At 31.3% G+C, this 144,179-nt stretch overlaps 9 protein-coding genes, 1 long non-coding RNA gene and 3 pseudogenes across 11 annotated transcripts; 7 read left to right on the forward strand and 6 right to left on the reverse strand.

The window, feature by feature from the left end:
- Positions 1-4,065: 4,065 nt before the first annotated feature.
- On the reverse strand, positions 4,066-7,779 carry LOC132936582 (52 kDa repressor of the inhibitor of the protein kinase-like). The gene has a single exon (XM_061003321.1). The coding sequence runs from the start codon at positions 6,209-6,211 to the stop codon at positions 4,115-4,117; it is 2,097 nt and encodes a 698-aa protein (XP_060859304.1). The 5' UTR covers positions 6,212-7,779; the 3' UTR covers positions 4,066-4,114.
- Positions 7,780-10,101: 2,322 nt separating this feature from the next.
- LOC132944835 (zinc finger MYM-type protein 1-like) lies at positions 10,102-11,364 on the forward strand. Its single transcript, XM_061014356.1, has one exon. It carries the CDS (start codon positions 10,102-10,104, stop codon positions 11,362-11,364), a length of 1,263 nt encoding a protein of 420 aa, XP_060870339.1.
- A 23-nt stretch (positions 11,365-11,387) lies between these two features.
- Positions 11,388-12,833, forward strand: LOC132944841 (uncharacterized). Its single transcript, XM_061014365.1, has 5 exons — positions 11,388-11,589; positions 11,677-11,976; positions 12,050-12,263; positions 12,361-12,593; positions 12,751-12,833. The coding sequence occupies exons 1-5, from the start codon at positions 11,388-11,390 to the stop codon at positions 12,831-12,833; spliced, it is 1,032 nt and encodes a 343-aa protein (XP_060870348.1).
- A 17,370-nt stretch (positions 12,834-30,203) lies between these two features.
- On the reverse strand, positions 30,204-31,040 carry LOC132944850 (ATP-dependent DNA helicase PIF2-like). The gene has a single exon (XM_061014376.1). The coding sequence runs from the start codon at positions 31,038-31,040 to the stop codon at positions 30,204-30,206; it is 837 nt and encodes a 278-aa protein (XP_060870359.1).
- A 20,496-nt stretch (positions 31,041-51,536) lies between these two features.
- On the forward strand, positions 51,537-56,822 carry LOC132944877 (uncharacterized). The gene has a single exon (XM_061014410.1). The coding sequence runs from the start codon at positions 51,537-51,539 to the stop codon at positions 56,820-56,822; it is 5,286 nt and encodes a 1,761-aa protein (XP_060870393.1).
- An 11,324-nt stretch (positions 56,823-68,146) lies between these two features.
- Positions 68,147-69,578, reverse strand: LOC132933825 (uncharacterized). The gene is made up of 4 exons (XM_061000101.1): positions 69,459-69,578; positions 69,150-69,384; positions 68,400-68,573; positions 68,147-68,340 (listed from the first exon to the last, which is right to left on the reverse strand). Exons 1-4 carry the CDS (start codon positions 69,576-69,578, stop codon positions 68,147-68,149), a joined length of 723 nt encoding a protein of 240 aa, XP_060856084.1.
- A 1,298-nt stretch (positions 69,579-70,876) lies between these two features.
- LOC132944884 (uncharacterized) lies at positions 70,877-72,866 on the forward strand (annotated as a pseudogene).
- Positions 72,867-76,438: 3,572 nt separating this feature from the next.
- On the reverse strand, positions 76,439-77,519 carry LOC132944892 (uncharacterized; annotated as a pseudogene).
- A 1,878-nt stretch (positions 77,520-79,397) lies between these two features.
- LOC132935065 (uncharacterized) lies at positions 79,398-83,946 on the forward strand. Its single transcript, XR_009663151.1, has 3 exons — positions 79,398-80,903; positions 80,985-81,136; positions 81,301-83,946. It is a non-coding gene; the product is annotated as an uncharacterized LOC132935065 (long non-coding RNA).
- Positions 82,288-86,830, reverse strand: LOC132935064 (uncharacterized). 2 transcript variants are annotated; one of them, XM_061001513.1, is made up of 9 exons: positions 83,964-86,830; positions 83,766-83,876; positions 83,418-83,459; positions 83,303-83,344; positions 83,149-83,190; positions 83,021-83,092; positions 82,752-82,949; positions 82,548-82,694; positions 82,288-82,433 (listed from the first exon to the last, which is right to left on the reverse strand). In XM_061001513.1, the coding sequence occupies exons 1-9, from the start codon at positions 84,096-84,098 to the stop codon at positions 82,356-82,358; spliced, it is 867 nt and encodes a 288-aa protein (XP_060857496.1). In that variant the 5' UTR covers positions 84,099-86,830; the 3' UTR covers positions 82,288-82,355. The 2 variants fall into 2 exon arrangements, with proteins under 2 accessions (XP_060857496.1, XP_060857497.1); XM_061001514.1 differs by lacking the exon at positions 83,418-83,459.
- A 380-nt stretch (positions 86,831-87,210) lies between these two features.
- On the forward strand, positions 87,211-88,056 carry LOC132944906 (putative nuclease HARBI1). The gene has a single exon (XM_061014458.1). It carries the CDS (start codon positions 87,211-87,213, stop codon positions 88,054-88,056), a length of 846 nt encoding a protein of 281 aa, XP_060870441.1.
- A 1,868-nt stretch (positions 88,057-89,924) lies between these two features.
- Positions 89,925-91,072, reverse strand: LOC132944913 (DNA replication licensing factor Mcm3-like). The gene is made up of 3 exons (XM_061014469.1): positions 90,986-91,072; positions 90,750-90,941; positions 89,925-90,638 (listed from the first exon to the last, which is right to left on the reverse strand). Exons 1-3 carry the CDS (start codon positions 91,070-91,072, stop codon positions 89,925-89,927), a joined length of 993 nt encoding a protein of 330 aa, XP_060870452.1.
- A 6,922-nt stretch (positions 91,073-97,994) lies between these two features.
- Positions 97,995-100,171, forward strand: LOC132952035 (uncharacterized; annotated as a pseudogene).
- Positions 100,172-144,179: the final 44,008 nt, after the last annotated feature.

Here is a 144,179-nt window from a genome sequence, read left to right on the forward strand (position 1 = left end):
CCCCCCAAGCAGTGTTGAGACCAGATAAGTAAAAATTATCTAGATATAGATAAAAGATAATTGCTTTAATATTATCTAGATTAAGATAAGATAACATGAATTTTAATTATCTCAGATAAGATAAGATACAAATAAAATTTATCTAGATAAAAAAAAGATAAAAATTTAAATATTTAAAATAATTTCATTTAACCAACAATTAAATTTATTTATCTATCAATGATAAAAGTCTTATGATTAGGAATACAGATTTTTTAACATAAATAATGACTATTCAACAATTTTCTTTATAAATGTTTACCCATTGGCCATTTTTACTCACATAATCCAAAGATCAAAGTAAGCTTAATTAAAATTTTTATTTCCATAAACGGCATAAACCATTTTTAAAACATTTATATTGTATTTAATGAGTAATTACCTTACAAAATAAAATGTAAGCATAAGAAACATTTTAAATTTTAAGCATTATAAATTATAATACAAAACATAATTTTCCAAACAAAAATCTCTTTTTATTATTAACTTAAGAATTCCAAATTAAAATTTTACATAATATATAATAATAATGAATATTATTTAAATAATTAATAAGTATAATATTATACTTTATACATAATCAGTAATACATTTTCAACTTTAAAATAAGAAGAAAAAAAAAAAAAATAATGAAAGTATACAAATTAAAACAATTTTTATGAGTTTAATTTGTTAAGTTGAAGACACCTACAACAAAGCAGCATTTCAAAAGTCTTATCGCTTAGACGATTTCTTCTAGGTGTCATTATTTGAGACCCACTACTGAATAAGCGTTCGACGGGTGCAGAAGATGGGAGAGTTGTGTTATATTTAAAAAAAAACTTGTTTTACTATTGAATATGAATCGAGAATAGATAAATCTTTATTGTTAGTATTTAAATATGATGAAATTTGATTATTTACAAAACTTTGATTTGTTTGGTTATCTACATCTAAGTCTAAATTAGAATATGAGCAACTGGGACCTACAGATAAAATTTGAAAAAAATCTTCCTCACTACTATTACCATCCAAATGTACTTCTGTATTGAGATTATCGACTGAAGAAGAACTTATTGAAATGCATTCTTCTAAAAATATTTGTTTGCAGTAAGATTTATATCTTTCAGGTACCCATGTCAGTTTGAATTTAGGATGACTAATTGCAGATAAAATGTATGGCTTACTTTTCACATTTTTCAAATCAATTATGTAATCAAATCTCTTTTCAATGCTACTTATTATTTTCATACATAAAGTCCTACAGTGTATTAAGTTATTTATTTGTATCATAAGAAGTCTTAATGCCAATATAGAAGGAGCCACATAACCTAGAAAACATGACTTTTCACCCTGAAGCTTATCTAACGATGTTGCCAGTGGACCCATTACTTTTGAATACTCTTCTAGGAATATCCATTCATTTTTTTTTATTTTACTTAATTTGAACTCTTCAAAAACTAAAATCAAACTATCTCTATGAGAAACAACCTTTTGAACAGCATTGTACAAAGAATTCCATCTGGTAACAACTGGCACAGGAAATTTACAGTTACACAAGTCTGTGACTTTATCCGATGCAACAGTGCTTCTGCTACATAAGTTCCAAAAAAAAAATAATTTTTTAAATACTGTTTTTGATATTTTATTGTAAACATCTTGTTCTATTTTAGATATGTCAGTTGTAGCTATTAAATTTAAAGAGTGAGCGGCACATGTTATATGTCTTGGCAAAGAAATAGTATTAGGATCAAAATCCATCGAAGATAAATCAATTATTTCTAAACTGGGAATGTCAGAGTCGTTTTCTGAGTCTGAATTATTTATAATTTCATAATCACTATCGGAGTCACTACTAATAATACCTAAATAATTTGGATCATTAACATTTTTAGTATTATTCGTATTATCAATATATTGGCTAGAAAATATGCGAAATGCTTTACAAAAATTTGAAGCGTTGTCTGTTACAATATGCGAAACCTTTTCACAATTAATTGTATACTCTTCCATTATTTTAGTTATTACTTTTGAAATATTTAAGTTTGTATGACTACCTTTTATCCGTTTACAAGCCAATACATACGAATGTCGGTTGTAATTGGTTTCATTTATATAATGACATGTCATTCCTAAATAACTTTTGTTATTAGAGCTCCAGATATCAGCAGTTAAGCAAATAAAATTTTGATTTTCAATTAATTCAGTCAACATCTTTACATAATACTCATGTTTAACTTTTAGTTCATTAGTAATTACCCTCCTATGTGGAAGTACAATATGTTGAGAAGTTAAGCCTTGAATTAAACGTTTAAACGATGGTTTCTCACAAGTTATAAGTTGCTTCATTTCTTCAACAATATAATTGACTATAAGATCCTTAACCTGTAACAAAAATGTAAAATATATATTTTTAACTTTTTAAAAATTGTAAAAATGAAATAATAGTATATGATAATATAAGTTATTTTTATACCTATTTAAATTCTTATGTCATTATCAAATTTGTAAATTTATAATGTCTTATCTAAATTACATTTTTATACAGCTACAGAAGTCAGAAAATAATAAAGTAACATTTTAAAATAATTAGTTCAATATAAACACAAAAAAAATCAATGTCCTTCGTTTTCTTGAATCATAACAAAAATTTGTAATTCAATTAATTTAAACTGAATATACTTCTACTTCTACCTATAATTATCATTTACCCTGAATTCAGACGTGTTTTTTGGCAAACGTATCGATTGATATAGTAAAGCGATAAGAATTCTGAAAACAGATTTGAATTTGTCGTCAAGTCTACTTGAGATCGATCAATCCACATATTTTATATTATACCCCAAAATCCTTAAATTATTGTAATACTAAAGAGTAATTAAAAAAATTTCATATTTCATTTTTTGGAGAAGTTTAAATCAAAAAATCAAAAATATAGACTGGCCGATCTCAAGTAGACTTGACGAAAAATTCAAATCTGTTTTCAGAATTCTTATCGCTTCACTGTGTCAATCGGTACGTTTGCCAAAAAACACATCTGAAATTCATATGTTGCGCGTGTGTTAGACAAAGACAGGAAATCACGGTATCAAATCCCCTGAAAGTATTTGATATTTTGATATTTTGATCAAACAACTATGATTTATTATAACCATCCTATTTATAAATCCTATAACTATATATGCAATTTATATTATGAAAATAAACTATTTTCATATAGGTAGTTCTATTTTAAAATAATTGTCCAGTGTATTGTGATCAGATTTATTTTCATTCGTCGTAAAATCGTCAAGATTTTATTAATTTAGTATAGTTTCAATCCTGTAACAGTACAGTGGTCTGACGAAACTTTTAGCGCACATTTATCGAGTGATCCAACGTTAGTGTTTAAAATGTCGAAGCCAATTTCTGATTGGGATCGCGAAAAGTACTTACAACTAATACAGTTATACGAACAAAATCCCATATTATGGGATGCTCAAAATGCTCAACATTTTAATAAAAATTTAAAAAATCATGCATGGTTGAGTATTGCAAATCAAATGGATGAAGATGAAGACATTGTTAGAAAAAAAATGAACAGTCTTAATGGATCATTTCGACGCGAGAAATCTAAAACAAAGAACTCTATGCGCACAGGAAAAGGTAATAATAAATGTTTTATAAATACGTGCTCTATATCATAATTTATTATAATTGTTGGATCATTTCCAAAGCAATATTTTATTTATTTTACATTATTTTATCATTCGTAAATTGTTAATAAATCTAGGCCGAGATGAAATATATAAATCGAAATGGTTTGGATACGAACATATGCAGTTTTTAAATGATAAAGACGAACCAAGGAAAACCATATACGTGAGTTTAAAGTTAATGTTGAATATTGAACAAATAATTAGCTACCTACTTAGTACTTGTAAGTAATATAAGATATAAGTATTAAAATATTGACATATTGATAAGAAGAGACAGTGCCGTACCCAGGATTTGTTTTCGGGGGGGGCTTTAACATACTTAACTTTATAGGAAAAAATTTAAAACATATAATATATACACATAGTTTTTAATGTATTATGCATTCATTATTAAATTGTCACAATTTAAAATCTAAACGCCTTTCCTTTTTAGACGCAAACATATTTAAAATAGCATCTGTGTCAATTTGTATGTCTCTGTGGATATTCATAAGAGCTAATCCGTTTAATCTTGCCTCACCGGTAGAGTTTCTTAAATAGGTCTTGATTCTTTTTAAAGAAGAAAAACTTCTTTCAACCGATGCCGTTGATACAGGCAAAATAGCAAGAAGTTTTAATAAAATATTTATATGTGGGAATAAATCTTCGGGGCATTTTGATAATGTGTCTAATGCATTTTTTGGTAAATTATTTTCTTCATTAGACCATTTTTGCTTCCAAAATTCAAATTCATTTTTTAATAAGTCCATGTGAATGTTTTGGTTATTAGATCTTAAATCTTCTTCATAAAAATCAATAGCTGGCTGTATATCACTAAATGATAAATTACCAATTTTGCTTGGTAATAAAGAAGATAAAGAAATAAAAATATTAGAGTTCATTTTAAAACGTTCATTAAATGATGCTAAAATATCATCTAAATATGGATAATATAATGATTGTCTGTAGTAAGAGACATGGTCATTATTGAGTATGGCATAATTTTCTCGATGTTTTTGAGTCCCGACTACTCTTGGTATGGTTGGTGATGTACCAACTTCTTTTGCGATTTCACAAGCACGATGAAATATAGAAAAAAAAGTTTCTTCCGTCCGTAAATCTTGTAATTTTTGAATTGTCAATTCTACAGATTCTATTGCAATGGATAAATCAATATTTTCTGTTTGAAGATATTTTGAAATAAAATAAGTTATTCCAAGGACCTTTTCCAAAATACAGATAGTTATAATAAAATTAAAATTACACATAGATTTATGTAATGGAAAAACTGCTTTATCATGTTCTATTGACATAAGTTCTTCCAATGCACTAATTATTTCAATAAAACCTTCAACCAAAATTAAAATTGACTCGTGTCGTTCTACCCATCTAGTCTCGCAAAATTTTTTCAACCCAGAAAAGGATTTAGATTCTAATTTTTTCCGTAGTACAGTTGACCGTTTAGCTGATGCACGAAAACATGCACTTACTTCCTGTACAACACCCAGAGCATTTCTCACTTGTTGCACTTTTGATGCATCGTTAAGACATAAGTTTAAACAATGAGCAAAACAGTGCGTGTATAGTGCTTTTGGAAATTGTTTCATTATAACTGCTTGAACTCCTCTAAATGCAGACCTCATGTTTGCTGCACCGTCATACCCTTGCCCTCGAGCATTTTTTAAATTTAGTCCTAAAGATGTCAAAGTACTTATAATAGTGTTGGCCAATTCAGATCCTACAGTACTATGGACAGGAACAAATTGTAGAAAATCTTCTCTTATTATATATGTATTATCTTTTTCAAAATTTGAACTTTTTTCTAAGTATCGTATACATAATGAAAACTGTTCAACATGGCTTATATCTGTTGTCTCATCAGCTAATATTGTAAAGTATTTTTCCTTTCGTATTTTGTCACAAATGTAATGCTGCATATATTCAGAAATAACAGAAACAATATCATTCTGAACATTAGCACTTATATAAGAAGCATTCTTGTTACAGTTCTGAATGTGATTTAATAATAAGTTATCACCACTTTCAATTCGATAGCGTAATAAGCTTCTAAAGTTACCATCATTTTTTATTGGAGTATTTAGACTAAGTTCACCAAAATCATGTCCACCTCTAAGAGCTAATCCTTGCCTTCCGCATAACTCAATTGTTTTAATTATTGTTTTTAGAACTTCTCTATTATTTTTAATCTCCTTTTCATTTCTTTTATGCATTTGAACAATTACATCATTTTGTTTTTGATCAATTATTTTTGAAAATTCAACAGCTTTTAGTTTAGAAAACTTGTGATACTCATTGTTCTGGTGATTATTGAAGATACTAATAGCATGTTTCCAATTACAAAAAGGTTGAGTGACTAAAGATGTAGGTGGAGAATGCATGCCTTTCCCAGCATATTCACTTTTATAGAACAACACACAATATTTACAAAATGCACCTTTTTCAATGTTTGAAAATGCTAACCAAGACCACCTTTCCAACCATGATAAATTAAACATTCTTGACTGACTTCCAAATGTTTTTGCCTCAAATTTATAAGTGTTGTCAGGTTTCCATAAGTTTTTTAAAACATCAGCTAACTCTAAATCATTCAGTCGCTCTGGTTTATTTTTCTTAATATGAGTGCCAATATCATATTTATAATTATTGGTCACTGGGTTTGATTCCTAAAAATATAAGTTAAAATGAAATAAGCAAGCAACATGCAATATTAATTAGCAGAAGGCCATAGGTTAGGTTTATGTATAAAAAAAAGCTATAAACCTATATTATAATTTTATAATAAATAATTATAAATAATTCTATTATAATTAATAGGTATTATAATGTTTGGAAAGATCAAAGAACTTATTTCAGAATTTACTAATGAAATCAATTCTGTTGGATAATTTTATTGTGAATGGGAATGCATACAATTTTCAAAAATGTTCCACACACTGCTAATAGATAAGGTTGTTTGCCCCAAAATTATTATTTTACTGGATTTAAATTGTTATATCCAAAAATATTTAAAATAGCAAATATTATTCATCATGCAATTTTTATTTGTGGAAACCAAAATGCCAAAAAGCAAGTAGCTGGTTAACTATTTTAAAAACAACTAAATAATTTAGGTGAAAAACTAAAAATTAATTGAAAAGAAATTTTAAAGCTAGCAAAGCATTAAAAATAATTTAAATAAGCTACTTCCTAATCTGTGCATTTATATTATTACAAAGCACAAATAATATATTTGATAATAACAGTATTAAACAAACTTTTTTACAATACCTGAATTATTATTAATTTATTATTTAATAATAATTTTAGGTTTTCACATGTTTTTAACTAGGTAACTTACATAACATGATTTTAACATATTATGTACTGACTGTTGGTATTAAAAAACAAATTCAACATAAAAATTTATATTATAGGTAGATACATAATACAATTCATGAGTTTATAAATATATGTATGAATTTAATATTAAATATACTGTATTACTGTATATTTAAGTACCTAACTCACCTGTTCATTGATGCAAATATTTGCAGAAGTAGTTACATTTGAACTAAAGTATGAATACAATGTTTTGGTTTTTTTTCTCTTAGGTTCATTTTCGTTTTCATTCATTTTATAAACTAATAAAACTGACACACTTCACTAAATATAATATAAAGTAAAAACTAAAAAGCAAAAAGCCACAAATTGATGTTGATAATTAATGATAGTAGGTATATTGGAGTATTGCATTATTTTATGATGGTATCACCACGTATCACCACAGATTATATTATAAAACAATTTGTGATATCACGAATAAGATTATTGTTATCAATATATTATCATGGGGCGCGTATAGCGCGGTAACGCGAGCGGAGTGAGTAAGACGTGGTGATAAGACTACCGCGTCACCACAACCATAATATACTAAAAGGTCGTCAACATTATTACTATGACATGAACGATAATATGATATTGTTCTGTGATATGAACCCATTACGCATAACGCATTACTAAAAAAATATTTTTCCTGAGATTTCGGGGGGGGCTTAAGCCCAAAAGCCCACCCCCTGGATACGGCACTGAGAAGAGATATTTTGTAAAAAAAATGGTATTCGGAAGAAAATTGGTAGAGGGTCCGCGATTTCTAAAAGTCTTCCTCCAGGGGGGTCTGAGATCACCAAAAGTTAAGTATAGAGATTTTTTCATTTACAATATAAAATTTAAGTCAATTAATTAATTTAAATTTGGAATAAAGTAAACTATAAAATGTAATTATAATTAATTATTATTATTTTGTTTTATAAAGTTTTCCTGACAAAGTTGTATAAACTTCGAGTTGGTACAGTATTTTTTTTTTTTGGAGGGGGGCATTTTTAATAATGGATAATTTAATAAAATGATTTACAAAAAAGGTGGTCGCTCTGAACTACAGTTTGTAGGTTACAAGTGGGTCACTGTGATGGATGGTGTTAAATTTGAATTCAATGATATATCATTGTATAATAAAAACGATTTTGGGCGAAAACGGTCAGTCAGCCTATGATATTACTAAGTATGTTTGATGATATTATTGTGAATAAAGTATTTTATATATAACCTATTTATATGGAACCTTGTTCTAGATTTTCTATTCTTAGATATAAAAGTTGAACATTTTATAAATTTTTAACTAAAAAATAATTATTAAATTACCCTACCCGGCCTATCCATTGGCTTCACGATAATTATTAATTATTATGAAATAACCGATAATCGGTTAGTGAATTCCAGTATTCCACACTTTCCACTAGAATACTAGATATTTTAGTGAATTTGTTATTTTTCATTTGTGTTATTCGTCAGTTGACTGTTTGATCTACGAACTTCAAATTATTTTGTATGCGTCTATGGCAATTTTGTATTGGGGAAATTAACTATCACTTATTATTATTCAATTTTCACAGTTACGTTTTTATTTTTAATTTATTAAAATATTTCATTACGTCATATTAAATTTATTAATATGTTATATTTTAGTTGAATTATAATATAAAAATTACCTATTGTTCATTAAATAAGTGTTTAATCAACGTGCAGAAAACAACGTCTACTCTAGAAGTAAGTTTCATTGATTTTAAATACTTGTAGTTATAGCTAACTATATAATATATTAATATTTATAAGTTATACTAATTATAGCTATATAGATTTTACATTTTAAGTTAATAAAATGTATTCATGCATTATGCATATTATTATTATTATTATTATTATTATGTAGGTATAACATAATTAGGTTCAATGCTTAATTTCTAAATCAAAATAAAAACTAAATAATAAAACTGTTCACTTTAAATCAGTTTGATTTATATCATGCCAAAAAAGAAGCATATTTTATTTAAAATTTATTTTTACAGATTAGCAATATGTCGTTAGTTAATGAAACTAACATCTGTGCTTGTGGTAAAATAAAAGGTTTAATGAATAGTACAAATTGGCTAAGACATACTAAATCGTGCAAAAAACGAAAATCAGTACTTTGTACTGCAAAACTGAATACATTTTTTAAATCTTCTAGACTATCAAATGATGTTTCTGACAAAGGTATGAGTACTTTTTGTTTATTATAATTTAGTTATAAACAAGTATTATAAAATAAACTACTTTTAACTAGCTAATTCTACAACTCGCTCTTATATTAAATCTTACATTATTGAAACTGTAGGTACCTATTATAATTTTGTTTTTATTAATATTTATTTTTTCAGTTGACAGTTCTAATTTGAATACCGTCAGTAGCATATCAAAATCATCAATAGAAATAGATGTTCAAGGTTCAAATACAAATAATACTATATTATTGCCTGAGAAGTTTAAGATTATAGGTAGATACCTACATTTTATTTATTTTTGTATTTTTATTAAACTATTTAATTACCTAATAATTTATGCATTAATTATTTTAGTTCCAATATTGGAGGTTGATTTAAAGTCGAACGAGGAGTCAAATGAAAATGAATCTGAAGTAGCTATATCTACTACACTAATGGCTGAACCAAGTAATTTATACATTATATTTTTACTAATAAGTATAATACTTATATTTTATTAAGCCATTTAATTAATAATTTATGTATTAATTATTTTAGTTCCAACATCTGAGGTTGATTTAGAGTCAAATGAAGCTGAAGTAGCTTTATCTACTACACTAATGGTTGAACCAAGTAATTTATATAATATATTTTTACTAATAAGTATGATTATAATTATCAGGGTAGGTAGGGGGTCAATGCAATTAGAATTTCACTTAATTTATTTTTATAACACAATACACATTATATAATTATATGACTATATTATAGTTAATAAGTAAAATATTTTTTTTATTTATTTATTTTTAATTTTTTTCATTATAGATAATATGATCAAAAATGTATTTGAAAACGATCCAGAACAATTTTCGTCAAAAAATTTTCAGTCAAATGCAAATATTGCTTATGAAATTGTTTCCAAAATATTAGAAATGGGACTATGTCAACCACTTCCAACAGAACTTCCTGGCGGTAAATATCCAGTTATAAATGGTCATCGATTTTCACCAAAATTGTATCATAGAATATTACCTGATGGGACTGTAACAAGACGGAATTGGTTATCATATTCTAAGTCAACTGAACGTTTGTATTGTATTGAATGTATACTTTTTCCTGGAAAGGGTAAAAATGCTCCTAATAAAGCTTGGGTTATTGATGGTTATAAAAATTGGAGTACTTGTACTAACAAAATAGAAAACCATGAAAAAACTTCAGCACATATTTACTCTTCATTCGCACTTAAAATTCGACAATCATCCTTACCATTGGTACCATCTATAGCTACTAAAAAAAATGAAGAAGTTTTCATGAATAGAGAAATTATCAAAGAGCTGATTGACATAACACTATTTTTAGGAAGACACAATATGGCTTTTAGAGGGCATAGGGAAAACTGGCAAAATAATATGTGTGGCAATTTCAAAGATTTATGTTCTTTAATATCAAAATTTTCCCCTGCAATGGCAACTTATTTCAGTTCTCAAAAGCAAAAATATAAAATTAATCAACGTTCTCAATACTCATTTACTTCATGGCGCCGACAAAATGCGTTGATTGATATAGTGTCAAATCATATAAAATCAAGTATATCTCTCATTATAAAAAATTCAAAGTTTTTCAGTATTGCCATAGATTCGACATTTGATGTTTCTCACCGAGAACAAATTTCTTTTGTGTTCAGATATGTAGATGAGGAAAAATGTGAAATTAAAGAGAGACTCTTAGCATTGAAGGATACTCCAAAAACAACTGGCAACGCCTTGTGTGAAATTTTCAAAGAAGTGTGTACATTAAACAGTTTAGATTGGACCAATAATTTGGTTGGTCAATCTTACGACGGCGCCTCAAATATGAGGGTGCGATATAATGGATTACAACAATTAATACGTAATGAAAATCCTCAAGCAATATTTATTTGGTGTTTCAGTCATCGCTTAAATTTAACTGTCGCTGATGCAGTTAGTGTATGTTCAAATGCCATGGATCTTTTCGGAAATACGATTTTATCTAGCAGTAAATTTCGTGCAGACGTATATGAAGAAAATTACAACAAAAAAAACATTATCATGGACAGCAAATCCGTCGATTAAAAAGAGTGTCCTGTACTAGATGTATGTCTCATAAATTTGCATTAGATGTTGTACTAAATACTTATGTGGCAACAGTTGAATGTTTAAATGTTATTCGTAGTGAATCGGGTGACAAAAAAGCTGGTTCAGAAGCTGGAGGTTTTTTAAATTATTTTCAGTCAACAAGATTTGTCTATACAGCTTATAGTTTTAAAGTTCTGCTTCAAATTCTCGAGCCTGTATCAAGTTTGCTACAAAAAACAGATTTTGATTTGTTGGCTGCATAATTTTTAATAAAAAAAAAATATGAGGAAATCGTTTCATATCGATCAGAGGAAGCATTCAAAATTATTTTGGCTGAATCTGAAGCATTAATGGATTCAATGCAAAATATTGAATTTCAGCCACTCCTAGAAAGACATGCTAGAAAAAGAAAAATCATGTTCGATGAACAAACACCAGATGAGACAATCAGTGACCCTATAGTTAATTTTCGGGTAAATACTTATTTTGCTTCTGTGGATCTTATTTTGTCTGAATTAAATAGACGATTTCTTGACAATAATAATGAAAATGTAGAACAAATATCAAGATTTATCTCTTCTATCAAAAAAATGAATGAAAGAATTAAAAGCAAACCCAACCCAATTACCTAAAGATGCATTTTTAATGATATGTAAAATTTATAAAAAATATTTAAAACCAGAAGTCATTTGTGATGAATATTTAAATTTCATCCAATGTTTTGATGTTTTTCTTAAAACTGATGAGTTGCCAAAATATTTACATAGTGATAATGAGATAGCTAAAGATTCAGATTCTGAATTAGAAACGGAAAATTATGATAACGATGTTGATGATGATAGTGATTCTTTAAAAAATGAAATTGAAAATCATGGAAGTTTGTCACCAGTATTCAGGTAAAAAAATCTTGTATTGTTATTTTTTATGTTCTTTTATTCAATATGTTTACTGAATTGTTTTAAATTACTTATCTATGTACAACTTTTTTTACAGGGTTTTTATGCGCAATGGTCTTCATACACTATTTCCAAATATTTATATTTTGTTGAAGCTATCTTTGACCTTGCCAGTTGGAAGTGTATCAACTGAAAGAAGTTTTTCAAAGTTGAAACTCATCAAAACTAGACTAAGATCTACTATGGAAAATGATCGATTAGAGGGACTAATGATTATGTCCTGTGAAAATGACATAAACATTAATTACGAAGAAGTTATTGAAAATTTTAGTAAAACTAGTCCATATTTATTTAAAGCTTTACATTAAAAATAAAAAGTGTTAACTGTATAATGTAAATAAAACTATACTAAAAAATGACTTATAGTTATAGAACTCGCTGCCACTATTAATTGGTGCTTGTAGGACTATATGTTTCCCATCAATAGAACCCAAACAATGTGGAAAATTCCAATTTTCATCGAAGGCTACAGAAACATTTTTCCATTCATCTTTATTAGATGGCATCTAAAAAAAAATTTTAAACATTATTAAAAAATAAAAACAGGGGACTTCGTTCATTAAATAGCTCATAGTATTGTAATAGCGTAGTTACTATTTTCATTTTTTTTTTTTTTTTGAGGTGGGGAGGTTACATAATGTCCCTAACACAAAGTTGTATGGGTTACATTTATAATAATTTTCTATAACCGAGTATAAAAATAATTAACATTATTAAGGGTAATAAGTTGTTATTGGTGTAATTAAAAAAAAGTTGAACTCTTAAATTTACAATAGTTTATAATTACCACCTGACCAATTTCGTCAAAATAACGAAAAATTGCAATACATTTTGAATTAGAAATTAACAAAAAAATTTGTTTTGTATCTAAAATTTGAATATTTACTACAAAATTCTACTTTTAGTAAAATGTTTACCTGAAAGTCAAATACATTTTTAATAAGTTCAAATGTGCATTCATGGGCTATTTATATAATATATTATATAATGTACCTTTATCTTTATAAAATAAGTATACAATCAAATAATTATAACATCTACCATAAAAGTATAGAATTTTATACGTGTTTTTTAACTTAACACTTACAGTATCCGCGAAACTTCAATTAATGTTGAAAATAATGAAATGGATGTTATGAATATATCTGAAGCCATCTCTGAACAATATCACGAGGACATTGTAGTTGAGGACATACAAAACGTGTCAAATGAATATTATGTTTCAAATAAATCAAAAAAAAAAATATCAAGAGATGATGCACGGATTGAAGAGGCTTTACAGATATTAAAAAAAACAGTAGAAGAGCCAATAAAAGAAATGGACGGGAGATATTTATATTGCAATTACCTTTCCAGTAAATTTAAAAAATATACAGAAAGAACAAGAATGCTTCTCGAACATGACATAAATAAATTATTACTTAATGCTGATCTTGGAAAATATGAAATAGATACTACTCAACATCCACATTATAATATTAACTCATATTATCCTTCATTGACTCGGGTTCCTTTATCAGCCGTACCTGGTCTGGTGGTTCCTGCAAATTCTTCTCAAGATAACAACCTACACACTCGGTATACTTTTTCTCAGACTTCACCACCAGAATCGACATGTGAATCTTTTTCAACTTTATCCGGTCCCCAAGTTCAACATTTTTCAAACAATTTTAACCCTTCATACACTTTTCCACAAACAGCCACACCAGAATCTACATCTGCAACTACATCTTTATCAACTACACCTGAATGGCACTATCAAGGCCCTTCTAAAATGTAGTTTATTAACCTATATACGTTTGCATACTATACCTATCATTAAAATAAGTAAGTTTTTGTACATTTTTTAATTAAATAACATCATAATATATTACTTAAGTTACAAGGATGGTAATTAGTTTTAAAAAAAACATCATTATAATAAATAATCATTTAGTGCATCTTTAGGGATTTTTTTAGAGTTTTTTGTCCTTTGTCCTATAGATATTTAAGACTAAGTATAATTACCTACATTTTATTCTTACCTTGATCATGTCTGACAATACGCTTGTTAATGCACTGCATACTTCTGGTATGATACTAGATATTGTAGACTTTGAGATTTTAAATGTGTATTGTAGACTAGTATACGAATCCCCGGTGACCAGAAAACGTAAAGTCACGGCTAATCTTTCCTCTACACTTATAGGTTTCCTCAAATGCGTGGTTTGTTTTTCTACTTGCGGACGAATCAATGAAACTAAGTACTTGAAGTCAGAATAAGCCATGCGAACGAAATTTTCAAACTGTCCACTCTCTTGAAACAGCAAATCATTGATTAAATTTAGTCCACCATGTTCATCCCTGTTCTTAAACAATTGAGTGATCCACCAACGTCTTTTTTGTTGTTTTTTTTTGATAAGTGACTTTAAAATTATGAATGTGGTACCTGCGATGACTGTGCGTCTTTTTACAAGTTCGTTATTGACCATTTTTAATAAAACTTATTGGTAACTGATGTAGTGATCCCTCACTGCTCGCTTATATTTTTGAGTTCGTCGACGTTGATGGTTAATGTAGGAGAGAAGGTTGTAGAGAGACAAGTTACACAAGTTAGTTATAAGTAATTTATTTAAAAAGTAATTAATTTCATATATAAATTTGAGGACAGAGCGAAAAGCATCTGCCCGAGACTCGGCGTGTGCGTAGTGCAGACTCTGTACTAAATCTAATTTTACTATAGATTCTATCTTATATTTATATAAAATCTATACGGATACAAATGTACACGGTAGAGTCCAGGAGGTGGATATTTGAAAGGAACCGGAGATGGACGTTGTTATTGCACAAACAACCCGAGCAAATGATTGGCACTTATTGGTACAAAGTTAATTAAGTTTTGCAGATATTCATAATCCGTTTACTTAGTCCTTAAATTGCGCTGTCACTCACGGATTATTTTCATAGGCTGTTTTCGCACTATTGTGGAAATGCAAAATGTTTTTTAATTGCGCTGTCAAACTCTAGGTACGTACATTGTACGTGGTTCTTGGAATCGTTGATGTAGTTAACCTTCTTGTTGTTGTTGTCCTATCGTGGGAATGTACTTAGAATATTAGTAATACCGTCGGTTTACTACACTGAGTACAAAAAAACTGAATATGAAATGTGGAAGTTAAAGTCGATGATGAACAACTGTCGACTGAATTTAATTTTTGCGAATAATTTTGAGCCAGTTAGAGCGGCTCCGGCCAGCTCGCCTATAGTGTTTACACAATGCGCTCAGTGCTCATGTTTTGCTCGCGGTCACTACAGCTCGACCGTGTTTTTGCTCATGTGTAAACGCGCCTTTAGGAAAAATGAATGTTAAACTTAATTACTATTTAATATTTATGTGTATTTTGTTAAGTAATTCTAGGGGTGCTATGTTTAATATTGGTGATAACATTTTTATTATATTTTTTTTCATTAATTATTTTTCTGTGGTCCTTTGTTAATTTTTAATATTCAAATAAATAAAATTAATAAAAAAATAAAAATAAATTAAAAGATCATTAGGTAATATAAATATATTTAATACGTAAAAACTATTTTAAAATATAAATTAATTTTTATATCTTATATTTTCTATATTTAATGATATTTTAAATTTAAATTTGAATTACATTATTTATTTATTTATTTATTTATGAACGGGCTAAGAGCCCAATAGTACAACACAACTTGTAGTAATGAAAATGAATATTATAACAATAAATAGGTAAACGCCAAACAATACACGGCGATTATATACAAATAAAAATAAAACAATAATTAAACAAAGGTAAAAACAGTAATAAGTAATAACATATTAAGTATTAAAAAAAAAAAACAACAATAAAATAAAACTTACTAAGAGAAGCATAGGTGCTCATTACAAATACGATGGATTGGATTATTTCTACCATAGTTGGTGCTGTGGAAAGGAACAACAAAGGGAGAATTAGACCTTATTAAGCGAGAGGGAACTTTAAAATTAATTAGAGAAAGGAGAGAAAGAGCGTCCGTCAATCAGCTTATGCAAAAATACCAAGTTAGCATCAACTGACGAGCTACGACGGTGGTGGCGGGTGATCCGCGGTGAGCCGGTCGTTGGTGTTGGTTGATTATGTGGTATAGTTATTGACAAACACAATTCAGGTACTTTAAATCTCCGTTTATTGTTTTTTTTACACATATAGGTATATACAGGTAACAAAAAACCAAATATATCAAACAAAAAAAAAGAACAACGGACGGAACGTGGCGATATAAGATAAAGAAATGCTATATTATGTCGATGGCCGTGGTACGTGGAAGGCTGTCGAACAGGTGTTTTTCAACTAGCGAGTTTACGACGGCCGGTACTCGTTCTATGCGACTCGCCTTCCCGTCCCACCTTGTGCCTTTGAGGCGTGGTGGGGGAGTTGGCGTTGTCGCGCTGTAGCCCGTAGTGGCGGTTGACGAAAAGTGTAGACTGGTCGCTGCGGTACCTGTACTTTGTACTGGTGGCCGCTGCGTACCGCGTCACAACTCTTCTATCTGCCAGGGACAAGAGTCCAAGTTTATTCATCACTGGCCAATAACCATGTGGTGGATGTGGAATTTGCAAAATAAATGACGCCAAAGAACAAAAACGCCTCTGGACCCTCTCAATGCAAGAAGAGTCTGCTGCCGTAAAAGGGTCCACCAAAATGGAAGAATATTCTAAAAGAGGCCGTACAAGGGAGCAATATAAAGCTTTGAGAGAACTAGAGAGCCTAAATTCTTTAGAAGTGCGTATGACAATGCTGAGTATCTTTAATGCACGACAGCAAACAGCCTCAATATGGTAATGAAAATCGAGATTTGGACATAAAAAAATACCCAAGTCTTTCTTCATAGCAACAATATTAATGCTTGACCCGTTTATCAAGTACGTGTAGTGAATAATATTTCTATTACGGGCAAAATACATAGATTGGCATTTACCCAGATTGAAGCTTAGTCCCATAGAATTGAACCACAAAACATGAGCATCTAGCTCTTTCTGGAGGGTTACACAATCAGTTTCTGACTCAATTATCCGGAAGATTTTCAAATCGTCAGCAAACATAAGGAACATAGAATCCGGGATAACCTGATTTAGACCATTAACCAATAGAGAAAACAACAAGGGGGATAAGTGCCCCCCTTGAGGGACACCTGAAGGTACACAGACTGCTTCAGATTTACAACCTAAGACTTTTACATATTGGACCCTATCAGATAAATAAGATTTGAACCAAGAAAGAATGGGCTCCCCAAATCCAGCTTTATATAGAATTTCAATTAGTATTTTATGGTCTACACGATCGAACGCTTTGGAGAAGTCTGTAAAAATAACGTCCACCTGAGTTCGGTTTTCAATGGCCTCCAATATGAAATTATGAAAAACTAACAGATTCGTAGTAGCAGAACAGCTAGGTCTAAAACCGTATTGTTCATCAACTAAGATAGAATTCACTGATGGCTGAATACTCTTCAGGACAAGCAGCTAAAAGATTTTGGCAATATGATTTTGGATAGTAATAGGCCTATAATTGTTAACATCAGTTTTATCACCAGTATTAAATACAGGCGTGACTGAGCTAATCTTGAACATAGATGGGAAGGTTCCCGTGTCAAGGTAGCGACGAAATATCAACCATAAAGGAAAGCAGAGAGCAGATCTTATGTTATATAGAAACGTCCCAGGCAGACCATCGTCTTAGAAGTTTTTAGCATAGACAAACCCAGTTCGACATCATTAGTGGTAAAGGAACAGTTACTTGGAAGGTTAAAATGAGAAAAGGAAATAACAGGAGTTTGGCTGGAAGAGGGAGTGGCATAAACGCTGCTAAAATAAGAAGAGAAGAGGCTAGAAACTGATTCAGGGCCAGAACCAATCTTATTGTCAAAATGAACTGTATATGGAATCCCATCACTGGATTTATTTTTCCGGACAAAGTCCCAAAAAGACCGAGGATTGGTTTTTAGCTTACACTCAGTTTGAGCTATTAACGATTTATAGCAACTTTTGTATTCATATTTATGGCGTGCCCGGAGATTAGAAAACTCATTATAATCTCTGGGACAACGGGAAACTTTATACTTGGCATGCGCCCGTTTTTTAGAAATAACTATAGATTTGAGGTCTTTAGAAAACCACAGTGGAAATTTAGAAGGACTATAACTGACCTCAGGAACAAAATTCATTAGGTTAGGTAAATAGAGAAATTATATTAAATAAAATAAAAGGATTGCCTGAACAAAATGACTTTATAGATGATTTACAAAGTACTGATGATTATGTTATAGAAGATAATAATGTTGAAGTATTATGTTCAAATCGTATACAGCAATATTTAAACAATATTTATGAGAAAAGTAAAACAAATTCTTTAGTAAAAGAAGATCGGTTATCGGCATATTATCTTCCTGAATTAGCCAATCATGTTCTACGTATTTATAAAGATTTCCCTCTATGGACCAATGTTATGAGAACAATGTTTAAATCACCATATACTAATGGAAGTTCTGCCGTTGAAAATGATTTCAAAGAACTTAAATCTCAAATTATCAGATTTGATGTTCGACCTATGAGTGGAGATAGATTTATTATAACACATCTAAAAAATATTGAATCTAACGCAAAACTGATTAGTAGTACCCAGATTCGAGACAACTTATTAGAACAAGATCACAGAAATAATCACATTGCAATCACTGATGACACAATGGTTCACGATAAATCGAAAAATAAACTATCCGCACCAATAGAAAATTTAAAAAATATTGACGATTCTGATTCTGACGATTTAAATGCAATAAGTCCAATACCAACCAACAGTGATAGTATTTAGAAGTATTCCATCAGTAGTCCAAACTCTCCATCTACGGATGATGATTTGAGTACTTCAATCAACTCAGAATCATCCCTCAATGCTGTTGAAAATTGGCGTGGTTTTGGAAAGGATACAACTATTTCTCCAATGCAAATAATTAAATATAAAAAACAAAGAGCTACTAAATATATGAGTTCAAATCCAGAAATAGGAAGAATCCTTAGCAATCCTTCAACGCGTTCATCATTGGATACTCTATTAATAAATGGTAATACATCTACTCCCATTCGATATAATAAAAATAAATATTTATTACACAACACATATCCGTTTGATTCGGTTTCGTCGATATTAGTAATGGCATACATTGACATAAGTTTGTACAAAGATTTTATAAACAAAAGTAAAAATAGTATGTTACAATTTTGTAAAGAATTAGCTTACCACAAGACATAAAAAAAAACATACACCGATCGATTTTTTCTCCTAAAAGACATTTTTAACGAAGAGATGAATGTAACCAACGTAAAACTTCTTAACACGGAATGTAACGTTTCTTTTATTGTAACACAATTACTCAAAGATGCACAATCGGCTGAAGAACACATCACTTGTTCAAATAACCAATGCAAAAATGCTTCAAAAACTCATGGTTGCCCAACAATCATCATGCGATTTAAGGACAATGGGTTTAGTTTATTACAACAAAGTCTTATTCAGTACATTAAAGAAAAGAGATTAGAATGCCAAGAAGAATTTTGTAGCGGGATCATCAATTCATTCAGAATCTTAGGATATCATTTGTTTATTGAGACCGATATTTTTGCTGAAAATCAACAATTTAGCCTGGACGATTTTCCAGTGAACATACAAATTGAATCATCAAAGTTAGTATAGTAGTTTAACTTTATTATATAATTTAATCAAAAAATTCACAGTTTTTATTTATAAGCATTTAAAGTTCAAATTTTAATAAAATACGGAAAAATCACGAAAATTAGCAAATTATTTTGAGTTGAGAAATCATAAAAATTTTTCTTTTTAAATCCAAGATTTGAAAATGTAATATAAGATTACTCATAATTTTGTCTACCTTTATCAAAAAAAAAAATGTCTACAAGAAACTTAAATTAAATTTTTATGAGCGTCTGAAATTTATATTTTTACAACATTTGATATTCACTCGATTTCTCATGTAACAATTTTCTTATTTTATTGTAATTAAGAAACGAATGATTGTAGATACTTGAAAATTTCACTGAATGTTTATATTAGCATTTTATATACACCATAAAATTTTGACTTTTTTCGAGCTGTTTACGGACATTGTTGTTTTCAATTTTTTTAGTTTTTTTTTCCATAAATATCAATAAAATTTTATTTGTTGGGTAAAAATTCGTGAAAATTTAATGCAAGGCTCCTGATATATTGGTACAATATTTGTACAATATTAAAAATTCATATTTTCCAGTGAACGTACAAATTGAATCATCAAAGATAGTATAGTAGTTTAACTTAATTATATAATTTAATCAAAAAATATAATTATATTCAATGAGTTAAAATTGAAAATATTTAATAATTTCATACATTTAGTAATAATTATACCTATATATTTTTCAGCTACATATTTTACGGAGCTGTAGCTTTTAGTTCTGGACACTACGTGGCGTATATACGAAGATCCGAAAATAAATGGGAACTTCATAATGATATTTTGAAAAAAATTATGAAATTATCAAGTACAAAAGAAAAACATATAACTCCACATCTTCTTGTATATATAAGATTAAACTAAACATTTTAAAAAGAAACAAGTGAAATGTTAAATTAAATTTTTTAAATTATTATTACCTAACATTTTTAAATTTATAAGACTTATTTCATTTTTTTAAATTATTAATTAATAACGTTCATTATTTACAGTTCATTAGTTTTTACTTTTTATAATAAACTATTTTGTTATTACACGCCTAATATGGTACTCTATTATATCTGTTGAATCAAAAAAAATATTTATTATTTTATTTTTTGTTTTCATTTTAATAATGTGAAATATTATAATTCTTTAAAAATAAGGCAAAATAAAATAAAACCCTGGTATAAAACAGTGAAGTAGGCACCCCCAAAAATATTTTTTATAAATACTAAAAACTTCATAGCAAATTTAAGTAAATAAACAACTGATACTAGTATCAACAATTTTTATTAAAATAAGAGATTTTTTAAATTGAGAATATTTTTTATGGAAATTAGTATTTACTATTTATTTAGAATTTTTTAATCAATAAAGAATATTTTTTTGAATAAACACTTCATTAATATTACATTTTTTTTTATTAATTTTAACCTTTTATAAAATAATGAATATAATATTTAATGATTTAGGGTTTTTACTAAATTTAAAATTTATTATTAAACGTTTTAAATTGATCTAAATTCAGTTTCTTTTTACAAATCTTATAATTTTTATAATTTAGGGTTTTTATTATTAATTATTAATATTTCATTTTTATTAAATTTGGAATTTTTTATTTAACTTTTTTTTAGATATATTTAGTTTTAGATTCTGAGTGGAACGATGAATGTATTGATTTTACAATGATGTGTTTTTTTTTTATTTTTGTGCCTGTCATCACATTTTAGGACAGTAAAAGTGCTTGGATTTTCTTCTACAGTAACTTTTCCGATAGGAAAGTGAATCTAGTTGGTACTTTGGGGGGTTAAAAGGAAAAATTTCCTAGTAGTTTTAAAACGCGACGTGAAAAACAAAAGAAAAATTAAGGAAAAACGGGAATTTTTACGCAAAAACTGTTTTAGAGAAAATCGATTTTGGTTTTTGGTGTAACTCTAAAACAAATGACCGTTGGGACATGAAATTTTGACTGAATGTTTATAATTGCATTTCCTTTACACCATAACATTTTCCAAATATTTTGACTTATGTTGAGCTGTTTACGGACATTGTCAATTTCCATTTTTATTAGTTTTTTTTTTCTATAAATATCAATAAAATTTTATCTATTGAGTAAAAAAGTTTGACAATTTAATAGAAGGCTCCTAGGTTATTGTTTCAAAGGCAGATGAAAAAAATTAAAAATCCTTAGTCACAGTTTTTATTTATAAGCATTTAAAGTTCAAATTTTAATAAAATACGGAAAAATCACGAAAATTAGCAAATTATTTTGAGTTGAGAATTCATAAAAATTTTTCTTTTTAAATCCAAGATTTGAAAATGTAATATAAGATTACTCATAATTTTGTCTACCTTTATCAAAAAAAAAAATGTCTACAAGAAACTTAAATTAAATTTTTATGAGCGTCTGAAATTTATATTTTTACAACATTTGATATTCACTCGATTTCTCATGTAACAATTTTCTTATTTTATTGTAATTAAAAAACGAATGATTGTTGATACTTGAAAATTTCACTGAAAATTTATATTAGCATTTTATATACACCATAAAATTTTGACTTTTTTCGAGCTGTTTACGGACATTGTCAGTTTTCAATGTTTTTAGTTTTTTTTTCTATAAATATAAATAAAATTTTATTTGTTGGGTAAAAATTCGTGAAAATTTAATGCAAGGCTCCTGATATATTGGCACAATATTTGTACAATATTAAAAATTCATAGGCACACAATTTTTTTATAAGCATTTGAAATTCGAATTTTGACAAAATGTATCAAAATCTCAAAAATTGTCAATCACTGTAATTAAAAAATTATAAAATGTTCAGTTTTTATAACTAAGGATTGAAAATGTAAAACAAAGATTCTCATAAATAGTTCATACTGTAACCAAAAAATCTAAAATATACACTAACACAGTTTTTTTTTATAGACATTTTAAATTCAAATTTGGACGAAATTACATATTAAAATCAATATTAACGATTTTGTTGTAATTTAAAAATATTACTCGGGGATATAAGAAACTGAAAAATCAAAAAATTAAAAAAATGTCCTATCCATACAATCTAGTATTTACAGCTTAATGATAATATCACCCTAGAATATTCTGTGTTATCACTTTCTATCGTCGAGTGATAAGCTATTTCCAAAAAATGAGAAGAGTGGTTATTGTTGTGTGGTTATACAGCGGTTAACCTGTGACCATTATTGTAGCATAGGTCATGTGATATCGCTTGTGACATAGCCCGTAATGGAATCAAATGTTAATAGTGTAATTTGTTTTTAGATTTATATTTTATGAGCATATTATTTTCTTGAGTTTGTAAAATAAAAATTGCTTTGCAGTTACCAAACAATAATCTGTAATTTTGATTGAAAATTAATAATCATTACTAAACAATTATAATTATGTGGTAGTTGTCAAATGTTGATGTGTGGGGCTGGGCCAATTAAAAATTATTATATTATTATTTATTACTTATTCACAATCCAACAATCATGATAAATAGGTAAGTACTAGGTAGTATTAGAAAATCAAATTTGACATAAAACGTTACATCATGTTATATTTTACCAATATCCACTTACTTGCAGACAAAACGTTGTCCTTCCCTTTTAGTAAATGACGTAGGAAGATGTTTGTAATTAATCATTTTAATTACCTAATATGTTATACAATTAATAATATATGCAAGAAAGAAACTTAAAAGTTGAAAACTATTATTGCAAGTTTTTGTTATATTTTGTTGATAACAGATATATAACTATGTGATAACTATTAGCGCGGGAAAACAAGTCGATTTGAACCGACCAATGAGAATTATGCTGGTGCCGAAATCATGTACGTTTTGTTAATATGCAGCCGGAACTGCTGAAGCTATGGATATGACATTTTCAGTAAATGTATTTATTACTATGTATAGGCGCACTAAGAAAGGATTTTTCGAAATTCGTATTTTAAATAGCTGCTCAAACAGGGACATTGAGGTTCAAGATGGAAATTGGAAATTTTATTTTTATTTATTAATAGTTGCCATTGGTTATTCGGGCGGATCAGGTACAATAGCATCAATTCGAATTATATTATAATATCAAAATTAACTTGGTATAACTTCGATAATTTAGAGTTAAATCCTACACTTACGTAAAAACAGCACTGGGTCCGCGACCTACCACAGATAAATTGCCTACCTGATATTGCCTACCCTATTGCCTATACTGCTGCGAATCAGAATTTTTATTCCAGGAAACAGAAAAGTTAAGATACATTTCGAACACCATACACCGAATATTAAATAATGAATTGAACAAAGTTTTATACACCAATATAAACAATAAATAATTATCGAATAAAAATAAAATGTATATAATATTGTGTTTATACGGTATTATTATATATTATAATTTATATTATTATCGCTAGAAACTCGACAGCTGTTATATGAACAATACTATCTAAGACGTGTATTTTTGATTTGTTTTTAGAACAGTGGATTTGCATTATACATTTAAATCTATTTTTAAATATAGGTACATTATTGGATGGACTCGTGTAGAGATTATTTTGTTTTAGACTCTAGACATGATAATACTAGATACACGATAACGTCGATAACATAGATATTGTATTTATAGAGCTATAAAATTCCCTGAGAAATAATTTGTACATAATATTATTGATTTAATACGATTAACGAATAGTAGACAGTTACTGTAGTCAAAGTTGGCGGTACTGAAATAAAATAACGTAGAGTTCGAAATTAATATGAATGGATTCTTCTAAGAATAATGTGTTTAGTATTTTCAACATGAAAAAAAATCCAATCTACTAATTTTTTTAATTTTATATTAGAAATTGTTGGATATTAATATTGAATCATTAGAAGCTGAAATTACTGTAATTCAAAATAGTATTCAAAATTCTGATTTTACTCTTAGTGATGTATTACAAAAAATAGACCAGAACGTTTTTGCCAATTTATATAAACTAATGCAAGTTGGTTTAACTCTGCCCATCAGCTCTGCTACGTGTGAACGTTCTTTCTCTGTCATGCGGAGAATAAAAACTAGTATGAACCAGGATAGATTTACTGATATGTCAATTTTACATATTGAAAGAGATATTTCAAATGTTATCGAGTCAGAAAACATTTTAAATACCTTTGCTTTGAAGAATAGGCGTATAGATTTGTAATCTTCATAACTATTTTATTATATTTCATATTACATAATATAGACTATTGTGTTTATTTTATTTACTGTTATTAATTATTATATAAAAATAAAGTAACAATTCAAGTTTAAAAAGCAGTTAAGTGGATGTCGCTCTGCTGTACAGTAGATTGCAAGTGTGTCAATGTATAATGAGGTTATATTTGTGTGGGGGCGATTATGTTTCCATAGGTAGGTACCTCATTTTTCTATTAAATTTTTTTAGGACTCCAGCCCCCCTAAAGTAAAGGGCTAGTTACGCCTATGTGGACCATGCAGAGGTAGAGCATGCCCACATAATATTACCTGTTGGCTTATATTTATCTATAGACTATTATGGGTATTAGGTACGTAGTTTGTTATAGGTATATTATTTAGTATTGACTTTTAATTATAATATAACATAATACAGGTATAGCTGATATTTGTTTAGGTGGGTGTTTATGTACAATCATTGTCATGTTCGGCATGTCAAGTCTTATATTATGTTTACTGTGTATTAAATAAATATGTACTCTTTTGGCATTTGGTTTTTCTTATTTGTAATTGTTATCATAAGTAATTGCCGAAACGTGCAATAGTACAAGATGACAAAATACTGGGTTTTGTATATACCTAATATAATATTATATACAATACAATATTATAGTTCTCTGCAGAAATTCACTTCATTATACTAACCAACCTCATATTTCATTTTCGTTTGTTAACCACAATTTCTATAGGTATTTCTATACCTTTCATAATGTATACATATATCCGAAACATCATTCTGATGAGTTCTAACTTATTTATATTAAATTTAATTAATTTAGTATCCAGCATTTTTATCTCGGGTGTAGAATAATTAAATATATTACCTAAATTATATTGAAAATGCTTTGAATGTTTTATTTTTAACGTAAGTTGTTTTAAAATTTCATAATTAATGATAAACTCGTTTCATAAAATATTGCCGTGAAAAAGGTTTAATTTTTAATCGACAATTTGATTGTTCCCAAAAACAATGTTTGGAAATTATTTGTTGAGAATTGAGATTACAATTGCAATAATATTTGAAACAAAATTATATATGAACAATTTTATGAATACAAATTGTTTTAATCGATTTCCCACTTAGACAACCATGAATGGGGAATTTGATGGTATCTTTTAGCCTAAAAAAAAATTATGAAAATAAATAATTTTATTTGATTTAAACATTAGATTACAATGCAATTATTTAAAAATTTAAAATAGATGCGGGGCCCCTTGAGCCAACGATTAGCGGCCCTCTACAAGAGCATTGCCCCGGCTGCCCCTATGATTGTTGCGGCACTGCCCCTACTATAAAAACAAATCAAGTAAACCATTATAATATAGTTTTATTATTAAATATTTTTATGATAAGCAATTTTATCATTTTATTTTAATATAATACAATAGGTACTGAATAATGAATACTAATTCTTAAATTAGTTCTAATTAGATCTAATTCTAATTCTTAAAACTAATTCTGTTAAATATAAATTTAATTTTTAAATTAAAATATTTAGGTATAACTCTACACACAAAATAATATATAAATATGATAAAATTGATATAATAATATGATAATAACATTTTCTACAATTATATTAAAATAATACCTACTAGGTACTAGGTAGTAGGTACTTAGGTACTAAAAATTTAATTATATCCATAGTAAGATCTATGTCCTACAATTCTAGTTATACTTAATAATTTACATTATAATTATACCTAATATATATATCCAATAAAATAGAACAAGATTTTTTATCAATTTAAAGTTAAATTTATTTATCATATATTTATTTTTTTTTTTTTTTTATACAATCTAGAAGTTTCTTTATTAGTTTATGAACATTGTGACAAATAGGTTGGGAAACACTTTTCTAAAATCCAAAGCTATACAAAAACTAGTTAGAACGTTACTTTTAAAGTAACTTTTTTAACATAACTAGTTAATTTTAATTTATAATAACTTTGTGACTTAACTAGTTGAGTTGAATGTGTAAAATAATATAATCCAACTTGTTAAAAAAAAATAAGTAACTAGTTTATTTTAGTTTTTTTTTTTCATTCCAAAAATCTAAATGTTCCTTAAAACATGAAACTGCTAATCATATTGACTAAAATTTTGTGATAAAGACATTTTTATGTTATATTAGTTTTTATCAATTATTTATATCATACTATTAGTATATTTCTTATTCTGTTAATAATTCTGTGTTCTAATGACTTTACTTTATTTTATTAGAAAACAAACAAAACAAAAACACTGATTTAATTTATTAAGTTTTTTTTTAACATGTGTTTGCTCACCTCCTTTAAATATTACTTGTATATTATATATTACTATTAAGAGGAAACATGCATATTAAGTTAATTGATACTTATGTAGAATAATAAAAAAAAAAAGTCCTTATAGAACTGACTTTTATTTTTATTTCTCTGGTTCGATTATTGAACATTTCGTAGTAACATCTCTAAAAATTATATTAATTTTAATAATGCTTTTTTAAGGTTACAAATATTTTATTAAGATATTGACACAATGACACATCTCAATTAGTCAACTGCTATATTCATAGAACTTCCAAGTCCTAAAGACTTTTCACAATTTGTTTTAACTATATTAATGTTTTTTTTATATAAAGTATTATGTTCTTATAACTGATATTCCAATTCGTTTCCAAGTAATAGGGGTTATTAGTTATTACTTATTACCTACCTACTTAAAAGTTGAAACATTTTATCAAATTAGAAGTTGTTCAATAAAATTCTTCTATTGTAAACAATATTTCAATAATTTAAGTTAGGTACTGAGACATCGAGCCAAGGCAGTAGTGATAGGAGGGGGATCCGCACCTACCCCATTATTTTTAAAAGTAGAACAAGAGTTTTTATATTTTGAACGTACAAATAATGTGTCTATATAGTATCTATTTTAAAAAAATGTTGGACCCCCACCTCATATTTTTTTTCATTTACAGCCTTGCATCGAGTAATTCCTTTCTGTAATACTTACATAATATATTTTGAACAAACGGTTTTAAAATGTGTATTTTAAACTATATAAAAAAAAATTTAAAAAGTTAAAAAAACACTAACTTCTATTCTAACTAAAGTTACTATTTTTACCAAGCTAAGTTAGAAATTTGCAAATTTCAAAAACTAATTTATATTCTAACTTAGTTAGTTTTTGTATCAACGTAACATAACTTTAACTAGTTGAAAAAAATGAATAACTTGCCTAGCTTTGCTAAAAAAACTTTTAGAAAGTTATAAGTTACTATTGGTCATTGGTTTCTTTCTAATTTTTTTAATTTATCAATAAGTTATAATATAATATGATAATCATCTTGAAACAAAATTAAACAATAGCAACTAAATGTTTTGTTTCCATAACATATTAGTTACCTATATAGTATTTCTTTATTCAAATTAAATACATGTATAATAATTATTTATGTATAATTTTAAAAATGTATAGTGTAATAAACTTAGGCTAGCAAATTGTTAGTTGTTGCTGTAACATTGTATACGCATATGTTTTATGTTATACTGTGTTCCGTTGTTTGTGGAAAATATTTATTAAAATCAAGGAGCATAGGTAAAACTATAGATGAAGCCATTCAGGTCAATAAAATCTTTAGTTTTGTCTATTGTATCGTGTATTATTTCAACAATAAAATAAAATAAATATCTAGTCTGGCCTTGGTCACAATGACATAACTATTATCCTACCCAGCTGTTATTTACATTTAATTATTTTTTCATAGTGAGTATTCAAAAATTAAAATTTTTTTTAGAATTCTAGTCATTCAGTGGCAGCCAGTTGTGGTTTTGTTGTATTTAATTAAGGTACCTAATATTATTATTATTATTATTGTTCCAAAATATTAAACTATATTTGTTGTTTTTTTAGGTTGACAGAAGTTTACAGAAGGTTGCACTAATTTCTAGAAGTAGTAGAAGTAGTAGAAGAAGTTATTGTTTTTTTTTCCTATTGTATTGTAGTTTTTTTTCCAAAATGGGACGCCTATCAAAACATGCACTAAAAAACAAAGAAGCCAAGACACGGTCCCGTGACTATGAAAGTTTTCGTGTACAAGAACTTGAAAATGATAAATTAAGAAAACGGTTATATCTTGCTTCACAAGATATTACAAATCAAAGAAAATTTTTAATTTGAAATGTACAAAAAAACGACTCCGGTAAATAAACTTAAAAACCAGATTACCAGTCGTCAAACCATGTTGAAACGTTTGCAAGATCCAGTGAATAGAAAAAAACATCAGATCACTTGTCGGAAAAATATGGACCAACGATTGCAAGATCCGGTGAATAAACTTAAAAACCAGATCACTAGTCGTAAAAATATGGACCAACGATTGCAAGATCCGGTGAATAAACTTAAAAACCAGATCACCAGTCGTAAGAACATGGACATACGACTGCAAGATCCGGCGAATAAAGTTGTCCGTGTGAAAAACATGGTGTCCTCAAATCTAATCCACAAACAGACATCGTTTGACCTTGGGATTTGTTGATAGTCATTGCAAATGCCAATCTAATCGGAAACTGAATACGTTTGAATTGAATTGGCACATTAGTAGGTATAATAGGAATCCGTGGTATGAGTATATTTTCACCTCTGAACTTGCCATTTAAAATCCTGGCTTCGATCACGTTTTTCATTAATTTTTGAATGACTAATCGCGTACCGTTGCACAACTGGGGAGGGTTCAAATTACGAAGCATGATAATTGGAGATCCAACCTTTAATTGTAAATTATGCGGTGGCATGCCTGGAAAATCCAGTGAGTTCAAAAACTCTGTGGGAAAGTTTACTGCTTCGCTGTCGTCGCAAACCGTATAAATAGATTTATACGATACCAAGTTCTATGGCAACAACATCTGTATCTTCAGATTTATATTGTCAACGTCTACATTTTTTGCCGCTAAAATCGCTCTTTCTGCAAGCCACTCATGATTTATGTACTGTGTGTGTGCATCGGGAAATATTTGTTCAATGAGAGTATCTTGCAAATCAGCGATTGTGCAGAAATCGGTCGGTAATTTTACGTTTCCAGTTTCATCTATAGCAACTTTTCCATCACCGATATCTAAGAGTTGTTTTGAAAATGTTTCAGCGGATGGATCTTGAAGCATTTGAACGCGCATATTTATTTTTAGCTGTAATTTTTCAACATTACGCCACAATGGAGATGATTTTAAGCAAGCGTTGATCTCATCAGCGTATGTCGAACGTGGAATGACTGAAAGTGTTTGTCTGAAATCACCTGAAAGGACCAACAGAGTTTCGCCAAATAGTTTGTCACTGTTTTTAATATCTTTCAATGTCCTGTTCAACGCCTCAAGTGAATGTTTGTGTGCCATAGTACATTCATCCCAAATAATAATTTTACACCGTTTTAGCACAGTGGCCATGGACGATTGTTTCTTAATGTTGCATACTGCGTCAGGGTTATTCTGAATATTTAGTGGCAGCTTAAATACTGAATGAGCTGTTCTACCTCCATCCAATAAAGTTGCTGCAATGCCCGATGATGCAACGGCCAATGCGATCCCATTATTTGATCGTATTTCAGGAAGAATTAGCGAAATAACGAATGTTTTGCCAGTTCCACCCGGTGCATCCAAAAAGAAGAACCCACCTTGTCCAACTGAAACTGCGAGCATAATGCGATCATAAATGGTTGTTTGTTCCTCATTCATTAGTGGGACATTGCGGGCAACAATCGCTGTCATTTATACAGTACTGTACTGCAGTTCACGATTCATTTCAGTATTCATTAAATCAGATGCAGTTCGATTTGGCGAATTCATACCGAAATTACTAAGTGGTAAGTTGGCAACGACAATGCAAAGATCCTCAATAGCAATCAATGCTTCATTGTACATTTCGTCGCTGAATGTTATGGTTAGATCGTGGCACCGTATACGATGTTGATGCAATATATCATCAGTCATTGAATCTTTGTGATTTTCCCATAATATCTGTGCTCGGGCTGGGAAACATGTAGTCAACACTATAGCGAATAGTAGACGAATTTGTATTGCTGTACAGTTCAATGCAGCTTCAGCAAGCATGCATTCCCACTGGTTGTCGTCTTCAAGCAAGCCGAGTGCAAGGCATGCATCTTTATACGTTGGATATTGTTGCCCATTCACTTTACGTATATCTTGAAATGATAATGGGCCAGTAACATTAACCAACAACAGTCGAAGATAAAAGCACTCCGTGTGTCTTGGATTTACTGTAAATAATCGCCCCAAGGCGTTTGATTTAAATAAATTGAGACATGCAGCAACTGGTGAACCTTGCTTGCGGAGCATCCATGTTTTTGTTTGAGTACATGTGAAATAGCGTGGTACTATCGAATAGAGTAATGTTCGTGCAAAGGCACCAAAATCATCCGCACGATTACACAATTCAAAAAATGCAGTGAGTGTAGTTTTAGGTGGTTATTGCACGATCAATCGCTGTCTCGTTCGTGAAAAATACACGCTGACCGTTTTCAAGATGGATGGCTAACTTAACAACTGCTGGATCCCGTTCATGAATTGGAAAACCAAAGATACGCCAAGCAGCTTCATTGGAGCTGATGTACCGACCAATTTGGTAGAGCGTTATTTCATCGTTTTTATTCACTGGAGGAGCATTCACATTAATATTTTCCACTCTAAACACCGCCATATCACTGCCTTTATGGACATACTTGCAAATGTATTTGATGCTCTTCACAGAACTGCAGAACTCAACATTAATATGAGCATTATATGTCTTGCTCAGCAGAGGCGAATATGGCACCACCCAACGATTGTCAATATCAATGTCTGTGTTGATGATATTTTTAATAAATGACTGTCCGCCATTTTCTTGATTTCTTCGACGATATATTGGGTATCCGTCGACATTTGTGACCGTATCATTGGTAAAATCTTTAGGGAAATTTTTAGTACATTTTCCATCAGCCATGCAAGGCGATGAACTATTAAGAGTACCACATGGACCATGAATCATGTTTGTTGTAACAATATCAAACAGCAGTGTTGGTCGGTGGATGGATCTGAAATTTCCGCAGAAATGATACTATCGATTTCTTCAGGACGGATTTTGTCGATGAACCAAACCAAAATGTGTGCATGAGGTAATCCTCGCTTTTGCCACTCAACCGAATACATCCAGCAACGTGTGGGACCAAATACAAGTGATTTAGTAATGAAACTTATTAAAGACTTCAACTTTTGTCTGAGCACACGTTCTGTAATGTCATGGCGATGTATTGCATTTTGGCCAGGCAGTAGCAAACATGTAATCTTTGGCCATTTTGGATTACATGTGAACGTGAAAAATAAACATGTTCGTCCATATTCGCGCACGTAAGTCAGAGCATTCTGTATATATTCTTGCAAATGACGTGGACTGCCTACGTACGATGATGGTAAAATGACATGGTTACCAATTTCGGCGACGTCGGCGTTGTTGTTGATAGCGTCTCGCAAATGAATGTACTCTTCCGCGCGCAGCTTTTGTTGATTATATCGTAAGTATCGTAGTCGTTCGCTCTCAATCTTCGCGTACATGTCGAACATGAATTGTTGACAAAGCTCACGATATCGTAAAATGACGTTGTCCAGGCCACGTCTAATCATTAATCGGTACGCATAATAATCCTTTGAGCTAACGTTCTTGTTTGTTTCAACTCCTGTAATATTTGTTCATAAAAATTAATTTAAATTTATTACGTTCAATAATTTAATTGTTTTGTTAAATGATTAATGATCAAATTAATAATCAATGAAGTACCTGATACGGGATCTCGTTGTTTAAAGTTTATGCAATATCCGTCTTGTCCCTTCCAAAATATTAGCGGATATTGGAGAGCGTCATATGAACGATGTGTGTCAGCAATGAACTGAAAGTTATTATTTCTTCTACGAATCACAATTTCTCGTGCAGCTGTACAATCGCCAACCATGATTCCAGCAACATCATCAACAACGGGTGCATTGAATCTACGAAAATGCTCTCCAGCTGGTGTTTTATCAGGATTAATGACGATAGCGTGATTATCGCTTTGTAATTGGTGCATATAAGATTTTAATATTTTCAACAACTCGTTGTGCTCGTTCAAAAGAGCATCTAGCTCGCCGACGATGCGCCTGGCATAAAGTGAATCAAGGTTATTATAATAACAACATGCATTAACGCGATTGGCAAGTGCGCTTAACCTTTAGTGACGCGCGCGGGGTAATTATTTACCCCAGTCTATTTTTAAAATGCTTTCAAATATTCGTTGGTTTTTCCTCACTCATGCGGGTCATGCTATCTTATAGTCACTATCATACAATCATAAAAACGTAACAATCTGGATTTAATTACAATCAGTACGTGAGTAATCGTTGACTAAATTGGTTGTGTTTGTAGTTCGGTAAAAATTTACCCCGCGCGCGCTTATTTTTATTAAATTATAGTCGTTTTTTGTAAGTATGGACGAATTAGAACGCCGTCGTATTGCATGCCTATTGGATGACATAAGTGACGAGGAATTGTGGGGTGGTACATCTTCCACTGACGAATGTTCACCCGATGAACATTTTGATGTATTAGAAACTTCGAACACCGAACAATCAGGAGAATCGACCGATGATGAGATTCACAATGATATTCAACAAACACTATCAGCAGATTGCGAATCTTAGATAAAAAATAAATATAATCTTATTATAATCTTATTATAATCTTAAATAAAATTAAGACTAAATGAATACTGCAACATAACAAAACCTAACGTGGGGGAAATACAACGTGTACGAGCTTCTGGAAGATGTACTTTTTGTGGCCGCTCAAAAGATCGTAAGGCTACAAAAGTATGTACTAATTGCGCAAGGCTCATTTGCAGAGACCATATAATAGAGACTTGCCCTGACTGCTTTGAGGCTTCATAGTTTTAATAATTTTAAATTTTAAGGAAATAAAAATTATGTATTTGTAAACAAAGATTATTAAATATTTTTTTTTTTTATTAAAATTTGTAAAACACGCATGTAAATTAATTAATATATACTTAATTAATTTAATAAGAAAGTTATTTTATAAATTGTAATTTAAAATCTGCAATAAATAGTCAATAATAACTGAATAATGTAAAGAAAAAAGTGTTTTTATATTAACGGAAAATAATTACCCCACGCGCGCAACTATATGGTCTGATACCGCGCGCGTCACTAAAGGTTAAGGAATCATCGCCGCCCATAAAGTATATTTGTAAGAATTTATGTGGTTCGTTTGGCATTGGCAGCAGTGAGCCCATTTTATGATAAACTTGGCCTCTGATTTTGAATGTAGAATTGAATTGTTGACCATTTGCATTAGTATTTCGAACTATTTCTGTTGCTCCGAACGATGTCATTTGAGAGCATGAATTGAATCTTCGAATTGACTTCAGGAACTCGTTAGAATCTGGATCCGTGCCGATAAGTAAGCCGATCAATGGTTCAGGTGGTGTTTCAATTTCAGGTAGTTGCACTTTTCCTGACGCGCAACACATCCCAGCTGGCTCATTTTTGAATTTCAGAGCATGACAATGCGGACATCCCTTGTCCATAGCACCAATTACCACTTTTGAATGAGCATAATATTCAATATCGGGCTCATACTGGAATGCTAGACGCGGGAATGAATCAGATATAAATGCTCGATGTACCTGTTGTCGTTGTTGATAATTTGTTCTTCGTCTTTTGACTGTGAAGCGGCGTGATTGTCGTTGTTCTAATCTTCTGACTTCATTGCGTTCAGCTCGTGTATCTTCTGGCTCTTCTTGATGCAATTGCGCCATTCTGACACGTGCATAAGTATTTTGTTGCTGGATTTGTTCTTCTGTTCTTTCGGATCTGTTATTTCGCAAGTTTCGAGCTTTATTTGTACTGCGGCTCAAATCAGCCCCTTTGCGTTTTCTTGGCATTGCTCACTGTACAAAACATCTAATATATAAAATTCTCGTGTCACAGTTTTCGTTGCCATACATATTGTTTATGCATCAAGTGTAGTAACGTTGACAATTGTACATAATGTATGTTTTGTACGGTGAGCAATGCCAATAAAACGCGAAGAGGCAGATTAAAAGGAAAAATGATTAAATTACTAAAATGGCAATTAAATAATAAGGGTTGATCGTAGAAGGGTGAAAATTGAGGATTGTATGTATTTTTGTAGGTTGTATCTATTTTTTTTTTTTTTTTTTGTATATATAACCAATACCTTAGCAACCATTTATAAACAATTATTTCTACCGTAAATTATCAAAATCCCTGTTTGAGCACTTCTTTTATTTTTTTCTGGACAACCCTTATCACTTAGGGGTATGAAAAATAGATGTTTGCCGATTCTCATACCTACTGAATATGCACAAAAAATTTCATCAAAATCTGTCAAGCCATTTCGGAGGAGTATGGCAACGAAAACTGTGACACGAGACTCTTATATATTAGATAAAAGAAGAGAACGGCAGAAATTAAATGAAACCAGGCAGAGGGAAGATGTTTTAATTTCTGAATATATTTTGAAAAGGTCACAAGGTTTATCAGAAAATGTTACTCGTGCCATCGATTACGTTTCCCGTCAAGTGTCAATAAGTGCAACTCCGATCTCCTCAGGCGATTAGCCCGGCGTTAGTCGCACTATGGTCAAAATGACCGCACTTTTTTTACATGCTTAATAAAACATTGATATTTTATATTTCAACCATTGATACTCAGTATACCTTTCAATAATGTTATTAAAAATAATATAATAATATTCTAAGTACATTTAATTCCATATATATAAAATAAACTAAGATAAAAGTGAGATATCATAAACTGCGGTCATTTCGACCAAATCGCGACTAATGATGTCATTATCTTTATTATTACAACTAACATTGCCGGTTAGGTTATTATTACGACTAACATTGCCAGTCTGGTTATGAAGGTAGAAATAATTTTCGGGTTTTTATTTATCTTATCAAAAGTATCAGTTTTAGTTCATACACAGACATAAGGTTTATATTTTTCTTTTATGAGTTGGACGTGATACACGATACATGTGATTTTCTAGTGCGTATTACATATTTTTTTACATACTCAAAATATTTGTGTTATTATTATTTATTTCATTTATTCATTTAAATAACTCATACATACATAGTATATAGTATATAAATTTAAATACAATTTGTACATTACTTTTTTAAAATTAGGTACCTAATTTATGTACAAGGAAATAACTTTCAGTTTCGATTTTTTTTTTATAAATAAAACCATAAGTTATTAAAGTTATATGAAAATTGATTTGTTTCAATAAAATTACTAAACATATACCTATGAAACAACGGTTTTTTATAATTATTTACTTGAAAATTATAACGCGGTCGAAAAGACCGCGGTGCGACTAACTACGCAATATACACTAGTGCGACTAACGCCGGGTTAGGGATGTCAAGAGTAGTGTACAGGTATGCTCAAGTTGTCATCCGCATATGAAGAAATCAAAAATTCCTCCATTGTACAAAGGAAATGGTTTTGAGTTGAACAGTGTTCCACCTTCAGTTACTCAACTAAATCAAATTGAAAAGCAAATAGTTTCACTTAGATTACCGTTTATGAAAATATTCAAATGTCTCCGCAGTGATGGCAACTAAAAATCAAAGGCAACGTTATCAAAGTTCCGATAGATCTCACTAAGACTACATCTATTTTGCCCGGACGTGCCGAAAACTTAGCAGCATTTAAAATGATGAAAGTTAAATTGAAAAGAAAATCATGTTTTAAACAACATTATCTTTATCAAAATGTTAGACTGTCTTTAGTAGTAGCAGCATTGCAAGATTTGATTAAAAAACCACTGTATAAAGATGCCGAAATAGACAGAGATTGGTTGGCTCATGTCACAGAAACCACCAAGAGTATGGAAAATGGTTCGGATCTCAAAAGCGAAGGAACTGATGATGAAGATACAAATATCGAACCAATCAATCCGGAATAATGGATACGATGATTGAGAACTGTGATTTTGTCTCTTTTGCTCCAGGTGAAGGCATAAAACCGTTGTCTATTCTCATTGATGATCACGCGGAAGAAAAATCGTTTCCTGATTTGCTTGGAGGACATACACGCACTAATAAATCGCCTCTAAAGAATTATTCAAAAATAGTACGATCTGAACTGCTGAACTTAGATCAAAGATTTGCATCAGACTCTTCTAACTTATTTTTTAAATGCAAAGTATTAGTTCAAAAATTAATCGCTATTAATGTCCAAATTGTTTTACGGAAAAACAAAAAAGGAAACACAACTGTTAATGACGTAGCAAGTCCAGAAGTCTTAAATAAAATGATAGATAACGATCAAGGATACCGAATGCTACACAACGTACAAAATTCACCATAATATCCAGCTGCAATGAGGAAAAACGTTTTTGCTATGGTGCGTCAAGAAGGGCAACCGACATTATTCCTAACATTTAGCCCTAGTGAATCAACTTGGATTGATTTATTGAAGATTCTATACAAGCTACGTTACTCCAAAATATTATCTGACGATATTGAACTGACTTATGCTGAAAAATCAGATTTAATTCGACAAGATCCTGTTGTTTGTGCTACATATTTTGACCACAGGTTTAGAGCACTATTCAAATTGATTAAATCAAAACATGTAATTTTCAAAAAAACACAGTGTAAAGCATTTCTTTTACCTGGTCGAATATCAACATAGAGGAAGTCCACATGTACATATGCTATTGTGGTTAGATAATGCACCTATTTTCGATCCAGCCGAACCGGAAACTTTTGGTGCCTGTGTAACGCTAATTAACAAATACATCAAGTGTATGGTAGACGATAGCAGTCCTGCCCATGAGTATTTACATAAAAATACTCATAAACATATACACACTTGTTACAGGACTGACAAAGATAAACAAATGAAAAAGTGTCGCTTCAACATACCCTATCCACCGATGAATGAAACCTGCATATTGACTCCGCTAACAGCTGACAACAGTAATGCAATCACAAGACAAATTCGTATACAACAATATGATAAACTTCTGCAATATCTCAGGGACTTCAAGGACTGTGACACATCTTCAGATCTGTCATTAGAAGATATTTTACAAACATTATCAATAGCAGATGTTAATGAATATATGTATTTAAAATATTCTAAAATGGGGCGTACAAGAGTGCAATAAAGTACCTAGAAGGATTGCCTAACCGAAAGTCTCTACATAGTCTCAATACAAATCCCAAGGTTTTAAAAGCCTTGCAACAGATATGTTCAATGTGTGGACTCGGATCGAGATTACTAGTAAGAATAAACCCAAGATCAGTAACACTGCCATTAGAGCATGCGATAGCAGTTGGCCCAAGATGATATGCATATTTGACAGGGGACCGGATTCTAGTATAAGTCATGGTCTTACACTTAGAAACATTCAGGGATAAGCTTAGAGTATTGAACCATTCGGCGAACCGATCAAAATCAATCTGTAACAACATACAGTCATCTAAGGAGGATACACAGGAGAAGAGTTTAATATCATCTGCAAAATACAAAATACGACTATTGGATAGAACACTTGACACACTATTGATAAATAAAGAGAAAAGAAGCGGAGATAGGTGTCCACCTTTTGGGACACCAGATGTTGCTAGATAAACGTTAGACCTCACTCCAAACAGTTTAACCCATTGATAGCGGAAAGAAAGGTAATATGAAAGCCAGGACAAGAGAGGTTCACCAATTCCAGATACTGCCAGGACCTGAACTAGGGCATTGTGATTAACTGAATCAAATGCCTTACTGAAATCAGTGTAAATAACATCTACCTGTGATTTTTGAGCGAACGACCAGGGTGAAAGCCATGCTGTTCCTCCATAAGTATTCTATTGATCGATGGTTGAATACATTGCATGACTAGTGATTCAAAAATTTTGGAGATATGTGATTGGATGGAGATTGGACGATAGTTTGATACATTGGACAGTTCACCAGATTTATGTACAGGAGTGACTGAGCTGAACTTTAACATAGAAGGAAAGATTCCTTCGTCAAGCGAACGCTTAAAAAGAGTCCAGAGGGGGAAAGCTATAACATTTTTCAATTGACATAAGTATTCACCGGATAAGCCATCTGGACCAGTAGTCCAATTACCATGTAGATTAGACAACTTCTTATAAACATCATCAACAGTAAAATTTACATTGTTAGGTAAGTCAAATGACTTGATTCCTAACGAGGTAGTATCGAGATCAAAATCATTTACAGAGAAAACGGAAGAAAAGTACAAAGAAAACAAATTAGCCGCATCCTGCTCATTAGCTGAGGTTGATTCACTATAGGAGACCACCTTAGGAATCGTACTAAAAGACTTTTTATTTTTAACAAACTTCCAGTAACCAGCAGAGTGGCTAATTAAAGACGATTCTATACGTGAGACATAATAACGTAAACACTTTTTTGACTCATATTTAAACCGAGCACGAAGCAAAGAAAATTCCCTATAGTCGTGAGCACTAGAAGCTGCCTTAAATTTAATATGCGCCTTCTTTTTTAAGTATAAGATATTTTTAAGTCCCTTATCAAACCACGGGGGAAATTTAGAATCAGTAAATGTACATTTAGGAACAAAGTTGAGAACCGATTTGTGCAGGGCATCATATAAAGTATTAAACGCAGCGTCCACATTATGTAATTGGAATGTTGAATACCAGTCGATTGACGATAAGAACAAACAAGCATCTTCAATGTTAGCTTTACGAAAATTAAAGAATGTATGACTGCGATTACAATGAGGAGTAGACAGATTTATTGGGAGAGAAATATTTAAGGCAGGATGATAAAGATCAACCGGAACAAGAGGTTCATTTGATTTCTCAACAGATAATAATTTATTGCAAGAAAACACAAGATCAAGGGTATAATTGAAACAATTAGCTGTATAGTTATTCTGAAAAAAACAGCAAGTAGCAAAAGACCGTGATCGTCATTATCCCAAACTATCTCCGGCAAATTGTAGTCGCCACATAAAATAAACGTGTGATCGAGGTAGTTACTTCGTATGTGTTCAATAGAGTTTATATGCGATTCGTAAAGGATAGTACTAGAGTTAGGGGGAAAATAGACACCACCTAAAACAAAACTAGCTTGACCAACCGTAAAGCGAACAAATATATGTTCAACATTAAGGTCAGGGATAGAGATAAGAGAAGCAGGAAGCTCTTTATGAATGCCAATGAGGACACCTCCGCCCCTAGAAAATACACTTGTATTACTACATCGATCATATCTAAAAATATTAAAGTTAAATAAGCCAAGTTCATTATTACTAAAGTTATTATTTAACCAGGTTTCAGTTAATACAATAAATAAATGGTTAAAAGTACATATGTTACAAATTAAATTAGTTAATTTGGTCCTAAGACCACGACAATTTTGATAAAACCCCAAGATGTTATCAGAGTGAAGCGAAGAAGTTAAGATTGGCTTGCATGATTGAGGAAACGACCATCCCCGTTTTTTGAAAGCGCTGAACCAACAGTAGGGAACCCGTTCACGAATACCACCCGCAGGCCTGTGTCGCCACTTTTGACTCTTCTTTTAAGGTCTTCATAGCATGTGCGTAAGAGCTTTCGCTGTAAGGTAGTTCTATCCCTGGACATTCGAAAACCTTCAGGAAAAGGCTTCCCAGAACGTTTAGCAGAGTTGTATGCAGAAAATAGATTGGAGGTGGCATCCTTAGATTCACAAATAATTTTTATTGGATGTGTGAAATCAGCACGGGATCTACCAAGACGAATCAGCTTATACTTATCAGGAACTGCATTCTCGAGTGAACCAAGAGAACTAGAAACGGTAAGTTTGTCATGATCAATCCTTACAGAGGTATCCGGTGAATTAGACTCAGGAACTCCATATACAATTAAATTGGGGAGGCATCTTTCATGCTCAAAATTTTCTTATAGATTGGGAATTTACTAAGGGATTGCTGCACTCCAATTTAGCAACTTTACCCTTAAGTTCATCAACTTCACTGTAGAGAGTCTGAGAGCGCCTTATTGGAAGAGGAAATTTCTTCCTTAAGAGCCTTAATGAGAGCAAATATATCATCATTTGGCTTTGGGTGACAATTGCTTGCTGTTGGCAACAGTGCGCGTGATAGGCATGATGAAAATAAACTATTCAACAACGTATACTATCGTTAAAGTCTCCAAAGAAAAACTGAGCAGAGGTAAGCCAGTAAGAGTGAAAAAAGAATTACGTCAGTTTAGTGACCACCGTTTAAGTCTCCGATGAAATAGCTGACAGGCCAATGGTTAGTAATTATTGATAACTAAGTAATGATAGCACATACCGAGAATTGATGTCCACAACAGCGTAAGAAAAAGAAACAATTATAACTTTATTACTATTAAGTAAATCGACGTAAACAAGAGCACTCAATAAGTAAGACGCAATAAACCACACTAAAAACTGTAAGCTATAACAATTTAAAATTAATGCACTATGAAGAGCAGTAATGAGTGTATAAACTGATAACAGATATTATTGTTTATTATTGATATAATATAAATCCATTATTCGAACTGTTATCAAACAGCCGACAGTTTTTCTAAAACGCACCATAAAACAAAGAATGATTTCTGGATTCAATGAGGAATTATTTCCGCTGTGGCAATCTGACATGGACATACAGTTTATATTGGATGTTAACTCTTGTGTCAGATATGTAATCGAGTATATTGTAAAAAGCCAACGTGGAATATCAAAGTTAATGAGAGACATTGTCGAGAATCTCAAAACTTCCACTGATATATCTGTCAAAGAACAACTGACAAGGATAGCTTCCACATTTTCGGGGAGTCAGGTAATTTCTGCACAGGAAGCAGTGTACACTTGCTTAGGTATGAAGCAAAGCTATATGTCAACTGGGTATATATTTATAAACACTAGCCATCCGGATAAAAGAACTCGAATGTTGAAACCAATAGCAGTAAGAGAAGAAATGGATCCACAATCTGATGATATTTTCTACGATGGACTCATTGAATACTATTCGTCTAGACCTTATAGTCTTGAAAATATAACTTTGGCTGAAATTGGAGCCAATTATGAAATTCGTGGTAAAAAAAAACCTGCGAAGAACAATTCAGAGTCGGATACTGATATTGAAGTAGAAACCGCTTATTCAATTGACTCCAGGCTAATCGGAAAACCAAACAAATGTATACATAAACGTAAAATCAGAAAAATCATACGGTATGTAACGTTTAATGTGGATAAAAATGAACAAGACTTTTACAGAGAAAATGTTATGTTATTTTTACCATGGCACGATGAAACAGTTGATTTGTTAAATATTAACTGTAAACAAGTATACGAAACAAACATTGATCGAATAAAAGACTTGTACCAACAGTTTAATAAAGTCGAAGAAAACCAACTAGACAATGATGAAAATCAAATAGAAGCAGAGCAAGGCCATAACAATAATCTGGTTCAAGGCGATGAAGATTGGGTGCCAGACGATGAACTACTAAATGATGTTGGAAATTATGTTGAAACTACAAACACTCCAGATGTTGATAAGCCTAAAGATGGTGGAAAAATAAGTGTGGACCTCATTGACAATGAACAGTACAATGACCTAATCAGATGTTTAAACGACGGTCAACGCCAACTCTTATATCATACCACTCATATCATAAGAAGGCAAATTTGGGGCAGAGACAATCCTGCTATAAAGGCGTTTGTCACTGGACCAGCGGGAGCTGGTAAGTCAATGCTTATACGAGCATTAGCACAGTCTGTAATTCACATAGCAAATCTTAGACCAGATATAGACGATCTATCACTTCCACCAGTATTACTCACAGCACCAACAGGTAAAGCAGCTTATGGAATAAGAGGTCTAACACTTCATTCTGCGTTTAAACTCCCATTGACTCAATTTGCCGGATTGCTACCAAAATTATGTTCAGATATTTCAAATACACTACGTTGTCAATTTGCCAACGTTAAGCTTTTGATAATTGGTGAAATTTCCATGGTCGGCATACAAACTCTGGGATATATTGATCAGCGATTGAGGTCTATTTTAAGATTAAATAAACCGTTTGGTGACAAAAATATAATAGTGTTTGGTGATTTCTTTCAATTAGCACCGGTATTGTCAACACCTTTATACGACAGCTTTGAAGAAATACTGTCTAAATATCCAAGTGCAATAGAAATCTTATTAATTAAATCTATTTGGAAAACATTCAAGTTTTACGAATTGACTGAAATAATGCGCCAAAAAGATGACAAACAATTTGCAATAATGTTAACAAAGTTGGCCAGAGGACAGTTGGAGGAAGCTGATGTGAAATATTTCCAAAATCTCGTAACCCAGTTAGACGTTACGTTTCAACCACGAGTAATGCACCTCTGGGCTACAAAAAACGAAGTCGATGAAATGAACAGAAGAGTGCTTAGCTCTATGAATCAAGTTGGTTTCATTTCTGAAGCAATTGATACGTCCGCCAAACGACAGGATATTGAATCTGCCAAGAAAAAGCCACGACAAAAGACTATGGGATTACCTTTAAGATTACTTAGACTAGACAGCAGGTTAAAAACAAACTGAAACCTGAAGGCGAACACACAGACGATATGTGCAAGTAGACACCAATTGAAATCACAAAATTAGAATTTCAACTGGGCAATGCGGAGCACCAAAAAGTAACTAGAATGTAATTGCCCTTGGTAGAAGCTTTGGCATTGACGGTACATAAAAGCCAAGGCGCCACGTATCAATCCATAGCATTCCATATACCCAAAAAATACTTGAAATGCAATATGCTGTACGTTGGATGTAGTCGAGCAACTTCGGCACAAAGTTTGCGTATAGACCACTTTCCTGCAAAGCCACCAATCAAACCTTCATCAAAAGTTGAACATGAGATGTCCAGACTTAGGACACCAAGATGTGCACTAAATCCACGGTTTTCTAGAATTATGAAAGACAACAAGCCACTATAATGTATGTCACATAATATAAGATCATTAAAAAAAATATGAAGATCATATTAATGCGGACAACGTTCTTTTGCGATCTCAAATAATGTTTTTCCAAGAAACTGGTTCAAAATCAACAGACACATATAACATTAAGAACCATATTGAATGCTGTAGAATAGACAGTATACATGCAAATGGCAAGAGTGGTTCAATTTGTTTTGTTGGAGAATCTATTCAAAATAAGAAAATAATTAGCAATTCGACATTAATCCAAGACAAAAAAACACAAACACATCTAGAAGTTATTGAAGTATTCGTTGAAAATATAACCTATATTGGTATATATTCATCGCCTAAGTTTCCTGTACAGAAACTTTGTGATTTCATTGAACAAGTAGCTTCAACCCAAATAAAAGTTGTGTTCATCGGTGATATCAATAAAAACTTCAACAAACCACCAAAACAACTAGTTCACATATTAAAGCAATTCAATTACAAAGTATTAGTGGATGATATTACTACAGATTACGGAACAAGCATAGACAATGTAATATCAAATTTCGAAATTGCAGCTTTGGTGTACGAGTCTCTCATAAGGCCTATTATCCTTATGGACAAAGAAACTTGCAATAAAATTGAAAAAAATGATGTGAAAGCTGATGATCAAATTGTAAAAGTTATTGAAAACAATTCGATCAAACCAAACGTCAGCATAGCTAATAGAGATATTCTAGTAAAATCAACTAAGGTCAGGAATAATAATAACTTGGGTGGTATTGAATTTTTTGAAGTTGATAGTGGCACTGTCAAGGTAGTCGAAACTAAAACTAAATCAACTGAGGTCTTCAATAATGTTAACTTTGATGATATTGAATTCATTCATGTCGATAATTGTACCATTATGGTTCCAGAAAATTGTAACAGAAACTCAAATATATTATTAGAATCAAGTGATAATATAACCACATCAAGAGTTCAAAAAATAATACAAACGATCGAAAATCCAGTAAGCATAATATCGAGTGGTGTTTGTGGCTTTACAAATATTGACAATATCTCGTGTTATGCTAATTCTGTCATACAGGTACTTTTTCATTGTGAATCACTTGCAAACCAAATTCGCAATAATGAACTTGGACCAACACTTCAACAATGCCTGGACGATTATAGTAACAACAGTATCTAATCTAGTACTCGAACAATCAGAGAATATTTGGACAACGGGACAATATTTTATACTCGGCAAGAACAACAAGATTGTGTACAATTTTTAGAAGCACTTATGAACCGTAACAGACATAAATTTGATTCATTATTTGGATTTCAAGAATTGTATAGCAGTCGTTGCAATTTGTGCAGTCATACAACAACCAGTGATGCACCGACGACCAGTTTGATCCTACATTTGGATATTCCACAAGACAGATCACAAACTCTGCAAACATTATTGTCAAATGATCAAAATGTATGGTCTAGGATATCAGACTACAGATGCTATAATTGTAATAACATTGGAGGTTGTGAAAGTAAACATCAGATAATATTAGCCCATGAATACATAATAATTCAATTAAAATTATTTACTACAACCTTCATTAACGAACAATTTGTTTCCAACAAGATAACCAATTTAAAACTTAGTGGTGTACCGTCCAGTACTTTAGAAATTGCTGGAGCGCGTTACAAACCTCAAGCCGCCATATTACATATTGGACAAAACACGAGCTCTGGCCATTATATAGCATATCTGAAACTAATTATATTAACCAGTATAACATTTTTGTATTTAGGTATTAATAAAATAATTTAGGTATGTTTTATTATAATAATATACAAGAAAAATAAAATATTTTATTACCATTCAATGTATCTGAATCAATCCCATCAGCAAGAACACCTGTACCTGGCCTATGACCTAAAAGGGAATCAAGTTCGTCATAGTAAGGGCAAGTAATTCTATTAACACCACTACGACTATTGTGCTTGACAACATTTTTATAGGCTACCTTCAGTGCTTTCCATTTGATACAGATTTGATACAGATCTAAAATTATTTTACAGGCATATTAAATTACACATTGTATTGCATTATACATTTCGATCAATCAATGATGTTACGTGAATTCATCGTTAAAGAAGGGTGCAGCGACCAAGTGGTGAGAGCAACTGGTTACTACACTAGTGAAAAAAATTTTGACTTACTTTTTCAGCACTATAATTCAATCCCTGTTCGACCATAGCCTTTTCAACCGTTTTAATTATGTCAGAGTTCCTGTATTTTGAATGATCTAAATGACTTAAAATGTGATATTCTTTAAATATATCCAGCATTCTTAAGACGGTTGATTCGGGTGGTGCGATTTTTTTTAATTATTGACTCATGACGTAGGTATACTGTATAGTTTTGTATACGTATAGTAATAATATATAATAGGTAGTTTAAGAATTTTTAAATGAATATACAACACAATATTTAACTAATAATATAAAATTAATAAATTTTAATTTTGGAGTCGTCCGAAGAGGGGTAAGCAACGGAATCCAACGCGGGCAGTGAGTAACGTTTCGGTACAGGACCCACAAATTACAAGAATTGACCAAAAACGGAACTTTGGAGCGTTACGGACCGGAGACTAGGGAAAGGGCCCGAAGAAATCTTGCCAGAAGGGTTCTGCACGGAGAAATTCGGTAAGAACAGAATTCCTCCGGAGAAAATTTTTGGTCACCCGAAGATAACCTCCGGAGTGAGGAGTTATCCGGTGAAAACCGTCGAGCCTCCGGAAAACACCGGAGAAATTGCCGAAGCCAACCGAAAAAATCCATTGAAAACAACGTTCCGGTAAAGGAACCACAGTTCGTGACAATGGACCGGGTAAATAGTTCGGTGATGGAAACGTGTTCCGACCAGCTGGACAACGGATCGGGAAAATTATTAATGGTATGGTCAGACTAGACCCGACATCGGCCGAATTAACGTTCTGCCGAATACGGACGAAAACGTCCGAATAAAATAAAAGCATGAAATTAAATTGCACCGGTCACATTATATCCGATAAATACGGCCGTATACTGCCGACGCCGGACGAAAACAAAATATTTTGTTTTTTCCGGCCGAATCGGCCAGAAATAGTTTATTTAATTAAAATGAAAATATATAAATGTAGGTATATTATTTAATTATGGATGTTTTAAAAATAAAAATAAATTGTATTTGATTTATTTTTATAAAAACATGGTTCGAGGAATGGGTGGAGCGAAGATTTACAGCACCATAGATTTGAAATCAGGATATTGGCAGGTGGGTCTCTCACCAGAGACACGTCCACTAGCGGCGTTTAGGACTCAAAGAGGATTATTCCAGTTCAGAATAATGCCTTTTGGACTTAAAAACGCCCCCGCCACATGTTGTCGTTTGGTGAGCGAAGTCTTCCGTTGGTTAGTTGTTAAATTTGTGTTGGTTTATTTGGATGATATTGTGGTATACTCTGAGTCCCGATCAACATCTAAATCACTTGCAGAGAGTCTTGGAGCGACTCCAGACTTACAGTCTGACGTGCCAACCAAAAAAATGTACATTCGGGGTGGCACAGATCAAATTCCTAGGATACGTCGTGGACGGTGAAGGAATAGACCAGGAACCGGAAAAAATGACGGCGATTCAGGAACTACCGGTTCCAAAGAAGACAAAAGACGTGTTACGAGTGTTAGGCGTTTGTGGTTGGTACAGACAGTTCGTGCCACACTAAGCCGAGATCACAGCACCACTCACGAATCTGTTGACCAGGGACCAAATGGCGTTTGTTAGAAATTGAGCAAGAGGCGTTCCGGAAGTTGAAGGAGTCTTTGGTGTCCGCACCACGGCTCTGCCCTCCTCTTCCGGGTAAGCCATTCAATCTGCAGACCGACGCAAGCGAAGTCAGGGTTGTTGCCGTACTCTTCCGGCGGGGGGAGAGTGGCGATAGGAAAATCATATCCTACGCCAGCAAAAAACTCAATCCAGCTCAGGGAAGATACTCGGCAGTCGAACGCGAATGTCTAGCCATAGTTTGGGCGGTAGACAGGTTCAGGCCGTATCTTGAGTCCTGTAAGCTTATGTTATTTACGGATAACGCGGCACTCCGATGATTACAGCAAGCTCGCTGTACCAACAGCAAGCTAACGCGATGGGCGTTACAACTCTTGGCTTTCGATTTTGAAATCCAGCACATATCCGGAATAAAAAACGAAGCAGTCGACGCGCTAACCGTTGTCCGGTGGGACCGACTACAGTGAATGAGGAGTCGTTGGAAAAAAATATCCATGATCCTCCGGTGGTTCGGCCTGGAGTGGCCGGTGAAATGTCCGGAGTCTGCAGTGATCCGTCCGGAGTGTCCGCTTTGGGTGTCACCTAGTGTGGGGCTATCCAGCCGAAGAAGAACGACAGACACGTATCATTACAAGATGTCCAAGAGTGGCAACAGTACAACCCGAACATACGGGAGATAGTTGCCAAACTCTCCGGAGACGGGGCAAGGTTCGGTCGTCTGCGGAAGTTGTACGTCATCCGGGACAAGGTGTTGCACTGCCACCCTCGATCCACCACGCATGGAGAAGAGGGGGGGGGGGTGGTCGTCCCAGCGGACAAGGCCCAGATTCTGTTACAATGCTTTCACGACCATGATGCAGCGAATCACCCAGGGTGGAAAGAAACGTACCGAAGCATAAATAGTCATTTCTTTTGGGCCGGTATGCGTGAAGCAGTACGTAACTACGTGCGGGCGTGCGATATCTTTGCACGGATAAAACCACTGAATCGCAAACCAGAAGATCGGATATGCACCCGAGTCTTACGTCAACCTTGGGAGGTGATGATCATCGATCTTATGGGCCCATACCCAGATGGCAGAACGAGCGAATCATTCGCCACCAACCCGCAACAACCGGCCATCCCGTGGCATGATTGCAACACATGTGGAAAAGCTCCGGGTGATGGCTGCGAAGTTGTTGCAGGAAGCCAGGAGGCTGTCGAGCGATGGTCCGGAGGACACGGTCGGCGGTTGGTCGGCCGAACGAGCGACAACTGTATCGTTCGGCCGGATACGGGCAAGCCCCACTGTGTGGGCCCTGTTTGAGCGGGGATTCGCTGAGGGACGTCGGTCCACGCGGGCCAACACCCCGCAGCACGAAGCTGCCAGGCTAAGGGCAGGGCCACCCGGGCGAGTGCCACGTCGCCGAGCATCGCCAGCATACCAGCGCCACGACATCCGGGATGGGCGAGGCCGGTTTCAGCGGCCAAAGGTGCAGCCGCAAGCCCAGCAGCCCGCGGTGCAACCGGTAGCCCCGCAGCCAGCGGATGCGACCCAGGAGCAGCAGCTGGCCGTGGTGGAGTGGTGGATCCAATCCATAGAGGTGACACCCGGGGACCCTGTCATCCTCCCAGTGGACTAGCTAGTTGCTCGGGCGCGTCTCGCGGACTCAGAAGGGAGTATGTCGCGGGCGTTTAGCTTTTGTCTGACTGTCGTCAACACCGCACGCGCTTTTTAATTATCCATGATAATTAACTGTGTCGTAAATAAACGTGTCATCGTTAAATCAAACGTGTCAAATTCATTCAAACCGTCCATTACCCACATGTTTACTGACTACTGTGTAGTGTATCTATATAATAAACTAGTAGTGGCCTAATTAGTACCTACCTAAATACCTAATATATTTAAATAATAATAATACGAGTAAGGAGAAAAATATCACACAATAATTGGTAAACAATTTTGAACTTTCACCAACGCTGGTTGTTTATTCTAAGATTTACCAAATCTCATGTGTGAAAGTTCGAAGTACAAAAATCGAGGTGGCTATATGATTAGTTCGACCGTCCGAAATATTTGAATTTTTTTACTTTATTTGGCGTTTTTTACGGCAATAAAAAACTTACAGCTATCCGGTTAACTAATCCACCATCCTTATCACAAATCCAACATCCTCATCAATCATCCAAAAATCCTTATCACTTATCCACTTTTCTTATCATAAATCCAAAATCCTTATCACTCATTTTTATAACAGATCCTGTTCGGGCCAGACAGCACTAGAGCGCGCCCGGCCTCTCAGACTATGGCTCCTACCGCGCATGCGTTGCTATCACCGCTATGTTCATCGCCGTCCTCGCGCACGCTCGGTGCCCGGACAAAAAACGTGTTGTTGACCGTTGACCGTTTCCGTGAGCGAATTTTTGAATTGTTCCGTGTTCGCATCGTAAATTACAGTGCGCGTCCTGTTAACCGCGTGCGTTTCGTTATAATGTTTCTACGCCGTGTGTTTGGGTGCGTATTCGTATGATGCGTATGGTCCTCGTCATTCTTCACGCGCGATATTATGAGCCGTTGATACACTCCGTTTCTCTAATATCGTCGCTGTGGTAAAGTCGCGGACTCGTGATTCACGAAACTGCTCGATCTTGACGTACACGTGATCGTCATCGCCGTGTGTTGTGTCGTCGCCATTTGCGTTTTGTCTGCGCGCGTACGTCCGTCCTTTCCTGTTGTGTTTTTGTGGTTTTACCTATCCGCCGCATTGTTGTAGCTGTCACTTGTACAGATAAAAGGCTCGTTCATCGGGATCTTATTTTCTACACTTTGTCAAAAACCCACCGAGTGAGCGGGTTTGGATGTATTAGTCAACGGAAAGGTACGTCGTGTGGAGCAAGGTGTCCAGTCAGCTGCCAGGTCAGACGTATCACACCTATATTCTTATTATTTTGTTAACACGACGATTGTTATCAGCGTCGTACGTGTTTTTATTGTGTATTATTTTTTGTATTATCAATCATTTTCTTGACTGATATTATTATTATAATTAATTTGTTGCAATTGTGCTAGGACTAACATAGCTTTTAAGACGCTCTCATGTTATAGTTTAATTAAGTTTATATAAGCGCAATATATTTATACAGTCCACTTTATAAAACTATCTAGTTGGTTTTTTTTTTTTTATTTGTTTGTTTCATCAATTTTGATAGTAGTACCCAGCGTTACAATTTACTAGTCGAGATACAACCGTGTTCGTTTGAATCGGCTATCGCGGCTAAACATTTGGTCCTTCGGGCCGGATGATGTGTGTAATTTTAATTAATTAATTTGTCCGTCTTATCTTGCTTGCTCTTTTATTCCTTAAAAATCGTGTAATATGGGAAGGCCTAAGCGTCAAGACTTGGACAATGCTGCTGATAATAAACGGTCTTTAGTTCGTGCCCGTGCATCGCGGGATGCATCGTTACGGTCAATTAAAAAAATAAATACTATAGGCGAAGAAGCTAAATTAGATGTTGAACGTCGCGCATTATTTGAGGCTCACCATTTGTCATTGAAACGGTTCGTTGATCAATTTGAGTTAGAACAGCAAGCAGTATTAAATTCCCTTGTTGGTTTAGATAATGTAGTCGAGTTTGAAAATGTTGATGCTGTTGTCACTGATACTATGGAAGAGGTATGTGCAAACATTCAACTTATTGCTACTGGCTTCCATAGCACTTCTGTTAATGTGACTGCAAATAATAATGTTTCTACTGGTGCACGACACACAACACAGGCAATTGTGTTACCAAAAATTGAATTACCAAAATTTGATGGTAATGTCTTGGGTTGGTTATCGTTTCGTGACATGTTTCAATCACTAGTTCATGACAACCCTGATATTTCTAATATTCAACGTTACCATTTTTTAATTTTAAGCCTGTCCGGTCCAGCACTTACAGTAGTGAAAGCGATCCCTTTGACGGCTGATAATTATATCATAGCTTGGAACGCATTAAAACAGTCGTTTGAAAATCAACGACTATTAGCTTCTGCACACATTGACAAATTGTTTTCATTTGTACCCTTGAAAAAAGAATCATTGTCGTCACTGTCTTCATTTGTTCATGTATTTACTGAAAATGTCTCTGCTATTAAAGCACTTGGTGTCCAGGACTTAGCTGGTTTTATTTTATTTCATATTGGTGCTCGTGTAATTGATACAGAGACAAGACGACTGTTTGAAGCAAGTATTGAACAAAATGCAGTGCCTAATTTAGATATATTATTACAATTTATCGCACACAGATGCAAAATTTTAGAAAATGTCGGAACTTCGGTTGGAACTAACGACAAATCTGATAGCACTTTTAAAGGTAGTAGTAAAAGAAACAAAATTGGGCATCTTGGCAAAACTTCACTGTCAGTTTCATCTACATCTACAGCATCAAAGTGTTTATTTTGTCAACATGAACATCAGATTTATCGTTGCTTTGTATTTAAACGCAAACCAGTTACAGTACGGCGCAAGTTTGTGAGCGATAATAGTTTATGTTTTATATGCTTAAAAACTGGGCATAGTGCTGGCTCTTGTACTGCTTCTTTTACATGCAAAAAATGTGAAGGTCGTCATAATACACTGTTACATTTAGAAAATGTTGGTACAAAGAATAACAGGGAGATGACACAGCAAGAAAAGTCAGATGTTCAGCCCTCTACGTCCAAACCAGTTGAAAATAGCACTGTGTTCGCAGGTACGATATTGACACAAGCAACTGTAGTGTTAGGTACTGCGGTTGTTCGTATACAAGATGACACAGGTGGTACTCATCAGGTTCGAATTTTGTTAGATAGTGGGTCACAGGTTTCGGCCATTACTGCAGATTGTGCCACCAGACTTGGTCTTAAACGCAACAAGAGTCGTGTAGAAGTAGTTGGCCTCTCTCAACAACCGGTGTCCAAGGTAAAAGGTGTTACTCAGTGCGCGTTTTTCCCGCTTCAGTCAGATCAACCACTGTTTAAAGCAAATAATGTTATAATATTGTCCCAAATTACTGGATTAATGCCAACATGTTCACTCCCTGCTACGGTGCGCACACGATATCAACACCTAGTACTAGCTGATCCGGAATTCGATCATCCTGGAACCGTGGACATGTTAATAGGAGGTGATTTATACCCGATGATTTTGCAGCCCAAAGCAGACATTATCCATACGCCTGGATTGCCGTCAGCAATGCGCACAAATCTCGGTTGGATAATTGTTGGTTCACTCAGGGATCCTACTTCATTACCTCTGATGTCGTTAACTATTAGTGCAGTACCAGTCATAAATGAAACCATGCAACAATTTTGGAGGGTGGAAGAACCGACAATCCCAGTACACCCAACGACAGAAGATGACCGATGCGAAGAGTGGTTTTGTAAAACAGTGTCACGGGACACATCAGGCAGGTTTTGCGTCGCTTTACCTTTTCGGTCTATAATTAACGCTCAATGTAATTTAAATCAAGACTTGGCTACGCATTGTAGTATTGGTTCCTCTCGTACCATGGCCTTAAATCGCTTGTATAATATTGAACGTCGTTTAGCAAAGGATTCCGAGTTATATTCCGCGTATCGTTCCTTTATGAATGAGTATCTGTCACTCGGTCACATGCGCGTAGCGGATAAACCAGGAAAATATTTCATCCCTCATCACGCTGTGGTCAAACGAGAGAATGGTAACATGAAAATTCGGGTAGTCTTTGACGCGTCGGCCAAATCGTCATCTGGCTTCTCACTAAACGACTGCTTGGCGACCGGACCAAAATTGCAAAAGGACATTACCGATATACTACTTCGAAGTCGTTTCCATAAGTACATGTTCATCGCCGACATTGAGAAGATGTACAGGCAGATCCGAGTTCATGATGCCGATTGCGTATATCAACATGTACTTTGGAGAAATTCGCCCGACGATGAAGTCCAAGAATTCGAATTATGTACTGTTACTTATGGTGTCAACGCAGCCCCGTTCTTGGCAATTAGATGTTTACACCAATTAGACTTAGAAAATGGATCTGAATTTCCTTTAGCGAAAAATCTATTAATTACATCAACATATGTGGACGACATTGTAGCAGGTGCTGACTCGGAAGAGGAAGCGTTGGAGCTCCAGCATCAAGTCATCTCATTACTACGTAAAGGCGGTTTCAATCTCAAGAAATGGGCCAGTAATTGTGAAGCACTATTAAAAAATATATCTACTGAAGACCGCGCAATGGATGCACCATTCGAACTTAAGGACGATCAGTCAGTAAAAGTATTAGGTTTGCATTGGGGTACTACATCGGATGTCTTAGGTTATCACATTAATATCAATAAAGTTAATCCAACTAAGCGTTCAATACTCTCAACAATAGCTCGTTTATATGACCCAGTTGGTGCGTTGGGCCCCGTTGTTTTTTGGGCCAAATGCATTATGCAAGAATTGTGGATGCAAAAACTGGATTGGGATACTTCGCCACCGACACAACTAATTGACAAGTGGAACACATTCATTTCCGAATTTCCCACGCTAGCTCAGGTTACGTTAACGCGGCACATTGATATCCGATGTTCAAAACAGGTGGAACTTATAGGGTTTTCCGACGCCTCTCAGAAGGGATATGCGGCAAATGTGTATTTACGTGTGGTTGACCAGAGGAATGTTGTCAAGGTCTATTTTATTGCATGTAAGACCAAAGTTGCTCCATTAAAATGCTCTGATACTGACCTGTCGTTAACGATTCCACGTTTGGAGTTGTGCGCTGCCTTACTATTGGCACGTCTCATCTTCCACCAGTATAAAGTTTTACAGAGTTTTACCATCATTGATCGTGTCCGTGCATGGACTGACTCCACGATAGTTTTGAGTTGGCTTCAGGCTGACCAAAAACAGTTCAAGATATTTGTCACCAATAGAGTCTCCAAAATCAAGTCATTAACTCCAGGTTGTGAATGGGCCCATGTCAGAACTATGAACAATCCAGCTGATCCCGCATCAAGAGGATTACTCCCCTCCGAGTTGATTTCGAATTCATTACATTTTCATGGCCCAGATTTTTTATTACAATCTGACCATCTATGGCCTGTGTCTACCATGTCCGAGTTAACATTACCACCGATTGATCAATTACCTGAGATGAAGTGCACAGCAAATGTTTTGCATATACATGAAGAAACGAACTGTGAGTCAATCATTCAACGATTTTCGTCGTTGTCAAAATTGCAACGTGTGTTGGCATACTGTTTTCGCTTCGCCCGTCGTCGAAATAGTCCTAAGATCAGCGGACCAATCACTCGGATGGAATACGACCATGCACTGAACGCGGCTGTCTTGTGTACGCAACTGACACATCTATCGGATCTACGTAGACAGATAAAGAATCAAGGTTCCATAACTCCGACAACGACAGCCCAGTTAGCTCCTTTCATCGACGCAATCGGGATCATTCGTGTCGGCGGAAGATTAAGACATGCACGGTTGAATGAAGATTCAAAACATCCAATCCTTTTACCTCAAAAGACTCATCTCACCGAGCTAATCATTCGACACTTTCATCATATCTCGCTACACGGAGGATCTCGATTAGTACTTTCAATGATACATCAAAGATTTTGGATTATTTCTGGCCGAGCAGCTGTCCGCAATTTTACCTATTCTTGTGTTCCTTGCACCAGGTTCAGAAGTATGAACCCACGACCTTTTATGGGGGATCTTCCAGCTGCTAGACTGGTAGCAAACCGCCCATTTTTCAACGTCGGGATGGATTACGGTGGACCTTTCTTGGTGCGTGAAAGTCGACGTCGCGGTGCGCGTGCGAATAAAATATACCTCGCGGTATTCGTATGTATGTCGGTGAAGGCCGTGCACTTGGAAACCGTATCCGACATATCCACAGACGCATTCCTCGCTGCGTTAGACCGGTTTGTCGCTCGGCGTGGCATTCCGAGTAGCATGTACACAGATTGTGGTACAAATTACGTTGGTGCTGCAAAACAGCTGAAGAAATTATTCGATGAAGCCTCCAATCAGCATACCTTATGTGGTCGTATGCCTTGCAAGTGGCATTTCAACCCACCGGGAGCGCCACATTTTGGCGGGATATGGGAGGCTGCCGTCAAAAGCGCAAAAACCCATTTGAAGAAAGTGATCGGTGCTCAAGTATACACGACCGAGGAATTTACAACTCTCATGACGCGGATCGAGGGCGTCTTGAATTCTCGACCGGTGCTACCGCTCTCCAGTGATCCAAACGACTTAGGCGTGTTGACCCCAGGTCATTTTCTAATCGGGCAACCGTTATTAGCACTTCCAGAGAAGGATGTAGTCGATACTCCAACTAACCGTTTGAGTCGTTGGCAATTACTCCGCCAAGCTCAACAGTCGTTTTGGCGTCGTTGGAGCAATGAGTATCTGCACACCCTACAAGGAAGGCAAAAGTGGTTTAAGCAGACACCAAATCTGTCCGTTGGCGACCTTGTAGTCATCAACACACCGTCACGACCGCCCATGGCATGGCAGATCGGTCGAATCATCCAGGTCCATCCAGGTGTAGATAACATTGTGCGTGTAGCGACTGTCAAAACGCAAGACGCTATACTCAAACGTCCTGTTGTCAAATTGGTAAGACTTCCAGTGGATCCAAGACCTTAAGATGGGCTCCCATATTACCGATATCCTCAATATTGTTATTGTTGTTTTCATTTTCCTTATGTATTGTTATAATTATTATCTTACATTATTATTATTTTTTTTTTTATTATTTTATTTATGTGAGTGGTACGTTCTGATCGAGAATTTTATACCTTTTGAAAGCACCCTTTCAAAACGGGGGAGGATGTTCGGGCCAGACAGCACTAGAGCGCGCCCGGCCTCTCAGACTATGGCTCCTACCGCGCATGCGTTGCTATCACCGCTATGTTCATCGCCGTCCTCGCGCACGCTCGGTGCCCGGACAAAAAACGTGTTGTTGACCGTTGACCGTTTCCGTGAGCGAATTTTTGAATTGTTCCGTGTTCGCATCGTAAATTACAGTGCGCGTCCTGTTAACCGCGTGCGTTTCGTTATAATGTTTCTACGCCGTGTGTTTGGGTGCGTATTCGTATGATGCGTATGGTCCTCGTCATTCTTCACGCGCGATATTATGAGCCGTTGATACACTCCGTTTCTCTAATATCGTCGCTGTGGTAAAGTCGCGGACTCGTGATTCACGAAACTGCTCGATCTTGACGTACACGTGATCGTCATCGCCGTGTGTTGTGTCGTCGCCATTTGCGTTTTGTCTGCGCGCGTACGTCCGTCCTTTCCTGTTGTGTTTTTGTGGTTTTACCTATCCGCCGCATTGTTGTAGCTGTCACTTGTACAGATAAAAGGCTCGTTCATCGGGATCTTATTTTCTACACTTTGTCAAAAACCCACCGAGTGAGCGGGTTTGGATGTATTAGTCAACGGAAAGGTACGTCGTGTGGAGCAAGGTGTCCAGTCAGCTGCCAGGTCAGACGTATCACACCTATATTCTTATTATTTTGTTAACACGACGATTGTTATCAGCGTCGTACGTGTTTTTATTGTGTATTATTTTTTGTATTATCAATCATTTTCTTGACTGATATTATTATTATAATTAATTTGTTGCAATTGTGCTAGGACTAACATAGCTTTTAAGACGCTCTCATGTTATAGTTTAATTAAGTTTATATAAGCGCAATATATTTATACAGTCCACTTTATAAAACTATCTAGTTGGTTTTTTTTTTTTTATTTGTTTGTTTCATCAATTTTGATAGTAGTACCCAGCGTTACAATTTACTAGTCGAGATACAACCGTGTTCGTTTGAATCGGCTATCGCGGCTAAACAGATCCTTATCACCAGACCTCTGTATCACCCATACACCGCGTTGGCTCGAGTTGACGATCAGACCACAAGACCACTGCAGCTTCCAACATCGACAACACTCCTCGCCAACCCCGGGGGGTTTGGGGGTCTCCCTCAGCGACGCTCAAAGAGCTAGTTATACTCATAAAGTAAGTAATGCGAATTTTAAAATGGTAAACTTATGTCATCCACTAGATAATATTCTTACTGCTAAATTTGGTAATAGGTTAATTCACTCTAAAATTTAAACATAACAGAATTAAATGGATTATTCAGAACTTGCAATTCGCTCTGTTACTCATTTGCAAGACGGCGACTACCATTGGGTGTTATGGTGTTATCTTATTCTGAGATTGAATTTTATTCTCATCTGAGGATGAAATCACCACAATTTATTATATCAAGTAATTTTTTTTAGGGTTTGAATGTAGATTTTATATTTAATTTATTATTTGCTTAGGTCATATACAATTTGTAACAGTGTGTATGATCTAAGAATATTTAACATTACCTTCAGCTATAAAATAATATATAAATGTAATAATAACAATAAAAGTTACTAATTAGTTATTTTTTATAATTTTAAAAGTAATTTTACAGTATTTAATTTTTTTTTTAAATAAGATCATCTAAACTGTAGTTCAAATTATAGAAAAAATAGCTCTGCTTTGCAAAACTGCAAAATATATATTTAATAAATTATCATAAAGAGAATTAAAAATACTATTACTTAATATTATTATGCATATGATGGTAAATTTAAATTATGTGGCACTGCTGTGTCTAAACAATTAAGTCTTACCTAGGTATACAAAGATAAATCAATTTGTATTATTAACTGCTAGAAATTGGAAGTATTATCACGACAACGGCATCGCGTTCTACAATTCTATATATTCGTTTTTTAATATTTTATATATTAAATGTTCTGTTTGTGAATTTTTTAGTACCTAGGTATGTACACTTATTTATTGGCAGTTTGAAGAGTAAACAAATTGTAGTGATCGCCGTGAAGGACACGTTGAACACTAATACAATAATTATTTGAACGACGTAGCACGTTCGTTGTCGTCTTGAGTCGTGGTTGAGAAAGATAGGTAAATAATTAATAACACTTTTTATACTTTTAAAATATGATAATTACATAACACTTTATTATTACAAGTTTGAATTACAAAATAACTATAAGCACTGTCGTAAGCTTGATAGACCTACGACGAGGGTTTTTGCTATTAAAAAACTATTTGCTATTATAACATCGTCGTTTATAGCATATTTTTTAATCGCTACTAAATTAGACCGTATTATCTCATCGGTTTTGACCTGTAACACGCAATTACTGCGCGCAGGTATTATAATAGATTCGACTTTGTTCTCGATGGGTTCGGGTATAATTAGTACTCCTTTATCCCAATCAGTTATAGCTTTATTATTTTTTAGAAATGCTATACCTATGATGCCTGCTTCCGGTATAGGAAAATTGTCATGGACAATATCGAATTTTACGTTAAACTTTTTGTCTTTAATAAAAACGTCGACCACTACTGTTCCTATAGTTAATATTGTAGTCGCGCTTATTCCTTTTATGTGTCGTTTTTCGACTTCATTAACAACGATATGTTCTTTTAATATCGATAATTTAATAATATTCATATCCGCGCCACTATCTATCAAAAATTTACCTTCGCTAGGTATAAAGTCCTTAGACCTACATATTATAATGTGTTCGGCGTTAATTGGTGTGATAATTCGTACGTTATTTTTAATTTCGCCTATTGTATGCGACGTAGAACTACCTGAACTTCCTGAAGGCTCCCCCTCGGAATTTTTCCTTTCTCTTAATTTTCGACATTCACTGATGTCGTGATTTTTTAATTTGCAATATTTGCAAAACTTAACCTGACCCGTATACTCCTTTTTAATATCCGGTTTGTTTGAAATATTTTTCTCTAAAGTCCTACACTCATTAGCGTAATGACCTATTCGGTCGCACCGAAAACATTTGATTGTACTTTTATCGACATTCGGTCGATCCCCCGTTTTTCTGAAATCGGTTTTAAAATTGTTCCACGTATTATTTCGAAAATTACTTTTATACTCAGGTTTCGTCGGCGTTGTTGTTTTTGCAAAAACAGCCTCCTGTTCTATCGCAAGTAAAACGGCTTCTTCAAAATTACTAACATTACGCGATAGTAATATTATTTTAATGGGTTCCTGTACTGCACCTATAAACACGCTGAGCGCGTGCTCTTGTACTGATTGTGCGGGTATTTTGGCTTCTGCCGCGCTTTTTCCTATGGTTAATGCCCGTGTCAATTTGTGACACGATTTTTCGATACGTTGAGCAAAATCTTTTATTGATTCACACTGACCTAACTTCATAGTATTTAGCTGCCCACGTAAGTATTGTAATGAATGGGTTGTACTAAATATTGTTCCCAAATGCGATTTTAATTCTTCCCAACTACTAATCTCCCGATACCTAACCGCGTCAAAAGTTTTCCCCTTTAACTTGGTGAGTACGGCACCTAAAATATCAGATGTCATTGTATCAGGTATTTTAGAAAAAACAAATTCACATTGCGAAATAAAAGATGCTAGGTCCGTTTCATTCCCTCCTGAGAATTCGAGTAGGAACCTCAAGGCAGTAATGAAATCTAACTGATTAACCATAGTATTATATTAATAATTAATAACACTTTTTATACTTTTAAAATATGATAATTACATAACATTTTATTATTACAAGTTTGAATTACAAAATAACTATAAGCACTGTCGTAAGCTTGATAGACCTACGACGAGGGCTGACTATCTTCTAAGTAATAGTAGGTGCTCTACCCGTATTTATGTGGGTTCTAACAATGACGTATTAGTGGCGTGATATCTATATTCTAATATTACTTCCCTAGTAATGTCAAATTGCATTATGATGGGACTAGGTAAAACAACTTGTTGTTTTCACCTCTGATCCACGCTTCCTGTTACTTAGGCCTATTTTACATTGCATATTACTACCTACATTACCCATTATAAATTATACTAAATGTATAATTTATTCTACGTGATATTGTTTAATATTGTATTATAGCTGTGGGTATTAATACATCCCTAATATTGTTGAATTGCACTATTTTGTGACTAGGTAAAACAACTTGTTGTTTTCACCTTTGCTCTATGTTTCCTGTTATTTAGGATTATATTAAATACTTACGTTTCTACTCATAAATTATACTATGTATAATTTATTATTTTACTTATTTAATTTAAAATAATATAATGGCTTTTGGGTTTACTACAAAATTGTAGCCAAACATAAGTACGGACTTATTTGAAACTGAGTAAAATGTTATGTGGGTACTATGAAAATAAAACGACAAAATTGAACTCCCAAATTCCAACTTCGCAACTTGCAAATTAACGTGCACATTATTTGTACATCAATTTTAATATATTGGAATTATACAATCAGTTTGAACCAGAAAAAAAGAATTTCACTAACAAAGGGAGGGCAGTACTAAATGAGCTACCATTTGAAGTGAAGTGCATAGACTCTTAAATTGTAATTGAAATTTGCATGAGGTTAGGACTAGTATGCAATGCCGATAAATGGAAAGTACTAGCATTGAAAAATCATAATAAAGTAACTTTAAAATTGCGTTATATTTTTAAACTGGACAGTAAAAAGGTAAAAACACCAATTGAAAAGGTAATGTTAAATGAAAATATTGGGCAGGTGCTTGTTGGTGATGATTTTTTGTGAAGTTCTAGGTTAATGGAGACAAGTATAACAATAAATGAGATACCTGTACATAAATCTTTATTGTTGAAACCAAATCTCGAGGAGTCGAATGTTGATGAATTTATCACTTCTACAAAACGAAATGAAGCTATTGGCATCACGGAATGTGTTAATGATCAACTATTAACACATGATAGCAACTGTACACGCCGTTACCGATCTTACAAGTTGGGCGGTTGTCGGCAAACGACTTGCGTAATGTGCTGAAAGCTGGAGCGGGATCGGGTTACTCAATAAGTTGGTCAAGACAAATTTAGTGGGCGGAAACACATGTATTTGTAGGTAAACAATAATAATTAGATTAGCGGGCGCCCAAAATAATAATAATAACTTAAAACTAATTTACCATAGCTGGCGAACAATAATTATAATTTTAAATCAGCCCACTGACACGTGGGACTAAACATATGGACCTGGCTAGGGCGACTGCGTGGCTCGGCGGCTGCGATCCTTGGTGAAGACCAATATCGGTCCCTCGCCGGAACAGCGACGGCGGACAAATCTTCGGCTCGTCGCTCGACGATAATGGCTCGTGGTTCCACGCGAATAGCGCGAACGCGAATTAGATAATATATTGACGTCTTTCCGTGACAAAACACGCGTGTTCACACGCGACTTTTACTATTTCACTCGATGTAGCAACAGGTACGTACCGCGACGACTATTAAAACGCGAGAAAACGTACTTCGGAAGTAGGTACTAGGTACCGATCGTGGCCGCTGATCACAGTTCGGGTTTACGGCACCTCGTGTTCCCACGAGGTTTTCGCAACACACACGGGAACGACAGCGCGGACGTTGCGCTTCGTTCAGCCGTTGGAAAAAGATAAAGTTCACGACTCCAGTGCGCGACGGCCGATAGCCGGCTCGCCGGCTGTTGACGGCGGCGCGGGACTGCGGAGGGGGAAAGCGTAGGAGCTTCGATATGGAACGCGACTTTTAGCGTCCATGCTTTTGGCGGCAAGCCCGTTCCGCGTTCGAACAGCAACAATGATATAAGGGGAAAATATTACAGGTGGTAAATGTAAATTAATGTATGGTTCCAATGCCGAACAGTTATCTGTTGTTGATAAAACTTTATATGAATTTACGTTGATACAGAGAAGTGAGGACATTATAGAAGTTGCATTTATCTATTCGTCCAGTATAGATAATATGTTGGACATTTTAATGATACTGTATTGTTGGAACAAAGTCCTAAAGAGTCAAATTTTGTGTTTGTGACTCCTGCTCAAAGAAATGTTACAGGAACTCCTAGAAGAAAATGATTTCATGATAATATAACTGGAAGATTATTGTTTGAATGTAATAGTTCAATTGATTTACTCAGGAATACTGGTAAAACCAGAGACAAATTTTTTAGTCCAATAAAGAGTCCGTTAAAACGTTTGAATGACAGACATTTTAATAAAAGCCCTGGGAAGCTTTTACCACCAGGTTCTAAGAATGCATCTCCTCTAAACATTAAAGGAGAATATTACGAATGTAACTTCAAAGAAGGAGAGTATATAATTCCCAAAGATGAATGGAATCATATTATAATTGTAGATGGAAAACTAAATATAAAAAGGTATACATAACTTATTTCAATTTGCTTAATATGTTTATATTATTAAATTATAACTACTTACATACAATTTTATTTGTTTTATTTATTATTCTATTAATTTGTCTTAAAATTAAATATATAAGTTTAGTAATAGATTTTAATCGATGATGCATTTTAAATAGTTATTAATTAAAAATAATCTAAATATTATATGGTACACAATTAAATGCTTGACAAAATATTATTCTTAAATACCTACTAAAAGAACAAAAATAATAAAAAAAATAAAAATAAGCAAATTGAGTACAACAAGTGGCGCAACTAGAGTTCAAACCTTGGGGGTGCTACAATTATGAAACCCCCAACACAACTATTTTATATTGCCAGTAATCAGTATTTACATTATACTTCAGCACCTCCTAGTACCCTCGTAGCTGTGCCACTGACAACAACAATAACATAATACTAAATAATAGATATTAATAGTTAATATTATAAATTTCAATGCTAGAATTAAGAGGTTGTTACACCGACATTTGTTGTCTTCATCTTACAAGTGCCTAACATACCAAATTTTATGCTCAGTAAATCACTTTGAGCTGTGTTAGTTTAAAAATTAGAGTGAATTGAACTCGTATAAAATTTAAAGGTAAAATTATTATCTAGGGTGTCTCGTACGTCTCATATTTTGTTATATTTTAATTTTAAAGCGAGTATAATTATTTGAAAATATACAAACAATTTACAATTTTTAAATACTCATAACTCGCTTTAAAATTAAAAATAACAAAAAGCCTATGAGATGTCCTAGGTATGAAATGGATAGGTATGAGATGTCCTATCTTACCTTTAAATTGTACAAGAGATCAATTCACTCCAATTTTTAAACTAACGGAGCTACGCTTGATCTGTTATGCTATGTTAGGAACTTGTAGGATATAGACAACAAATGTAGGTGTAACGTCCACTTAAATATTTATAGTATACCTTCATAAAATATTATAAAAATCAATAATTTTTTAGTTAACTATTCATAAATTCTATTTACATATCTACTTAAATGATGTACAATTTTCATGTTTGTATTCTCTAATATTATAAATAGTATATGCATACAATAAATTTTAATTGATACTGTCAAAAGAATATGGTGTTTGATAAATTATTTTATTATTTTTATTAAACACCATATTCTTTTGATAGTATAAATTGAAATTTATTGTATGCGTGAATTATTTATAATATTAGAGAATACAAACATGAAAATTGTACATCATTTAAGTAGATATGTGAATAGAATTTATCAATAGTAAACTAAAAAATAATTGATTTTTATTTTAGTGTAATGTAATGTAAAATTATTAGCCTTTACTCAGTAACTATACTATTATTTTATTGTTATATTTCAGGTATCCTGATGTTATCAAGAAACATCTTCAAGAAGTGAATAACACTTGTATATTGTATATTAAAAAGCTAGAATACATTAAGACAGAAAAATCAATGAAGCTGAATATGTATTGTAAACATGGTGACTGTAAGAAGTTCAAACTATACATTTTGCCTACTGGCGAAGAAGCAGTTGTTGAAGTTTACAGTACGAGTAAAAACTTTAATCAAAAACCAGATGCTCGATACACTACTCAAATTAGGGGAGCTGAGCGAAACATTATTGTAGAAAAAATTAAAGAGAAAAGTGCTTTTAAATATAGACAGGAATGTGTATTATCAGTTTCACATATTAAATTAATGGAATGTGGAAATTTGCAAACAATTAAATCTCCTTCGATGTTAACGAAACTGAATAGTCAACAACAGTTAAAAGGGAATATCAACCGAAATGATCACTTTGATGTAGTTTTAATGGCTAAAGAACATCCCTGGTTGAATATGAAAGTTCCCGAAAGTATGGAAGAGCCATTCAATGTAACATGGACAAGCCAATAGCAGTTGGCAATGGTTCAAAATTTATTTAAACAAGGTGTGTTAACAACTATTCATGTGGATTCAACAGGATCAGTTGTTAGGCCCCCACAGAACTCAACAAAACTAACTATTTATTGTTATAATTGTGTAGGGCGTATAGGTAAAATTGACACCGTATGCCCAATAATTGATATGGTCAGTGCAACGCATGATAGAGAAACTGTAACAGAATGGTTGAAATGTTTCAAGGATCTAATAATTGTAAAAGATCCAAGTATCTGGCCGCCTTTCAAAAATGTTGTAACTGATTTCAGTTGGGCTTTTATGCATGGTATTTCGAAAGCATGGAATGGTAAAGAAATAATATTTGAATACCTGGATATGTGTCATCGAATATTAACTGGAAGAGAAACATTGTCTAATAGCACGGTAGTTATTACTTTTTGTAAAAACCATTATGTTAAAAATATTCTGAACCATGTTAAACGGTATTATCCAGATGATGATAGTGTTTGAAAGGAACTATTATGAAAAAATCAAACATTGGGTTAAGTTGCTGTCGACTATAATCTTGTCAGACAAGTTAACGGAAATGTGTAAAGCAGCAAGTATGGAAATGAAATCATACCTACAAACAATGGATTAGTTGAGTATGAAATTGAAAAGTTTGATGCCGATCAAAATTACTCTCGTGGTAAAACCACTGATACCTCATATTATGCCGAACGAAAGAAATCTGCATTTTAACATGATTTTAAACAAATATTTGACAGTGTGAAAAAAATAGTAAATATTCCCTCACAGGATCATTGACTACGTTTACATGATACGAGTTGAGCTGTTCTTAATTGAAACCGTTTTTATTATGAGTCGACCTAATATTCCTGACCTGTTTACATGTGGGTCTTCAATATTAAATCGGTATGTTATAAAATTCATTATTCCATGACATTAATATTTCTTTCCAGCTCCATTATCATATATCACATATCCATTATCACAATAATCAAATATTAAAATTTAAAATATTTAAATATTAAAAAATATGTAATTTGTTTCTTAAATTTTAATATTTTTTGTTTATTATTTAAACGCTGACTAAAATGAATTCTATACAAGCAATCGCTTGTTTAAATCTGTATAAACTTAAATGCGAGGCGCGTCGTAGTAAATATAAACTCTTATTACTACGCCATCGACGACAATTTCAAAAAAAAATGATGTACCTTCAAATGGCTATAGAAATAATTAATCAATTCATGTACAATATGATTACTTTTAATTTAAATCATATGAGCAGAAGGATGTGGATGAAGGTACTCAATATCAATACCTATTAATTTTTGTAATAATCAGTCACTGTTATAATTTGAATGTATGATATTTAGAACAGAAGCTCCGATTTTTGGGACAGAATAGTAAATAGCAACTTTGAAGAAGAAGATTGGCTCGAAAACTTCAGAATGAGTAAAGAAACATTCCAATTAATGTGTTTCAAGTTGAATGATTTTCTTAAACCATCTGAAAATGCTGTACGTCAACCATCGAGTGTAGAGAAAAAAGTAGCTATTGCTTTGTACAAATTGGCATCATGTGCAGAATATAGGGTGGTCGCAAGTTTATTTGGTGTTCATAAGAGTTCAGTGCATAATTGTGTATATGATGTTTGTATTGCTATTATTACGGTACTTGGTCCATCTTATTTAAAAATGCCTTCAGTGACAGAAGCAATAGCTTTGGCTGAATCAGTAGAAAAAGTAACTGGAATGGTACAAATTTTTGGAGCTATAGATGGAACACATATACCTATATTACCACCTACTAATGGATATCGTGATTTTGTCAATCGTAAAGGTTGGCCATCTATAGTTATGCAAGGTATTGTTGATTGTAATTATTTGTTCAGAGATATAACAGTAAAGCACCCAGGTTCTGTTCACGATGCTACTGTTTTAAAAGATTCCAATATATTTAAACAGTCTAAAGATAAATTACCAAATCATTGTCGCATTATATCTGATTGCTCTATTCAACTGATGTTGGCTGGAGACCCTGCTTATCCTCTATTACCTTGGTTGCTAAAGGGTTACACAGGAGCTCTTACACCAGAAGAAGAGTCATTTAATACTTACCTATCATCTGCAAGAATTTGTGTTGAAAATGCTTTTGGCCGTTTGAAAGCTAGATGGAGAGTGTTATTGAAAAGAGCTGATATTAATTACAAATTCATGCCAAGTATAGTACATAGTTGTGTCATATTACACAATATAATTGAAAATTCAAAAGATAATTTCAATCCATGCTGGTTAAGATCTGTCAATGAAGTTAATATTGAAAGACCACAACCTCGACAAGTAACGGTTACTCGGGCTGAACCACAAGCAAAGGACATTCGTGAAGTCTTAAAAAACTATATGTATAATAACTATCCATTAAGACAATCATCAGTACAAAATTATGTAAGACATACAGTTTAAAACATCTTTATTAAACATTAAAAAACAAAATAAATTTTAAAACTTAATACTTTCTTATCTTATTGCATTATTCCCCAGTCTTTGGTTTACAATTTTTTTTGTTATTTTAAAAATATATACATAATGGTAATTAATTAATATTTAGTCTTTGGTAAATGTATAATAACAATCCATCAAAACTATCAACTGTACAACATTAAGTAAGACATACAATTTAAAAAATCTTAATTAAACATTTAAAAACAAAATAAATTTAAAACTTAATACTTTCATATCTTATTGTAATATTTTCCAGTCTTTGGTTTACAATTTTTTTTATTTTAAAAATATATACATAATAGTAATTAATTAATCTCTAGGCTTCAGTAAACTTGTCAGAAGGCTAGTAAATTCTGCTTTGTCTTTCTGTGCTTGTTCTTGTTCAGCTTTTAGTAGATCTTCCTCCCATTTTCTCTGTTTTTCATTCTCTTCTCTAATGAAATCTTTATGTCCTTCCATAGTCTTATGAAAAGAATCCATTATGTTCAATAAGTCGCCAGAATCTAAAATGTAGGCAAATGCATAAAAAAAAGTAATTTTGTATACAAAGAAGTTAATTTACTTCTAGTTTTACGTCGAAATTCTCTTTTTTGGGATAGAGTTTTTGTTTCATTTTTCTGTGTTGAACTTGAGTCTAACTGGTCCTCTTGCTGGTAAACTACTTCATAACTGACATCTTCATTTTCTTCGTTAACACTTGTTATATTTTCTTCAACTTCATCAATGAACTCCATATCTATATATTAATTAGTTAGGTAAGTTATTTTATGATTTTTAAGACAAAATTTAAATAAGTAGGAATTTACATGAATTAATTATATTCTCAAATATTTAGTTATAAAGTTACTTGTATAATACAAGCTACTTGGCTACAACAAGCTACTTGGGACAGGTGTTTAGCTTAGGGCAAAAATATTATCTATATAACAATAATGTATATATTTTGCAATTATAGGTACACAATACACATAAAAAATACAGGACAGATAAATAATATGCAACACTCCCTATAAGCATAGCTTGTATTGGGAGAGTAGACTTTAGTTTATAAGTTAATTATGTCACAGCAAGTTAAAAAGAATATAACATTAGTAAACAAATTTAAAAATAAGGAATAATAATTTAAACAAAAATAAATATATGTTCAATGTTCAAATATCATCAAAGTTCAAACCTTAACTAAAAACAAAATGTTCTATTGAACATACACCTATATTGATTAATCTTAAGTTATTTACAATGTATTATATAACATCAAAACCGCCCTAAGTTGGTCGTTTCTTTAACACAAAAGCTAAACAAAGGTCCTTACCATTTTCTTTTGTCGAGTCTGTTCCAAAGTCCAGTGGTTTTATAGATGGACGAGTTCCAAGGACTTCATCTAAATCTTTTTCTGGATCACAAGACATCCGGTTGCTTCCACTTATCTTGTTGAAACGGTTCTTCTCAGAATAGCCACTTTTGAGCGCCTTCCACTTGGCTCGAACTTGAGCAACCGTTTTAGATGAACCAATTTTTTCTAAGTCTAGTCTTACAACTTCATAAATCTGGAAGTTGGGTAAATTAGTTTATACTACTATTTTATTTTAAATTGCATAAGAAAATCAGTTTTGTTACTTACATCTGCGTTTCTGTATCGTTTCCCATCAAGGAGTTTCATTATATTATTTTCTTTAACAGAATCAACCAATGTAGCAATTTCTGCAGCACTCCAACTGCATCTTTTGTTAGAGTTATTCATTTCTTATAATATACAACTAATGAAGTTAATAATTAAACTTATTAGAGTAGGTAATAATACGACTTAGTTCACTAAAAACTTGAAAACAATTAAAAAAAGTTTTACGTTAATATACGTAAAATAAAATCTGATATATAATTGGGTATTATCATGATATTATTTCATCACTTATCAAAATAAAAGTGATCGGTTTGTTTATCGAGTGTTTACATGACAAAAATACAGCCGACTTTATTTATTAAACCGATTTAATTTGGTTAAACCACATATTCGAGCGTCCTTAAAATAAAGACGGTTTATGTTATTAAGGTCGCTTTAAAGCGTTTACATGATGCATGATTAGACCGCTTTAGTTTTTAAACCGACCTTAGTTGTGCATGTAAACGTAGTTATTATCACCTAGATGTTAACAGTATGTATTTAGAAGAGTACTTGTTACATTTCCTTATTGAAAATGTGCCATACATACCTCTGTGGACAAAAGTTATGACTATTCTTATTCATCTGGAAGAACGCCAGAGTAATACATCTGTCACATCCCAACTGACGTCGATATATACATCAACGCAGAAATTAAATACGTGATGTACTAGGTATGATGAATGTTTATTAACGTAGTACAAAATTACAATGTAAATATATGGTGTAAAAGAGTGGTGTTACGACTCTTTAAGATAGAATTTAATCTGTGAGTGGTGTTACGACCTGAATCTGAATGTCCCTAACCGTCTGAAGAGCTCATGTCCTGGGCTTCTATATATATGATTGTGTCCTTTGGAGTGGGTGTTTGTAGTAGTGGCTAAGCTCGGTCATGAGAAAGAGTTCGGGTCTCGTATTTGGTATGCTGGTCGACTCTTATCCTTCGTATGGGTGTTGGCTTTCCAGGAAAAATATGTGTGACGACACCTTCTATAGTTGAATTGTTTTCTCTACGCTTTTGCAACGACCTCCGCATGTTATACTATACTAATTGCCTTATTAGTTATAGTGTCAAATATTATTAGAAACGTGCGGTGCGCTGTACATAGTTAATATATACTACTTAAAAGCCTCTACACACAATATGATCTGGTCGGGCTGACAGGATAATTTGGTCGGGTCGGACGTCGTATCAGGTCGTGTGTAGACGTGTCATCTGACTATGATCCTGTCGGGTCTTGTCAGGTGGCCGTTCCATCTGACCGCCCGACCAAATCATATAGTGTGCAACACTGTCGGGCGTATTTTGCTAATCAGTCGGCTTTTTGTCGTTAACGCGATAACTCGTTTCTACCGGTGTACGGCGCAATTAGTGTAAAATGGCAGCTATAATTACAGAACGAGAAGTTATTTCAGAATTTTAAGAGTTGTATAAAGAATTTACTAGTTTGTGGGATGTTTCCTGTAAACAGTATAGCAACAAAGATGCCAGAAACCAAGCACTTGAAGTCTTACTTGAAAAATTAAAAGTAATCGACAACGAAGCAAGTATTGCAACCGTAAAAAAAAATTGAAAATATGAGAGCTGCCTATAAAAGAGAGTTAAAAAAGGTAAACAAATCAATTACGATTTGTATTTTTAAAAGTATGTTGTGTATTTATAACTTAATTATTATTAAATTCAAATACTATATGCATAAACTAAATAAATAAACATAAATATATTATATTATATAATATGTACATCCAAAATCAATGTTATTATTTAAGTGGCATTCAATTTTTAATTATAGTAATATCGTACCTATTATAGATTATAGTATTCTTGAAATAAATATTACTATTAACTAACTATTACTAAGTATACTAAATACTAAATATATTACTATTTATAATAACTTGATTTATTGAATTTAGATTAAATACAATACAAAATATTAAATAATAATATAATATTATGCTTAACATAGGAGAGTTGTGTTCTATAAATAAGGCAACTTGGCATGTTTCATTGACAATATATTATAATATTATATGACTTCCAGGTTCAAAACAGTAAAGGTACTTGTGCTGGACTGAAGGATGTTTATATCCCAACATTATGGTGTTTCGAATATTTGACATTTCTAGATCACAAAGAAACTTTAAATAGAAGTGGAGTTGACACTTTAGGTATCTGTGGTGATGATGAGGTAAATATGTTTTTATATATGTATCTGGTATACATATATAGTAACTTTTTTCGATATTATTTATTAGTAATTAGTAATTACTTATTATAGTCTCCCAATGCATTTATCATTGTTTCTTGAAAATGTACGCTGCTTATGCCGTTAAAATAGTCCTTAAATATATTTCTAATCATTTTACCTTCTTCTGTTGTATGTCTTTGATTATTTTGACTGACATTTAAAAATGTCTCTTCTCGCCGCCAGTCACCCTCTCTGAATGTTCCATTTTCTAAATTTTCGGTGTCATAAAAAATTATGCAAAGAGCAACATACTAGAACAAGTATATCAATGTTCTTTATATCTACCAGTATTGGCTTTTTAAATATTCGAAAACGTGATGATAAAATCCCGAATACATTTTCTACTACTCTTCTAGCACGTGATAGCCTGTAGTTAAATATTCTCTTGTCATGAGTTAGATTCTTCTGAGGAAATGGTTTTAAAATATTTTTATTTATTGCTAACGCACTATCGCCTAAGAAAACATGGGGTGCATATATATTTGTATTAGGAAGTAAAGTGGGTTGTGGTAGCATTAGTTCGCCCGATGTAAATTTTTTATAAAATTCTGTATGTTTCAAAACCCCACCCTCTAAAACACTCCCATTTATACCAGTATGGACGTACATGAATTCATAATTTGATGTGACGACTGCAAATAAAACTACACTAAACGTTCCCTTGTAGTTATAGTATAAAGAACCAGTTTCTGGTGGTTCATTAATAAGAACATGTTTGCCATTTCAAATTTTCAGAAGAAACAGGAAAAATTAATCGAATGTGCACAACAATTAATGTCAACAGAAGATGGCCCTGCAGAATCATATGGGAGAGCTATTGGACTACAGCTTAAAGACACAGGCTAATAGAACACAGCAGTGTATTGCAGAAAAATTAATATCAGAAGTAATTTTTTTTGGAAAAATGGAAAAGTTAACTTTACAGTCGTCAATAGCATTAAACAAGTATGCTAATTCAGGAAATCATCCATCAGCTTAGCCATCACCTATTTCATCATCAATGTCTAATAGTTCAGATACTCTGAATATTTTTCCAGTAACATTAAATGAAATACCAAATGACATTCAACATGCATACAATATGCAAGAATTTTTAACGTTCAAGAATTTGCAATAATAGGTGTATAAAAAGTCAAAGTTTTATTCATATAAAAGATAACTTAATATTTTTAATTGCTTAAAATTAAGGATTTTTTTCTATAAAAAATAAGTTTTTTTTCCTACATATCTACTTACTATTTGTTTTTATTATGTTTTACAATTATTTTATTTATTGTTTTGTTTTATAATTTACTTGATCGAGCTGTATTGAGACTGAGTTAAACTGTATACAACTTATTATATTATACCAGTTAACATTCTATTTTAAATTGTTTATACTTAAAAAGTGGACTTTATGCAAAGAAATATATATTATGTTTTGGTTGTTAAAAACTACTTTGTCATTGTTTTTTTGTGAGATCAAGATTTATCTTTCTTATTAATATCTAACAAAGATACAAGTGTAAAGTGTTACTCCTGCTATAGGGAAGTATATGTGTAAAGTTAGAAGTATATAGAAAATATATGTTTAAGTTTAAAAAATTGGGATTTCGCTCTTATGTAGTAGGGGTGGAATGGACTTCCGTCATAGAATAGGTCACTATAATGGATGTGTAAAATTTAAATGCAATAATAGGTATCATTGTATACGAAACACGATTCTGAACGGATGATGAATTTGTCAGTCTAGGATATATTATTACCTGTATAATGTGGAAGTTTAAAATTTTTACGACTAGAACTTTTTGAATAAAATAAATATTAAAAATTGTTTGAGGCAAAATCGTTGTTTTAAGTTATTTTGTTAAAGTTTGAAATTCAAACGTTCATAAAAAATTTTGGTTTTAGTCTGGTAGAGTCTTTTTTTTACAGATTATAAAATATTAATATAGTAACTGACATAAGCAAATGAAACTCTCCATATTCATTGCTGAACTAAAATAGGTAAATACTTAACATTTTAATTTATTTATATAACATTTATTGACCTTACCTTTATAAAAGTTCTAAGCACTTTAAAAATAGCATTGCACGTTTCTGGGATTATTTTTGACAGCAACTGTGGTGAAATTGCTGTACTAAATTTTAAATCGGCATAATCTCTACCTATTGCCAAATACCTAAGTGTGGCCACAAGTCGTTCTTCAGCACTGACTGCTTTTCTCATATGGGTGTTTTTTTTCGAGATCAATGGACTCACTAAATTTAATAATTCATTGAAACAATCGTAAACCATCCTTAAATAATTACGGAAATCATCGCCATCCAGTTCTTTGAGTAAAGTTATGTGGCTGAATTTCTTTCGTTCTATTAGCCATTTTTTGGCCCACATTCTTCTTTTCTTCTTTACATCCTCAAATGTTAAAGATAATGCTGTAAGAGCAAATACAATTTTTTGGCGTTTTGTCACCGGAGCCATTGTTTATTTTATTGTAATTTATCATTGTGATCACGAAACTGTGGTCAAACGAAAGCGAATCGCCATGCAGTACTGCACTAGTGGAATTAAAATTCATCTGATCAAGTCGTGCAGAGGTCGTGTCGTCTGTACACAACACCTGATTTGGTCAGGCTATCTGTAAGCCCGACCGGATCATATAGTGTGTAGGGGGCTTAAGAGGACGTCATACCCTAAGTGGAACGTATAAAACGGCTAACAGAACGCGCTGTTAGGTGTTTTCACGATTCGCAAGCGCGTGGCGTTTAAGTCACGCCCACTACTCGCAGTCGCCGACCGACCGACGAATTTCGTTCGGGAGCGCCGTTTATTATTGTATGAACGTTCGTCTAAGATCTTTCGCGTCATTATATAATTCATACACGTAAATGCTGCCGTAATATTTTATATCTCCACGCGTATCCATAAACTAACGATTATAATTTAAGCCAATACTTACACAAATACATATACCAATATATAGATCGTATAAACTGTATTATAACATAGCTTGATTTGTATTTATTGCATTATTACTTATTGAAATATAATACCTATCGTAAAATATAATTTAATAACAAGCTATAACTAGTATAAGTTATTGCTGATCATTCTTTTGGGATAAAAAAATATTACTTTTTACTAAAAAACAAAATGTATGTAAATTCAAAATCCCATTTATTTCAGCAATAAATTTCGAAATTAATACCTTGGCACTGCTACATAAAAAGTACTTGAAAATAAAATATTAGGTTATAACAAATTACAATATTACATTTACATACAACATTTTATTGAAATAATTAGTTTACAATAATTATTAATAAAATGGTTGATTTTATTAGAACAATTTTTTTTTTGTTTTAGGAGTTTTAACGGTAGATGTTTTTGGATCTCGTATGTCAGAAATTAACAGTCGATATTTAAATGCTCGATTCACCCGGCAGTAAACAATTCCAGTAAAATCTATATTCAAAAATATGTTTTATTCTTTAACTACAATCACTATTAATACTTAACTGTGGTACTTACGATTGTAATTTATCTTCCATATTAGAAGTCCAAAAGTTATCATCATAACTTATTTCTTCCACAGAAATCCATTGAGGAGAGTATACAATGAAAAAACACAATTTTCTTTTAGTGATATGTAACTGTCCTTGGAACTGATAGTAATAGATGTTGTTTTTTTAAATTTAAATTTTTCGTTTTCGACCGTACAATATTTCAGCTGTAAAAATATTAAGTGGTTAATTTAATCATATCTAATTTTTCGAACCCAGTAAATAGTTTATAAGGCTTCACAGCTGTTTATAGTACAACACAAAAGGATACTTATATGTAAGTATAGGTACATACTTTTCCAGTTTCTACTGCTTGAATATAATTAAATTTAATATAATCGAATTATTGTACTTCTAGCCACATGAGAAGCCTTAACTTTAATTAGCCTATCGTAGTCAATGACTCCATCTAAATATTTATTAAAACATTATTATTTGTATAAATATAATATAAAATATGTAGCCACGTACATACTGCAGACTATCGTCAAACATTTTAAACATACCAAATCCTGAAAAAACTAACCTGGACTAGCGGTAAGGCACGGGTATTCTTCATCAATGTGCAATCCACAAGGCTTTACTTGAAAACCAGACATTTCTTCGAACTTGTTTATAGCAATTTGTTCCATATCTTTGCCAAATTGTACTGCGCTAAAGTGGATTTTTTTATTTTGATAAAACATCAAATAAATATCAAAAATAATAATTATTATTACCTGGATGTGAAATTAGAATACAATATTGAATGGACTGTATTTTTACAACTTATATTTGAACTTCAAACGTTTATAAAAAAAATCAGAATTCGTTCAGAATCTAAAAGGTATGAGTAGTGCTTAGTATTAGTAAAATCACGAGTGCGAGTGAATAGAAACCCGTTATACTATTTTATTAAAAGTCGACGTGTAGGTACCTAAATGACTTGGTACTTATGATAAGCACTACTCATTCTGTAAACTAGTCATTATTATTATTTTATGGTAACGGTCCAATATGCGACCTACATACTGATTTACGGTCCAATATGCGACCTACACACTGATTTATGGTTCAATACATGTAATACTTACAAATAATTTTAATTTTTAACTAATCTTTTTTTCATTCCACTTCTCAGTGTCGTCAATAACTATATGTATTGTTTCAGGCCGTATTGTTATGAAACGTATTTTTCATATCAGTCAAAAATGCATCAAAAATGGTTTTTGGATTTTGACACGATCTCCACCACTCTTCTTGGAAATGTCGATCTAGTAAAGGAGACGCCCCATTTTTTTTGATATTATATTTGGATTTCATAATTCTCCATAAGCCTTCAATTTGTCGAGTGTGTGCTCCTGTTTCCTGGTCAATAAAAAAATCTGAATGGTTAACTGTTTGATGAATATATCCATGATGATTTAATGTTGAGTACGCTCTCCATTGATCACTATAAATTGTCGTTCCAGTTTTTATTTCGTTTTTAATAATTTGTAAAAGAGTTTCTCGGTCCCGTTTTTCTACTATAAAAAATCGCCGTTCTAATAATAAGTCTGGCCGTTTCCAACAAATTCCAAATACCCATGGGCCTACTATACGATTCCCATAATTTTTATTTGTACGTACTATTTCATTTTCGTCAGAATCTTCGTTGCTGGAATTACTTATTTCTCTTAATGGCTGATGGTCCCCACGCTGTAATCGACCACGGTTATACTTCCTTTTACCCTGAAAAAGGGATTCGTCAATTTGGACAGTACAACCAGTACCACCCATTTTCTCTCTTTGAAAAAAAATATACTGGTATATCTCTACATAAATTATACCAATCAACGATGGTGTTTTTGCTTCTTCCAGTCCAATTTACAGCTTGATTTATTGGAACTAAATTAACCCAGAACCAAACTATTTCCATTATTTCACATAATGATAGCTGACTATTACAACGGCCGTTAAGATCCGAGTAGGTAAAAAAGTCATTATCTTTACGAATCGATTGGTAAGTTTGGCAACCCCGTTTTGTACATCGTAATGTTACAACTTTTTTCATAGTGCCATCAGAATTTCGTTTTTTACTACTTCTTAAATATTCCACAAGTTGGCCATTACATACAACACCGTCTTTCACCTTTATACATGTCATCGGATTATCGGCCAGTAATAACCCTCGGTCTTTTAAATATTGAACACATACCACTTCATCTCTAATAATGTTCCTATATAGGTGACCAATAGTAGATGTCATGTTGAGTTAGAACATAAAAATTCACACGCACAAAATAAAACTCAAATAAAAAATCACAAAACGAGCGCACGACACATACGAATGAAATCGGAACTGTACTGACTGAGGGCAGTAAAGTATTATAAATGATTGTAAGTAGATAACTATCGGAGAACAAAAATAAAACGAAATAGAATAAAATGCCCATAATGACAATTATTGCGATAAAGAAACCTGTAGATCAACTCAATCTTATCGGTAGGTCGAGTAACATTTGTAGGTCGCAAATTGGACCGTTACCTATTTTATTATAAATTTAAGATTCTGAGTCTAAAAAAATAATAAATGTATCATACTTTGTAATTTGGCATTAACTTTTTTGCATCACGGGCTGCTTTCAATCTTTCAGCCACGATTTTTTTTACAGACGGTTTCTTTTGACTGTATGGAGTATTCTTTTTAGAACGGTCCATTTTTAGTGAAGCAAAGGCAACAAAATATAATAAAAATACAACACACAGTGAACGGCAAAATAATTCGTAGTTTACCTACTTTAGTACTATAATAAAATACAGAACTACAGAAGTGATACTAGTATACTTTTTATTGTATTATCAAATGTAGTTGTTTCATACCACGAATCACAATTATAGATAGAATAATATCTAATATCTATAATCGGCAGACGACAATCGTATAAATAATTTATTTATAAAAATATAAATAATATCGCCGCGCGCCCGCAATAATTATTTTACAGATAGCGACGATGCGGGTCGGCACTCGACCGTCATAATAATATTATGCAGTACACAGTAGTTGACTCAGCGGTGGGGGTATGATATATTGCCAACGGCCGCGGCAACAGCAGCACCGGTTTACGGCATAAACGGAATGGGACAATTTGGCGCCACCGACAGGGCGCGGATGACTGGCCGCGGCTAATTGGGCGTGAGATCAAGTGGGCGCGAGTCAAGTGGACGCCAGGACAGCTGTGCGCTAAATACTGCACATTATTACTATTATTATTATTATTTTCATTATTTTTATATTTTGTTTCTTCATACATTTTCGTTAATGGTCTCTTATATTTATTTTCTATAGGTGTTTTATAAATTCATTTGGTAGTTATACGCAATGCCTCTTAAATATTCGACAGTGCTTCTGTTATTATAATCGCGAACAACTGTTAAAATACGTTGATCGGCATCCCTGTACTTTTTCAATTTCACTGGGGGGTTGTGTCCAGCAACAAGGTGCTCATAGTAGAAGTCACGATTGGCTTGCACTTTTCGTAAGCCGTCTATAAGCTCCAGATTGTAGGATGATCCATACCTAATTCCGTCTGAAGGCGGCGATGAGCTGCTTCTGCATGGTTATTAGTTCTGTCCTGTTGGCTTAACGTTCTGTTATAGGCATTCCACATTTCGTGAGGAAACAAAAGCTGTCTTCGTCCATTACCTCTCCTCTCTCCTATTAATTCTTCCGACGTAGTTGTCCTCAAACCAGTCTAAAATTGGTTGCACATCATTTGATAGGTTATCAGATAATGATAATAAAGCATTATCTATGTCTTCAATTGGAATAAACGCCAAAGCTATAACCATTTTGGCATACAACGAAAAGTTGGGTTCATTGTTATATCAATCTATTAGGCCTGATTCACTCAATTTTTTTTCATATTTTTTGAAAATATTGTTCATTTTCCCATCAAACAAGATACTATTGAAGTAAATCGAAGCAGTGTTGCTGCCCCAAACAGGGATGACAGATACAAAATAAATAAATAAAAAATAAATTCATTGTATAGTTGTATGAGTATGTCGTATGTGTATATACATTAAAAATATTAACACATGACCCGAAAAAACTTCATCACCCTTGGTAGGTATACAGGGTGTCCCACGAAGTTCTGACAAATGAAATAACTTGTATTCTAATCAATATTTTTTCATTTTTTTTTTTTTATACAATTAATAGACGTTTGTACTACACGTATAATATAAACTTTTTTATTTTCATTTTTTTGTGCATAAAATAAGAAATTTTAAATTTGATTTTCATTTTTTTCAAAAAATTCAAAATAGCCAATTTATAAACATATTGAAAAAAATAGATTTAACGTTTACGGTATTTAATTTGAGTAATCCATTTGCGACTTATTAACATTTAAATATTCGTTCAATTTACTGCTACTGGGAAATTTATCAAACCCAATAGTAAAAACCAGAAGCCAAAATGAAATTATATCTCAATTTAAAGATACCCATTACGGTCAAAATCGATAATAACTAATAAGTAATGAGTTTAGTATGTACTATGTACAATGGTCATACGAATTGGACATTTGGACCTTCCTTTCCAATCCCCACTCCTACCAGAACACTGATTGTTGAGTGAACAACGTCAAGCCTGTAGTTGTAGTCTGCCGCAGCTGTATCAGCCTGCAGAATATCAGCTATAAAGTATAAAAATAACATTTTACAATTTACCTTCATGGTTACATAATGTAGCACTGGTTATTGATTCTTGGTATACGGTTTTATCACTTATCACGTTTGTAGATAAACGAGAATTAACATTAAGATTTTTAACCTTAAACGGTTAATTTACAGCACGATTTATGATAATTTTATTATGTTAGATCGTGATCAACAATTAACGAATGTAAATTATTGATAGTAGTAAATAATAATAAATATTTTTATTCAATGATTTCAACTTATTACTTAATGAAGTGATCAGTATTATAGAATAAGTAATACATTTTAATGATATGTCGACGAAATGTTGACAAAGAAGAATTTGGCGTATCCGTCTTCTGTATCACAAAAAAAAATAATAAAAACAAAGTACCTACTAGGTATACCAATTACAATTATTTCAAATTTATCAATTAAAAAATTGTATGAAGAGCCTTTATCATTCAATTTGAGGGAATGTCAAGTCCAATTAAGTATATCTTAAACCAAGTAATTGATAAGTCATCCTTATTACTTTTTACATATTTGCAATATAATGCACCAAAATCTTCAAAAACTTCGATTGTTAAGAAAGTATTTACTTTAAACGTTAAATAATCAACAAAGAAAGTGTACCTAATGTGTACTTACCTTTCAATGCAAGAATCAAAGAAGATATGAAATAAGAAAAAAATTATTACTTAATAATTTTTAATGGTGACATTAATATACATTTTATTGCTCGAACAACAACTGGCCTAAACTAGAAGAAATATTTTTCAACAATATGTATGCAAATTGAAAACTATGTAGTATTTTGATTTATTTATAAATAAAGTACTATAATAAAACTAAGAAGTTTAATTTGTTGGTTACCGCGGGTCATTACAAGCATTGTGGACTAGGTACTGACCATTAAAAAAAAAAAGGCTCGTCATAAAATGTAAGTATAATCAACTAAGTTAGGTATATATTTAAAAATAATATAACATTCTATTTAAATTGTATTTTAACATTTATGTAGTTCCATAAATATGATCCAATTACTACAATTAGTTTACTGTTTGATGTGTCAGAACAAACATAGAACATTAACTGGTGATAAACTTTATTTGGATTCATCTAAATTCTCATTATTGTCAAAACAAAATCAAATAGAAAGTCTTATCACAAAATGTAAGTATAACTAAACACCTAAGATCTTTACATTTTAATATTATACACTCAAATAATAATAACTGTTAAACAATTAAATACTAAATAGTGAATAATATAATAAGATATGTATTATACTTAAAAAAAATATTCATAAATAGTTTCTTATTTATTTTATCTTTTAGGTAAAAGTGACTTTCCACATGGATTTCATAATTCAACAATGTATACCTACTCACAACATTGAATATCACATAATATCTTGACTGTTTGAATATTAACATACATGCACTACACCAGCTATGCAATCTAACTGTACCAATAGATAAATTAAGTATGATTAAATTAGTTAAATTATAAAAAACATATGTTATAGGTGTTATAATTTTAATAATAATACTATACTGAGAAAAATCTAAAATTCTACAAAATACTTAGCAAAGACAACTTTTTCTAAATTTAACAAAATGTGAGACTAAGGTCGTAGACTTCTAGCGTATAAAGATCTTTATTTAGTTCTATTTTTTTCAAATTTATCTATATCTTTGTCACAGATGAGGTGGATTATAAGCAGGAAACTTTTTCATTTTTTTTCTTAGAAGTAACGATTAGATTTGTTGAATTACTAAAAGATTTTAGATTTTACACAAATACTCTGCTTATGCAATCCGTTAAGTAAATTCTATTATTTTTTGTATATTTAGTGAATTTAGTCAGTATTTCAGAAAAAAAAATGATTTTACTAAATTTTTGTCTTAACAGCAATCATTAATGTGCGCAATTGCATCCCTTGTTTCTTTCAATAACTAAAAGATATAACTAATTGATATTAGCTATATAGTTTTAATATAGTCATTGATCATGAATATTAGTTGTTAATGCTTATGAACTGTTAATTTTTAATTATTAATAATATTGTTATATTACAATGAAGGTTAAATAAAAAAGTTGATTTTTAAATTAAACATGTCTGTGCATGCCTGTAACAATATTATATTTGATGCATCTTTTCGGATTTAATATGTAAAATGTATGTTTAATTAATATTATTTAATTATTAAATAAAAGTTAAACAGTAGGGCCCACAAATATCGATAAATGCAAGTTTATTAATGTTGCTGTTAAGATACTTACCTTTTAGTACATACCTACTATAAGTAGGTATCAAAATAAATAAATTATTATTTAATAATTACCATCGTATTTTTATTTAAAGGTTTTTTTTTTTAACATTATTATTTTACGGCCAACATTTAGGTTTTTGATAATGAATAACCTCTCCTCTTTTTCTGTCTTGAGTAGGACACCTTGGTGTATTCTTAAACATACAAAAAAATATAAAACATTATTTAGTCATGTACATAATATTATGTAGAATGAATTACAATAAATTATTAAATATGGTAAATAGTACAAAAAACATTAATATTACTTTATTATTTTTATCATCCCAATAAGCAAATCTAGATTTGGCTTTCCTTATAATGTATTTATCTTCCACAGTTTGTTCGCCAATTTTGATGCCATTTAAAATTTCCAAAAATTTACTGTGCTTGGGACACCACCATTCAGTACAATTCTAATAACATACAAATTATAAATATGATATTAAAACTATTTTAAATAAATACATTACATAATTTGTTTTCAATGTATCATCGATGACATTTATCAGACTGCTTGTCTCATCTTGTAATTTCAATCTATCCATCTTTGAGCATACAAGTTTTTCTATAAAAGAAACCTTGGATTCAATCGGCAGTAAATCATCTCTCTTAACATAATTATTCATATTTTTAGCAGATGAGATTAAGCTATGCACATTTTGTTGTTCCTGAAAGTAAATAATTTTAATTTAGGAAAATGTGTTGGACATGCTTTTTTATTTACTAAATTTATTTTTACTTTTTTTTTTTCTTCGTAATGTTCTGCCTTATCTTTCACCTCAATAGTGGCCATTTTTTGTTTAAATAATTTCTACAAAAATAACAGTTAACAAATTTTATTTAAATAATTTTGCTACTTTTACTTACAATTTCTTTTTCTAAAGAATCATTTTTGGTTTTAATTGCTGACTATAAAAAAAAAAAACAAAAAAATTGTAATATGTAATTAATATTATTTATTATTGTTAAGCATTATAAATTTTTTTAAATTCAATATAAATTTTGTTACCAATGTACTTACATTGTCTTCTTCCAAAATCTCATTTTTTGTTTTAAGTATAGCCTATATAAAAAAAAAATGTGTTACTATTATTATTTATTATTATTAAGCATGTTTTTTTTATTTTTAAACATACATATTTTTCTTTATATGACTTTTCTTGAATTTTTAATGTCACCTAATAATATTATGTAATTGTTAATAAATTGTATACTAACTATGTAATTTTTTTTTTTCATTATTTATTATTAGGGCAGTGAAGTTATTGCATTAAAAAACTCAACAAATTGATTGTATTATTGCACTAAAATATATTAAAAATTGCACTTAAGGAAAAAAAATAGCATTTATTTCAATAAAAACATAAAATCATAGCTAACTGAAACATATTTTAAGCTCACTTAGCAATGAATATAATATTAAGTATCTACAAAAAAATATGAAAATGCAACAACTCCACTGCTTTAATAATTTGGTCACTTACAAGTTCTTCAGTGAGTGACTTATTATCAGTTTGAAGCTGTATCACATCTTCAGCATAGTAACTGCTTTCAACTTTTTTATTGTTAAATTGCTCGTTTAAATTATGGTATTGCTGTAAATGTGTGTATTGTTGTTTCTTATTATTATTTTCAGAATATAAATAAAATTGATGTATATATTAATTTCAATTTTTACATACCTGACGCAGATTATCAATTTCGATCATTGCATCTTTAAATGCTGACTTAAAAAAATCCAATTCAGTCATGGTGTCGTCTTCATTATTTTTGACATATTCGCAATATAATTCACCAACATCTTCATAAACTTCCATTTTTAAAAAAGTCTAGGTACTTTAAATATTAAATAATTGACAGAGAAAGTGTAATTTGTACCTTTCAATGCAAGTATCAAACAAGATATGAAACAAGAAATACTATAAAAATATATTTACAACACACTGACTGTCAAAATTTCCAGTTAGATAAAACTAATAAATATACTATTTATAATTTAACAATCAAGATCAGATGAGTTTGATATCTTGGTTATGGAAATCCAGTTTTTTTTCAAACTGCATTTGGTATTTTATTAGTTAGGTTTTCTAATAAGACTAACTTATTTTATTTAGTAATTAAAACTAATTAAATTTCAAGATGCCTGCTATTTATAGTAATGCAGAGTATTCTGATATGTTGGCTATTTTTTATAAATGTGGTAAAAGTACATTAAATGCCTCTCGTCAATATTTACAAACATTTCCAGAACGAAGACAACCTTCACGGGCTACATTTATCAACATTGAAAAAACATTGCGTCAAACAGGTAGATTTCAATTTTAATAATTGACAAAAATATAAATATTTTTATGAATTATAATAATAGGTAACACACATACAAATTACAATTTATCGTAGACAATATTTTGTAAAAAAACTAAAAAAAAATATTAAATAAAGGGCAACATGATTTTATTTAAAAAAAAATAAAAATACAATTTACTATTTAGCCTATAATATAATATAAAATAAAATGAAATATTATTTGAATTAATGGGTATCGTTTAGACAATAATAACATCAAATATTATCATGAAGTTAATATTACAATCTATCGTAGCGGATATTTTGTAAAAACTAAAAAAATATTAAATAAAGGGCAAACATGAATTTGAACTAATAGGTATCGCTTAGACAATAATTACATATGCTCTGCATTGACATTTTTAAAAATAATTTACTAAATAAACTAAAAAAACAAATTGTTGAACAGGCAGCTTTCCAAATGGCCATCGGTTGAAAAAACATTACACTGCTGCAGATGATTCTCACAATGTTGATGTTTTAGCTGCATTTAGTTCCACACCACATGCATCAATTAGATCCATAGCTCGGCAAACAGATATTAGTAAATCAACTGTACATCGCATATTAATAAACAATGTATATCACCCGTTCAAATTGCATTGCGTTCAAGGGTTGAAACCATCAGATCCAGAAAGAAGACTCCAATTCATATCATTAATAGTTAGCTTATATGACCAGGATAGCAATATTTTGAACAAAATATTATGGACTGATGAAAGTTGTTTCAACAATAACGGCATGGTAAATCGCCATAACGCACATTATTGGAATGATTCAAATCCATTTTGGACAAGAGAAACAAAGTCCCAAGTTCGATGGTCCACAAATGTATGGTGTGGTATATTAAACAACACATTAATTGGCCCTTACTTTTATGAAGGAACATTAAATGGTGAGCGTTATTTGGATTTTCTGGAAAATATTTTACCATCATTGCTAGAAAATGTCCCTCTTCATATTCGGGAATGTATGTGGTTACAGCAAGATGGTGCCCCTCCACATAATGCTAATGTGGTTAGAAATTATTTGAACCATAATTTTCCGTTGCGATGGATAGGAACAAACGGTCCTGTGAAATGGCCACCACGTTCTCCAGATCTTACTCCACTGGATTTTTTTTTATGGGGATATTTAAAAGATCGTGTTTACACTGAACAATCTACTTCATTGGATGATTTGAAAGAGCGCATAACAGTAGCATGCAAGTCCATAACACTACAAATGTTGAATTCAGTGACTGCGTCAATATTACAACGATACGAAAAATGTGTAACGAATCATGGAGGTCATTTTGAAAATACATTATAGGTAGTAGGTAGTTGAACTATTTTCTTCAAAATAAATATTAAGTTATATTACTGTTTTATAATAAATTAGTACTAAATAAAATTTTAAAATTAATTAATTAGCAAACTTAATTCGTCACAAAAATATATACATATGTTGTTATTGTTGTTTCTAAGTTGTTTGTGTGTTTGTGTTGTAAGTTCCGTCTATGAATACCGGTCGATGGCAGTTGTCCGAAAAATGATAAGGACCGATAAGAGTGGTTGTACTGCTATAACCACAGACTATAACCATTTCATTTTTATGGTTACAAATTATTAGTTGCCTAAAACCATAGAACAATACCACGCTAAAACCACGAATTAAGATAGTAGTATCAATACTATACCACATAATATTAGATATGACCATGGTTGTAGATATACCACAGAATAGATTAAATATTGGATATACATATCTTTAAACCGTGGATATGACGGTACTATGACCTTGTTCTATGCTATGACTATCATAAATATTCTGTAATCTGTTGTACTATTTTAGTTACTAGTCACTTATCTCTGGTTCGTTTTGACTTCTGGTTTTTACTGTTGGGTTTGATAAATTTCCCAGTAGCAGTAAATTGAACGAATATTTAAATGTTAATAAGTCGCAAATGGATTACTCAAATTAAATACCGTAAACGTTAAATCTATTTTTTTCAATATGTTTATAAATTGGCTATTTTGAATTTTTTGAAAAAAATGAAAATCAAATTTAAAATTTCTTATTTTATGCACAAAAAAATGAAAATAAAAAAGTTTATATTATACGTGTAGTACAAACGTCTATTAATTGTATAAAAAAAAAAAAATGAAAAAATATTGATTAGAATACAAGTTATTTCATTTGTCAGAACTTCGTGGGACACCCTGTATATTTCACAATATTTATTTATTTTTTGTGATTTTACTTACGTTCGATTTTGCATAGCCGGTCTTAAAAATGCTAGTATATCAGCATATATGTACGGCTTGGATTTTGTTGCCGCTTGCCCAGATTTGGTGACACATTTACGACGGAAACTATCCCTTATAGATTTCCATTTTTTTGTAATTCTGCTACTATAAAAATAATAAATAATAATTGAAATATAAAATTATATATATAATCATTTTGACATTTTATGTAATTTAATATATAAAAGTTTATATTTATTTATATTATCTAACCGTTAAAATATACTTTTAATGCAATAGGAATAGGTATTTGGCAACTGGAACTAATTTTTCTGCTCTCCATTTTGATTTTTTAATGGGCGTTTCAACTATTGGAAAAATTGTACGTGAGACATGTGAAGTATTGTGGACAATTCTTCAGCCCAAAGAAATTGTAGTGCCGACCATGCAAGATTGGTTAGACATAGCAGAGGGGTTTTATAGTAAAACTCAGTTCTCCAACTGTGTAGGGGCTGTAGACGGGAAACACATCCGACTAGAAAGCCCCCCTAAAAGTGGTACTTTATACTACAACTATAAGCATTTCTTCTCTATAATACTCATGGCAATCTGTGATGCAAACTATTGCTTCACAATTATAGATGTGGGGTCATATGGCAAGGAGAGTGATTGCAACATTTTTAAGAAATCGTCATTTGGAAAAAAATTATACAATGGTAAAGTCAATTTTCCCCAACCTCAATGTTTACCAGAAGATGATGGTGGTATTCCTCAACCCTACGTAATAGTAGGCGACGAAGCGTTTGCGCTTCATAAAAACCTTTTACGCCCTTTCCCCAGAAGAAGCTTAAACAATGAACGGCGTATATTTAACTATCGTTTATCAAGGGCGAGACAGAATATAGAATGTACGTTCGGTATTTTGTCTAACAAATGGAGGGTTTTTCATACAGCCTTATTAGTAGAACCAGATTTTGGAGTTGCTATTACCAAAGCGTGTTGTGTTTTGCACAATTTCGTTAGACGCAGAGATGGATTTTATCCCGAAGATACAAAGACTTGTGATATGGAGGATGTAAATCAAAAAATAGGTGTTGGGAACTCGACATCTGTTGCAAAAGACGTAAGAGATTATTTTGTCGATTATTTTAATCAGCCAACTCATGAACTAAGTTGGCAAAACAAGGTGATAGGTAATTAGCGTGTGAGAAAAGACAGTGCATAAGTAGGTAACTAAAATATTATATTATATTACCTATATTAAATATTGTATACCTAAAATATTATTTATATATTATATTTGTATTATTTTATGTTAAACTAATTAGTTTATTCTTATCAATTCTTATTTATATAATATTTTACGATTTTAGTGAAGCAACCAAATTCTATGATTTATTTTTTAAACATTATTATTTATACATGGAATTATTATTATAATATATTATGTTTGATTTTTTTTTATTTTGAAGTAGGTATTTATCTAAATAATTTTTATGATTTATATTATCATATTTTTATATATAAATGTAGTTAAAAAATAAAAAATGCTCACTTTTATTCATTTTGACGGTTTCTTCGTAATCTTCAAAGTTTATGAAACATGTTTTAGCCACCTTTGTCCAACTTACATGTTTGACATTTTTGTCATGATATAGTTTACTTTCTGTACATTTTTTATTTAATAATAATTATATTTTATTGTGTAATAACTTGATATATACCATAAATTATTACTTACCTATATTCCATATTGCCTCTTCATTCGACACCTCAACAATAAACTTTTCAGTGTCAAACATTTTTTAGAGATTAGATTATTGAGTAGTAAGTTAGTTATAATTTGTCCGCGGTGGTTACTACAAACTGCTACAGGTTGAAGGGACAAATTATGAATGAACGTAAATAAACGCTGATCAAACGTGGCGTCCGAATCGCCCGTGTGTTATCAAAAATAGAAAAGCATTATAAATGTATTGGAAAAATATTGTTTAATTGTAGCTGCAAATCGCGACCGAACGCTCAAAATTAAACATCCTCGTTCCAGAGCGTTCGAACGCAGCCGAACGCGACCGAACGCGCGTTTTATTTACGTATGTGAATAAGCCCATATAAAAGTACATGTTTAATTTTGAACGATTAAACGCGACGTTCGAAACGCACGGAGACGCGCGTTCGAATCGCCTAGTGTGCAATCAGCTTTACTGTGCGATAATTCTCGTTGTACATTTACGGCGGTGACCTGCGATTTTGTATTTACAGCGCACAGAGTTCGATATTTACGTCTAATTATAGCTATAGAAATACCGACCAATAGCAATGATTGTGAAGTAGGTACTTGTATCCATATCAGACATCAGTGATATGAGGGATATTATTCACATAATATTGATTATTATTAATTGAGATATTTTGAGATATTAGTTGTTGTCCAAACAATTCCAATAAAACATGGGGGAATGCTTGTTTTTTCGTTCTGTGAAAAATTTTGATTGTGTTTTTAAATAGTTTTTTTGCCTTTTCTAAATTCTAAAATATTTGTGGATTACGGTTAGACGTTGGTCTTCTATTTAGATTTGGGTCACACAAATTGTTCGTAATTCTTATATTATCATATTAAATTTGTATTATTTTAATTATTGTAATCGGTCCGCGCACATAGGAGACCAGCGACGAATCTCAATAACGTTCAGTACCCACCGCGTATACCGACCGCAACATTGTGCAATACCGTTACCGAAAGTTGTCGTGTTTTATTCTATGTTAAATTAATTATCGGTCAACTGTTATTATTATTTTTATTATTGTTGTGTTGTCAAGTTTGTTTTTTAATAGTAGTCAACACCATCGAACAAGAAAATTGAGTTTTTTTATTTACGTCCTTGTGTCCGATTCTTAATTATTACATTCTTACCGGCCACAAATCAATACCCATCTATACAGTCCACATATCTAAGGAACACAAATGTTTACTATAAGCTGAATCAAACATTTTGTTAACTACGTCAATACAATTAGCTGTATTAATAGCTGTTGATGATTTAATCTCACCAGTGGCAATGCAAGTTTTTATTGCTGCAGAAACTGAGTAGTGCATACTCCAAAGGGAGCAACATGCAATACACATCTTAGTAATTGTGATTTGGCAACAGCCGGATCCCCAATTAATAAAATATTTATGTCTCCACGTATACGTGTTTTGTTTGGTAATGTAGTTTCTACACCACCCAACAATAAACATACAATTGCTTTTTTAACGTGTATGTGGCCATGGAGAGTGGGCGCTATTGAATTTGCCAGCAACTCAAATATAGCATCTTTTTGTCCTTCCACTAATTTCCTGCAAATGTTGAAGTCAGACCTTTCTACCAAAAACTTTGCATTTCTAATTATGACATTGTTCGCAATTGTCATTGTTTTGAAAAAAATGCTACCTTTTGCAGGCAAAAAACAACGATAACTGCCAACCACCATTATTTTGTCTCCAGGCTTGCACTCATCAACCAAATCGTTCTCCAATAACACTTCAACAAGCCGGGACGCATGCCCGACTGGAGCTTTTTCATACGATTCCTGAATCGTAACCGTCTGACGATCTTTGTACACAGAAAGCCCATACTCTGTCTGCAAGAGGTTACCATCATCGTCTCTTGTTGGATAACCACAACCAGATGTTGCCGAAATGAAACTGAATGATGGTGACGTGAAGTCAGTATGAATGTGCTCCGACGTTTTCTTAGTAGCCGGGCAATAGTGTACACTTTTTACCAGGATCGATTGCACCTAAGAACACTTACTGACTACACCTTCCAAGCACACCAAACGGCCTAAGAACTTAGACGTCAATGTCCGTGGTGTGACATGTTGCCCCCCAAAGGCACCAAAGAAACCAACGAAAAATTCATCATACTTATTGGAATAATCTAAGTCTATGCATTTGACAAAATCTTTAAGAGCACGCTTTAGTGCTACCTCTTCGACAATATAATTAATTAATAACTGTTTGGCCCTATGCGCATTGTACTTACGTAAATCATTTACGTCTATGACGAGTCTTCGGCCGTTTTCATTAATCATTGACAAACTCTTAATAAGTTGTGGCATGTAATAAATTAAAAATAGTTTCTTACCACATGTTGTGGTCGAAGGTTGATCTTCGTTTCCTCCGAGTAGAGTACATACGACGGTTTTGTGCGCCCTGATCGCAAATAATGCATGTTGGTGAGAGACCAAGATCTAAAATTTGGTGAACACAGTCTTTGATTATGTTGACCAAATTATCTACTTTCTCACCACCCCAGTGAAAAAATAGCTTAAAGGAAACTTCCAGTTTGAATAAAGACCGCGAACCATAACAACTATTGCTTGAGAACCAAAACCTATTTTATTTGTTCTCCCTAATGTCCCCAAGTCTTCATATCCTTCAATTTCATCCAAACCTTATTATACTCCAACGTTTTCATAATAGCTACTTCATCAAGTAAAATCGTATATTTTTTTATTTTCACTCATTCCGGAAATCTTTAATCTTATCTGATTCATATAAACTTTAGGAAATTCAGTAGAAAAATTCATTGAGTTAAGCCAACGTCTAACAGTAGTCTCACCTGGTAGAATTATACCATGTTTACGCATAAATTTGTAGATGGACGGTGACTTGTAATATGAAAAATACTTGTAATGATTGAGCCATATTTTTTTCAGTTTTAGACCACTGTTTGCGTCTTTTATGTAATAATTGCATTGATATTAGAGCCTTAGAATTAATTGACGGAATCTTGGCCTCTTCAAAAAAACGGTGCACATTAATTTGTTTGCTTTGTTTAAGTTTATTTTTTTCATTGGTTTTTTAGTGGAGTAATAATAGCGCGTTTATGCTTGATTAATTTTTCATGTTTCGTAACTTATTTTGTAAAATATTATTATTTGCAGCGATTTTTCTCGGACTATTTATTATTTCATTATTAGATTTATTTGATGGTTTTTAAGGACTTGGTAGGTCAATTAATTGCGATACCCATTTTTTCGTTGAATGAGATATTGCTAATAAATCAGGACTTTGATTACAAATTGAAATGTTTGGAGTAGATGTTTTTGAATGTAAACTATTGTATGCATAATTAGGCGTTACCACTTTATGGTTTTCAGGTGTAGATGATACATTTTCTAAAAACAAAAATAAGTTTCTAACAGTATAGGTTTGTACCCACAAAATGTTTTTGAATTATAACAAAATTACTAAACTAACATCATCATTCTTTGAAGCAAGGCTGGGCTCTAACGAGTTAAAAAGTTAAAGTTAATTTTATTTTAACTATTTAACTTCACCAGTTATTTTTAGCTTTTAATTAACTTAACTGTTAACTTACTAAATTTCTCTTTTAACAAACGTGAAATTAACGAATTAATTTTTAATTTTAAGAAGTAAGTTAAGTTAATTTATTTTGTTTTTAATTTTATTATATTTAACTATTTCAGTCTATTTCGTTTTCATGTCAAAAAAATATTAACGTGAATTGTTTAAAGTTAAAAATGTATATCATTGAAATCTAACTTATTGGAAATACTGTATAGAGTATAAACATTATATGTATAGTCTATGATTTAGTTTTGGGTTGGTTGGAAAAAAATTAAGTACGCTAGCGTTGTATTAACAAATTAACATTTTTTTAACTTAATAAAAAGTTAACAAAAAGTGTGTATTAAGTTTTAACTTAACTGAATTAACCTATGGTTAAATTAACTTTTAACTTTTTGTTATTGGTGCATATTAACTTAACTTTTTTTTTTATTTTTATTAAAAATAAACAATCTATACAATTTATGTACAATAAGCTTATATGCTAAGAGAAAAACAGGACGTGAAAATTTGATTAAGAAGCCGCCCACAGGCAACACTTAGCATGAATTATTTATATATATATATTTATTTTATTATTTTATTTTTTTTTTTATTGTATATATGTGTAGTATATTTTAAATTGGTAGTTTCAGGAGGTCACGACACCATTTCCTTTTTAACCTTCGCCTCGGTTTTCCGGGAGGGTTAGAGAGGAGAGGTTTTTAATAAGAGGATTATGATGGGATAGAAGTCGAGTGCGGAAGCGCAAGTAAAAGGATTGAGCTTCTTCATTTTATTATAATTAAAATAATTAAATTGTTATTTCATATTCATGATTTTATTATTTGTTTTTGTTTTTTTTAAATCGTGTTAACATGTATCAATAATTAAGGAACTCTTATAAGCTCAAAAATTGTATCACTTCATTCTCAGTTGATAAGCCCAATGTCCTATCCAGTCTTATAATATCTATGCTAAAGACGGGTTCTCACGACTGTTTTTAGAACTATTATTGTTAACAATTTCCGTGTGTGCTGCTTGATTATATCAGTCCATACTTCATGTGAATAGTTATGTACTAATAAGTTATAACCTTTAAAATTCAAAATTCTTGACAATTATTAGATTGTGCAATCTTCAATGTTAATTTGAAATAATGTGAAATTGATTTTTGACTCACATACTGTGCACTACTTGGAAATATTATTTTCATTAATTAAAACATTCATGTTTTGTTTTGATTCTAATGTAATAAAGTGAATTATCATATAAAAATATTACTATGTTTTATTTGTGTTCATTAAAATGTAAAGACATTTGCAAGGATATTGCAAATTTTTATTAGATTATAGGAATACTATCCATTGCACCACGGGTAAAAGCCCAGCAGAATTGCACATGAATCGAAAATTAAATAATAAATTTGATTTAGTTTTAAAACAGTTCAAAAAAGAAATATACTTAAATAATAATCTTGAAGTTACAACAAAGGTTGAACTGAGTCAGAAAAAAAACAAAAAAAGTATACAGAGGTAAAAGAAATATAAATTTTAAAATAGGTGATACTGTGTTAGCAAGGAATTATAGTAAAGGACAAAAATGGATTACAGGAAAAATTAAAGAAAAAGTAGGAAAAGTAATTTTTTGGTTGACTCAGAGTATGGGAAAATTAAGAGTCATGTGGATCAACTGTTACAACATAAATTAAAAGAGGGAGATAGGAGTGAGGAAAAAGTTGATGGGTTCCATTCATAAGACACACATAAGACGATCTTTTTTTTTTTCGAGTTCATCGAGTGACGAAGTAATGCTAACCGCGTTAGCATTACTTCTCCTGAAAGTAAGAAGATCTAAAATGTATATAAATAAACCAAAAAAATTTAATGACTAAGATTATTTAATTAAGTACCTCATTATATATATAATTTTATTGTATTTATTTTTTTTTATATATATTCATGTTTAATATAAAGAATAATTAATTTAAAAAAAAAAAATGTATTGTTCATTTTTCTTTTTATAATTTGTTATATTTGTAATTCATCTCAAAGAGATTGTATATAAAATACAAGTTTTAGATATGAGTTTTTTTTAATTGTTAATAATGTAATTATATAAGGTGTTTTGTTATTTTTGCATATATTTAAATTAATTGGGGAGATATGTGGTGTTGGTGACACTGTGAGTGGTGAACGACCGTCCACCAATGCCAGTTATATTTCTTGGTTATTGTTCGTGACTGCCGATGTACATCTTGTATAGTGATCGTGCAGATAATTAAATATGTTTTGTTTTGATTCTAATGTAATAAAGTGAATAATCATATAAAAATATTACGATGTTTTATTTGTGTTCATTAAAATGTAAAGACACAAAAATTACCATATTATCCCATATACGTATATGATTAAAAATCTTTAAATCATTTATTATATTATTCAAATAAATAGTAAAATACAATAAACAACATCATAATTTAAAATATTATTAATAACAAAATTAAATTCAAAACATCCTTATTCCTTGTTCGAATAATCGCTGTTTGATACCTAAGTACATTTAATAAATACTTATATCGATATGTAGTTTCGATTATCGATTAATGTACACGTTAACACAAAACACCAATCAATGGTCCATTATGGTCCATATCACGGACTAAGATATAGTCTTAAATAGTATATGGCATAGAGTTTTTTTTTTTTTGTATGGTAGTAATATGCAAGCATTACAAACAAGATACAGATAAAGATATATAAATAATTCAATATAAGAAAATTAAGGCTATGGGTAACTTATCCATGTTGTCAATAAATTGATAGTTGTCTAAAGTTGGATGTCAAGTGTCCTTATCCAGTTGACCGCGTTGTCAGTTGCATAGTGGAGTTCTTCCACTGTCCCGTTAAATGCACGGAGAGGGCAATCACTTATAATATGAGAGATGGACTGTAATGGGTGGCCACAGTCACAGCCTGGACTATCTCTCATTTTCCATTTATGTATCATCTCTCCGGAGCGACCATGTCCTGTACGTAAGCGATTAAGTGTTACCCACTCGTGACGGGCTAATTGTTGACCAGGAACTGGACTATCCAGGCTTTTAATTAGGCTATACTTGTCTATGGTAGAATTCTGTCATTCTAGTTTCCATTCGTCCATACCGTTATACTGGTTATCAATGAGTCTGGTTGTAGTTAGATAAGCAGGTTTTCTTGATTTTAGCCTAAGGTTCTGGTTTGACGTGTCTTGATTTAATGGAAGGGATGTATTAGATAAGTATTTTGAACATTCTCTGCATGCAGCCTTTTTACGCCGGATGTGTGGAGGTAGAATATTGCAGAGGACTGTGAGCCATTCTATCGGAGTCGATTTGACAGTGCCAGAGATAATACGCATAGAGTGGTTAAGTTGAACATCGATCTTGCTACAATGCGAACTATTTAATCATACTGGGGAGGCATATTCAGCGGCAGAGTAGACTAGCGCCAAGGCCGAAGTTCTCAGAGTGGGCATAGCTGCCCCCCAAGATGAGACAGCTAGTTTATGAATAATGTTGTTTCGAGTCTTAAGTTTAGCAGCAGTATTTTCGATGTGATGTTTGTAAGTTAATTGTCTGTCAAGCGTCACTCCTAGATATTTCGGTGTCGGATCGTAATCAAGACTTTTTCCCCCAAATTTAATTTGGGGCTTGTATTTTGACAATCGATTGTTTAAGTGGAATGTAGTCACTATGGTTTTATCTGTGTTAGGTATAAGTCGCCATTTATATAGATAATCTGATATTAGTTTTAGGTCATTTGTTAATATTTCCTCGGTAACTTCGAACTTATTGTGTTGAGTAGCCAGTGTGATATCATCTGCATAGATGAACTTACGGGAATTTGTAGTTGGCAGATCAGATGTATAGAGGTTGAATAGTATCGGGGCAAGGACAGAACCTTGTGGTAAGCCGTTATTTAGGCGACGTACTTTACTTTGCAACTCTCCTAAATGAACTGAAAACATACGATTGCATAACATGTTTTTCAATAGTTTATATAGTGTGAGGCATGGGAACAGTTGAAGTATTTTTGTTAATAGGCCTGTTAGCCAAACTGTATCGTAGGCAGCTGATAGATCAACTAAGACAGCTGTTGTTTTCATATTCCTCTGGAAACCGTTTTCCGCAAACGAAGTTAAGGCCGCTATCTGGTCAGTACAACTTAGATTCGGTCTGAACCCAGCCTGGTCGGCAGAAACAGCCCGACCAATAGTAGGGCTGATCCGATTAAGGATCAACCTTTCAAGCAGTTTATAGCTAATACTCAGAAGTGCAATTGGACGATAACTCTGAGGGAGGTCTTTTGGTTTCCCCGGCTTGCAGACTGCTATAATTTTGGCATTATTGAATATTGAGGGAATATTTCCATTCTCCAATATGTTGTTAAAAAAGGAGACTAGCCAAGCTCTAGTGCGTGGTCCAAAGTGTTTGTAAAACTCCGGGAAAATCTCACCAACACCGGCAGATTTCCCGCTCTTAAGTTTAGATATAGCCATGTTGATTTCATCTAGTGAAAATGGAGCAGATATCGTGTCTCGTCTGACAGCCTCTTTTTTGAGATTAGAGAGTTTTTTCTTAATATCCATAGTGAATTGTTTGTTTGATGGTGCTCTAGACATTTCAATTAAACGATTAGCTATGAGGTTTGGATTAATCTTTGGGAGGTTAGATTTTGAGGATCCATCAGATCCATCAGATCCGAGCCTGCGAAGAAGGCGCCATGCTCTACGACTGGAATGTTTGAAATCCGTGTTTTCAACCATCTTTATCCATCTGTCTCGGCGCTGTTTATCTAAAGCCTCGAGCGTTTTCTTTGCATTATCACTATTGCCGGATTGTATAAAAGAAGTGTACAATGTCTCACATTCCTGGTTCCAACCATATAAATATAAACCAACGATATAAATATAAAATAAGGAAGTGGTACCTACATACTCGACGATCGTTTTTAGTAGCATTCGTAGTTTTTACGCGAAACTCGTGTACTAGTTGACGTCTAGTTTCTAATTTTTAAGATGCCAAAAGTTGTGAAATCGAAATCAAAAGCGAATTTTTATTTAAAAGAGTTTCCTAACGAGACATTTAAAAGTGATGGAGAAATATTATTCTGTTCATGCTGTGAAAAGGCAGTATCAATAAATCAGCGTTATTCAGTTACTCAGCATATATCTACATCTAAGCACCAACAAAATAGAGATCGTAAAAAAAAATTTCAATAACATTTTCTGAGTTCAGAGCCATCTACGTCTTCTAATAATTTGTCAGCTTTTAATACTGATTTGTGTCGTATGTTAATTCGCGTGGATATTCCTATTTTCAAACTAAAAAATCGAGAATTCACAGATTTTTTAGAAAAATATACCGGCCAACAAATTCCAGATGAAAGTACCATCCGAAAGAATTATGTTAGTATAATTTACGAGGAAACATTAAAATCAATTAGGCCCGGTGCACACTTGCGTTATTTTGACGCGTGGCAACGCTGCGGCACGCGGCACCGCAATCGCGGCGTGGAAAACCCACAATCTAATTGCGTACTGCACACATCACAGCGGCGACGCTGCGGTGTCGCGCGTCCGTCTGCGACAAAATTGTTGTCGCAAGTTTTATCGCACCGCAGCGTCACCGCGCCGTCACTTGCGGTCGCCCAGTACATTGTATCATATTGGTCAGTGCACACTTGCGTTATTTTGACGCCAAACACGTTTATTTTATAACGTATTTTTTAATTCGTAAATCGCATTACGCATTACGCACCATGGCAGGAAATCAAGAAGAAGTGGACATTGAACTATTTATTGGTGAGGTTAAAAACTATCCTGAGATATGGAATGTCGCTGTCGAAACTTATCATGACCGGAAGAAAAAACGAGGTGCGTGGATAAATATTTGTCGAGTTTTTTGTGATGGATTTGACGAGAAGGACGATAGAGACAAAAATGAAATTTGTAAGTAAATTTGAAATTAATTTTTCAGTTTATATTTATAATATGATATATTATATTAGCTTTACTTGACACTATTTATAAAGTAAATGTATACAAAATCAAAAAAAAAAAAATCGATTCACATAAGACAGGTTGTGAAAGCATTAAAAAAAATATTAATAAAACATAATAATAACGTAATATTACTTAAATATAATTTGTTTGCCATGGAACGCTACCTACATCAGATACAAAATAATCTGCCAACTTGTTTCTTATTTGAATTGATTGGTTGGGTGGTCTTGAGAGATCTCGTTCGATTTCAATGAGTCCATCTATAGTCATTACATCTTCGACGTTGAATCCATCTCTAGTCCTTACAAAATTATGGAGGGCACAGCAAGTCTTTACCAAAAGTATAGATAAATCCAAATTTCCATTGATAGGTTTATTAAACATTTTCCATTTATTTGAAAGTATTCCAAAAGCACATTCAACGTTTCTCCGGGCTCGGGATAATCTATAGTTAAATATTCGCTTTGTGTCTGATAAAACTTTACCACTAAAAGGTCTCATTATATCTGGTGATAGAGAAAATGCCTCATCGCCTATAAACGTGTATGGCATATTTGGACCAACTGTACCTGGAAGAGGCTGACTCCTAGGAATGTTTAATTCATTATTCTTGAGTTTTTTATAGAAAGGAGTTCTTTCAAAAATAGAACTGTCTGACTCTTTCCCAAAAGCACCAACATCAATATATATAAACTTATAATTCGCATCAACAATTGCTAGAAGCACAATTGAAAAAAAAATTTTTATAATTATAAAACAGAGAACCACTCATTTTTGGTTTTCTGATCCGCACATGTTTCCCATCTATCGCCCCGAGACAATTAGGGTATTGACTGTATTTTTGAAAATCTTCAGATATTTTTTTCCATCGGGCCGTTGTCAACTCAGGAAAGCACTCTTCACGTAAGACTTCCCAAATAGCACTACAGACTTTTCTCAATATCTTTCCAATTGTTGTATGACCAATCCTGTATGTCAGATGTAGATCGATCTGATCACATCCACTTCCCAAATATCTATGAAAAAGTTTAAAAGCATACAAAAGTGTTTTAGTTTATTATTATTAGAAAAATCACATAACAATAAAATAATAATATGTAATGAAAAAAAAATAATACTTAGTTGGATAAAAAAAAAATCATAGTACATGTTATATTTTAGATTCTGAACATTTTCTCAATTTTAGGCAATAAATTTATACAAAAGTGGAAGAATATCAAGGACACCTACACAAAAAGTGAAAAAAAAAAAATTTAAATCTGGACAGGCTGCTGAGGTAGGTAAACGGTATGTTTATGCTCGACAGCTATCGTTTTTGCAAACTGCTGGTGCTACAACAGAAACGCAGTCCAGTTTAGGCGGAGAACAAGAAGAATTGAGTGAGTCTGAACAAATAACATCACAACAAAAAGAGTCTGAAACTCCTCCTATCTATACCCAAAACTCAACCAAAAAACGCAAACATGACTTCGAGACTACTTTAATTGATTTTATGAATGCACCAATTCCTTCTCCGATTGTACCACCCGTTTAAGAAACCAATCCAGACAGATCATTTTTTGAAAGTGTCCTACCATCTATCAGTAATTTCACCGAAGATCAAAAGCTTGAATTCCGTTGTGAAGTTATGAAAATCATACAGCGAATGAGGAATCCACCAGCTATACAAAATTATGAACATTCTCCTAACTATCCACACTATACACCTACACATGTATCCGGTCCTTTCTATCCTTCACCTCACCATTCCAATTACTTAAACCGTCATCAAGTTCCCATATCTCAAACACGTCTAACTACTTCATTACCTCAACCACAAAGTCCGAGCATGAATTTTAACATAATATCTCCATCAGCCTCATCTTCCACAACTATGGACAATCAGGCATACAGCGAAGAAGACAGTATCGACATTTTCAGGGATGGAACTTAAGTTAATCGATAATAATGTTTTGTATGAATTTTAAAATTGTGTTCGAATTTATTACTATTTTTTTTGTATCTAGTTTCTACTTAATGTATTCATGGATATTGGATATATTAATACGGTAGGTATTTAATAAATTATTAAATATTTTCAAAAACATTACACTGTTTATACATACAATTTTATCTGTTATATTTATTTTATACTGTGATGTCTAATTTAATTGACTATTAATATATTATTAAATTATCCGTCTTAAAGTAAAAATTATAAACAGAATTTTCAAAATGTACTTACCTCAAAGTAACAGCTAACATTTTCAGTGGAGGTATAGACAATCTCAAATGCGTATCTGTAGACTTAATCTTCGTCGAAATTTTAACGGCAAGCTCGTCAAAAGATTTTATACTCATTCGAAAGTAGTTAAAAAATTTATCCGGGCTTTCACGTAAATTTTCAAAAGACGTATAAAATATACCTTTCGCAAGTCTTGAATCAGTAAATGGGTGTACCCAATAACGCCTTTTATTTTTCAAAACATATTTTTTGTACACAAGGTACGCAAAAATTATACGTTTTCTTTTATAAATTTCCATCGCTTGTGTCGAATTCATGCTGAAAATACTAGTGAAAAACTAAAGAAAATAAACTCAGTGATACTAGGCGTTTCAACGTTGCGCGTCATACTGACCCACGTATGTAAGGCGTTATTTGACGCTAGGTGTGCATTGAATACGGCGGCTTCGCCGCGGTGCCGCAGCGTTGCCGCGCGTCAAAATAACGCAAGTGTGCACCAGGCCTTAGACAGTTTATTCAAGATGGACCAATATGGGTTTCAATTGATGAATCGACAGATGCAGAGGGCAGGTATATTGGTAATGTAATCATCGGCAAACTTTTACTGAACGATTGACGGTGTTGTTTCCCGATTATGCAGTCGCTGCATACAAATTGATCGTCCTTGGCTGAATAATCAATATTATGTTTTGCCAAACAATTCCTCACGTATTGAATATTCTGGTGAGCTAAACGCTTATGCCATACTAATATTAAATTAAATTTGCAGTAAATAACAGTTAATCGCTCAATACAAAATACACCTATCAAACTTTTATTTGACATTAACCAAGTTGGTGAACAAAATGATTATGTTAGACTTTATCTAGAAGCAGTTATTGAAGCCGATGATGTCGATGATAACCCCCATGATTTAACAAAGTCTAGGATAAATGATCAGGGCAATATTCAGATGGGTCAGCTTCATAACAAAGCTTACCACGATTTAAAAAAAAACAAGTAGCTACTAAGTATAAAGTAAGTGACTATATTATAATGGTTAGGAGTGTTGACACTACACCTGGTACTTGTAAAAAACTTTTACCTAAATTCAAAGGCCCTTATAAAATAAGTAAAATACTTCCTCGTGATAAATATGTCATATCTGATATCGAAGGGCACCAGGTAACTCAAATTCCACTAAATACTGTTTATGCAGCAAAAGATATTAAACATTGGATTAAATTAGGTTAAATCTGATTAACTTACTATTATTACATTTTAAAATTCATTAAAACTTGTGTTGTATATATTTTTTTTTTATTTTATCTTATTTTATAAAAGTAACAGTTATTTATATTAATTATGTTTGCTATGTTTGTTTTAATAATTATGTAATTTTGTTGTATTCATATATTGTATAAAAAAAAAATGTACAGATCGTCGAGATCTAAATGTCAGATATGGCCATAGAACAATATAGAAGCGAAACTCGATCATCTGATTGGGATCTTGGTTACCTATGATCTGAAGTCTGAACCTACGAAAAACATGAAAACGGTTCCACACACAAACATGATGTTAAACCCATGGTTACCAATAATATGGAAATGGTTCCAAGACTATAGCGGGGTATTCTGCGCGGGGTTGGATTGGTTACCGTTCACTATTCGGCATTCTGTTTTCACTTTTCGTTTGCTTTTGCAAATTGCAACACCGCAATTTTTTTCTTGTATTCCAAACCAACCACGTTTTGTTTTACAAATGTTGTGTTTTATGTTCACTTCAAAATGGGTATTAAGTGTCTAATATGTTCTAATAAGTATGGACCCTTATCAAACGTTACATTTCATAGATTTCCAAAGGATAGCGAAAGGTAAATATTATAATTAATTAAATATTAATAATGTAAAAATTTTATAATATAAAATTTTATAATGTTTTAAATTTTATAATTGGGTTAAAATCTGCCGTCGTCCTGATCTAGTAGAAAAGAGTCCAAACTTTTGTTATCAAATAGATAGATTATGTTCAGACCACTTTGTCAAAACAGATTTCAACAATAATTGTCGGTTGAATAATAATGCTTTGCCTTCTGTATTTAACTGGTCTGATGTGGAGTTGAAAGAAACCAGAAGTTTAGAAACGATTCCCGAGGAGTGTCTTCCTAGTACTTCAGGAATAATGGCCAATTCTATTGACATTAATAACGAATCTTTATCATCAATCAATTGGTCAAACATTTCTGCCATGTCTTGTTCAACTCCTAATGCCCGGAATACACGAGGCTAGTTTTTCAAGCTAGGATAGCAAGCTAGCTATTCCCAACGCCTATCCTGGCTTACTATCTTGGCTTGGAAGAAGCTAGAATAGTTTATACGATGCTAGGAAAAATGGTATTATAAACAGTTTTTTATAGTTTAGTATACTCGAGACTTTCACTTCGGGCGAATTCCGGGCACTATTTAAAATTTGTAAAGTTAAATTTAGTGAAAATTAATAAAAATGAACCGCATTCGAAAAAATAATAATATAATAAGAATAAAACAGTTGCTTCGGCAACTATGTGACATTGCATTAGACGATTTAGAAGTGTTGCTAGAAAAACGTATTTGGACAAGACCGTGGATTTTAAGAAGGAAAGAACGTGGATCATCTGCATTACTTTTAGAAGAACTTCGCTGTGAAGATATAGGCGAGTTTAAGAGTATTCTGAGAATGTCGCCAGATATATTCGATATCCTATTAAGTTGTGTGGCTCCAAAAATTCAACGTATGAATACTATAATGAGAGAGGCCATACCAGCAAAAGTAAAGTTGGAGATCACTTTAGATTTTCTTTCGTCTGGCATCAATTACAAGAAACTCAGTCACTTTTACCGAGTTTCAAGATCTTCAATATGTAAATTTATACCTGAAGTATGTGTCGAAATTTACAAGGCATTAAAAGAAAACATTAAGGTTTGTATTTACTTTATATTTTTATTAAGTCTTTATTATCATTTACTGTTTACATTATTCAATTTATTTTTAAATATTATTCATTAAATTATTAATTAATTATTACTAATTATACATAATATTATTAAAATAATTATGCATCTTTAAATGCTCTCATTATAGGATTATCATTATAGGAGTCATCGTAGTTTATATCATTTATTTGATTTTCTTGGTTAGAATTATTTTGATATTCAGTTGTTGACAAAATTGAACCCTCTGTTCGTGATGTTGGTACACTGTTTGATGTCATGTTGGAGTCTGAAGAGTTGTAAAAAGGTGTCTGAAATGAAAAAGTTGTGTTCCCATAGTTTAAATCTTGCAATCGACAACGAGATAATACAACATTGATTTGATCACGAGCCATAATACACTGTGTAGGAGATAAGTGTTTGAGTTGACTTGCTACGAATTTTCCAAAAATGTCATGTTCATTTTCGTCTGGTATATTATTTTCGTATTCTGGTATATTTTTTAAATCGTCCTTAATTGACCTTATTTCATTTACTAGTGACGTCACTTGTGCAATTTTTTTTCTTTTTGGAGTTGGTACAGATGTAGGTATAGAGGGCCTCTTATAAGAAGATGAAAATGTAGATGGTTGTGCATTCAAATTTTTTAAATTTGAAATACTTTCGCTTTTATCAATATTGTCTTCAATATTGCCATTGCCCTTATTATTTTCAATATTATCTTCACTATTAATATTGGCTTCACTGTTATCTAAAATTTCATCAATTGTTTCTAACTCTTGACTGTCCTAAATTTTTTTAAAAAAATTGTCTTCATTGAAGTATAAACATACACACACAATATAAAAAATAAATATTAATATATATATATATATTCGATAATATACATTATTTTACTTTGGATTTCATTAATTGTAATATTTACAGCTCCCGATCAATAACGAAGAATGGGCGGAAATAGAAAATGGATTTAAAAACAGATGGAACTTTCCGCTATGTTATGGCGCCATTGACGGAAAACATATACAAATTGTAGCACCCGACAACAGTGGCAGTATATATTTTAATTACAAAAAAGTATTCAGTATTGTTCTTATGGCAATAGTAGATGACGATTATTGTTTCCGATATATTGATGTCGGTGCATGCGGAATGGCATCAGATGGAAGTGTATTTAGAAATTGCTCTATTTATAATAAACTAGAGAATAATCTTTTACCAAATGGTGGAGTGATTGTTGCCGATGGTGCATTTCCGTTAAAACCATATATGATGAAACCTTACCCAGGTGACAATTTAACATTGGCACAGAAAGTTTTCAACTATCGACTATCCAGAGCTAGGAGAATAGTGGAAAATGCTTTTGGAATATTAGTAAGCCGATTTCGTATTTTTCAAAAACCTATTGCTACTGATGTGAATACAGTGGATAAAATCGTATTAGCAGCATGTGCTTTGCATAATTGGTTACGAAATGAAAGACGAAATAATTATATAACACATTGTGATGTCGACCGTGAAGATATTGAGGCAAGAAATATTATTCATGGTACATGGAGAACAGAAACTACAGGTTTGGAAAATTTATGTCGACAAGGAAGTAACCATCCTTCGATTTCAGCAGTCCAAAAAAGAGAAACCATTAAAGACTATTTTAACAACGAGGGTGCGGTGCCATGGCAAGGGAATATGATTCATTAATAATATTGTAAATAATATTTAATATTAAAATATTATAATAATTAAATAGGTAGTTTAATTTATTTTATTAATTATTTACAAAATAAATATAACTTACGGTTGTTTTTCTTTTCATTGGAACATTTTTTATAAAACTATGCATTTCCTCGAACCAACTCAATTTAGGTTTATACTCCTCATTAGCACCTGCACCGGACCTGGTTGATTTTTCAATTTTTGACAACATTTGACAGTATGTTGCTCTTAAATTTTTAATTTTATTTTTTACTTCATTAACAGTCATTTGTATGCCGATTGTATTCAACTCTGCACATATTTTTTGTAGTGATGAATCACGCATAGATTTATTTTTATAAGATGGAATACTGGCATTCCATAGACATTCTTCTTCGTGATATAATTCAACAAACTTTAAATTAACATCACCACTTAGTTTTGGCATTTTGACGTATAAATTACATTTAACAAACCACGTGGCGTATTAAAAATTGGCGTGAGCACTGCACTAGCCGATCATGTACTAGCTTTGCCGTCCACATGGAGATAGAACACTAGCTAGGATAGTAAATTCAGTGGTGGGAGGTGTGCTAGCTCAAAAAAAATAGAACACAATCCTATTAAACTAGCCTGGCTTGACACACTAGCTTATTAGAATATTCCCTAGCTTGCTAGCTTAAAAACAAAGCTAGTTCTGTTTACACAAAGCTATTATTACTAGCTTTCTAGCTTACTAGTACTACCTTGCTATCCTAGCTTGAAAAACTAGCCTCGTGTATTCCGGGCATAAAAGTAAATATACCTATCTAATAAGCAAGTAAATATTATATTAATGTTATATTTTTGTTTATAGCCAGCTCTGTGTCGAGGTCATTATCATATTCATCAGGAAAATAGTTCAACTTCAGAAACCCAAACATATCAGAGTCTGTCAAAAAACACGCCGAGAAAGGCTAAACTTAATAAACTGCTAAGTATCCAAAAAAAAAAAAATAATGAGCTTCATAAAAATTTCCTACACTAGAAAAACATTGTTCTAACCAAGAAAAAAAGTCTTTATTATAGTTTTTTCATTTAATGTGCGACAATTTTTTGAATAAAGGTTTTGCAAATTTTGTTAAAGTCCAGTCCAAATTAACATTGCAAGATCCCCGTGGACATAGGTTTTCTTATGAGACAAAACAATGATACATTTTATTGGTCCTAAAGTGTATAGATTTCTTCGGAAATCCTGGAGTTTGCCTTCTGTTAGAACTTTGCAAAAAACTACAGAAAATTGGGAAATTAATCCTGGTTTGAATGACTTTTTATTTAAAGTTCTAGCAGTGAAAGCAAACTCCATGACAGTGAAGTCTAAAGAATGTGTCTTGTGTGTAGATGAAATGTCACTTAAATCTTTTCTTTGATTTCAAAAAAGATGAAATAATAGATTTTCACAATACAGGATTCATTAAGTCTTGTGATGTTACTAAATCAGTTATGGTCATTATGATCAGTGGTATGCATAGTTCTTGGAAACAACCCATAGGCTATTTTTTTGTCGCTACTACTTGTACTGGATATGATCTGCAAAATATAATCTTCCCAACTGTTCAAAAATTGTCCAATATTTCTATTAATGTAATAGTCACCATTTCTGATTTAGGCTCAAATTTCAAGCACTTTGCAGATCAACAAGGCATCACCCCCCCCCCCCCCCCCCAGACCCCTTACTTTAATGTTGGAGACAAAGAAATTGTTTACATGTTTGATCCACCTCATTTATTAAAAGCAACTAGAAATAACTTTTTCAATTATCGTTTCAATTCTCAAAACAAAATAGCAGAAAAAATTCATCTTACAAATTTTTATGACTATGATAAAAGTAAACAACATCGATTGGCACCTAAATTAACTGATGTTCATTTAAATCCTAATAGTTTTCAAGAAACGAGAGTCAAATTGCCTCTCATGTTTTTAGTCATACAGTGGTTGCAGGGATGACTACCCTAGTTTCTTGTAATGAATTACCGTATAGTGCCTTCGATACAATTGATTTCATAGATTCCATGGATAAGCTGTTTGATATATTTAATTCTCGTCCCATTTCTACTGAAGTTTCTAATCATGAGGGATCAAAACGTTATTCATTACCATTTTCAAATTCTTCTTATCAGACAGATTTTTTAAACTAAATGTTTAGTTATTTTGAAAATTTAGAAGTTCAAAAATTTGATGCTGAAAAAAATGAGTGGGTTAATATAGCTAGACACTATAATATAAAATGTATTAATGGCTGGTTAATATCAATCGCTGGATTAAATCGTCTTTATCAAAATTTAACTAATAACAGTGATTCCAAAATAGACCCAGTATGTACTAATAGGTTAAATCAAGACAAATTAGAAAATTTTTTTGGAACTGTAAGAATTCAAAATGGAAATTGCATAAATCCTACATGCATTCAGTTTAAAAGAACTTTTAAAAAAACTTTTTTGTCTTGATTACTTTCAGCATTCTGAAGGTGCTAACTGTATTCAAGATTTAGATGATGTCTTACTATGTCTTGAAAAAACTCCCATAAGTGAAATTAAAATACTTTTCCCCGAAAAAAATCCTATTCAAATTCCATTACCTATTGCAAACATTATTAATTACAAACAAATTAATTTAACTGAACAAAATGCTTTGACATACATTTGTGGTTACTTAATCTAGCAATGTTTAAAAGTTCATCAATGTACAACTTGTTTAAGTTTTGTACAAGCAACTACTTCCTTATCCAGTGAAACTTTTATTCCCATTTTAAATCATATGAAGAAAATCCTTCTTTATTATTCAGTAATTGAATGATGCCCTATTCTACATTTTATCAGTATATTTTTCAAATTAATCAAGTTTTTGATAGACATTTCATTTCATTAGCTGCTCAGCCCAATGTGGGTAAGACTCTTAAAGATTTAATTTTAAATACAATTTTTTTCTATCATCCGTGTGATAATTTTCCTAAAGACTTCTTAACTTATTCTTAAGATTTCGAATATACAACTCATTAAATAGAACCAACAAAGAATCTCAAGCATTACGTACTGGTAAAAAAAACAGAAAAGTTCAAATTCTTTCAAATTTATAAATATTGAATTTAAAAAAAACCAGCTGTTGATATTAATTCATTTTTGTTGTGACTGTAATTTTTCAGTATAATTAGTCCTTTTCAGGACTAAACTATGACCGTGCGAAAAATAATAAAATTGATGTATTCTTTTATTATAATGATTCAGTTTGGATGTATAACTTATAAGTTATAACCAACTAATGTGTAACAAACTATTAGTGATTTCAGTATTTTTAGCCAAATACTTTTCACTAAATAGTCCTTTTCAGAATTAAACTATGATCATTTGAAAAATAATAAAATTGATGTATTCTTTTATTATAATGATTCAGTTTGAGTGTATAACTTATAAGCTATAACCAACTAATGTGTAAAAAATTATAACTGATTTCAGTATTTTTAGCCAAATACTTTTCACTAAACAGTCCTTTTAGGATTAAACTATGCACAAAAGCTGCAGTCTGTAAAAAATAATTTAATTTTTATTAAAACTAATTTTCTTCAAATTGTTACAACTATCAAAAGTTTAGAAAAATCAAATACTCCCTTAGTTGATATGATAAATACTATAGAAAACACTTTTACACAACTTGTGCAGATACCAGGAGAAAAAGGAGAAGTAGTAAAAACAAAAATATTGCAACTTCAACAAACAAACAAAGGGTACAAATTTTTGAAAAATATTGGATAAGTTCTTAGTGGAAATAACACAGTTCAACATCCGGAAAATTATTAACCGACTATGGTAGCCGACTTACAATATTCTCCAGTGACATCGGTTGATGTCGAACGGTCTTTTAGTATACAGTGTGTCCCAAAAGTCCCGTATCACCCTTAATATCTCCATGTAAAATCACTATATTTAAACGCGGTTTTTTTTACAGTACTAAGTATGAAAATTCTGATTGAATGGCATAAAATTCATTTATTTTTTTCTTTAAATTCAAAAATTTTCAAAAAAATTTTTTACGCATTTAAGAATTTAAAATTTTTAAGATAGCCATTTTGTTGAGCATATTTTTTAAAACAGTTCAAAAAAAAAATACTAAAATTAAATAAAAATTAACCAAGTTAGAGCAAGTTATGTTTTTGAATAATTGTAGTAAAAAAATAAATATTATTATTTCACATTTCAATAATGAATATCTAATTTCAGCACACGACAATACTTTTACATTCCTAATTAAAGTTTTGATCTGAATAGAAATAAAAATAGCCGTGTTATATCGTTTGCTGAACAGTGAAACTGGTTACCTATTTTTAAGTATTTTAATTATCATGAAGTGAACCTAAAGTTACGATATTGGACATAATCTTACATTTATAATTAATGCGATTTATAGTACTAATACCTATACGCTAGAGTACAGCCCGGTCCTATAAAAATCGGATCGGCCCAGACCAAATATTTAAGACAATTTGTTAAACCGGATCAGACCAATTCCAAAAATATATTTTTCAACCCAGACCAATTTTGAACCATGCTTACAAACTTTTTATAAGCCCGGACCAGCCCAGCTCGGATTTTTATTTTTTTTTTTTAAACCAAACCGCCCAACCCGGGATCATAAGTTTTTAATAAAACCCCGGACCAGGACAAATATGCTTATTGAGTACCTAAACCGGATCATCCATATAAACTAAATTTATTAGAAACTAAATAAAATGTCACTTAAATAATTTCAATTATTAACTACCTAGTACCTAATCATCAAATTAAGCTGAAACTATACTCAAAATTATTTGTATTTTTGCTTAAGGGTTTAAACCCCTTTAATATACATAAATAAATAAATAATAAATAAATTAGGTATATATTTTAATAATTATTTTTTACCTTTTTTTTTTTGTTCAACTATGACACTTGTTGAGTTTTACTTTCATATTACTGCCAGCAGTGATATTTATTTTACCTATATAGCTGTATCGTGTAGCTATATTATCTAATGTCTACTCAGTGCATATTGCACAATGCACATATTATATACCTAGTTTTAAAAGTTAAAATATTACTACTTGAGCCTATAAATAACTATTTACAATAATTTAAACACTATTACAATTGTACAATCACTATTATTAATTGTTGAATTGTTAACTTCATTAATATGATTTCATGTTTATAGTTATTTAGTTTTTTTTTTTGATTGATAGGTAGGTAGTAGCCAGTAGGTAAAAGAATTAAGAATTAAATAAAAAAAATCATGAAATTAATTAAGAATACCAACAGTTTATATTATTTTATAAATTAACAATTAACAAAATAAATACTACTCAGTACCTACTCACTAGAAACTCCTAGTGGCTTTATTAATTTTTATTTTTAAAAACAAATAATATTATAAAATATGTTACTTGTTAGGTAGTAGGTACTGTTATGTTTTTAAAGAAGTCATGTAGAAATACAAGTGAGTCGACTGTTTCTCCTTTTAGACGACTTCTACGTTCTTCAATTATTCTCCCTGAAACACTGAAAACTCGTTCACTACTTGCACTAGATGCTGGTATACAGAGAGTTTGGCGAGCTAACTGAGAGAGTAATGGAAATTTCTCATTTTGACTTTTCCAAAAATTGAGTATGTCAGTATCTACATTTTTACCTACAAAACATGTTAAATAATTATCCATTTCTTGCTCATATGACTGTTTTGGTTTTGGTGCATCATCTTCCCATTCAGAAAACTGTGATATATTCAGAGCTGCAGTATCTTCGATTGATTCACTTTCTACATTTTGGTCATTTTGTGCTTGTGCTATTTCAATTTTCAGAAGCTCTAACTTGATATTGTTTAGAATCCTTTTCTTTTCATTCTCGTCAGACACCATTTTCAATTTTTTAAAATTTGGCCAAAGAAAACATGCCATTTCATGTGTCCTGTTTATAATGAATTTTTTATTAAATATTTCTCTAGCGCGGATTCCTAGTTTTTTGACTATGGATGTTGAATTTAATTCTCCAGATGAATCATATATATCTTCTTCCAAGTCACAATACTTGTTAATATGTTTTTCAAGAACAACTTTGTATAAAAGAACTTTGTGTATAGTAGGATAAATATCTCCTTCCAATTCATCAGAAGCAGTCTTAAATGGTTTGAGAAATTCAGTAATTTGTTTGAGTAATTCAATATCTATATTTTGAAGTCGCCAAAAATCTTCACCATACTCATTAAGAATTTCATCCCATTGCTCATGTATTGATAGTAGCATTGCCAACCTTGTGTTCCATCTTGTTTCCACTTCTTGAATTAAACCTTTTGATAATTTATTTACTTCTCCAGAAGTTTTCATGAATTTCACAAAGCTTTTAGCTCCTGATAAAAGTTTGGTAACGGGTTCCAACAATTTCCTATTGTTTTCATCTTCAGCATCTAAAAACTTATTATCAAAAACATGTCTTAATACGGTATTAAGCATATGAGCACAACAATTTAATCTGTTGTATGCGCCTAATCCACTTGAACTTGTCATGTTTGGTCCTTGGTCAGTGACAAATGTGATTTTTTTCATTAATTCATTAGCGTTCAGAGACTTTGTACATTCAAAGCTTGTTAAAAAAGTACCGATTGAATTCTTAATATTTTCAGCCGTTTTTTTCTCTGATATTGGCCATTGACCAGTATGTAGTACATTTTTTTGCAAAATCCAATTTATATCAATATAATGAACAGTAATAGTTATGTAGTGTCGTTTTTTATATTTATCAGACCACATATCCGTAGTCATAGAACAGCAATTGTCTTTTATATACGGTACAATATTTTCAAAAAGTGTATTTCTATGATTTTCAGCCATTTTTATTGTATTTTTTGACACAGTAGTTGGATGTGGCATTAAATCATTTATATCTATATCACCATATTGACGACCAACTTTTATTAAAAATTGTCCAAGTTCTTTAAAACCAGATCCATCTATTATAGACAATGGTCTAATGTCCACACTACAAAACTTCACTGATTTTTCTATGCATTCGGTTTTTAATTTATCGGGAATTGTTTTTAATTTTTTAGACACAAAAGAATCCAAACTGGTTTGAGCATCGTCCTTGGTATTAACAATTACACATTTATGTCTGCTCAATGTTGATGTGCCACTACTATGACTGTACTTAAATGGTTGCTTACATTTAATACAAGCTACAAAACCCGTGAATATATTTTCATCATTATTATATACCACATTTTTAAATAATTCCCATACGGCACTTGTACCTTTTTTGTCAATTAAAATACATTCACCACTCAATCATTTTTTTTTTACTGTTATTTTTGTTTCAACTTGAGGAATTATATCTGCTTCACATTCAGAATTAGATTCAGACTTATCTCCCATTTTTAAAAATTGAATCTTAACTGAAAATTAATTAAAATAATATATAGCATTGGTTAGATAATAACTCATTACAATTAAATATTGAAAACTCCTGCTATTTACACTTTAATAATTTAACTTTGGATAATACTGAATATAATATTGTTATAACTTATAAATAAGAAATTTATTTTGAATAAAGTTAGTTCTATAAAATATCTTGAACTTTACATTGACAATCAACTAAAAAGTGAACATTCATATTAATTATATAAACAATGTTACTCAACAATTTTTAAATATTTTTAGTATTCTGAAGATTGAGGAAAATCTTATCAACTTATTTAAGAGTCATAACTAAAGACCGGATTTAATTGATATTGCAACTTTTTTTGTAGTTAAGATAAATCAAATTTGATCAAATATGTAAACGATTTGTATTAATTATTGTCTTTCTGTTTAATTTTATGTTGCAATTTATTGCAATTTTTAATGTTTTTGCAATTTTTGCAATTTTGTATACTTCACGTAATCAAATGTACAAATCAATATTTCTTAGAAGTATAAAGGTGTATTATCTATGTTGTTTATCGCAAATAATTTTGAAAAGTTTAAAAACATGATTGAAAGTTTAACAGATGAAGTGTCGAAAAGCTGAAACAGATTGTACAAGATAATGCAGTCAAATGTGGTTTAGCATTCATAAAATTACACTTATCTGAGTTATCCATGAATTTAAAAAATTTGGAAGAATCTAATTGTGAACTACTGAAAAGTATGGATATTTTTAGAAAAATTGAAGATATTTTAACAAATATTCCTGGTCCAAATGGGAAAAAAATTAAGGAAAAAATTATGTACATAATTGAAAAAAATGAAGGGTATAAAACTCTAAAGTGTTACTATGAAGTCATGTCATGTAAAGCAAATGTTAATTTAAATATAACGCCTACTTTATTAAATTGTTTTAAATATGCACCAATAACGAGTGTTGACGTAGAACGTAGTTTTTTGTTGTACAAACATATTTTAAGTAATAGAAGATTTAATTTTAATGAAAATAATTTGGAAATGTATTTAATCATCAATTTTTTAATTCAAAAATGTAATATTAATATTTATAAATATATAAAAAGGTACAACTTGCATTTTTATAGTGCAATTTATTTTGCAATTTTTATGTGATTTTTGGTGCAATTATACAATTTTATTATGCAATTTTTGAGTGTTTTTAATGCAATTAAATCCGGTCTTTAGTCATAACATACATTAGCTAGGCGCAGTCCATTATTACTTATGGTCTACTGTTTTGGGGCGGTTCTTACTTCTTAGTTCTTACAATGTAAATAAAAAATACTATAAATTCTATATTTAATTTTGTATTTTTCAAGCCAAGGCTAGTCAATAGGTAGTCATAAATTCATAATATATTATAGTAACTACAAAGATTATAATCTTCACAATTTAAATTCATTATATTATTTGTTTTGAAAAATGTGTACTACCTTAAAAATTAATTTACATTCTTTTGATAACAATCATATAATAATATTTAAACTATATTAAAACTATAGATTTTCAAAATCTCACACTTAAAATTATGAGATAAATTAAAATTTAATTCTGAAACAATTTACAATATTAAGTAATAAGTACCTACCTAAATTAATAAGTAATAAATAAAAAAAGTTAAACATTTTGTTTTAGATGTGCATGCTGCTAATTGAAAAGTATTATAAATTTATAATCTTATAAATAATTAAGAATTAAGAAGTATATATTTATATAACAATATAAGTTATATTAGGTATTACTATATAGTTTATAGTTTATTGTATAAGATTGTTGATTTTTGATCACCTAAGAATTAAGAAGTAAGATTCTAGTTTTTCTGATATGATTTATAAATTATAATTCTATATTAATACCAGTACTGAATAGGTACACCATATTTTACAGTTACAAATACAAACTTAATTAATAAGTTTATAACTACCTATTATAACATTATATTTTAGTAATCCGTAAACTTTGGTTGACAACTGATACGTTATTCATTATCAATGTGTTATGTGTGTAATTAATATTTAATTTATTATTCCTAACAATTTATAACATTTATAACTAATACTTAATAGTTAGTGGTACTCAAAATGGTTATTATGCTTACTGCTTACCTTTATGTTGGTGGCACAGTGTTATCCACGCATCGTAGTATCGTACTGACTAGTGACTGTGACTACTGACTACTAAGTACCTATTAGACACTGGTACTATATTCGACATTCGACAGTAAACAAGAAACAACGTTTATTTTTAAAATTTCCCGTATTGATGGAACATATTTAACATAATAATATTATTATTATTATTATTATTATTATTATTATTTAATAACCGATAAGGGCATGACGAGCGAATGGCCATATTTTAAGAAATACAAACAAATGCTATTTATAAATCATTATAAATAAATTGACAAATAATACCATTTTTCCAAGTATATAAATTGATTAACCCAGACCAAAAAATATCCATTATAATATAAAAAAGACCGGACTGGACCATACCCAGTTATATTAAAAAACAGTTATATTAAAAAAACATATAACCAAACCTAACCCATTATAATATGACTGTGCCCCGAACCGAACACTTAAACCAAGAATATAAAATATTTTGACCCAGACCGGACCTAACCCGGATCCGGTCCGGGTTATTCCGGTCCGGTCCGGGTTGACCCGGGACCGGGCTGATCTCTACTATACGCATATCGCAATTTGGTAAATTATAATTAAAATTATTATCTTGTGTTCTTCCTTTATAACTATTACTGATATTAGTGTCATACGTACAGTACGTACTGTGTCTTTAACTATAATTTCTTATTTCTCACTTATTTCATTCAATATTTAAAATGACTCATACATTCTCAGTACACGAGTACATCGATATGGTGAAATGTTACTTCCGAAACCACGAAAGTCATAGACAAGCTGCTTATAGTTATGGAATTGAGTATCCTGATCGTAAAAAACCATCGTTCGATGTTATCAACAGATTAATGTCTCGATTTTTTGAAACAGGTAAAATTGCATTATTCTCAAATTTATAATAAAGTTGCAAATTTTGGTATTTGGATACGTTCGAACCATTTCAGACGATTTAGTCTAATTGGCGACTGAACCTGATATCCATAAGTCTTATAAGTGACGTGGTGTCCACTGTACATATTTCTAAGAAATTAATTTTTTCCTACAATAAGCTAAATATCACGTAGATATTAGGTAGTGGGTGTTAAGCTGTGTACCTATTATTGAATTATTTTATTGATTTCATAATTTTTTTAATAACTTAATTTTAACTCTTAGGTAATTTCAATGAACAAAATAGATCAGGTAGATCTCAAAGTGTTACAAACGTAGATAACACCATAAACATTCTTGGAAGTGTAGCTGTAGCTCCAAAATTATCCGTACGTCATAGGTGCGTGGAGGCTGGAGTGAGCAAATCATCCGTTCATAGAATTCTCAAAAAAAATAAAATAAAAGCATATAAAACAAAATTTGTTCAACAGTTTCATGCGGGTGATGAAGAAAGGCGTTTACAATTTTGTGAATGGGCATTACATAGAATTAGTCAGGACCCACTATTTATAGATAAATTAATTTTTACTGATGAATCTACTTTTATTAGAAATGGGCAAACAAGTAGACACTGGACTTATCACTGGTCTGACGAAAACCCACATGAATCCATAGAATTTCATGCCCAAAATATAGAAACATTAAATGTTTGGAGTGGAATTTGGAATAAGCAGATCATTGGACCCTTTTTTATAGAAGGTAATTTAAACGGAGAAAAGTATCGAGATTTATTAGAAGAAAGTGTGTGGCCAATAATTTATCAGTTAATTAATACAAACAGAATAGAGCCAATTTTTATGCAAGACGGTGCACCAGCACATAATTCAAATATTGTGAGAGGTTGGCTGGACGAGCACTTCCCGGGAAGATGAATGGGAACAAGGGGTCCAGTGCTTTGGCCACCTAGGTCTCCCGATTTAACACCGATGGATTTTTTTTTATGGGGTTATTTGAAAAATCTTGTGTATCCGTCGTGTTCATTGCCTGATATTCGTCATAAAATTGAACAAAATATTCAAAATATCTTACCCGAGACATTAGGAAATGTTCAGAACGCTTGGATCGAAAAACTTCAACTCTGTGTTGCAAATAATGGAGGTCATTTTGAACATTTATAAAAATAAAAATGTAATGAATTATTTTCGTTTTTATGTAATAAAATCTATTTTTCTATTAGCAATCAAGTTTAAAAATATTATCTGAATTTTAATTTTAATCTTTCCTAAAAGCTCCACTAATAATTAGATGTTTACAGATTACCATTAAAAACAGCATACCTACCTAACTATTATTACAATTATTTATAAACATCTTCTTAGCATCATCCAACTATTAAATTATAACAAATACTAAATAATTAAATAATACCTGAAAGCTTTAACAAAGTTTGCAGCATTGTCTGTAACTATGAGAGTAGTTTTTTTATTAATTTTAAATTCGTTGAGTATTTTATCAATAGCTTCTTCAATATTAGCATATGTACGTCTACCTGTTGAAGTACACAGATATACAGAAGTTAAAGGTAAATAATAATAAGATCGGATTTATATTATTATAATAATAAGTATAATGATACGATGTACAATAGTGTTACGAGGCGTAATATAAATCAACGACTAACTATACCCGGCTACACTACACAAGACATATGCTGTAGTATTATAAAAATGTATAGTCAGCGTCCGCTGAACTACAGTGTGATACATTATATAGGGTGTTTTGTTTATAATTCCAACACTACCAATCATTCTTCTGCAAGGAAGTCCTTTAGAATGTCGATGCGACGTTTGAGGATCAATACAATGTAAAGTAAAGCCTATGTATGATCTACAATAATAAAAATTAATGAATATAATATAAGAAAAAAAAACACAATTATTTTGAATGATCTAACCTGTGAAATATACTTATTTTAAATATACTAATATGTTTTCCAAGTAATTTATTAGTTGTGAAATCATTTGTTCATAAATGCATTGAACATTGCTCATTAATGTTCTTCTTGAAACAGGAACTTTATTTCTAGTAATTTTACAGTATCTTAAAATTGCAGAGGGGTCTATAAAATAATAATGAGACACCGTATTAACTATAAGCTGCACATTTGCAGTATCAAATTCGGCTTGTGTTAACTTTTTCACAGATATTTTCCCAACTTCTTCTATTCTCAATTGTTTACTGCATTGATTTAAATTGTTGTTAGACCTCTTCTTTGCATTGTTATTAAAACTATCCAAGTCGTTGGGATGTATTAGCTATATAAAAACATTACTATTAAGATGATATCAGCGCACTATTTAACATTTGTTTTCTCTCTCTTTAAAACATAGCAAATTTGCATTCACTAGAACAAAACTTATGTTGTTAGCTCTAGTATTAAATTTAAATTGACTTGATCTATTATAATCAAACATGAAGCATTAATATTATTTGTATTTGTATGATAGCCTTTTTATAATATTTTAATTTTAAAACTTTATTATTTTACTAAATCGTCAAACATAGTCAACTTACTGATTACTCTATACTAGTGTTACCTACTCTAATTACTATACATAAGCTAGTAACACAAGGTTGGTTCTAATTAATACAAATTTTCTGTGCTTACTTTAATATATGTTCTTAGATTGAAAGTTTTAATTATTTTAAGTATTATGGAAGGCCAAGTTATTTTGTATTAGAAAAAAAGATTTTTTTTTTGTATATAATGTTTTTTACACACATTATTTTATAATACAGATGGTACAGCGGATGACTTTTTACATTTCTTAAAAGAAAGAACACCCATATCAGTATTCAGTGGTGTAGAGGAAAAAACTACTAACCAAGCTAATAATGTTTTGTGGTTCGAACTTAGATATGGAAGAATAACTGCATCTAAAATATATGAGTTATCTAGGTGTAAAAAAGGTGATGGGTTCTGATCAAACAAATACTTGGATGTAGAAAAATTAAATTGACAAAGTAGGACAAAAAGTGCACCACAAAACTATTTTAATATTTATTTTTTTACTATTTTATTAATTGTCTATGTTTATTTATTTATTAAGTTGATTTAATGTAAACATATGATCCTAACATATGTTTTTTATAAATAACTTAATAGGTACTTCAAGAAGTGAGGAAAATAGTAAAAAGAACCATCCGTGAGACTGGTTTGGCCATTTCTTCTGATTTTCCTATCATAGGAGCATCAGCAGATGGACTTGCTTCAGATTTTGTTTTGGAAATCAAGTGTTCACAGAAGCATACTTCTATGAATAATTATATAAAAAATGGTATCATACAGTCAAAAGTTCTGGCTCAGCTTCAACTGCAAATGCATGTACTAAAGAAACCAAGAGGGCTTCTTCAATAGCTGATCCTGACTTTACACAAAACAAGAAAGTACACATTACATGGATTGATTATAATAAAAATATGTGTGATGACTTAATTAAAAAAAGTTGGACATTTTGGAAAACTTTTATAATTCCAATTTTAATAAATACATAAACATTAATATTAATATTTTCTATATGTATTAGGTACTTACAATATATGACTATATTGACATTTTATACTATAATAATACATAATATTGAATTTGAAAGTTGTTGATTTTGTTAAGTTCATTACAGTATATTAAAATTAACAGTTGGTTTATTCATTATTGAGTAATAATAGGTTTTTGTAAATTAATTAAAGCACATGCAATAGTTATAATGTCATCTACATTTGAAACTAAACTTAAATGCATCAAGGCATGTGGTTTTAAGGTTTTAAACTCTCTTAATCTGCCTATTACTCGTTCAATGCGTATTCTCAAACTAGCTATACGTTTAGTTTCAAGCACTTCTTCTTTAGTAGACTTTTTATTTGAAAAAACACTTAGTGGTCTAACTAGTTTACACACTCGTTTTTCCAACATAAAGTCTATACTTTTGAACCCTCTATCAGCCATGACTGTACAGTTCTCAGGAAGACATTCTAAATAACCAGATTTTTCAACTAATAGAACATCACTAGATCTACCACCATAGCCCTCAGAAATAAAATTAATAAACCCATCTGGGGTAGATGATATTAAATATTTAAGTGTGTTGCATTTTTTATAATCAGACCATGTCAATGATTGTTCTATAGGATTGGATGGCTTAGGAATTTCTATTTCTAAGCAATCAATAATTGATTACACATCTGAATACCTATAACGAAAAGGAATCGGTAATAGATTCTGAATACTATTTTTATCTGGCCAATATATAAATTCTTTAAAATATCCACTGATTAATTTAATAGTTTTATTAAAAATTCTACAACAAAAACTTTCAGACACACCAAAAAAATCACTTAATCTAGAAAATGAATCATTTAAACGAATTTTCATTAGTGTTAATAATATATCTCTCTCTGAAACTTTACTCTTTATACTTAACAATTCTATAAATCCTTGAATATACCAATCAGAATTTAAACCTATATAAGCTTTGGGCTTATTTTTTATATAGAAACAAGTCATTTCATAGCTCATATCTTTGAATTTTTTTTGTTCGTTATTTGTATGTTAAATACTAGAAAAAGAATTAATAGAAATATCCATAGAAGTATCTAGCTCACTCTCAGAATTTGAACTACTAGTTGAACCATACATTGAGGTACATTCATGTGTTTTAGTATTAGATTTATTTACATTTAAAGTCAACTATCAATTATAGTATTTTCAGTTTGAAAGGGTGTAACACGATTGCGCCCGGCTTACCTATTTCCATTCAAAAAACGCAATACGATTGCGCTCGACCAATTAGCACTATCGCGCCAGTCTATAACCTTTTTTACCTGCATAAAACGCAACACGATTGCGCTCTAATATATATATATGTGCTTGTCCCGTATATGTATATGTTATATAACAATTTTCTAGTACACTATTTAAATATTTTTTTAATCATAATAATAATAATAATAATAAAAATAATACAAATGTATAAATTACAATTTTGTGGCACAAAATTTTGGTCCCATTACTTTCAAATATTCTAGCAGAGATATTTCATTTTTTTTCTAATTTTGTCCATGTTTCCGTTATAAATGTCAATTTATCAATTTGTTCTTTTCGTGGTTTGTTTTTATTATTCGTTTTAATACTACTAATTTTTAAGTATGTTTGAATGTCTAATAATATATTAATAACTTCATGAATTGAAGGATGTGATGTGTAAAACTGCGAATTATAATGTCGGTGGAATGATTCTGGTCCATTGGTTGTTCGAGCTTCTTCTGAAGGTTTACCAGCCCATACAAATGGTGGAAAAACCGCTTCAGGGCATACATAATTGTCAAATATATAATCCGAAAAATAAAAGTTGTCAGTAGGAGCATTTTTGATTAAACAAGAAAAGCCATCACCGACTAAATTTTCGGGTAAAAAACCAAGAGCGAAAAAACATTTTAACCAAAGGCCTATTTCTTACTTTGAATTATATTCTTTTAATAAGTCGCTATTGCTTTAGATTTTTCTGAACCAACTTTGACCTAAGTGGAATCTACAGTCCATAATTTTGCTATTCGGAAAACATTCTTTAATAGCATTGTGTGCGCTTTTTTCAAAATCGAAATGAAAATTACAATTAGCCAATGATATTAATACATTTATGCCTGTCAACTTTAAACATAATTTTATAATAGTGCGCCACATATCTACATAATATTCAGTTGATTTTGACGTCAAAAAACAGTATATTAAAGGAATATAAAAACCGTTTTGTAGCGTATGAATTGTGTACAGTTGATCATAGTATTTTGGCGAATGTAAAAATGTGCCATCAGCAAAAATATTATTTGAACGACTTAATATATCCAGATTAGTTGGGCAAGTCAATACAACTATATTTGAAATTTCTTCCATGTAGCAAAAATATTCATCTAAATTAGTTTTAAAACACGTTGATGGACAGTCTCGTGGCCGCCGTCGAAAAAAAACTATCCTTAAAACGTCAATTTTCATTACTGCTATGGAAGTAATTTTTTCATTACTGCTATGGAAGTAATTTTTTCATTACTGCTATAGCAGAACTGCCCCTATACATCAAACTGTGTGAAGTACGTATGTCAAAATATTTACGTACGTTGCGACAGCCCGGCCCATTTCGAAATATTGGACAATTTTTGCACCAATATTTAGCATGCAATTAGCATGAATTTGCATGACTAAAATTAAAATTTGCATGGTATTGGTTTAACTGCAAAACTCAAAATTTAATGGGCCGGGCTGGAGCAATGTTGCGCCAGCCCGGCCCATTAGAGAAATTTTACGATTTTTCCAAAAGTGATACCGCCAATATTTAGCACGCCATTAGCATGAATTCGCACGACAGTCACCGGAATTCGCACGACATTTTTAATGGCTAAAAAACCGTTTTGGCGATTTTACCGTTGCGCCAGCCCGGCCCATTAGAGAAATTTTGCGATTTTTCCAAAAGTGATACCGCCAATATTTAGCACGCCATTAGCATGAATTCGCACGATAGTCACCGGAATTCGCACGTCATTTTTTAATGGCTAAAAAACCGTTTTGGCGATTTTACCGTTTGCTGCCATAAAAACAATAGTTAATTATTATACTGATCACTGATGAATAGTATAAATTTATATTATTTTATTAAAATGCAAATATTTAGCATACCGTTAAATACATATCAACATTTTTAATTTTTATACATATATTTACTACTAACTTAATTAGGTAGGTATTTAGGATAATGTAGGTAAATGTGTACATGCTACGTATTAATTAAGGGTATACCCACCGTTTGTATCATTCATAATATTATTAAATATTAAACTGTTGATTATATTAAGTAAATATTTATGTAATTTAAAACAACATTTAGTATATCTAATTCAGAATGTTTTAATAGGTGTAGCAAAATAGAAACTAGTTAAAGCGATAATAATACATAAGTTATAAGAGTAGACAAATGTGTTTCCTTCAACGTCAGTCGCCTCATTTAGTTATGTGAAGTGGTCACTGTGGTCTTGAGATGTCCTATTTGTCTGTTTTTTTTGAAGCACAATACAGAATTATTAGTGTTATTATTATTAGGTATTATGTATACAGTTTTTTTAATTCTTAGGAAATACCTACTTAATTGTTTTCTAAGTAAATAGCCATAATTGATTATATAGGTAATTTAGTTGTACATGTTGTTCAGGTATTAATATTTGGTATGTACCAATTGTTGAATCATGCATAATAATATACACAAATAAACATTATTAATAACTAAACTATTACCCAGGTTAAGTGAACATGTATGTAATGTGAAACAAAATGTAGTATAAGTCTAATACTCTAACCCTGTTTCATTTAGAAACTACTGAATATTTGCACTGCGATTTTTGTAATTTATTTGCATTTGAATAAGTAATATACCTACTAACATTTCACCATTTAGAAAAATGTTAAATTCATCAACATCCTAACGCCAGTAATTGTTATAATATTATATACTAATTAACGTGTTCTTGGATACATATATGTTGATTGTGTATTGGTTACAAGTTTGTAAATTATGTGATTGTTTTAAGTATAATATTTTATTTGACTTAATTGAAAATAAATAACATATAAATAAAATTTGAGTCAATTTATTAAAAACTTGTTTTGATTAAAATACTAAATGGTATAAAATAAAAATTCACATGGTACTTTTGATGTGGATTTTGTAGGAATTGGTTTTTTCTGGAGATCGTCATAAAGTTCCCAATTATTTCCTCCAGCTCTCTTTAAATAGGCTTGATAGTGGCCAATCGAGTTTCGTAAGCTGCTTTTTCCTTGACGAAAACTTATCACTCCACGAAGCTCATATGTTATACTACCATGAGTTAACACTTGAGGAATATCTGATAATTTTATTTGCGCCATCCTAGCTGCTTCCGTGCTGTGTTGGCTCAATTCCAAACGTTCATCTAAAATTTTTTTCTTATTAGTACTATATGAAATAATTGGTTCAACTTAAAAGTCGTCATCAAAGAAGCCCGATTGCAATTTAAAGCTATCACTATTATTTTATGTTATGATTACGTATTTTAGATTCTGAGCGGAGCGATGAATGTATTGATTTTACAATGATGTATGTTTTTTTTTTTTTTAAATTTTTTTTTGCGTCTGTGTACACGATAATTAGTCGAAATAATGCATCGATTTGCAACTTCAGTATCTTGTTCGATGGGAAAGTGAATATCGTTGGTGCATTGGGGAGGTCAAAATTCCCAGTAGTTTTCAAAAGCGCCGTGAAAAACAAATGAAAAATTAAGGAAAAAACGGGCATTTTTACGCAAACCTGATTTTTGACAAAATCTATTTTTGTTTTTGGTATAACTCTAAAAGACAGTAGGTCCATGAAATTTTGACTGAATGTTTATATTAGTATTTTCTAAACACCATAAGATTTTCAAAATATTTTGATTTATTTTGAGTTGGTTACAGACATTTTCTATTTCCAATTTTTTTACGTTTTTTTTCTATAGATGTCTATAAAATTTTATTTGTTGGGTAAAAAATTTTGAAAATTTAATACAAGGCTCCTACTACATTGTTACATTGATATATGAAAAATATTAAAAATCCGTAGTCACAATTTTTTTTTATAGGTAATCAAAGTTCAAATTTTGACAAAATACGTAAAAATGACGAAAATGTGCAATATATTTTGATTTAGAAATTGATAAAAATTTTTCTTTTTAAATCTAAGATTTGAAAATTTAATACAAGATTCCTCATAAGTTTGCCTATTTTTATCAATGAAAAAATGTTTATAAGCAAGTCAAAATAAATTTTTATGAGCGTTTGAAGTTCATATTTTTTCAACATTGGATATTCTCTCAATTTCTCATGTAGGGATTTTCTTATTTTGTTTTAATTCAAAAATGAATAACTGTAGATGTATGAAAATTTCACTGAAAGTTTATATTAGAATTTCCTACACACCATTAAAATTTCAAAATAATTTGACTTATTTTGAACTGTTTACGGAAATTTTCAGTTTCCAATTTTTTTAGGTTTTTTTTTTTTAAATATCAATAAAATTTTATTTGTTGGGCCAAAAAGCGTGAAAATTTAATGCAAGGTTCCTAATATATTGTTACAATAGTAGTGGAAAAATATTAAAAATACATAGGCACAATTTTTTTTTTATAAGCATTTAAAGATCGAATTTTGACAAATTAAGTTCAATTAAAAATTTAAAAAAGATTTTATAGTTAAAAATTTATAAAATCTTCAAATTGTATAGCTTAGGATTGAAAATTTAAAATAATATTCCCCTTAAATAGGTTATATATAAATTATTTTATTCACAATAATTTATATTCGTTATATATTCTTACTTTCCCAAAACAAAACGTCTATAAACAAATGCATTTTTGACAATTGAATATAAATTGATGAAGTGCAATTATCAATACATCTTGAATATTCCATATTCACTCGTTCGTTCAAAAATGATTGAAGCTCTTTAATCATTTCACCGTTGCTGACTTGATATGATATAAAAGTAATATTACGTGTTGATTTATTTTTTGTACCAGGACATTTATCATTTGAACAGGACCTTTGTTCTATTGCTGTTGGGTAGTCATTGAGCATAGTTTCTATGACATGTCCAGCTGTTGTATCACATTTTGCCATTATTACACTATACTGAAGTTCTTGTAATGTCACTTCCATACGACTAATTATCAAATCTGCTCTTTTTGAGTATGTTAAAGAGTTTATTCCAGTCTTAACAATATTAGAAATAAACGTAAAAAAAGTGTTTCCTTCAACTAAATCTATTTTGTCTGCATATTCTTTACTATCACAGTAAGATCCCTGAAAATTAAATAACAAATTTATACATAACAAGCTATTACAATTTATAATATCCCCAGTATTATGTTATTCTAAAAAAACTGGTCAGAAGTGTACAGTTTATTATTTTCTTAAAAGTACTTGCTCAAGTAAATATCAAAATGAATTGAAAAATGTTCTGTTGATATTTCAATGGTTTTGCATCAGTGAACATAACTTTATTCTCATAATTTTGGATGTATTTATATATTATGTGTTAAGAATATTTATTTTTATATTTTGGAATTTTGAATCTATAGTTATCCTTTATATTTCAATAAATATTAATCATATTAAACAGTAAAAACACTTGTTTAATAAACACGTCATGATGTTATTATAATAAATTTACTTTAATTTAGAAAATAATCCTATTATTATTGTATAATAAATACAAACATTAATTGATATAAAGAATGTCTTACACACATATCAAGTAGTACCTATGTTTGCAATTTTTGAAGTAATTGATATTTATAATATAAAAAATGGGGGTACGAGGTGGCCGAGCGGTCTGACGCGACGGATTCGGCACAGCCGGTCCGAGTTCGATCCTCGACCACTGGGCGGCATTTTTCTCCGTGCAAGTCACGGTGTCCGGAGAACAAGTGCCGCCATCCCCCCACCCCGGGGCATGGCAGAAACCTACGGGTGCCCCATTAGAAATTCTGCCAAACACAACACACGTGTATCAACCTACCCAATATAAAAAACCTACAGTGCCCTCTCTCCACACCCAATGGCCTATGTTGCCGCGGGTTACCCAATAAAAAAAAAAAAAAAAAATATAAAAAATAAAATGTTCAAACAATATATTACCTACCTATAATACTGATTTATCGTCAAAAGTACAAAAAAAATGGTAAAATTATGGTTGAGTTATTTTTTAACTGAAAGGAGCATGATACATTAAAATATATACCTTAGTAATAATTTAAAATAGTATAATCATTTTTAATTACAAACCATTATCAATGAAGTGATTGAATCAAATGCACAGGTATTGCTCAAAATAAATTTATCCTGCTTATTTTTGAGTACAGTGCTTTTCAATTCTGCAAAACGGGAACCATTTTTTAATACCGGCAATGATCGTTTGTTTCGTGGCATGCTTATATCGATATGGCGTAAATGAGGATTTGGAACTAGGTAAGAGTTACTTTTTCTTTGCTTATTATTTTTTCTGTTCCAACTCTCTCTTGCTAGATTTTCTTCATTCAAACCACCTGACGGTGTAACGAACCTAATTTCATTTTCTTCCATGACACAATACAACGCTGAGGGTGATTCATCTTTATTATTATTATCATCATCATAATTTGCAGTATTATTTAATGGCGATGGACACATATCACGGTTTTCAAGTACTGCACACAATGATGGTTGCGTATCATTACAATCACCATTTGTGACGTTTAATGGTGGTAGTTCTACGTCGTCATCATACCAACTTGGTCTGACACTACCGAAAGTGTAGACAAATCATTCATATTCCTGGCTGAACGTATTAGTGTAGCTCCTTTTAAAGATGAAATATGAGTTTCTAAATATTGTTCAATATCGGTAGGTAATGATACATGTTTAAAAGTCACAGTTTTTAGTTTTCTAAAACTCGACTCAACGGCTGATGAACTACAAACATCGTCACCATAACCAAATATCGGTATCATTATGCCTGTCCATAGCGGTAACAGTTTTGTTATTTTAACTAAAATAGGAACTAATGATGGAATAAACAATGGATTTATTCCTGATCCTTCGTTTATCAAACTCTTAGTGGTATCATATATATTATCTGCCCATGATTGAAAAGGTTTTCATAATCATATAGTCCTTCATTTTGTTCCTCAAACATTTCTTCTAACGCATTCCGTGCCTCATCTTGTGATTCAGATATTGCAATTAAATCATCAAACTCTTTTTGACATTGTATAAAACCACTAGAAGTAGCCTCAATCAATCTTTTTTTATGTACCTCACACTCGGTCTCTTGTCTACTTATTACATTTATCCCGTCAGTTTCATTAATAAAAACTACAAACATTGAAAATAGCAAAGAGCGAACTTCTGTCAATGATTGACACTTTATTAATAAACACATAGCACGAAGAATGATTTCTCTAACTCTCCGCGGTACTGTCTTCAGAGGAGTCCACTTACTACATATCTTAATAAAATGAGCTACATCGATTCTTATGAAGCATCGAGGAACCCATGATGTGAATCAGAAGTAATATTTTTTGTAAGCAAATCAGAACAAGCTCTTATATAGTCCTGTAATGATGAATATTGGGTAAAACTTTGAACCATAGCTGAAAGCAGAGCCAAAGAATTATCGCAAACAGTCTCCTTTGGTTTTTTGATGTCAGAACTTATCCACTGTAAAAGCCAATTTGAAATTGCAATATTAGTGTGTCTTTCGCTAACCATATTTGTGACAGTGAAGTTTTGATTTTTTTGTTTGTCATATACAAATGCTTCGTATAAGTAAATTGATTTTGTTTTTTCAATACCAAATTTATGAAATTGTTTTACAATTGAACCGGTTGCGTCGATTATAAGTTTTGGAGTTTCTGTACTATTACAATATCCTCTATATAAATGTATTTGTTCTAATGGTAATGTATAAAAAAGGGGTCACATCCTATATCATGTATAACATTTTGATATTAATTTTCCATTTTCATTATCATCAAGGATATTAAAACATCTTTATGCCTCCGATTATTGGCTAGTGTTTTAGATTTGAGAGAACGCAAACAATTTCCTGTTGGAATAATAGCTGGTTCGAAACCTCCTAAAATTAAATTAAACGTAGGTATTAACTGTGTAATATTTGTGTAAAACGTATTATAATTCTTACCATTTGTTATAAGACGATTTGCTTCTTTTTCTCTAAAAGTTTCGCTTGATACACTTTTCAAAACCACAGAAGATGTCGCCTTTTCTTTTGCTGGTCCAATTAGACGTCTTTTTTTGTTTAAATGATGCACATCAAAGTTCCCAATAAACGTACATTCCATCAAAACTCAATTGGATAAGATAAAATAATACACGGATTAAATTTTTGAAAATATTTAATATTGAAATTCAAAATAGTTTATGTAATATGTTATGTAATAGGTATTTCAAAGCTAATAATGTATAAATGCATAATTATAAAATATAAAAAAAATGCCTTGCGTTATCGGATGGTTGATTTAAAATAACACCCTTAAAATGTGAGCTACATACAGAGCATCGTCCGACAACAGTAACAAAATTATTTCCATTTCGATATACATGAGCTCTTTGGAACGATATACAGCATGGCAATTGAGTATGGATCCAAAAGTGTTCGGCTAGTATGGGTGTCCATTGATTCTGTTGTAATACTTGATGACTTTTAAAATTTTGTTTTGGTCGATTTTTGTCATTCAGTCTATACACAATGTCATGCGGCTTCATCAACTTCCACTCATTAACAGAAAAAGTAAAAACAAACTTTTTTTTTGGTAGATCTTCATCTAAATTTCTACTATCGTCTGAACTATCTAAAAAAAAAAATTAAATCTATATATGTAGCAATTTTGATTTTACTAGCCAAAATAATTTAATAAAATATTAAATTGTCCCAAAAATGATAAAATACCAATATATTAAACAAAAATATAAATAAATAAATTATAATATAAAAATAATTTATGTAAATGAAAAATCATATGTTGATCTATTTTTGGGCTATCGGATTTCGTATAGGTATATATGATGAAAAGATTAATAGAAAAAAAAATAATGTATGATCTTCTTTCAAGATGGTGAAATATAATGTACATGAGATTAAATATTCTTTAAGTGGTTGCCGTACTACTGTTTCGCTGTACATTGGGTATCGAGTATGTGATTATAATGGATGTGTTATATTTTAATTAAATTATAAATCTTTGCATACGAAAAACGATTCTGAGCGGAGATAGTGTATCATTCGTTATCCTACCATAATTGTGTAAATAGTTTGACTCCCTTATTAAATGGTCTAGCTTTTTAACTTAGTGAAGAAGTTTTTATTGACAATAATTTTAAAAAAAATTCCAGAGTTCAAAATTTGCTTATGGCTTAGCTCAAAAAGAGACAAAATATTTTGAAAATCCTACCATGTATAATAAGTGCTAATTGTAATATTTGGTGAAAGTTTCAAGTATTGCTATTAAAGCAACTCATAAGGAACTTTGCATTAATTTTTTAAGATCTTTACCAACTCCCACAAATACTTAACCAAAAAATGTTTAAATTTTTTTATAATAAATGTTACTAACCATTTTCATTCGGTGAATCAATAATAACATTAGATGTTAAAGTTTTTGAACAAATTGGAAATCCAAGTTTTTCCTTAATATCATACCGGTTTTTAAATACTAATGTATGTATAGCACTTTTAGATATGTTATTTTCTAAATAAGCGCTAATTTCAGCCCATATTGGGTTAGTGGCAACAGCTATTTCTAAAAAAGAAAAAATATAAAAACGCATCTTAAAATAAATTTTAAGTATAAATTGTGAATTTTTAGTAGGTAATACCTAAGGACTTATATTAAATGCAAAAATATTATTTCATACCTAAAAATTAAAACTGAAAAAATAAAAAAAATTTTTTTTTAATATTAGTAGGTACCTACTTATTTACCTAAATTATATTTAAACATTTAAATTAATGTGTTGGTAAATATTGTCTAAGAAAATTAATTTTTCAAAAATTTAAGTTTACAAGAAAATGAATTTTTCTTTTAACCTAGTTTATCAAAACGTGTTGATTTAGAATAATATTTATAAAGATAAATTCTTTCGGTAAAATAATTCCTAACGGTGATAAGTTGTAATATAAACAACTGATGGCTAATTGAATTGGACATTTTGACTATACTGGGTGATTTTCTTTTATCAAACAACACTCATTATTTCAAAAAGTATAAAATATGTTTTTAAAAATATTTTTTACACAGTTTCAATCTGTTAAAAATAACGTTTTTATTTAAAAAATATTTTTTATAATATTTTTATCCTTATATTTTTTTAAGTTTTTTACTTTTTTTGAATGACGACATAATGTTTTAATTTTATATTCCAAAGCATAATATTTTTCTACGTATATTAATATATAAAAATCGAATTTAAGGCAAATAGTTTAGGAGTTATACGTATTTAAAGTCTTGATGACCGGAGTAGTGGACAAATATTTTACAGGTAACCCCGTACCACTCCACTCCGCTCAACTAAACTTTAAATTCTTCTAACTCCTAAACTATTCGCCCTAAATTCGATTTTTATGTATTACAATGTAAAATACTTAGAAGAATATTATGCATTGGAATATAAAATTAAAACACTATGTCGTCGTTTAAAAAAGTAAAAAACAAAAAAATATAAGGATAAAGAATATTTAAAAATATAATTTTTTTAATAAAAACGTTTTTTTAACAGATTGAAACTGTGTAAAAAAAATATTTTTAAAAACATTTATACTTTTTGAAATAATGAGTGTTGTTTGATAAAAGAATCACCCAGTATATGATATAAAAGTGTAATGCAAGATAACATTACATATTTTTCAAAATATTTTTAAATACAAGTTTTAAATTTATTTAAGTTTCAATTTTTTAATAAAACAAACGATAAATTTTTAGTTAAAAGTCAAAAACATTTTCAATTCTTAATCTCAGTTGAAATTGTATATTTCAAAGAAGTTGGAAATTTTTTACTATTGAATTATATATTCTTAATCTCAGTGGTAAGCTGGGGTAAATACCAATACAACTAAGAACTACATTTTTTTTCGAAAGATAATTATTTTGAAAGCTTTTATTAGGTTTAGCAATTGTAATTTATAACAACTTCTGATCCTTATATTATAATAAACTAAATAAACTTACCTTATAATGAGTTATAAATTATGATCTTCTAATAAATAGTCAAACACATACAAAATAATATAACAGAAATAGAACGATACACTTACGTAGAGTGACAATAAAATAACTAATTACTACATTCAACTCAAATTTCTTAAATTTAGTCAATGGATCACACTCATGACACACATACGATTGTTTAGATTAATACACTAGTTATAAAGAAAAATTATATTTTTTCTTCATTTTATCTGAGATAATTTTGCAGCTCCCCAAAGTGTGCTATTCCTAGGCAATAGCCAAGTGTGCCGGTGCCCCCATTATAACCATAGCACTGCATTTGTATGATATTTAATTAATACATTTTAATAATATTTAATTAACATTAAATTGAAATTAGCTGGGAAGTAGCATGAAATGGATTTTATTTTATTAAGAAGTAACAAGTTCACAGTGTTTTGAATTTTAAATCATCGTTTTGGGACATTTATAAAATATTATAAATTAAAAACGCTCAATATTAGTTATTAAGTTTCAAACTACAACAACCGTCGGATGTCTATACACTCATTTTAAGTGGTGTGTTAATTTTTGTATTGACAGTTATTTTGACATTAAAATGTTGAAACCATGTCTTTATTTTAATAATGTGGTTACCTAATTATTTTATTATCTGGGCTAAAATCTAAGACACAATTAACACAAGTATATTAAAATATTGAAATATATATACCTATTTGGTAATAAGTAATAATTATACTGTATAATACCTGGAAATAATACAAATTATAACATTTCATTTTTTTGATTACTTTGAAAATTCGAGTGATAAAAATATCGATGAATTGAATAAACAAATGACAAATAATCGGTAGATAGGTCAGGAGCGTTTAAATACAGGAATGCACCGCTCATAGTGCGCATGCGCAATATGGTATCGTCCGCATAACTATAGTAACTGATAACTCAGTGATAACTGATAATGTGATATTATACCTATTGAACTTAAATAAAATTATTAATATTGCAATTTGCGAATTTAGTATATTTTAAGTTTTAACTGAGTTATACTGATACAATTTGGTACATTTAGTCTATGGTAGGTACAACATTTTTTAATAATATAGAAATATAATAGTTTTAGTCAATAGTAATATTTGTAAAAAGATATAATATATCGTAAAGTACAAAAAAGTTTTACACTAACTAATATAAATGGAATTTTAGTATATCATATTCAGAAATTCCCACCTATTACGTTTTTATTATCTTACTTCAATCAATGTGTTGGAAATAGAACATGTCTAAATACTCTAAATTCCTATGTCATAAGCGTGTTACTGTGTCAGGTAAAATGTGTTTTACCAGTGACCTTAAATAAAATAGCATCATAAAGATAGCTAAAACCTGTTTGGGTAAGAATTGGTAAGTTTTGAATACCACACCATAATATCGTATTTATTCAAAATTTTAGTTTGCCGCTTAAATCACTGATAATCAATAATCAACATGTTATCTAATATCTATGTTATGCAGACGATACCATATTGCGCATGCGCACTATGAGCGGTGCATTCCTGTATTTAAACGCTCCTGATAGGTCCTAGTTAATATTGATAAATCAACTAACATTTTTAAAGTCTCGACGTTACTATAGTTACAAAAGAACATTTTATTATTGACTTGCATACTTACTCATGTCACCTTTTTCGTCTTTGCTAACCACGTTATCTTTAAAAGATAAAATAGCATCAACCACAACTGAAGGTGGAACACCACATTTTCGTCCGACCATGTTTAATGATGATATTGTAAAAAAAAAAACAATTAATATTATCAAAACAAATAAAAAAAAGATAATTTAAAGTCAAAGATAATTTCAAATTACAGTGATAAAAAAACAATAGTTTGCTATAAAAATCACATGTACTCGGCCTAATCGACAAATTACGAATGACCATTCAATTATTTCAATAAAGAACAAGTTCTTGTCAATTATAAAAATAATATTTTAGGATATCTAAATATAATTTTATTACCACAATAACTGTTACTATATTTAGTACACAATCGAAATAGCGTCCCAGCCCACATAATCCAAATATCGATAAGCGTATAAATAGAATAAACCATAGACCTATATACTAATGGACAGAGCTTCGAGAGAGGGCAGGGGTACAATATAGAGCGAGTAAAAAAAGAAAAAAATGTAGAAAAATATATTATACAGTTCGTTATGCTGGCACTTTCGCTACTTTATGTTGTTTCTCTTTTCTTTCTTTCTCATTTATATGGTTATAATGTTATATACCTACATACATATATGATCCCCTAGCGATGATGTCAGGGTTGGGTGAAATGCGCTGTCCATTAGTTTATGGGTCTAGGGTTAGGTACACAAATCCAAAATATTATTTTAAGCAGTGGCGCAACTATTAGATTATGCATAGGCCATAGGGATATTTCATATATGTATATTGTATAGCTATTTATAAATTACAAATTTGAAATGAATAATATAATATAACATCTATTTACACATGTTTTGAATCGTTTACCAACGCGACTCAACAGGGCAGGTGACTTGTACGCGTGATCACGATGGCACCGCGTGCGGAAAGTGCTAACATTTTCCGCCACTGCCAATTATGGCATTATTATAATTATAAATATAACTATAAATAATAATATGCCACTACTACGGTATGATAATAAAAAATAAATACATTTTTTTGTGGGAATTATAAGAAATTATACACTTTAGGTTTCAAATAAGATCTTATTTACGGAGACCATAATGAAGGATTTTTTTTATTTATATATCGTCATATACACCAATTACTTCCGAAGAACACTATTTACACTATTAAGAACACACAATAATTTCTAACTTATATATTATTATCGCTTTAACTAGTTTCTACTTTGCTACACCTATTAAAACATTCTGAATTAGATATACTAAATGTTGTTTTAAATTACATAAATATTTACTTAATATAATCAACAGTTTAATATTTAATAATATTTATTTTTTATATATTATGAATGATACAAACGGTGGGTATACCCTTAATTAATACGTAGCATGTACACATTTACCTACATTATCCTAAATACCTACCTAATTAAGTTAGTAGTAAATATATGTATAAAAATTAAAAATGTTGATATGTATTCAACGGTATGCTAAATATTTGCATTTTAATAAAATAATATAAATTTATACTATTCATCAGTGATCAGTATAATAATTAACTATTGTTTTTATGGCAGCAAACGGTAAAATCGCCAAAACGGTTTTTTAGCCATTAAAAAATGACGTGCGAATTCCGGTGACTATCGTGCGAATTCATGCTAATGGCGTGCTAAATATTGGCGGTATCACTTTTGCAAAAATCGCAAAATTTCTCTAATGGGCCGGGCTGGCGCAACGGTAAAATCGCCAAAACGGTTTTTTAGCCATTAAAAAATGTCGTGCGAATTCCGGCGACTGTCGTGCGAATTCATGCTAATGGCGTGCTAAATATTGGCATATATATAAAGTCGATAAGTATATTTTTTCTATTGGGCCGGGCTGGCGCAACATTGCTCCAGCCCGGCCCATTAAATTTTGAGTTTTGCAGTTAAACCAATACCATGCAAATTTTAATTTTAGTCATGCAAATTCATGCTAATTGCATGCTAAATATTGGTGCAAAAATTGTCCAATATTTCGAAATGGGCCGGGCTGTCGCAACGTACGTAAAATACGTATAATACTGCTATAATAGCAGTAATAACAAATAAAGTTTATAAAGTTAATCTTTATTAAACATACAGGTACAACATAACAGTTTTAAAAAAAATTAAATATGCATCTCTACAGGAAAAAATTATTTTTAAACAGAAAAATATTATTTTTTTTTGTACAAAAATAACTCCGAAAAAAAATTATACACATTAAGAATAATAGTAAAAAAACAAATGAATTCTTTATTCCAAATTGTTGTCTATATGGTAAACTTCGAAGCATTTTCCAGCACATAATCCAACCTTCCACGTTTTGCATTGAAATGAAGTTTGTTTTCGAACTTTCTTTTTGAAACATACAACGCAGTTTTTGAAGTATTTTTTTCTTTTGTAACCTTCAGGAAGTGGAATTGTTTCTTGAAAGTGTGCATTATCTGGTATAACAATTTCTGATCTTTTGGGTTTTATTTTTTTAAATAATTGATCACAAGTTGCATCTACAGGAATTTGTATGAAATTTCTAATAAGAGAGTCTCTGAAGTCTTTAAATCTCAGATTATTGAGAGAAAAATGTTTTTTATAAATAAAAAATGTATTCCATATTGTCACGTCTAATAAGTGAAATAAGACTTTTTTATACCACCTTGCTGACTTACGAGGGCAAGAATAGTAACTGATCATCTGATCAGCACGATCTACCCCACTCATAAATTCATTGTATTTTACGATTTCAATAGGCTTAAATCTTTCTTGACCATATTTATTTGTTGATAAAATAATGGTTGGTTTATGATTAGTGGTCATACATACTACATCTCGTTTATTAATTTGAAATTTCCACATGTCCCAATTTAATGCATCTTTGAGTTTGTTGATTTTATATTGTTCGTTTTCCATATTTAAACAAAACGTAGATGTACACTATCTGCACACTAAGAAACGCACGCACACTACACTGCACTTACTTCGCGAATTATTATTGCTGTACACTGTCTGTACACAAAAAACACGCAATTCGTTAATCAATTATTATTTTACTAATTATTCACGACTTTATTATAAAGACCTTACTCTGGGCCCATAACCTGTTGAAGTACACATATATACAGAAGTTAAAAGGTAAATAATAATATAATCGGATATATATAATATAATAATAAGTATAATGATACGATGTACAATAGTGTTACGAGGCGTAATATAAATCAACGACTAACTATGTATACCCGGCTACACTACGCAGGACATATATGCTGTAGTATATAAAAATGTATAGTCACCGTCTGATGAACTACAGTGTGAATATATTACTACATTATATAGGGTGTTTTGTTTATAATTCCAACAAGATCCTAAAAAAAAAAAAAAATCGATAATTTTATCACATACATTTTAAGCATTGAATGTGCCTATCAAAGTTCCACTTATTTTGGGGTAACATTGATACCTACTATTTTTATACATTAAATCAAATGGTATGATAGTCAAACTATCAATGTTGGCAAAAAAAATTTTCCTGACTTACTTTTTGAGTTATTCACGATTTACTTAGGTGGGGTAACATTGATATAGGTTATTATAGTTCTCCGCCAAGGAGGATGACGAAAAAGAGGAGCAGCTGCTCCACTGAAGGCAGCGGGCGATGGAGAACGGACGGCCGACAATCTTCGAAGCCGCAACAGCGACACGTTGGAGGTGTCATCGACCACCGTTCTTCATCCCCCACCTGTGACACCACGGGAGGGAAGGCGATCACGGCATCGCAGGACACCGGGAGAGGACGAACGAGTCAACAGAGCGGCGGACTCCGGTCGGCCTGAGAAGATGAGTTAGGTCAACCACACAGGTTATGCTTTAAAAAATAAAATGTCATGTAAAAGGGGTGGTAAGTCGGGGAGTTGTCCCGTCTACCCCTCCCGTATGTATGTTAATATTGTTTCAATAAACGATGGCGGCGTCGCGGCAGTAATGCGAAAGCAATTCCCGCGGCGACGTCGGTTCAAAAACGGAAAAAAAAAAAAAGGTTATTATAGTTCTAAAAATAAATAATCAATTATCTAGTAAAAACAATTGTTTATTAACGAATAAACTAAAACTTTTTTAAATTATATTATCATACAACTATAAGTACAATTGTTATACAATTAATAATACTTAATAAAAAATAACCTATATATTTTGATACCTATCAAGTCTTGTTGTTTCTGTCAGACTCATTATCATATTAGATTTTTAACAAGTCTATTTTATTAAAATAACATAACTAAAACAAATTATAAAATTATTATAACAATACAAAATAAAAAAAACACTTATTTGTTACCTATTATTCAGTCTTGTCGTTACTGTCAGACTTGTTTTCATATTATATTATATTAATGAAGACATAACCATAACAAGAAATCATAAAATTATTATAATAATACAAAATTAAAAACTTATACCTATTTAATACATTTTCAGTCTTGTCGTTTCTGTCAGACTAAATAATATACTGTATAATTCTATTAGACTTCTCTCACATCTACAGAATATGGAAATTTGTATTTAATACTATCTCCAATACCTTCTATCATTGGAAACTTCAAAACTGCTTGAATGTTGTTTATAGAAACATCAAACACATCACATTTTACTAATTTAAACGTTTGCTTGGATGTATCTATAGATTTTAATCCTGTTACTTTAATAATGTTGTCAGTGATATTGTCTATGACAGCAAGATATGTATATGTTGATGCACAACGTTTTCCAATTTTGATCTTCAGTAAAATAAATGTGCCAATTTTAAGATTTTCTGTCATTGGTTCTTGGTATTCTGAAATTGATTCATAATTAGCTTCATGATCTGATTCTGAATCATCAACTGTCATTAGTCACTCAATTTCTTCATCAGATGGGACCAAACCAAGTGTAGCTGATGTTATGCTAGCTCCTGGAGCTACTGTTATTTTCTTCCTTTTTTTCCTGGCATTTTCATCAGAGTTAAAATACCTTTGACTTTTTAGATAATCAGTTACCTTGTCATTTATTATAACGGAGTTATCTTGCTGTGGTAACTTTTCCATAACATGTTGTTTATTAAATGGGAAAATACCTGTAGGCTTAAAAGAAGATTGTAAATCTCTTGTTATGGAACCACCACCATTAAAACTGTCCATAGTATTAAAAGTTTTGCGTACTAGTGTTGGAAACGACGATTTAGGGATAGCCTTTAATCTGGTATTTTGATTTTTCCATTCATTTAAAGAATTTCGCCATGCCTGCTTAAGAGGTCTGAAAAACCCAACATCTAGGGGCTGTGTAAGATGTGTTGAATTTTTTGAAGACAGACAAAATCAATATTATTTTGTTCACATAGATAAATAATTTCTGGTTGAATATGGCTAGAAAGGTTGTCTCCTATTAACACTTTTTTCCCCACTTGACGTTTTGCATGAGGCAAAAAACTTGTTTTGAACCAATCTTTAAAAGTTACTCCGTCAATCCAGCCATGAGCTGTACGATTATAGCGAGACCCTTTTGAACAGCATAGTTCTGAACAACATGGTTGGCCTTTTGGTCCACCTTCTGTCCATGGTTGCCACATTTCACTAGCTTTAAAAATAATACATGGTGGCAATAGTACTCCAGCAGCTGATCCACAAACCATAATGGACGTAGAGGATTTAGAATGGTTCTGAACGCGCTCTAGGTACTTTGTTCTTCGTTGAAAAATCATTTTGAGTTTCCCCGGATTATCTTGCAAGTTGCTTTTATCATAATTAGTCTATAATCACGATTACGTGCAATGTTCGTTGCAACACGTTGGCATACCAAATTATTATGTCTGTTTAACATACTTTGTGCCCAATCTCTACCTGGCAAGTTGTTTGAAAACTTTTCAATCACAATGCCTTTGGAATCCAAAAATGATTTTGCAATTAACCTGTTAAAATATTTAATTACCTATTGAAATCAATAGGTACCTACATAGTTAATGTATAACAAATACACCTGGCAGGTTTATCAAAATTTAAAATAAAAATAAAATTAATAGTAACAAAATCAAAAGCCAATCAAATGAAAACATTTCATTTGTTTATGATGATTCAATACTTATTTAATACTTAATTAAAAAAAAAAGTTTTGTGTATAAATCTTTCAAAGTATAAAATTTGTGGCTTAATACTAACCTAAGGTCCATTAATGTTAGTGGAAAGCCCCATTGTCCACATTTCATAGCTGCTGTTAAGAAAGTCATTTCATCTGTATCACTGAATACTCCGGGAGCTCCAGGTCGGTTTATGTGTTTCCCATTATCTTTATTATGCAAAGTTCCATATGAAATGTTATACGTTTTACTTGCAGCAAGTATAGACATATCACCATTAGCAATCTTAGTTAGTGCTTCATTTAATGTTTCATTTGTATAATTTTTGTATTGTCTACTGCCTAATTTCCTTTTTGGATTGCGAGCCACTATAATAAAATAAAAATGAAATGTATCAAAGTTACCCTCCAAGACAAATAAATACACTTATTTCATTAAATTTAAAGCAAAACATATTTTTTAACAACGTATTTCAATGTTTGTGGTATCACCATTCTTTTGGAATATGTAAAATAATTGTACTCTCAAATGTACTTACTTTGCACAGATCTTAATTCTTGAAAAGAATAATTTCGTTTTTGAAAGCATGTAATACAACTAGAGATAACAAACAAATTATGATAAGAACGATTTATCAATAATTCATTCTTGAATCTTGGTCATTTGCACTATACGACAAAAGAGTAAAAACGACAACTCTTAAATTTAAACACCTGATATTATCAATGTAAAGATGAAAAATGTGGATTATCAAAGTTACCCCGTACTATCAAAGTTACCCCATTTTACGGTAATAATACAATACGTACTACCTAGTACCTACGTAGTATGTTGTTATTCTCAAAGATAAAGACAGTCGTGCAACTTACTGCCTGTAGTACATACGAAACCGTTTCGTTATCTATATTCCATGTGTAATGTATCAAAATATTATCAGAAATTCAATCCAGTTATCAGTTCTATTTTTAAAATATATGGGAATGGGAATCCTTAACTGTATTTGTTATCAAAATAATTCACTAAACTTCGCCCGCTTGCTGGCTGTAAATTATAATAGAAAATATTATGTCAACAACGCTGTTGACAGCTTGCTACAGGTCTATAGCCCATAGCGCGCGTACATGGCGTAGTTTAATTAGCAGAATAGCCCTCCAGGTCTATAGCCCACAGATAGTAGATACTAGAGACAGATCGACCGCGACTACTGCCACAATGACACCGTCTGCATATTTTATAATATTCAATATACGTTATACAACACACAGCAATACAACATAATATTATAGTGTATTAGTGTTGGAAGTATTTTTCGTGTTTTACGTGTTTTTCGTGTTTTTTTATTGTTCTGTTCAGTTTCTTCAAAATTTAACCTAGTTAAAAATTTTAAATTATGTCAGAAAACAATAATCTGTGTTTATGTGGAAGAAAAAGGCAAAAAATGAATGATACAAACTGGAAACGTCATCAAACTGCATGCTATGTTCCAAAACTAAAAAGTTCGAAAACTGTAACTAGTCTATTGTCTTATATGACAAAAAAAAAGAACTATTAATGATGAAATGCACCCATCTCTACCAAAAGAAGGTAATTTCTCTATTTTATTTAGCAATAAAAATAAACAATAGTTATACACAATTTAGAATTATTATTTATTAATTATCTACCTAATTATAGTATATTGTATTATAAATCTTATTTGACTAATTTTACTGGAATTCTAATCATTTTTAAATTATAACAATCATACTTTAAAGTTTACTTATTACCTATAATATAGGTATTTAGAAAAACTTATTTTATAGTTTCTTTAGAGGTTTACTTTACTTTATATTAGATTTTTTTAAGATTTAGATGTACTTTAAGACACATGTAAGAGATTTTATTTTGTTAATAGATACACCAAAAGATAAAATTACACCTGCTACTTCAAACTATGGATCTTCTGTTACCCCATTCAATATATTGAATACTGCAGGCAATGCTAACACAATAGTAGCACCGATTGATTTGGTAACCAACTCAATAGCTTCTTGTAAGTTTATAATTAGTATTCTCATAAGCGTGTACTTTCATTCCATAAAATATTGCATATTAATATTATAAACTATTAAGTAATTTACATATTTATTTGTTTTGTTTTTAAAAGGCAATAAAATTAATGTAGTTGATGAATCATCTAACATATTGTATGGTGTCTGTTCTGATGAAGATGAATATAATGAGTTATCAACTGGAGACGTTGAAGGTATAATTTAATATTTAATTAATAAAATTGAAAATTAATATTTATATATTAAAGTTTATTTATTTTATTTTTAAAAGGCAGTCAAATAAATGTAGTTTAAATTTACGTTGACTGAAATACATATTTTGAAATAAAACTGATAATTAATTCAGATGTCACTTATTATTTTAACAGATATTGGTAACATTGTCGAGCAGGATGTCGGGCATTTTCATCAATTTCCAAATGATCCATCAATAATTCTAGATTCAAAAATGTCCCCAGAACAGTTTGCTTAAGGTGTATATTTCCAACTAGAATGCAAGGAAAATGGTTGCGTTCTTTTCACGAGGAACATTATTATAAAAAACTTCCAAACGGTAAATTTGTTAAGCGAACTTGGATTTCATATTCCCCGTCGCAAAATAAAGTTTTCTGCATTGTTTGCAAACAATTTGGTAAAGAAGATGCAAAAAGCTATCCACTAGCACGGTTTGGTTCTGATGATTGGAGCCATATATCATTTAAGCTTAAATCACATGAATCAAATAGTGTCCATTTAGAGTCTGAAATTCGAAGAGCCATGTTTGTAAGTAATCAAAGAGTGATTAGTACAATTTTTGAATCCTCAAACAGAAATGTTGCTGAAAATAGGGAAATTGTTAGAGTAATTTTTGAAAGTCTTATCTACCTTGCTCGTCAAAATATAGCGTTTAGAGGCCGCAATGAATCTTGGACTTCAAATAAACAAGGAAATTTTATTGAATTGATTAAATTCATATCAAAGTATAATCCAACACTTTCGTCTCACTTATCAAAAATTCAAAATTCAAAAAAAAAAAATCGATTAACGTTTTTATCCAACCTAAGCTAAAATAATATGCTCCGGGTTCTTGGTGAAATGGTTCGGGAAAATATTTTAATTAAAATTAAAAATCTGGAGTATTTTCATTCATTATAGATACTACAACAGATGTTTCTAATATAGAGCAACTTTCATTAGTAATTAGGTTTATAAATGAAAATGAAGAAGTAGAAGAAAGATTAGTTGCTTTAGAAACGGTATCAGACGCAAGGGGTATTGGTATGTTTAATGTTTTGTGTAATATTTGTCAAAAATATGATATTGATTGGGAAAATCAACTGTGTGCACAATCATACGATGGAGCATCGTCCATGAAAGGCCAATACTCTGGTGTTCGTGCATATAATCAAGAAATTAATCCTTGAGCAATATATGTCTGGTGTTTTTCTCATATTTTAAATCTTGTTGTGGTGGACACTTGTGATACAAGTAAAACTATGAGAAATTTTTTTGGAGATCTACAATCATTGATAGCTTTTTTAAGAGCAAGAAAACGTACTGCAATTTTTTTAAATCATCAAAAAATATGTTATCCAGAAGAAAGAGTTTGTAGAATGAAAAATTTTTCTACTACACGCTGGACATCTTATGGCCGTGCTTTGACAGAAAAATATAAAGCACTTACTAATATATTAAAATAGTTATCAGACTCAACTGAACGCGATACATCTTCAATGGCAACAAATTTATTGTCTACTATTTCTTCATTCAAGTTTGTTACACATTTGTTATTAATGAAAAATATCTTTAAGCACACAACTCCATTATCCATGTATTTACTATCGCTATCATTGGATTTCATCACCGCATTAACTATGGTTGATAATTGTGCTAGGAAATTATCTGAATTAAGAAATGAGCAACAGTTAGATGTTCTATTGGCTGAAGCCAAAATGTTTTCCCAGGAAAATGAACTGGAAGAAGTATGGTTTCCAGAAAAACGGGTTAAGAGACGGAAAAAATGGCTGGAGAAAAAACCAATGATGAAATAGTATCAAATGCCAAGGATAATTTTAAAATACAAGTTTATTTCACTGTCTTAGATCAAATATGTACGTCTATAACTAGCCGATTTGAAGGATCACGAGAAATTTTATCCGACTTGTCCCTTCTTTCAGTCGACCGACTCATTGCTACAAGTAAATGATGTCCAATACCTGAAGATAATTTTGTGTATCTTGATAAGTGGATTCCAAATTTACAAATTGATCAATTAAAATTGGAGTATTCCACTTTTGCATACAGTTTCCTTAAATTGAAATCAAATATAACAATTGAAAAATTGCATGAAAAGGTATGTGAATAATATGTGAATCAGAAAATAAAACTAAAATGACAGTTTTACATGTATTAAAAGTTATTAAAAACATTTAACTTGATATCTGCATTTCCTAATATGTACATAGCATATACATTTTTGTGTACCATGCTACATCAGTCAGTAGCGAAAGGACTTTTTCTAAATTAAAATTGATCAAGACTAGAATTCGTTCAACAATGGTACAAAAACGTCTGGACAGTTTGATGCTCTTATCATGCGAAAAAGATGTAATTATTAACCTTGATGAAGCAATAAACAAATATGCCAATACCTCTAAACTACTACAAGAGGCATTATTATATAAGTAACAACTTATATCTTGTTAAAATAATAAAATGTATGAATTAGTATTTATTTATTAAGAAACATCTTTATACAGTTCAACAGTTGTACATTAAGACGTATAGTGACTTAGTGACTAAGTATTTAATGAATTAAGTTTTAGTTAACTAATAGTTTATTTTAATTAATGTTAAAAATAATGAGACTTTAATTAAGTATAATATAATGTTATAATGAAGTA

This window comes from Metopolophium dirhodum, chromosome 1 (assembly GCF_019925205.1).
Source record: "Metopolophium dirhodum isolate CAU chromosome 1, ASM1992520v1, whole genome shotgun sequence".
Classification (NCBI taxonomy): domain Eukaryota; kingdom Metazoa; phylum Arthropoda; class Insecta; order Hemiptera; family Aphididae; genus Metopolophium; species Metopolophium dirhodum.

What these genes read in the sequence shown, in the direction of transcription:
- LOC132944841 (XM_061014365.1), top strand. Translation starts at nt 11,388, where the DNA reads ATGTCTCATAAATTTGCATTAGATGTTGTACTAAATACTTATGTGGCA. An exon ending in AATTCTCGAGCCTGTATCAA is followed by an intron (nt 11,590 to 11,676) that starts GTTTGCTACAAA and finishes CATATCGATCAG; the next exon opens with AGGAAGCATTCAAAATTATT. An exon ending in AGAAGTTATTGAAAATTTTA is followed by an intron (nt 12,594 to 12,750) that starts GTAAAACTAGTC and finishes TCCCATCAATAG; the next exon opens with AACCCAAACAATGTGGAAAA.
- LOC132936582 (XM_061003321.1), bottom strand. Translation starts at nt 6,211, where the DNA reads ATGTTTAATTTATCATGGTTGGAAAGGTGGTCTTGGTTAGCATTTTCA.
- LOC132935064 (XM_061001513.1), bottom strand. Translation starts at nt 84,098, where the DNA reads ATGGAAGTTTATGAAGATGTTGGTGAATTATATTGCGAATATGTCAAA. An exon ending in AGTCACTCACTGAAGAACTT is followed by an intron (nt 83,460 to 83,765) that starts GTAAGTGACCAA and finishes TAATATTATTAG; the next exon opens with GTGACATTAAAAATTCAAGA. An exon ending in ATTACGAAGAAAAAAAAAAA is followed by an intron (nt 82,950 to 83,020) that starts GTAAAAATAAAT and finishes ATTTACTTTCAG; the next exon opens with GAACAACAAAATGTGCATAG.
- LOC132944835 (XM_061014356.1), top strand. Translation starts at nt 10,102, where the DNA reads ATGATCAAAAATGTATTTGAAAACGATCCAGAACAATTTTCGTCAAAA.
- LOC132944906 (XM_061014458.1), top strand. Translation starts at nt 87,211, where the DNA reads ATGGGCGTTTCAACTATTGGAAAAATTGTACGTGAGACATGTGAAGTA.
- LOC132944877 (XM_061014410.1), top strand. Translation starts at nt 51,537, where the DNA reads ATGGGAAGGCCTAAGCGTCAAGACTTGGACAATGCTGCTGATAATAAA.
- LOC132944913 (XM_061014469.1), bottom strand. Translation starts at nt 91,072, where the DNA reads ATGCATTATTTGCGATCAGGGCGCACAAAACCGTCGTATGTACTCTAC. An exon ending in ACCTTCGACCACAACATGTG is followed by an intron (nt 90,942 to 90,985) that starts GTAAGAAACTAT and finishes CAACTTATTAAG; the next exon opens with AGTTTGTCAATGATTAATGA. An exon ending in ATAAGTATGATGAATTTTTC is followed by an intron (nt 90,639 to 90,749) that starts GTTGGTTTCTTT and finishes AAGTGTTCTTAG; the next exon opens with GTGCAATCGATCCTGGTAAA.
- LOC132944850 (XM_061014376.1), bottom strand. Translation starts at nt 31,040, where the DNA reads ATGAATGAGGAACAAACAACCATTTATGATCGCATTATGCTCGCAGTT.
- LOC132933825 (XM_061000101.1), bottom strand. Translation starts at nt 69,578, where the DNA reads ATGAATAACTCTAACAAAAGATGCAGTTGGAGTGCTGCAGAAATTGCT. An exon ending in AGACTCGACAAAAGAAAATG is followed by an intron (nt 68,574 to 69,149) that starts GTAAGGACCTTT and finishes ATTAATATATAG; the next exon opens with ATATGGAGTTCATTGATGAA. An exon ending in ATTTCGACGTAAAACTAGAA is followed by an intron (nt 68,341 to 68,399) that starts GTAAATTAACTT and finishes CCTACATTTTAG; the next exon opens with ATTCTGGCGACTTATTGAAC.